The 125,812-nt window shown below is 43.8% G+C and overlaps 5 protein-coding genes and 2 long non-coding RNA genes across 11 annotated transcripts in view; 4 read left to right on the top strand and 3 right to left on the bottom strand.

Moving 5' to 3' along the window:
- Positions 1-5,205: 5,205 nt before the first annotated feature.
- PPM1K (protein phosphatase, Mg2+/Mn2+ dependent 1K) lies at positions 5,206-13,174 on the top strand (the record flags this gene model as incomplete). Its single annotated transcript, XM_060278440.1, is given in 4 exon segments — positions 5,206-5,371; positions 6,403-6,547; positions 7,833-7,967; positions 9,268-13,174. Coding segments are annotated over 4 exon segments (570 nt in total). The 3' UTR covers positions 9,400-13,174.
- Positions 13,175-27,780: 14,606 nt separating this feature from the next.
- LOC118083605 (broad substrate specificity ATP-binding cassette transporter ABCG2-like) lies at positions 27,781-51,297 on the top strand. The gene is made up of 15 exons (XM_060278439.1): positions 27,781-27,962; positions 29,939-29,998; positions 31,665-31,779; positions 32,010-32,162; positions 32,823-32,980; positions 36,813-36,964; positions 37,279-37,383; positions 38,864-39,105; positions 43,113-43,195; positions 44,667-44,756; positions 45,670-45,794; positions 46,723-46,877; positions 47,865-47,954; positions 49,280-49,380; positions 50,634-51,297. Exons 1-15 carry the CDS (start codon positions 27,781-27,783, stop codon positions 50,779-50,781), a joined length of 1,959 nt encoding a protein of 652 aa, XP_060134422.1. The 3' UTR covers positions 50,782-51,297.
- A 3,143-nt stretch (positions 51,298-54,440) lies between these two features.
- LOC118083541 (broad substrate specificity ATP-binding cassette transporter ABCG2-like) lies at positions 54,441-75,013 on the top strand. Its single transcript, XM_060278438.1, has 16 exons — positions 54,441-54,632; positions 56,524-56,737; positions 57,833-57,892; positions 58,893-59,007; positions 60,077-60,229; positions 61,538-61,695; positions 62,213-62,364; positions 62,779-62,883; positions 63,654-63,901; positions 66,761-66,843; positions 67,538-67,627; positions 68,861-68,985; positions 70,257-70,411; positions 71,249-71,338; positions 73,096-73,190; positions 74,729-75,013. The coding sequence occupies exons 1-16, from the start codon at positions 54,629-54,631 to the stop codon at positions 74,874-74,876; spliced, it is 1,995 nt and encodes a 664-aa protein (XP_060134421.1). The 5' UTR covers positions 54,441-54,628; the 3' UTR covers positions 74,877-75,013.
- Positions 67,518-95,761, bottom strand: PKD2 (polycystin 2, transient receptor potential cation channel). 5 transcript variants are annotated; one of them, XM_035112038.2, is made up of 16 exons: positions 95,091-95,761; positions 92,641-92,751; positions 90,952-91,085; positions 90,056-90,306; positions 89,374-89,598; positions 87,386-87,614; positions 86,345-86,515; positions 85,243-85,424; positions 84,618-84,738; positions 82,952-83,050; positions 82,096-82,217; positions 81,396-81,513; positions 80,762-80,922; positions 78,828-78,975; positions 78,393-78,600; positions 67,518-68,004 (listed from the first exon to the last, which is right to left on the bottom strand). In XM_035112038.2, the coding sequence occupies exons 1-16, from the start codon at positions 95,629-95,631 to the stop codon at positions 67,895-67,897; spliced, it is 2,931 nt and encodes a 976-aa protein (XP_034967929.2). In that variant the 5' UTR covers positions 95,632-95,761; the 3' UTR covers positions 67,518-67,894. The 5 variants fall into 5 exon arrangements, with proteins under 5 accessions (XP_034967929.2, XP_060134419.1, XP_034967930.2 ...); XM_060278436.1 differs by having other exon boundaries at positions 67,661-68,004; positions 80,762-80,925; positions 95,091-95,760; XM_035112039.2 differs by lacking the exon at positions 67,518-68,004 and adding an exon at positions 74,709-74,843 and having other exon boundaries at positions 80,762-80,925; positions 95,091-95,760.
- Positions 95,762-112,687: 16,926 nt separating this feature from the next.
- Positions 112,688-114,867, bottom strand: LOC132592677 (uncharacterized). The gene is made up of 3 exons (XR_009558214.1): positions 114,827-114,867; positions 112,846-112,890; positions 112,688-112,721 (listed from the first exon to the last, which is right to left on the bottom strand). It is a non-coding gene; the product is annotated as an uncharacterized LOC132592677 (long non-coding RNA).
- Positions 114,868-121,918: 7,051 nt separating this feature from the next.
- Positions 121,919-123,525, top strand: LOC132592619 (uncharacterized). Its single transcript, XR_009558114.1, has 3 exons — positions 121,919-122,202; positions 122,775-122,855; positions 123,470-123,525. It is a non-coding gene; the product is annotated as an uncharacterized LOC132592619 (long non-coding RNA).
- A 733-nt stretch (positions 123,526-124,258) lies between these two features.
- SPP1 (secreted phosphoprotein 1) overlaps positions 124,259-125,812 on the bottom strand; it is an 11,564-nt gene continuing 10,010 nt past the window's right edge. Inside the window, exon 7 of the mRNA XM_035113201.2 lies at positions 124,259-125,421. Within this exon, the coding sequence (XP_034969092.2) occupies positions 124,885-125,421 (537 nt within the window). The 3' untranslated portion in view covers positions 124,259-124,884. The remainder of the gene's footprint in view (positions 125,422-125,812) is intronic.

The raw sequence follows: 125,812 nt of genomic DNA, 5'->3' as shown, positions 1-125,812 counted from the left end.
GAGACCTGCTTAATGTGGTCCCAGGTGAAGGAGTCCGGCGGGTTCCTAGCCGGGACCAGCGGAAGGTTCCCACAACCACTTGTGTCACATTAGTTGTGATGACATGCTCTAAAAGGTGCCCAGTGAGTGTTAAGATACCTCTTGAAAGATTTCAGATGATTATATTTCTGTAGTAATGTAATTTCTGTAGCTGTCTAGGAAGCAAACAAATGTTTGTTTTGTTTTAAAATAAGTTAATTAACTTGTGTTCTGAGCCAATGTGTTTTTAGGCTGCTAGATACCTTTGGAATAAACAGTGGCAAACTGCTAGTGACTTTATAAATAAGTGTGATTCCTTGATTTTGGAACTGCAGCACCGCTTGCGGAACAAATCCACCTATTTGCATTTTTAACAAAATATTCTCCCGTCATTCCCGTGGGGCTTGGAAAGGACTCCTGTACAAACTTCAGTTGATATGAGTGTATTGCCCAGCTGGTGGCATTTAGGCAGAGGTGGGCAACCTATTGGCCATCAGGGATGTCGGACTCCAATTCTCATTCATGCCAGGAAACATGGCTAATGGTCAGGCATGATGGGAGTTGTGGTCTGGCATCATCTGACCCTAATGGTCCCTCCCATTATATACGTTACACTTTTAAAGCACATTCAAAACACGTTCTTTCCCTTAAAGAATTCTGGGTGCTGTAGTTTTCCACACGCAGAGTTAGTTCCCAGCAACCCTTGACAAACCACAGTGCCCAGAATTCTTTGAGGGAACGAATGTGCTTTACAGGTACGGTGTGTACACAGCTTAGTCCACTCATTGTTTTGATCACGGTCCTCTGGGCAGTTTGTCAACGTCCGCCTTAAAATGTGGCACCCACAACTGGGCATGGTAATCCTGGAAGCTGGAAGCAAAGTCTAGGAACAAAAAAACCATAGAGCTTCAACAAAGTTTCACTATTCATTTAGGACAGGCGTGTCCAAAGTCCGTTTCAGGGGCCTAATCCGGCCCTCTGGTCGATTGAATCCAGTCCCTGTGGCAAAATCCCCCTTCAATCCTAAAAAAGCTCAACAACTTTGGAATAATCTCCCAAAAAAGCTCAACAACTTTTGGGTGCTACGTTTCCGAGCACAATTCAAGGTGTTGGTGCTGACCTTTAAAGCCCTAAATGGCCTCGGTCCAGTATACCTGAAGGAGCATCTCCACCCCCATCGTTCTGCCCAGACACTGAGGTCCAGCACCGAGGGCCTTCTGGTGGTTCCCTCACTGCGAGAAGCCAAGTTACAGGGGATCAGGCAGAGGGCCGGTAGTGGCACTCACCCTGTGGAACGCCCTCCCACCAGATGTCAAAGAGAAAAACAACTACCAGACTTTTAGGAGACATCTCAAGGCAGCCCTGTTTAGGTAAGCTTTTAATGTTTAATAGATTATTGTATTTTAATGTTCTGTTGGAAGCCGCCCAGAGTGGCTGGGGAAACCCAGCCAGATGGGTGGGGTATAAATAATAAATTATTATTATTAATCGCAAAGAAAAAAAAGCTCAACAACTCCAATCCTAACTCAACAACTCCAATCAGCCCTCACCCATGTTCACTTCATCAATTCCAGCCCTCTTTGAAAAAAAATTGGGCACCCCTGAATTAGGAAGAGGAGAGATCCTTAAATCGAGGGCTGACTGTATTATTTCTTAGTGCTGAGTAGCTCAGGCTTTTAGGATCTACCTATCCAACAAGATAAGAGGTCAATGACTTTAACTCCTTTTGCAGAGACTGCAAACTCCTTTTGCAGAGGTTGTGCGCTCACTCCTGAGTGCTTTTAGTTATGACCCTGGGATTCGCTACAACACCCTTGGACCACCCATTGTGTGTGTGCATACACACAAATCTCAGTGTGATATTTGGAGAAGGGCTGTAGATTGCTCACCCCCAAAAAGCCAGGTTGTCAGGCTCTTAACACTGTGCAAGAGGAGCAAAGCTGTGCCAAACTCTTCCTACGGGGTTTCAGGGAATGGGTTGCCTTTTAGAGCAGTGCTGGTAAGGTAATGTTTGGTTACAGGTGCACATCCAAAAAATGTCCAACTTAACTTTCCTTAATTTTATGGGCGTAACAAAAAGAAAAGAAAAGCAACGTCTGATTATTCCCGTCCCAAATGAAGTCCAAAACGCCCCCCAAATTTAATCTGGATTTGCCCTTTTTCAGGGAAATCCAACAAGCTTTTCTTAAAAAAAGGCCTGTTGCAAACATAACCCCCCCTGCACTCGATGGTCCATTTGTCATATTAAATCCCCATCTAGAAGCACCCTGAATAGTCTCTTCCTGACGTGGCGTTGCAGTTCCAAAAGCAAGGAATTGGATTGGGGCGAGGGAGGTGGGGGAAGTAGAGGTGGCCTCCAGATCTGGCCTTCAAAATTTAGAGGGGAGTTGGGAAAGAAGCCAAAAGCTAGCTCAACCTTTTATGCCTTGCTGTGCTTTACTCCTATTGCTACTTAAAACAGGTATCTTACGAGCAATGCTGAAAAGTGTGGTTTGCCCATTTCGTGTGGATTGCTTCTCCTTCCCCACCATCTCCTTATTTAAGCACCTGCTTTGGAGTGCGCAGGAATGTCACACAGGCGGACCTAGAAGTAAGACGCACAGCCAAAGTCCATGAGGTGTACTTCCAAAACACAAAATAATACCAGGCTGAATGTGCTGTAATGTCATGGCCACATTCAGCTTTCTGTGGTTAGAGAGTTGGACTTAAGGCGTGAGACCAGGGACTTGGCTATACAGCTGAAAATGTAACGTTTTAAGTGCATTTTATTTGCATTATACAAATTCGACACTACGTGGTGATGGTGAACTCATGGCAAATTCAATATATTTTTCAATTTTTTTAAAAAAGGCATTTTTATATGTGTCTAGATTCCACCCAGGGACCTAGGTGGCGCTGTGGTTAAACCACTGAGCCTAGGGCTTGCTGATCAGAAGGTCGGCGGTTCGAATCCCTGTGACGGGGTGAGCTCCCGTTGCTTGGTCCCAGCTCCTGCCAACCTAGCAGTTCAAAAGCACGTCAAAAGTTCGAAAGCACGTCAAAATGCAAGTAGATAAATAGGAACCGCTACAGCGGGAAGGTAAACGGCATTTCCATGTGCTGCTTTGGTTTGCCAGAAGCAGCTTTGTCATGCTGGCCACATGACCTGGAAGCTATACGCCGGCTCCCTCGGCCAATAATGCAAGATGAGCGTGCAACCCCAGAGTCGGTCACGACTGGACCTAATGGTCAGGGGTCCCTTTACCTTTTTACCTTTAGATTCCACCCAGGGCTCAAATCCCCACTCATCTATTAAGCTCCCTGGGTGACCTCAGGCCAGTCACTCACTTTCAGCCTGACCTACCTCACAGGGTTCTTGTGGGGATAAAATGGGGAGGAAGAAAAGCCACGTATGTCTCCTTGAGCTCTTTGGAGGAAAATAAATACATTTCCTAATGATACAAAACATCCAAGAAGTGATGGGAGGAAGGGGGGATTATTTCATCAAAAATTGTTGGGCAACCTTACAAGGCCAGTTTTCAACAGCTGGTCAGTGAGCTCTTTGCAGTAAGAATACCTGTTTTAATTCATGACAGTATTGCCTAGTTTAGATTCCTCTTCTGTTGCTGTCCTTTTGTTTTCCTATCTAACTTCTCCATTCTGTGGTGCTTCCACTTCACAACAAGGCTTGATGCATTTCTGCCCCTCCCCCCCACCCCTCAGGTGTTCAGTTCGTCTTTATTATTATTTTGTTTTATTAAATTTGCATGCCGCCCTTTCATCCGTAGATCTCAGGGTGGTTCACAACAAAGAAATACAATATAAAAACATTTTAAAGTTTGTGATTAAAAACAAGAACAAAAATACACAAACCAATAACTCTCCTCTCCCCCTTATTAAAAGATTGCTGTAGATTCTCTTGGCATTTCAGTTCAGGGGCAAAAATAGGCCTAACTCGGGACCTGGCGCCAGTGTTAGGAACTCAGGTCTATAAGCTGGGCACCATATGGCTCCTTAAACCAGGGTCACACTCACCCAACGGAATGCATGGCTGCCATTTTGGGGCCAGATGGCTTGAAAGTCCTATTTTTCAGTATGACTTTTTGGTTCCTGAAATTCTTTGACAGAATAGAACAGATAGTGGCAGATAGCCAGGTGCAAAATGTGTCTGGTGAATTTCAAACGCTGACCTGGCCTGATCCCCTTCCCTCACCTTCCCTGAAAGGCTTCTCATACCTTTCATAACTGGCTTTAGCTCTCCTGCATCTGTACCCCAAAAGGAAACTGTCAGAGGGTCGTCGTGGCTACTCTAGAGTAACTCCGCTTGAGTCTAGTTTGTCTTTAAAGACTTTTATTGTGCAAAGTATTTACAGTGCAGAGACAGCTTAAAACATGACCTCTCATTCCAAACCAGAATCCGGCAATGGCATGCGTCTGTTCCTAAACTAGCTAAGTAGTCGGGGCACCCCAAAACGCCTCCCCCTTGACCTGCGTCGCGGTGCTCTCCTTAACTCTTGCGCCGGAAGAAGCAATGCCCTCTCAGCCTCCTCCCGGTCAAGGCGGTGGAAGGGCTCTCCAGCATCCTTGAGCCCTTGCCTACATCTCTCCTCCCCTGAGCTTTCCCATCGTTCCGCACGCTGGCTTCTCTCTCCCTCCGAGTCTCTCCCCTCTCCCTTGGCTGCTTCAGACCCACTGCTGTTCCCTGTGCTTGGCGAGGTAGATGTTAGGATGATGGGGGCTGGCTCCCTGTAGGGAGTCACCCTTACAGAAACTGATACAGCACACAGCAGCTTGGTTACTGAGCACCCGGGAGTAAGGAGGAAGACTTTCCCACTACTCGTAGAACTGCAGCACCCGTAAAACACATGCCAGTTTAATTAAACTACTTCGGAAAGCTACTGTGTAATTAAGCGAGGGCATTTATTTAAGGCACCTATTTTACTAGTACGAGAATAGACGAGAACTCGCCACAGACCTCACCCAGCCCAAGCACCAACATGCCACATTTTCTCCCCACTGCATGGAGTCTTGTTGTCAAAATGTCACTGCTTCATGTGCATGCTCCCACGTTGCTTGTTTCCTCTCTTTGTACCTTTAGCTATAGAGCAGCAACTCTTTGCGGGTGGTTAAAGCTTTTTTTAAGTTGAGTGGCAGCTTCGTGTGTGGCGCTCAGGCCTTGACCGCCTCTCCTTGTGTGACGTTTTGTAGCCACCTTGATGAACGCCGGGACCACGGCGACGGTGGTCTTGTTGCGCGATGGGATCGAGCTGGTTGTGGCCAGTGTTGGAGACAGCCGCGCCCTTCTGTGTCGCAAGGGGAAAGCCATGAAACTGACCATCGACCACACTCCAGAAAGGAAGGATGAGAAAGAAAGGTACTTTGACAGATACCTTGGGCTGGAGTGGTTTGGGGTTTTTTTTGGGGGGGGGGTTAGATGTAAAATTTGTATCCCTTGTAAAGACAAATGGTGGCTAACAGATTGAGATTGAATCCTGACAAGACAGAAGTACTGTTTGTGGGGGGCAGGAGGCGGGCAGGTGTGGAGGACTCCCTGGTCCTGAATGGGATAACTGTGCCCCTGAAGGACCAGGTGTGCAGCCTGGGAGTCATTTTGGACTCGCAGCTGTCCATGGAGGCGCAGGTCAACTCTGTCTCCAGGGCAGCTGTTTATCAGCTCCATCTGGTACGCAGGCTGAGACCCTACCTGCCCGCGGACTGTCTTCCCAGGGTGGTGCATGCTCTAGTTATCTCTCGCTTGGACTACTGCAATGCGCTCTATGTGGGGCTACCTTTGAAGGTGACCCGGAAACTACAACTAACCCAGAATGCGGCAGCTAGACTGGTGACTGGGAGCAGCTGCCGAGACCACATAACACCGGTCCTGAAAGACCTACATTGGCTCCCAGTACGTTTCCAAGCACAATTCAAAGAGTTGGTGCTGACCTTTAAAGCCCTAAACGGCCTTGGACGGTGGCACCCACCCTGTGGAATGCCCTCCCACCAGAGGTCAAAGAAAACAACAATTACCAGACCTTTAGAAGGCATCTCAAGGCCGCCCTGTTTAGGGAAGCTTTTAATGTTTGATGGATTTCTGTATTTTAATATTTTGTTGGAAGCCGCCCAGAGTGGCTGGGGGAACCCGGCCAGATGGGCGGGGTATAAATAATAAATTATTTATTTATTTATTTATTTATTACTAAGGAATGAAAACGAGCGGCTGTGGGGAAATAGCTCTTTCACATAGCCAAGCTGTGGTTGGCGTTGCTTGCATAAATAAATCGTGCTGATGGCTTGGATATGTACGACCGTAGTGAACGTTCCATCCTCTCTTCCTCTCCTACTTGTGTGTGTGTGTGTGTGTGTGTGTGTGTGTGTGTGTGTGTGTGTGTGTTTGCACATGCGAAGAATCAAGAAAACCGGTGGTTTCATAGCCTGGAACAGCCTGGGACAGCCCCACGTAAACGGCAGACTTGCAATGACCCGCAGCATAGGAGATTTGGACCTTAAGAAATATGGTGTCATAGCAGAACCAGAGACAAAACGGGTTCAGGTAAGAGGCTGAGCATCTTCCTTTTCTACACCCTGACCTCATTTTCTTGTAAAGATGGTAAAAGGACCCCTGACCATTAGGTCCAGTCGTGACCGACTCTGGGGTTGTGGCGCTCATCTCGCGTTATTGGCCAAGGGAGCCGGCGTACAGCTTCCAGGTCATGTGGCCAGCATCACAAAGCCGCTTCTGGCGAACCAGAGCAGCACATGTAAACGCCGTTTACCTTCCCGCTTTAGCGGTACCATTTTATCTACTTGCACTTTGACGTGCTTTCGAACTGCTAGGTTGGCAGGAGCAGGGACCGAGCAACAGGAGCTCATCCCGTCATGGGGATTCGAACCACTGACCTTTCTGATCGGTAAGCCCTAGGCTCAGTGGTTTAACCCACAGCGCCACCCGCATCCCTTGTAAAGATGACATAGCACTAAATACCGGTAGCTGGCACTGCTACCATTCCTTAGAAGTGTTTTCCACTATCACTGTACTTTCAGACTGTGGTACCCAGGCTGACCCTGCTATTGCCTGGTCTATACAGTATTTGGAACTTTGGGGGGGGGGTCCTGCCTAATCCCCCCCCCCCAACAATGCATGCTGAAAGAGCATGTGTGCGTTGGATAGCATACATAATGTGTGTGGCAATGAAGCCACTTTTGCAGAGTTGCCAAGTGCCAGGGTGATGCATTTTTGGATATTTATCTATGCATCTTGGAATCTTTTCTTCCCTTGAGGCCCAGATGGCTTTGAGAGGCAGGTGGGAGAGCCACTACTGACGTCTGTTCCTGGCCAGTATTACTCACTTTGCCTTAATAGGGTTAATGAGGGTGAGCCAGAGAGAGAGAGAGAGAGAGATCGGAATGCTATGTATATTTAAAGTATTTGCCCTCCCTCTAATAATGGTTAACTTGGCAGGTGAGGGCCGCCAGGATTATAGTGTAACTGGGGCCGCTGAGAAGGAAGCTCTAAATTTTGCGGTAGTATAAGAAAATATACTAGATGCCCCCATCCCAAAACGAAATAGCCCTATGAAGACGCAAACATGGTTGACCACAGAATGCAATGTGTGGTTTTTTTTTGTGGGGGGAAGGGGTAATATAAAACTAGAGGGAAGGGCAATGAAATTGAGGTTCATGGAAGGGGGGGGGCCTGATGGAACCCTGAAGAGGATCACGCCACACTGCAACACTTTGTTGCAGCTCTCACTTGTGGAATAGGTATGTTTACGTTTGTATCACTACTGAAATCTGGGCATTTGGTCCACTTTTGTTTGTGTGACGTATCATTTCAGTTGCACCATGCAAGCGACAGCTTCCTGGTCCTTACCACAGACGGTATCAACTTCATGGTGAACAGCCAAGAAATCTGTGACTTTGTTAGCCAGTGTCACGATCCTACGGAAGCAGCGCACCTTGTTACCGAGCAGGTAGGCGTTTCTGCCTTTCCAACACAGAAAACACCACCACCGACCAGTTTTGAGCACAGCCAGTTAAGTCCGCTTGATTCTTTTCCGGTGGAACAACCTCCTACAAACTAGCGATGAGACAAGCACAGTTTGTTAAAAGTATATATGGCGGTTGTGTTCCCGCAAGGAAAATTTCCCAGTAGATTTTCTTGTCTTCAGCAGCTAAATGGAAGTTGCTGGTGTATAGCACTTTCCTTTCAGTTGTGCCCTTGCTCAAGGACAGCAGGGACCCATATATTCTTGCTTCACTTCCCGCTGTCGGATATAAAGAGTGGCTTTTGGAAAGCAAATGCTGAAAAAGTCAACAGAACTACTGCTGCAACTATTTTACCTGCTGGGAACTGTACTCTTACTCAAACCGAGAAGATACTAATTTTGAACAATGGAGGCAGTCAATGGATGCATTTTCTACCATATCTAGTCAGCTGGAATCCAAAAAATAAATCCATACATGACTGTCTGCGTTGTGTATTTACCCCAAAATCTGAAGATCACTGTTCCCAACATTTATTGAAAGCATAACTTAGGAGTAACTGATGTGGGACTCTCTTGGATGCTGAAATTCACAGAATTGGTGGGTAGCTTTTGTATCAACACGCTTATCAATCCGTTCATGTTTATGAATACAGTAGTCATAGACTTCAGTTTCCAGAAAGTGTGTACTGATAACAAGATTAGGTTCACATCCTGATTTTAGTAGTTTGTAAAACAAGCCACCTCAGCGCAAGGTACTTTATGGATTGTCCAGTTTGACTGATGCATTTAAGTCCATTTTATTTCTCTCCTGCTCTTCATTCACAATTGGGAAATCAAGAAACTTGTATGCATATGCATACATTTCCTCTTTTGACAGAAGTGGATAAAATTTGAAGGCACTGCAGGCAAAGTCTGTCAAACCACAGGCAAAAAGGTCCAGTGGCTTTTGTGCTGGACACTTGGGGAGGTGCTTGGAATGGGAGGCTATAATGTAGCCACAATTTGGGGGGGGGGGGACTTCCCTTGAATTTGAATTATCTGGGGAATAAATGCTTGTGGATACCAGTTCCCATCAGCCCCAGGCAACATGGCCAACCATTGGGGTGATGGGAATTGTATTCCAGCAGGTCATAGTTTGGGCATTGGGCAGGTCATAGTTTCCCCCATCCCTTATTTTGGTAGGATTTCCAAAGTCCAGATTGCCTGCATCAATTTGTAGTTGAAAGAATACAGCAGAGCAGGGTGAAGGGCTAAAGCTTTGTGCCTCTTGCAATCTCTCCCTCAGGCCATACAGTACGGAACGGAAGATAACAGCACTGCCATTGTCGTGCCGTTTGGAGCCTGGGGCAAATACAAGAACTCTGACGTCAACTTCTCATTCAGCCGGAGCTTCGCCTCGAGCGGGAGATGGGCCTGAGTCACTGCTGCTGCTGCTGCTACGAGGAGATGTGGAATGAACTGTCCTGTAGGAGGCCTCGCAAGGCAGAGAGCAGATCTGTAGATAGTTGCGTCCATCTCTCTCTCCCAGCACCTTGTGCTTTCTGCCTGGGTAGAAAACCATCGTTAACGTGATGTTGCCTCTTTAACAAACATGTCTGCTACTGCTTAATCTCAGAGCCAGCGATTTTCGCCCCCTCCGTCCAACGTAGATAATTCTGTCTGGTTCTTTGGCACAGACAAGACGCTGGCTCTTTGCACCTGGCTGACACACCCTCTTAAGGGGTTTTTAACCAAGTGTTTCTTATGCACAGCGTATGTTTTTAGAGGATGAGAGAGAGAGAGCAAAGAGGCCCAAAGGGCTCTCTTAATTTGCACAGCGTGAAAGGGAGCAAGCGCACAAGGAGAGAAAAGGTGGCATTTCATCTTTTCCGTTCTCACAAGTCTTTCCTTCTGTATTTGAACAGAAGTAAGAGAAAGCCAGGAGATTTAGAGGCAGTGTGGCTTGGCTGGCTGGCTGTGCTTTGCTTAGCCCGCTGGCACCAGATTAACCACCAAAGCTGACTTTTGGTTTTGGTTAGTCCAGTTCCGGAGAGAAAGGGATCTTGGTTTCGGGGCTAAGACTCTGTGCAGTGGAAGTCAAACAGCAAATATCACCAGCTGTGTGTAGGTGTGTAATGTCCCGTCCTTAAGGCCAATTTCTCATAAGCAGAATGTGACTTTTACACTTGGGTTGAAGCCCATGTCTCGTCCTCTGTTTGTGGGTTATTGGCCAGTTTATAATTGGAGAACCACGCCATAACCCTCGAGGCAGAAGTGGACACAACACTAACAGGGATAGTGGCAATCGTCACATTCCTTCCGAAAGACGGAAGCAATGTATGTTTTCTGTATTTATTTGTTTTTTCTTTAAATATACCAATACTAAGAACCCCCCCTTTTTTTAAAGAAATACTGCTTTTCAGGAGCTAAACTCTTTCAAAGAACATCTTGTTCTTCAGTTCCTTTTTAGATGTTCCTTCTCTTTCGGAGCCACTTAAAAACGCTGTCCGAGACGCACAAAGTTAACTTGGGTGGGGACATGTTGCCCAGTGGGTGTTCAGTGTTCAATTGCACAACGGTTGAAGTTCCCAAGGGATTTCTCTCCCTCTCCCCAAGTTAGCAAGAAGTTGAGGATACACTTTGGAAGGGAGAATTTTTGTAAGAGAACGGGTAGGGTTATATTTGGATTTGCCAATTTCACTTTAGAAGCAAATGCTGGAGGGAAGCAAAAGGTTTAAACGAGGTAAGTAGAGTTTCTCCGGGAAATTCTACACACACACACACACACACACTTCAAATGTAACACGGGGGGGGGGGAGGGACCAAGGGAACAATCGGCATTCCTTGGCAGGGCTTCAATAGGTTGCATGCAATCGAGAAATTCTGCTGGCCAAGAATATGATCCAGAGTGTTGTGTCACAGAGACCATTCACACCTCTAGATCATGGGTAGCCAACATGCAGGTTTTGTGGACTACCGATCCCATAGTCGTGACAATTGGCCATGCTGGCTGGGACTGCTGGAAGATGGAGCCCCCAAACCACCTGGTTTTTACTGCTATATACTGTCGGTACTGGAGGCTGTCAACAATAGTTCTTCATTTCTGACATAGATGCTTTGAACACAGATACTTGGAATTGAAAACAACCACCCCAAAACAGTAAGAGCTGTTTCACCACAGTGGGACGTTCTCCCCGGAAAGGTGGTGACGTTCTCCCTCATTAGAGGTTTTTAAGCAGAGGTTGGATGGCCTTCAGACATGGGTGCTTTAGTTGAGATTCCTGCGTTGCAGGGGTTTGGACTATAGGTGACCCTCAAGGTCCCTTCCAACTCTACAGTTCTGTGATTCTATGAAAACCCAGAATTAAGCCGCTATAAAGTTACCTGGCACTGAGGTGTAGCAGTGCTGAGCTCTTTTAGCTGAACCCTGATCGCAATGTGAACCCCTGGACTCGCTGCTTGATGCCACTACAAATTAGAGCCACACCTTTTGCAGAAATCATTCCAGTTTCACTTCTGCACAGCTGTTCATAAAGCTTTCTTTGGCCACGTACCTGTTGGAAAATCACAAAGTACTTTGGAAACAGTGCCCCGGGCGCTGTGCTGGTGTTACCTTGTGTGTATTCTACATGTTTGTATGTATGATATATAGAGAGAAATGATATATCTACTTTATAAGTAAAAGAATATGTTAAAAAATATTTGCACCCAGTGCTGTTTCGCTTAGCCGCTGCAATGGCACATATGAAAACCGTTTTCCTCTGCTACTTCCCAGATTGTTGGGACCTGGGCTGAGAAAGGGCTAAAGCATATGTCCCTATAGAGTCGGGGTGATGCATTATCCCATGGGAGGAGAACATTGACCTCTCTCTCAGTTGCCCTTGGAGATCTTGTTGTATAAAAACAGCAGCCTTCTTGTGCGCGTCCAATTGATGCACAGCCGCTGAAGCGTGGGTCATTTGGGATCCAGAAGGGTGGGCTCATGCTCGCTCTATCGACACGCACGGGGGCCAGGAACAGAGAGCTCCCCCCCCCCACAAAATGGTCACTGCCTGTCTCCAAATTTGGCTACCTAGTTCTGTAGCGTTGTGTTAATCAGATGATCCCTCATTGGCTGGGATTGTTCCATTGGCTCAAAGGTTGCATTGGAAGAAACATTTGTCACAGTCCTAACAAAGCTTCTGCCACCAGCACTTAACAATCTTCTAGCCCACTAATGTGTACTGGCACTTCACGGAATAAATGCAGTAGTAGCATTTCCCAAACTGCTTGCGCAGAAATAACCACCGGGGGCTACCTGCAGAGAGGCATTGATGGTGCTGTATGCAAACTGTGCCCCAGGCTTCGTTTTTGCCTTTTCTTTCATGGGGTGCCGGAAGAATTTTGCCTGTATTTTGCACAAAACTTGGAGCTTTGCAAGCGAATGGGTGGTTGATTTGGTTACAAGGGATTTGATCAAACTAAATGTTGGCAGTGGGGAGCCAACATAAGTATTCAACCAAACTGAATTAATAGGTGCTGGTTTTTAGGGTGGGTGATTAGGTTTCTGAGACTTGGAATGGGGGAAGTTCAATTGCTTCCAATATTACTAAGCCATATATTATTTTATCATGTTGCTGATTGTACTGGAGAGAGGGAGACCCTCTCCTGGGGTGTCAAAGTTGGGAAAGGCGAGGTGATAATGTAAGGAAATTCCTGAAGATGTAGAGTGACTTGGCAGCTTCATGCATCATAACTGACTTGTTAGAAGTACTGAAGTGCACTTGTGTAAATTGTGTTGCTTGCTTTTTGCCTTGGCAAGAATGTAGATATTTGAATGTTGATTGTTCTGGGGGAGCATGCAAACTTGTTGGGTGGTCCAAATACATGGTTCCCCCCCCCCCCCGTTGCATTTTTGCAGAGGCTGTTGGCAGATCATGGTTAACCGTTTCCGCACTGGGGCTTAATGAGAAACACAGCGACCCCCTTGCTCTCTGTCAGGAATGTCTACCGAAGGCAACACCACGGTCTGCTAGCATGTATGTTTAAAAAACCACAACAGTGTGTACGATATAATTAAAGTTTTGTAATGGTCGCTGTGGTTGGGTGTGCCCATTTCTGTTGTGGATTCTGTAGCCCAGCTGCTGCATCATTTAAACAGTTGCTTTGTTTAAAAAAAATGTGGAAGCAGGTTGGAGATGGAAGAGTATTTTAATAAACAGCTTGCTCCTAAGGACATTTGCCTCCTTTCTTTTTCTTCACCTGCATGTCCTTTGATTCGAATTACAAGGAATGGTAGGATTTTTCTGGGACATCGCCATCTGGGAGTTGGTCTGGAATGTTCATTGGACCTTTCGGGGAAAGACAAATCGGCCTACGTAAGTTCCCGGAGAACGTATTCACATGTCTTTTTAGGGTGCCAAGCAATGGGTAGAAGGCACAGTTGGTTGTGGGTTCTTGTAGGCCTTGAGCTACTTTCCCTTCCAGCTGTCAGAATGGAAGACATCCTTGTGAAATGGAAGCTAATAATGTCATGTAGGCCAGTATGAGCCAGTATCATTCCCAGGGTACTTGTGTGCTTGGGAGGGTGCCACATCTTAGTTGTGGAGCATGCAGAAATCTCCAGTTAAAAAAGATGGGTGGAATCGGCCCTTTGCCTGAAGTCTTCATGATCTGCTTGGGAGATTTATAGAAAATTCTGGACTTTTATTTATTAGGTTTATATACTGCATTTCTTCGTAAGATCTCAGGGCATTTCACAGAATAAAAAACAAGTAAACGAGTAGAACAAAACAAAACAATACCCTTCCCACAGACACATTTAAAATGCTGTAGAATATTAATCAGCCCAAATCCTGGCTGAAGAGGAACGTTTGTGCCTGGCTCCTAAAAAAATATATGAAGGCGCCAGGTGAACCTCCCTGGGGAGAGCATTCCACAAACACGGAGCCACTACAGGAAAACGGCCTGTTCTCGTATTGCCACCCTCTGGACCTCACATAGAGGAGACACATGGAAAAAAGCCTCGGAGGATGAACGCAGTCTGGGACAATTTATATGGGGAGAGGCAGTCCTTCAGGCTAGGCGGACCAAGTCAAACGATTGGCTCAACTCTGGTTACTATGACATTGGACACCTCTTGAATAAATCATGTGTGTCTTCAGTTAACAAATCCTTTCTGGGAAAGTCTGGCAGAGCTGTGCAAGTTTCAGCCTGGAGGAGAAGAAGACAGAATATGTTTGCAATCTTTTAGGCAAGAGGATCCATTATCTAGAGGGGTGGTAGGTTGAGCAGCTGAGGCAAATAGCCGAGTCCATTGCGAGTCTCGGCAGCAAATGTTATACTGGATGTTTAACCACAAATCCCTTGCCAGGACTATTTTTTTCTGCGCCAGCCAGAAGTGTCAGCCAAATGGGCCTGTAATTGAAGTCAACAGTCTTCAGAAGCATGTCTTGGTGACCTGTATCACCCATGGGATACAGCCAGGGAAACTGGGCTGCACTTCATTGCTTTTGGAATGAACTCAAGTTTATGCAACGTGGGTTTCAGGAGTTGCAGTGAAAAGTTCAGACCCAACAGCGTTGGCACGGAAGCCAAATTGCTCTTGCTCTCGAGGCAGGTGCAGTGACCCATAAATGGATCTGTATCCTTTCCAAAATGCTCCTGTCAGAAGACACCACTGGCTATGACACGCTTGGAAAAGCACCTGCCCCATCATGTCACACGCAATTTAGTAAGGCGGTTTTTCCAGGCAAGGCGGAAGGCAATCATTTCTTGCAATGTGGATTTATTGGCTGAACTTGAATGAGGGGTCTTATGTGCCGTGAGTCCAAAAGGGATATGTTGCTTCTGCTCTGGAAGTGCAAAATATCAAAGCACAGGCATATAATAGTTCTCTACTAATCTCCTTGATAAACTTTTTGACTGAAAAGGAAAACTAATGAAACCTGCGACAAAGTTCTGGCCGTTCAAAGACACTGCGGCGGGGAGGGAGTGATTGTCTTAATGTTTATTCCACTGGCAAGAATTTCCATTTTCACAGAAACACCCATGGTTCTTAATGTTATTAACAACAGTAACGTTAAAAAATAGCATGGCCCATTGGTATGAGGCGATTTCCTATGTTCCTACGATTTGAGCAAGGCTTCATGGGCCTCATCCTTACTGAGGTAAGATGGTCAGCCTGCATTTAGACCACACCACTGGACTGCAGGAAGGCTCTCACATGACGGAATACAAAATACAAACAGATAAATAAAACCTGCCATGTTGAAACTCCTCTCAGGAAAAAGGCTAGGCTTGAACTTCCTCCTTAGCATCTAATTTCCTATGTGGAGAGATTTTTGTATGGAGGGGGCTTCAGGTAGGCTACTTTGGATTCTTAAGATACGACTTTTTTTTTTAAATGCAGGGCTTTTTTCTGACTAAAACAGCTCCTAGGCATCCTTGAAACTGCATTGTGCCACGTGAGGAACAAAAATATTGCAGCAAACACCCTTGTTTCCATATAAATAATAGCCCACAAGGGCTTTATTTTGGGTAAACAGACTGTTTAGTAAAATACCAAATCCTAAAACAGCCCATATATTCAAAGTACGACAGAAGTGAGAAGAAAAAGGGAAGTCTCGAATGTAAGAATATTTTTATTTGTTTGCAAACAAGCACTTGCATCGCTGTGTGCACTTTAGGGGAAAGGGACTATGGCTCTGGTAGAATCATCTGCTCTGCACACTCTCCATGCTCATAAGCGCACTGGCCTAGGTCATGTGAGCCGGCAGGGAAAAGCTGGAGGACAGATAACCATATCCTAAGCACTGCAGAGCTGGAATAGATGGCCCTTCCCTCCGGGCATTGACAAGCATTCCTCTCAGAATACTATCTGAGCTGCTGAGGTGGAACAGAGCCAAATGCAAACAGACCAGTGCTTCACCAGCAAGGACTCTTAAGTATACTTATCTGACTGTCAACACTGGTCAGCCACCACCGAGGGAGGTGAGGGGTCTCCTGTCCAGTCAGAGCTTTTGACGCCTGCCCTGCCTCTTTCCTCCATCCCAAGCTTCACGTGCCAAGCATACGGCTGCCTCCAGCCAAAATATACTTGATAGGAGGAATGATGGAGAACACATCTCCATATTAGCACGTTGTTGTTGTTGTTTAGTCGTTTAGTCGTGTCCGACTCTTCGTGACCCCATGGACCAGAGCACGCCAGGCACTCCTGTCTTGCACTGCCTCCCGCAGTTTGGTCAAACTCATGTTCGTAGCTTCGAGAACACTGTCCAACCATCTTGTCCTCTGTCGTCCCCTTCTCCTAGTGCCCTCCATCTTTCCCAACATCAGGGTCTTTTCCAAGGATTCTTCTCTTCTCATGAGGTGGCCAAAGTATTGGAGCCTCAGCTTCACGATCTGTCCTTCCAGTGAGCACTCAGGGCTGATTTCCTTAAGAATGGATAGGTTTGATCTTCTTGCAGTCCATGGGACTCTCAAGAGTCTCCTCCAGCACCATAATTCAAAAGCATCAATTCTTCGGCGATCAGCCTTCTTTATGGTCCAGCTCTCACTTCCATACATCACTACTGGGAAAACCATAGCTTTAACTATACGGACCTTTGTCGGCAAGGTGATGTCTCTGCTTTTTAAGATGCTGTCTAGGTTTGTCATTGCTTTTCTCCCAAGAAGCAGGCGTCTTTTAATTTCGTGACTGCTGTCACCATCTGCAGTGATCAAGGAGCCCAAGAAAGTAAAATCTCTCACTGCCTCCATTTCTTCCCCTTCTATTTGCCAGGAGGTGATGGGACCAGTGGCCATGATCTTGGTTTTTTTGATGTTGAGCTTCATATTAGCACACATGGGCCTTTATCCCCCCCCTTTTTAAAAAGAAATCCATCGGATTCCTTTAAACTTTTTATTTCTTAGAAGAGTAAAGGGAAAGGGATGTCTTTGGTAATTCATATTATTATTATTATTATTATTATTATTATTATTATATTTATTACAGGCAACTCCCAAATTATGTATGTGGGGGTTACGTTCTAAGGCACCGTGTGTTTAAGTGAAATTGCGTATACTGTACCTGAAAACCTGAAACACCATTGAAAAAGCCTGCAAGCACACCGCCTCGCCCCCTCCACGTCCCAACCCTTTCTGTGACGTTTTGGGGTCATTTCTGGGTTTGGCCTGATGCGTGGGTCTGTGGTCGCACACATATTGGAAGCGCCTAAAATGGTCACTGCCCATATTATTATTTATTAAGATTTGTATAACTTCCCTTCATCCATAGATCTCAGGGTGGTTCACAACATAAAAATAAAACACGAGTAGCAACAGCACACAGTTCCAACAGGAGATAAAGCCTTCATGTAGTAGAAATGTGGGTTATCCAGAGAAAGTTAAGTCACAGATACGTTCACAGAAAGCAGTCAAATTCCTATGCATTTTATAATCACCTTTATTTTTTTTAATTTCATTGGGACCAAGGGAGAGTTAGCTTTTCATTCACATGGATATAGCTCCCTCCGATAGGAAGCATACCTTCTCTTGTGCTCGGGATCTGTACTTAGCAATAGTGTAGAAGGGAGAGGAAAACCCATCCCTTGTTCAAAGTTCTCATGGTACAGCACAATAATCTTCCAACTCTCAGCAATATAAGAATAGATGCTTCCATCTAGCGGCTATAATGGGAACTGGGAGTTTTGAGTTTCAGTCTTCAGCAGCTGAAGGCGACGATAACATCAGGCTTTCCGACTCTGGTGAGGGTCGCATTCCCTGTGTATACACTAGGTGGTACCGTGTTTCCCACATTTTAAGACACCGTCTTATATTTATTTTACCCAAGAAAACAAGCCTATGGCTTATTTTCGGGGGGTGTCTTTTTTTAAAAAAAAAAAATACTGTACACGTTGCTGCTGCTGGGTCCCACGGACTCAGGGCTCAGGACGTGCAGCAAGCCTCCTTCTCCTTCTGCCACGTTGCTGCTGCTGGAGGCGGCCTGCCGGGTTGGCGCCCAGCTGCGCTGGCACTGGGCATCGGAGAGAGCAGGAGACTGATCAGCCACTGCGGCATCGCGCTGCCAGAGACTCGCAGCCACTGAGGAGCTCGCGGCACTGGGGCTTGAGGGCGGCTCTCGCCTTGCCGCCCTTTCTCCCGCTCCAGGGGGAGACACGGCTTCCATCCCCCGTTGCCAAGGAAATGGCCCAGGGGAGAGACGCCAGAGCGGAGGGGCCGCCCGGCTGTTGCCACCGCCGAAAACGGCAATGCTTAGGGCCGCCTCCTCCTCGCGCGAGATGAAGTAAGGCCCCTCGAGCGGTCCAGGGCTCGCTTCCGAATGCGCAGGGATAGGGCTGCGCCATTAAACTGCTTGCAAACTCCTTGGAAAAAAGAAACGTGTCCTGCAGAGCCCAGATCAAGGAGGTGGCCTGCGGGGTTGTCGCCGCTCAGCACCGCGCAGAGCGCCGGATTAAGGAGCTGGTCTGCAGAGTCGGTGCCCAGCAGCGCGGCGCTGGATTGGGGAGGCGGTGCTTCGTGCGGAGCTGCTGGGCGCCGACCCTGCAGACCGGCTCCTCGATCCGGTGGCCTGCCGGGTCGGCGCCCAGAAGCACCGCCCAGAGCACCGGATCGAGGAGCCGGTCTGCAGGGTCGGTGCCCAGCAGCTCCGCACGAAGCACCGCCTCCCCAATCCAGCGCCGCGCTGCTGGGCGCCGACTCTGCAGACCGGCTCCTTAATCCGGCGCTCTGCGCGGTGCTGAGCGGCGACAACCCCGCAGGCCACCTCCTTGATCTGGGCTCTGCAGGACACGTTTCTTTTTTCCAAGGAGTTTGCAAGCAGTTTAATGGCGCAGCCCTATCCCTGCGCATTCGGAAGCGAGCCCTGGACCGCTCGAGGGGCCTTACTTCATCTCGCGCGAGGAGGAGGCGGCCCTAAGCATTGCCGTTTTCGGCGGTGGCAACAGCCGGGCGGCACCTCCGCTCTGGCGTCTCTCCCCTGGGCCATTTCCTTGGCAACGGGGGATGGAAGCCGCGTCTCCCCCGGGAGCGGGAGAAAGGGCGGCAAGGCGAGAGCCGCCCTCAAGCCCCAGTGCCGCGAGCTCCTCAGTGGCTGCGAGTCTCTGGCAGCGCGATGCCGCAGTGGCTGATCAGTCTCCTGCTCTCTCCCATGCCCAGCGCTGGCAGGCGGCGGCATGGCTTATTTTCAGGGTATGGCTTAAATTTTACAAAAGCTTTCAAATCCTGCCATGGCTTATATTATGACTACGTCTTAAAAAGGGGGAAACACGGTATTCAACTCAGTGTTACTCAGAGTAGACCGACCAATGAAATGAAAGGGCCTAACTTAGCCATGCACATTAATGTTAAAAAGTTTTTAAATTTTTTCAAATTTATACATTTCATTAATTTTACAATCATTTTAACATTTCAAAGCTTCACTTCCTTCCCTCTCTTTCTGCGGTTCCTTACATTTATTTGTTTAATATCTTCTGCATATGCAAATTCAATTAATTTGCTCATTTAATTATCTACTTTAAATACAAACTCTTATGAAACTGCAGGTTATTACAATAATCCTGCCAATGTTTTTTTTTAATCTGTTTGCAATTTATCTGTAAATATTCAATAAACCATTTCCATTCTTTTATAAAAAGTTTTGTTATCTTGATTTCTCGTTCTTCCGGTGAGTTTTGCCATTTCTGCATATTCTATAAGTTTCTGTACCCATTCTTCCTTTGCTGGGACTTCTGCATCCTTCCAATTTTAGGGCGAGTAGCATTCTTGCTGCTGTAGTAGCATACATAGCTAAATTTCTATACAATTTAGATAGTTCTTTCCCTATAATTCCCAAAAACATATGTTATAAGAAAAATACTGCTCCCTTTTCCTTATGGAGTATCTAAGAGCCTGTATAGCAGGCATCCCCAAACTGCGGCCCTCCAGATGTTTTGGCCTACAACTCCCATGATCCCTAGCTAACAGGAGGGCCGAAGTTTGGGGATGTCTGCCGTATAGAGTTGTTAAGTAGGTTCTCTATCGGTAGGAGAAAATAACAGAAGCCAACCAGAAAATATTGAGAAGCAAAGCAGCTAGTAAACCTGATCTTTCTTAACTGTTGCAATAGGGAGCTCACAGCCACACGCAGGAGGTAGGAGGGACCCAGAACAACGGTGCGCAAACCCTAATATAAACTTTTGAAGTTGCCCACCCTTTAGCCAGAGACACCTCCCCCCCCCAAAAAAATAAACCATCACACATACATCACAGAAGGAGGCGGGCTACAGCAGAAATACATCACAAGGGGCCGCCTACAATACAAACCCTGTCTGGCAGGAGGATACTGATAATGGTCACTTGATTGCTCCACCTGGTCAGCCTGGTCATTCCTCCTGAGATGCTAAATAGCTCACCCTATTCATACACCCTTAAGACAGGTAAGCAAAAGACAATGGAGAGTCTTTCCCATTTCCTTCCTCCTTGCAGAGAAATATTTGAAGTCCGTTTGGGAGAGTCAAAATGGTTTAAGGATTGGTCTGTACTAATTCAGACACGCGGTTCATAGACTTATGTATGTGTTTGCCTTGTAGTTTTATGAACATATGATTTTTATATATGAGATCTTAGAATTCCTGTAACACCTAATTTATGTGTGTCTGCTCAGTAAAACTCAGCTGAATATCAGCCACTATACCTTGGAAACTAATGGGTCGTTATGTGCCCAAAAGGTACTTAGGCCTTGTCTACACAATACCTCTGAAGCACATTTAAAGCACATTATTAAAGCATTATGGGCACTGTAGTTTTACGCCTCATAGCTTACTGCAAATCTCCCCTCTCACCTCCCGCAACTCACCATGTTGTAGCTGCATCTGCTGTAGGTATCCCTCTCATAGACATGGTGGTCCTTGGTGGCTGGTCCCCACTAGAGCTCATGGTGTGCATGATGAAGGTAGCCTATTGGGGCATTTTCGTGATTTTCACCTGGATACTGTTTCTGACAGCTGTCACATCAGTGGTGAGAAAAACTTCCAGCCTGAGCTTCTGCGTGTATACAGTGGTACTTCGGGTTACAAACGTTTCAGGTTACAAACGCTTCAGGTTACAGACTCCGCTAACCCAGAAATAGTACCTCAGGTTAAGAACTTTGCTTCAGGGTGTGAACAGATATCGTGCTTTGGCAGCGCGGCGGCAGCAGGAGCCGCCATTAGCTAAACTGGTGCTTCAGGTTAAGAACAGTTTCAGGTTAAGAACGGACCTCTGGAACGAATTAAGTTCTTAACCAGAGGTACCACTGTATTACTAATTCCATGAAGTACTCATAACTGAGGAGGGGATTTGATTATGTTCAAAACAATATGAGAGCCAAAACACATTCATTCTTCAAAATTCACACTACTCTGAATTTTGCAATCTAGTTCTCCAACCAATGTTTGCAGAACGGCATACGTCAGGGGTAAATGTGCATTAAAATGATGAAAGTGAAGCTAACATGCAAAAAGGCATGATGTCAGGAGAAATTGCTTGCACAAATTTGTGACGTTAGGAGAAAATTGCCTCTGATGTGGGACTGCAATTCCCATCATCCATGCTGGCTGAGAGTTGTAGTCCAAAACATTTGGAGGAGCCCAGGTTGGAGGAGCCAGTGTGGTGTAGTGGTTAAGAGCGGTAGACTCGTAATCTGGGGAAGCGGGTTCGCGTCTCCGCTAATCCACATGCAGCTGCTGGGTGACCTTGGGCTAGTCACACTTCTCTGAAGTCTCTCAGCCTCACTCACCTCACAGAGTGTTTGTTGTGGGGGAGGAAGGGAAAGGAGAATGTTAGCCGCTTTGAGACTCCTTCGGGTAGTGATAAAGCGGGATATCAAATCCACTCTTCTCTTCCTCTTCTCGCACATTCTGGAGGCCAGAGGCCTAGTTCATTTACTCCCATATGCTCCGGGTTCTGTAAATCCTATAATCGGCACAGACTCCTTGGGATTTCAAAATTCCTTATTCATATGGTCCTGGTCCTCCTCCTGCTTATGCACGTGGATGGAGGAATGCTGGGATCTGTTGTTTTTGAGAAAGCATGTCACTCTTCCCTCTCTCAAACCACAAACTCTATCTTGTAGAAGCTCCGTTGTAGCATTTGGGGAACACCAGCTCACTGTTCAAGGCATTGGTTATTCTCATCTGCTTCCGTTGGGCTCTAGCCCAATCACACGGGATCTGGGCACAGAGATGCAGGGAAAGAAGTCTGCATAAGCATCCTCAAGGAGGATGGTCATACATTTAGCCTTAATTTCCCCTTCACAGTTGCTCCCTTCCAGCCTGAGGGCCTTCGGACTGTGTCTTGCTTGGGTCCTCCTGGCTTAGCAACAGGATGGAATCGGGTGTGTTATTGAATAACCAATAAGTTCTTCCACGCATCCTGGGCTACTCCGGCAGCACTGTCAGCTCTCAGACAAGAGAGAGTGTGCCTCTGGGCTCGCCTTTCCCTAAAGCAGACCTTTCACCCCTCCCTTAATTGCAGCTGGAAAGGGGAGGGGTGAGCTGCCTCCTTTACAAGGCCCTGCAATAGGACTTGCCTGGGAGACAGGGGGAAGTAGGAGAACCTAGCTGGCTCTGTGGATTAGCGCTTTATGCCACAGAAAGTGGTCCCTTGGGTGCCCCAGTCAGGGGGAAGACTTTGCCTTCTTGCAAGTTGTTCAAAAGACTAGAATCGAAGCTTCACCGGTCAGCGTTTCTTCAACCTGAGCCAGCTTTTAATATCCCTATCTGCTGCTGCCTCTTACGCACAAAAGGTAAGTCCAAAGTTGACTTCTGAGAACTTTTCTCCAGCTTTCTTGTTTTTTTTTATGTGGGGTTTTTTCCCCTCAAACACACCATGGGTGAAGAAGGGAGAATGCTAGCTATGCGCTATAGTTACACGACCGAAACAGAACCGGCGTGTTTCACAGCTGCTCCAAGCTGATAGCAAGGCAGAAATTGGGGCGATTTGGACCTGTTGCCTATTGCCTATGACAATTATTCCGACTGAGAGGTGGCTTTTAATATGAGGACAGGATTCACAGATTGAGGTTAAAAGGAATCCGAGACTTAAAACCAGCCTCGTAAGGCGGAAAGTGGCTAATACAGGAGGGATCCGCTGCGTTACTCAGAAGAATGACAGGAATATATAATGGGTGCAAATGAATGTAATTGGGACAGAAAGGGGCAGTAACAGAAGTCTTGGTGATTGAAACCTATTCAGAACTAATATGAGCATTAGATGGATTTTGAATTTTTAAAATCTTGAATGCAAATGCCCCTATGTTAGGGGACTAACAAATAGAATCATAACAGTAACTCTTGAATTGTTGATTCAGTTCTTCAAAAAATATGTGAGCCAAACAACAGCCATCCTTCAAAATCTGCAGTACTGTGAATTTTATGGTGCACTTGTTCAATGCAGGGTAAAATGTGCATAGAGATGCATATACTGCTGGCAACGGCAAAGAGAAATGTATTATATTGCTGTAAATTCCTTGCAAAATGTCCACAGTAGGCAAAATTGTTTTAAAATTTGTACTTTAAGAGAAATGCGCAATAAAACACTGATTATTTTTTGGTGAGGACTTTTCACATGAGAAATATGTCAAAGAGTGGGGAAATCGACACGATTTACCTATCCTCTTAAGCATAGGAATCATTAGTAGTTTTCTTTTTAATGGACTGATTCCAATTTCTTTAAAGCCAGAAAGAATTAAGCAACTTCCCTGGGAGACGACCAGCGCTTATCTAATGTATCTTAGAAATAAAATCAATGGGAGGGCAGCTAAGCAGCATAAGAGATATGATTCCCCCTGCTCCCCTGAATTAGTTTAAGAATTTTTTGGCTAAATTATATCTGGTATATTGCGAGGGAAACAACTTGAATTTTCTTGGAAATGCAGGGCTGCTTTCTCTCTCTCTCTCTCTCTCTCTCTCTCTCTCTCTCTCTCTCTCTCTCTCTATATATATATATATATATATATATATTGTTGCTTAAATAATGTGGACACTAAAGTGTAGATTTAACTAGCTAACAGGAGTGTCATTTAAATGAGATTTTGCCATTTTTAAAAGTTGGTAATTCAAACTTAAACATTTCTGGGACTTTAAATGTATATTGAATGTGAAAATGACCCACCTGTTTCCAATTCCCCATAATTAACATTCAAAAGTAACATACACAAAACTAACAGCGATACTCATGAACTGCTTGTAGGCTTCCTAAAGGAAACTGTTTGGCCGCTGTGAGAAGACAATGATAGATTGGATGGGCCTTTGGGCTGATCCAGTGGTTCTCGAACTTTTTCCTCTTTGCCACACTTTCAGAATAAAAATTTGCTCACCCACTGAATTTTTTTATTGATAAGAAAGGAAAACAAAAACAAACAGCTCTTAGTAGTTCTTGATTCATAACATAGAGCACAACTACTTTGTAATATAATCGTGGGGCACCCAGAAAGCATAAAACGATTATTTTTGTACTGTGCTACACTGAAATGTTTAAATGTTTCTTTGTTTGTCCTTGAATCTTCCTGCCACACTTGCCATACACTCCTGCCACATTGTTTTCTCCCAGGAAAGTGTGCACAAGATTTCAGCCTGAAAAGCATTCTTAGTATTACCTGTATTTGAGAAAACTCCATTTAGCATTGCTCCCCCCCAAAAAAAAATTACATCCAAAATATATCTGTAGTTTGGGCAGATGTTTGTTGTTGTTTAGTCGTCTAGTCATGTCAGACTCTTCTTGACCCCATGGACCATAGCACGCCAGGCACTCCTGTCTTCCACTGCCTCCCACAGTTTGGTCAAACTCATGTCCGTAGCTTCGAGAACACTGTCCAACCATCTCGTCCTCTGTTGTCCCCTTCACCTTGTGCCCTCAATCTTTCCCAACATCAGGGTCTTTTCCAGGGAGTCTTCTCTTCTCATGAGGTGGCCAAAGTATTGGCGCCTCAGCTTCAGGATCTGTCCTTCCAGTGAGCACTCAGGGCTGATTTCCTTCAGAATGGATAGGTTTGATCTTCTTGCAGTCCATGGGACTCTCAAGAATCTCCTCCAGCACCACAATTCAAAAGCATCAATTCTTTGGCAAATCAGCCTTCTTTATGGTCCAGCTCTATCTCCCATACATCACTACTGGGAAAACCATAGCTTTAACTATACGGACCTTCGTCGGCAATCTGATGTCTCTGCTTTTTAAGATGCTGTCTAGGTTTGTCATTGGGCAGATGTAGCAGTCTTTAATAGACCATTTTAAATATCAGAGAGCAGGGCCTGTCCTCTCCTGCCTGCTGCTTCTGTATATTTTTAAAGGGAGAGGTGCTATAATATGCTATTGAAATCTGATGTGCTATATGCGCACATCATTCTTCTGGATACAGTGGTACCTCAGGTTACAGATGCTTCGAGTTACAGACTCTGCTAACCCAGAAATAATACCTTGGGTTAAGAACTTTGCTTCAGGATGAGAACAGAAATCGTGCGGCGGCGGCGGCGCAGCAGCAGCGGGAGGCCCCATTAGCTAAAGTGGTACCTCAGGTTAAGAACAGTTTCAGGTTAAGAACGGACCTCCAGAATGAATTAAGTTCTTAACCTGAAGTACCACTGTACTTGCATTACGATTAATGCAACAAAGTATGTGGTCCTTAGTTATGCAGGCTGAAGTCTTTTACGGTTTTGTCCCAGGGCAACCAAAGCAGTGCCTTCTCCAATATTCTGGTCTCTGATATCCTCTGTTGAAGTTCTGCTGTTGACTCATAGTGGTGACTGTGAAGGTCTTTTCTGTGGAACCATCATTTCCCAAGGTTTTCAGGGCTTTATATGTCATTGACTAAGCCTTGAATTCAGACCAGAAACAAATGGGCAGCTGCTGATGACTTAGGGATAGAAGGGGCTGTCAGTCTTGGTTCTCTTAGTTCTGTATTTTTGTCCAGTTATTAAATCCAGTTCTCCACATTTTGCAGCAGTTTACGATCGGAAAAATCCTTATGGAAATTCACCTGCATTTTAGTGCAAATTTCGCCTTTAACAGCAGTTTTCACTAATGTACACATTTCATCATTTTTATGCACCCTTTCTCCTCATAATACTCATTTCCCCCTAAAAAATGTTTGGTTGGAGCGCTGGGTAGCAAAATTTGGACAAGTGCAAATTTCGAAAATTTGTTTTGGTTGGATAGCTGTGTTTTGCTTGGCATCTTCGTGAGTAGCCCTTCATAGAGTGTGTTGAAATAACTGGGCATTTTCTCACTGATCCGCCATTCCCATTTCCTTACTCCCTTATTTCATTCGCCCTAATTTCAGTCTCCTTTAAGCAGCAAACTTGCAGGCAGTGTCTATATTTCATATCTTACATAAAGCACTTCAGTGCCTTCACTACAATAAATGAATAATACTAGGGTACAGCCTATTTTCTCAGTATTGGCACTATCCAGCAAACATTAGTCAATGAAAGCAGCAGGATAGGATTGATGACTAACTTCTCTCAATGAGCTTAATGGGACTGATTATCACTATTTTGTGGGATTCGATTGCGTTCATACTGGAAATCTATGCTTGTGCAACAAAAATGGATTTAAGTGCCCTGATGCAACAAATCCATGTTTTAAAAACAACCTTTTTGCAAGGAGGAGAGTGATGGGGAAATACACTAAGAAGTGTGGGATATGCACTGATTTGCAAAAACTCGCATGAGCTTTGTGCAAACAAATTGGGATTAATGCTTGCTGCCATATAACCTCCCTGCAAACTGTTCTATTTCTTTGCTGGAATTCCCATGAAGAAATAACCACTCACTGCATCAATATGACAAACTCTCTGGTTACAAAAGCTATAACAAATCAGAATGGATGGGATAAACCTCTAGGATAGCACACACATACACACAAACTAACACAAATACCAAAGACAGAGGAACTAAATCAGTGAAATGGATAGGTATATGGCACACATGATTCAATAGAAATCCTCAAAATCAACCAAGAGCTATTATATTAAAAAAAATCTGAGAAATATTTGGAATGTTGGAAATCTCTCTGTATATCTTGGTTTGATAGGATATCAGTCATTAAAATGAATATGCATCTAAACCCTGTTTTTGCCCATAAATATTCCTCTATTCAAGGAATATGTATAAGCAAAACCAATATTTCCCCCTTCTTTTATTTTCTAAAATTTGCAGATAAAAATAGATAAAAGTGAATAAATAATCCCGTTATCATTTTCTTTTATTAATTTTAGATAAATAGCAAAAGCTCTTATTGAACTTTATATAGTCAAAGAACCCACATAGAATAGCAGCAAAAAATTTATTCCTTAAAAAAGTAGAAAGAGGAGTGGGGGTGCCTAATACTGTATTCCAGGCTTCCTCAACCTCGGCCCTCCAGGTGTTTTTGGCCTACAACTCCCATGATCCCTAGCTAGCGGGACCAGTGGTCAGGCATGATGGGAATTGTAGTCTCAAAACATCCGGAGGGCCGAGGTTGAGGAGGGTCAAGGTTGAGGAATCCTGCTGTATTCTGCTTTGTTGTTGTTGTTGTTTAGTCATTTAGTCGTGTCCGACTCTTTGTGACCCCATGGACCAGAGTACGCCAGGCACTCCTGTCTTGCACTGCCTCCCGCAGTTTGGTCAAACTCATGTTTTCTGTATTCTGCTACCATGCAGCAAAATATAGCTTCTGTTTAGGATCCATTATTTCCAGTAAAACAACAGAAGCAGAAAAACATTCTCCTGAATAAAGAATTTTAAAAAAACTGTTAATGAGGGGCAGCTTGGAGCCACCTAAATTTTGTTGCTTATATTGTCTGTGTTCATATTGTCGTTTACAGGGATAAAGCTCCTCCGGAAAGATGGCTCAGAACCCACAAGTTGGCATCGCCATGTCCGAGACCATTACAAACGGCATCCCAGGCAAGAAGCAGATGAAACCCAGCACAGTCAGTTTTCACAACATCTGGTACAGGGTGAAGACAAAGTCTGGCTTCATAGGTTGCCGAAAAACAGTTGAGAAAGACATTTTGAGAGACATCAGGTATGTATTTCTCAGCCAGAATGTGCACTCACTTTCCATGTGTATGTGTGTGTATACTTTGAGAGTGTCCCCTGTGTTTCTCCTACATTATCTTAGTAATCCTTACAACAGCCCTGTTATGTAGGCCAGTATTATTATCTCCATATTACAGATCAAGGGCAGTGCCTAAGGCCACTGAGTGCGTTTATGAAGGATGAGTGTCAAATATTCTGATAAACCAGCCACAACCAAGTTCCTTACCTGCTGTCTTAGCTGTCGGTAGAGACCAGATCCTGCGAAATCCACTGGGAACTTGGGTGATATAGGTTAGGAAGAGGAGACTGCAATGGTTGAAAAGGCTGGTTTCAGGGTTCATTGCACTAAGCCCTTTCAGTGGACAATTTTTGCCTTAAAAAGCACAGGTGGAGGAAAGGTGGCCCTCTGGCAGCTAACAGATCTTCTGCCTAAGATGGCATGGGGAACTTTCTGTGGGAATTGCTGGATCTAAAATGGCAGCCACCGCTGTGGAAATCTGCCCGTGTTCGCTTATTGACCTATGTCGGGAAGAGAAATTGATCAAGCAAACACGACTGCGGTTTCCTGTGGTTGCAAACGGTGCGTAATTGACTATGAAGTTCAATGCTACATGAGAACAGGCAGTAATATGACTATAATTAACCAAATTACATTGCTCCCTGTGTGAAAGGTAACAGGGGGCCACACCCTAAGGAATATTTGGTAGCTTGCCCTTAGATAAAGTGAAATAATGTGCTACGAAAGCAGTCGCTATTATCCCTAGGGACCCATAGGGTTGATTTGTAAGTTTCAGGCGTCCCTGTGGATCCGCGATCAGTGCTGCATTAACTCTAGGCATCCCTCCCGCAACGTGTGATCGACTCACGCATGACCACATACACATGCAGTGCTGGGAATAAATAAATCGATTCAGACTTGGAATTGGCAGCAAGAGTGCTGGAAGAGTCCTTGTGGCTTGCGAGGAGACCCTCCCTGGAACCTGAAGATTACTTCAGTGCGGGCAGAGGAAGCCTTGAAAAAACCGGAGGCACAGCTGGAGGGAGAGAACTTAATTATACCACATTGCACTCATTGAAGTAAAGGTGCAATACAACTGTAATAAACTGTAATAAACCCAAAGATAGATGTTGTGTAAGTTATGCTGTAACTGCCGCAATAGTGTTAATTGCAAAAAATTGGAAGGCCGCTAATGTTCCGACAAAAGAAGAATGGCAAGAGAAATTATTTAATTATTATAATTTGGCTATAAAACACGAAAAAAAAATTAAAGGAATAAAAGAGGATGAATCAAAAAAATAATTGGAAAGCATTTACAGATTATCTGCAAATTAAAGTAGAGAATTTAAATCTCAACTCTAACATTTAAAGGTTCTATTTTGAAAATGTAAAGTGTTAACTGTAATAGGGTAAGAAAAGATCGAATTAGGGAAGTTGATGGATATGAAGAATAATATGAAATTATTGTAAATGTTAAAGTAAGGTATGTAGATTAAAAAAGAAAAAAAGCAGAAAAAAGGGATTAGTTCAGACCAGGTTGAGAAGTCGCAGGGAAGGGGAGGGAGGGAGGGAGGGAGGGGGTTGTCGAGGGAAGGAAATAGGACAACTGTAACACTTTTATGGCTGTAATTTGTTTTTATTGTGATCAATTGTAATTGTTGCGATATATAATAAAGTTTATTTTATTAAATAATAATAATAATAATAATAATAATAATAATAATAATAATAATAATGTATGTATGTCTGTATGCCATCCTGAAGGGGAGCTTGTCTAGCATTGCCGCTGTAATGTTCACTCGCAGGGGCATGTTGAGAATATTGTACGGCAGCATTTTTAAAGGCCTCCAACCTTTTCAAACCCAGGCTTCACAAATCAATCTGCGGCTTAAGTTTGACTAATAGATGCAATGTACCGAAGGCGAAACAACTCACAAGAAATGTGCTGGTTTTGTGTGTTGCAGTGGCATAATGCGGCCTGGACTGAACGCAATCCTGGGGCCAACTGGCTGTGGCAAGTCTTCGTAAGTCTCGTGGCAGTGAGCAAAAGCGGCTACATGTTAACTTGGCCCTAATTCATACCCTTGACTAAAAGAAAGCCCTCCAGGCAGAAAACATGGCTTCATATATTGAAGCCCAGAAGGGTTCATAGTCTGGTCTTAAATAATTTTGCTGGAGGATCAGCCTGTTCCTGCAATTCTGGTATAATGTTGTGAGCATGTCCTCAGTTATGTTTCTCAGTGGGACTAGCTAAACCAGGGGTCCCCAGACTTACCGCGCGGCGGGCCGGAGGGTAGGGGAGTGCGCGCGCAGCGGGCCGGAGGGCGGGGGAGTGCGCGCCCGTGCGCATGCGCACACGCACACGGGCGGGAAAAAAATCGCCGAAAATCCTTTGTGCGCATGCGTATGGGCCTCCCCCGACCCGGAAGTGCACCAGAAATGACCTCTTCCGGGTCGGGAGAGGCCCATACGCATGCGCACAAAGGATTTTCGGCGATTTTTTGCCGATTTTTTAGATCGTCGCTGCGCTGTGCGCTGCGAGAGCGGGCGGCGGCAGCGGGCGGCGGGGGTCGTCGCGGGCCGGATTGGAAGGCCGATTGGGCCGCATCCGGCCCGGGGGCCGTAGTTTGGGGACCCCTGAGCTAAACGATGCTGAATGTACTATTATGGTCTTGACAGAGCCAGACAGAGGAGCAGAGCAGTCTATAACCTGTGTCAAGACATCTGTGTGAACAAACTGCAAGTTATGTCCAACACACAGGGCTGGATTCATCTACCCTGTTCTGCTAGCAGAAGCCGGCAGAAGGCCTCCGGCTAAAATCATGGGGATTCCTTTCTTCCCCGTACGCCTCCTGCACGCACACGCACACATACGCACACACACACACAATCTATTATGGAGGACTGGGAGACCGCCCAGAACAGCACTGGAGGGGAGGGGAGAAGAGGGGATATCATCCCATCGTGTGATAGGGTGTAATAGGGTGTGTTGAAATTTTCAACTTTCAATTTCCCCAAACGAGGGGAAAAGGTTGTAATGTGGCTTGGGAATTCAAAAGACATTTTGGTTAAATTAATAGAAATTAGTTTTTTTCTAGGTACGTAAAATGATAGGCTTCAGGAGCCAACACCATCAGTACAGCATGAGGCTCTTAATCTCAGGTTTGTGGGTTCGAGCCCCATGTTGGGCAAAAGATTCCTGCGTTGCAGGGGGCTGGACTAGATGACTCTCATGGTCCCTTCTAAGTCTATAGTTCCATGAATTTAGTGGTCTGTGCTTTTTAAAATAAAAATCTTAAATAGCAGCCACACCTGGGAAAAGCAGAATCAGATCAGAACCATTGTGGGGGGTGACGTTACTCCTTTCCCTCCATACCTTGGGCCTGATGAAAATCCTCCCCAGCTATACTTTTGCACTGGAGAGAAGCTTTCCTCTTGTCCACATAGTTGCTTTTGGAAAGGGTTGGGATGAGTTATTTCCATTAAAATTGTGCACAATCAAATCCAGTTTGACTCCCAGTGCATAGCTGTCAAGTTCTCCCTTTTTTTAAAAAGGGAAATTCCCTTATGCTGAATAGGCTTCCTCGCGAGAAAAGGGAAAACTTGACAGCTATGTCCCAGTGTGCTTTAACAAAAAAAAGTTGGGTGGGTGGGTGTCGTGGGTGATGTAGGTCTGCCTTTTTCTTCTAGACTACTGGATATTTTAGCCGCAAGGAAAGATCCCCATGGCTTGAGTGGAGACGTTCTAATCAATGGAGCCCCTCAACCTGCCAATTTTAAATGCATCTCTGGGTATGTCGTGCAGGTAAGCCACCGAAAGTCTCTGACTCTGTTTGTTTCACCCTTTACAAAATCCAGTATTAAATCAGCATTGCCCAGTGCAATGCATAGCCCAGTTTGCTTTATGCAAATGTTGCAGAGCATGGAATAGAGAAGGTTTGCCTGGAGCTGCGTGCGTGATTTGTGGCTTTGGTATGTGAACTGGAGCTCCCGATTTGTGTTGCGTGTCTATCTGTTTCCTTTGGATTTGTCCAGGATGATGTGGTCATGGGGACTTTGACCGTGAGGGAGAACTTCCAGTTCTCAGCTGCCCTCCGATTACCGAAGACTGTCAGGGAGCAGGAAAAGGAGGATAGGATCAACCAGATCCTCAAGGAGCTGGGCTTGACGAAAGTGGCAGATTCAAAGGTAACAGTTCAGTGTCTGTGAACAGGGTGCTGGATAAGATGGGCTATTGGCCTGATCCAGCAGGCTCTTTTTTAAGCACTTTCAAAACAGTCAGACAGTATCATCATTGCTTCTCCGAAACTACCGGTACGTCCAACATTTACTAAATTCTGGGAGAAAAACCTATATCAACAAGGTACTACGGAAAAAAAATAGATTTTCAGAGGTGAATGTTCTTTTGAACAATATACCCGTTGCATTGAAATTGACAACAGGACAGTGAAAATGGATTCTATGTGCCCTAATGGTGGCCAAGAGATTGATACTGATGGATTGGAAGAATAGAGACATACGATTCCTCTTAATCAATGGCTTGACAACATGACAACATTTGCAAAATATGGATAGCTTATAGACACAGACTATCTTTGAATACAACAATATTTGAAATGAGTTTACACAGAATATATTAGGTTATTGACAATTATATGTGTATTAGGATAATAAGAATATACACATTTGTATATTAATGTATGGTATATGTTTTTTTTCCATACTCACTTTCTTTTTTCCCTTCTCTATCATTATAAATGAAATTATTTTAATCTTTAATATTTTAAACATTATTTATATGGCATCATCGATGAACACAATATTGTTCAAGTTCTTGTTTTGCATTAGGTTGGAACCCAGTTCATTCGTGGCATATCGGGGGGAGAGAGGAAACGGACCAATATTGGCATGGAGCTTATCACCGATCCTGGAATCTTGTTCTTAGATGAGCCAACCACTGGATTGGATGCCAGCACAGCCAATGCTGTCCTGCTACTCATGAAAAGGTAATTGCTAGGAAAGGTACTGCATGTCTTTGGCTGTGCATGGCATAAAAATAATAGCACTTTCTTCAGCATCGATGCAAGGAAATGTGATGCCCAAAGTATGGTTCTTGTGTGAGCCACTGGGATTTAGTGGATAGGGTTGGAATTGGGCTGGAGAGAACACCTGTGTTCAAAGTTCTACCGTACTTAGCCATGTTATTTATGCTAGGAAACAACAATGCTTGCAATAAGTTACCTGAACCAGTGGGAGGGGTGGAGAAAGGCAACCTATTATTCCCTTCCTGATTCCTTCTTAATGAACTGCTTGTTGATATATTGATTGCTTCTCATGCTTTACTTCTTTCCTGCTTCTCCAAATCAGTTATTGTTAACTTGGTTCCATGTTGGCCACATGTAAGCTTGAGCTGACATGTGGCTTTGTTTTTGCCATAAGTAATAAACCTTGCTTTCGTCTTTCAACCAGCCATCAGTTTTACTTGACTATTAAATTCTGCACTTCACTGCACTATATACCAGACACCACAATTTATTTACTTAAAATTATTTATGTGCCACCGTACATACAATGTATTGCAGTGATTTCCAAATGTTAAAACACAACAGTAAACCAATTACTTCTCTAAAACCAGTCCAAAAAAAGTAAAAACAATATAGCAAAACAGCCAGAAAACATAGGATGTGGTAGTCAGCTTTAAAAGGTCAGATGGGACAAATTGTTTTGTGCAGAAAAGTGGTATGAACTTCTATTGGTAGGTACGATTGCAAAAAAGAGGGCCAACCTAGCTTCCCCATGAGATGGAATCCTGAGCAGGGCATCATCGGAAGATCTTAAGTGCCAGGAAGTTTTGTATGGAAGGCGACATTCCCCCTAGATAATTAAGACCCAAACTGGTTAGACTTACAGGGTGAATTTGGGTCAGTCTCTCCCTCTGAGCCTGCCCCATCTCACAGGTTTTTGTTGAGCTAGGGGAACCCATCTGTGCTTTCCCCAGGTACTTTGAGAAAGAGTCATATACTGTACAATAAATAAATGAGGCTTTGTTAAATAGGTTTAGTGTTTTTCAGAGAATCAATCTTGGATACAGTAACAGCACTTGATTTTTTTGGGGGGGAATGTTAGAGTTCTTTGATGGGACTTACAATACTCGCAGCCTCATAACAAGACAATAATAATTTATAATATAATAATAATTTATTATTTATACCCTGCCCATCTGGCTGGGTTTCCCCAGCCACTCTGGGCGGCTTCCAACAGAAACATTAAAATGCACTAATTTCTTAAACATTAAAAGCCTCCCTATACAGGGCTGCCTTCAGATGTCTTCTAAAAATCTGGTAGCTGTTTTCCTTTTGACATCTGATGGGAGGGCATTCCACAGGGCAGGCGCCACCACCGAGAAGGCCCTCTGCCTAGTTCCCTGCAACTTGGCTTCTTGCAATGAGGGAACCGCCAGAAGGCCCTCGGAGCTGGACTTCAGTGTCTGGGCAGAACGATGGGGGTGGAGACGCTCCTTTAGGTATACTGGACCGAGGCCGTTTAGGGCTTTAAAGGTCAGCACCAACACTTTGAACTGTGCTCGGAAACGTACTGGGAGCCAATGTAGATCTTTCAAGACCGGTGTTATGTTGTCTCGGCGGCCGCTCCCAGTCACCACTCTAGCTGCCGCATTCTGGATTAGTTGTAGTTTCCGGGTCACCTTCAAAGGTAGCCCCACGTAGAGCGCATTGCAGTAGTCCAAGCGAGAGATAACTAGAGCATGCACCACTCTGGCGAGACAATCTGCAGGCAGGTAGAATCTCAGCCTGCGTACCAGATGGAGCTGATAGACAGCTGCCCTGGACACAGAATTGACCTGTGGGGAGAGTACGGTGATAATAAATGCTGCTGAAAGAGTGGATTAGGCCTTGTGGACTAGGTTCCTTTTTGTCCTGCGGCTCACCGGACATTGGGGGATTGTAGCCAGCCTTTAACAAGCCTCATTTTTCTGGAGGTGTGCAATGCATTCATAATCTCTTCCTTCACAGGTATGCAGTTGAGCAGGTATTATGGAAGTGCACAAGCAGGCACACTTCAAGAAGTACTAGTAACCTAACAATATATTAAAAAAAACCCTTAACCCCACTCCCAAGCCGTTTCTGACAGCCTACTCCCAGGTTTAGCTTGCCATACAGCAAAGCCAGTGTTAGAAACTGAGATATGAAAGCTAGGAGCTAAATGACACCTTAAACCTAGGTTATGAGCGCAACGAAATGTCTAGGCACGCTTTTTTTAATAACAAGAATACAAAGCTGAAAATGAAGGAACGGCAGCTAAAATATTATGTCCGTTTTTCACATGGTCTAGTCCAGGGGTCTGCAACCTTTAAGACAAAAAGAGCCACTTGGACCCGTTTCCGAAGAAAACAAACAAACTGGGAGCCGCAAAACAGGGACGTAATTAGAAATCAGAGGGCCCCATAGCAAAATTTGCTATGCCCAATAATCAATGCCCCAAAATGCCATAGAAAATTAATCAGGGCCCCAGTGTACCATAAATCATAATCAGTGCCTGATGTAAATAATAATTAATAATGAGGGCCCAATGTCATCCTCGTCATTATAAAAATAACTTTGAGTTTGGGCTGCCTTGATTACTGGGAATGGGCACCAGCAACCACTGCCTTATGAGTTTGGGCTGCCTTGAATACAGTACTGGGAATGGGCAAAACTCTGACTCCCTTATTAGGACACCTGTATGGTTTCATGTGTGTTGCTCCCATCAAGTGAACTTATAAAATTTCCTCATATTGAATCAACCCATTGATTAATACATCTACCTCAATCTCCTGACTAGGCCGGCAGGAGGCCACAGGCAGGCCGCAGGCAGGAGCAGCAGCAGCAAACACGCGCTCCGAGCCCGCAAGCCTTTTCTGCTGCTGGGCGGGAAGAAGCGCGCCCGTTTAAAAAAATAAATAACTCCGCCCCCGCCTCCCGTGAGCCTATTGGCTGCAGCAATGCAGCGGGGAGGGGCTGATGCAGGGAGGCATTGCGTCCTTTTTGCACAGCGCACGCGCACAGCGGAGTTGTGGACTCTGGTAGGCGCCGTGCGGAACGCAGGAGCACAGCGCGCCGCCGCAGCAGTGTGCTCCGGTGGCGGTGGGCACCGCGCGAGTGTCTGGCGGGCGTGGCGGGCGCCGGCGCATGGCTCGGACGCCTCCTCCCCTCGTATCCGCTCCGGAGCCGCAGCCAAGGTGTAAAAGAGCCACATGAGGCTCCGGAGCCGCAGGTTGCAGACCCCTGGTCTAGTCCTTCCCCTGTCCACCCCCCTAATATTCTTAAGAGGGTCTCTTCTCTAGCCTTCAGAGAGTAGCTGGAAGTGGGGAGGCAGGAAAAGGGCCTCCTTTCCTTCCATTTTGCAGGTTTAATCTAAATTCTTAGGCGCAGTTCTGCACCCAGAGCTCAGAAACCACTCATGCTAATGAAATTCCCCGCCACAAAATGTGCCCTAGAACAATGGGAGTTTCGAACATGGAGCAGAACTGAAAAAAGGCAGAAGCTACTGTATCTGTTGGGCCAAATTGGGGGGGGGGGGTGAAATCAGCTTGTCAGCTAGAACACCGAACATCAATATTCAGTGCCCATTATGGAAGTAGTCATAGCTACTGGGCTATAGAGAAGAGGTGGGGCAACACAGAGAGAGGTGGTCTCTTCACTTTGCACAGCTGTATGTTGAGAATTTCGATCTATGATGAATTGCAGGGGTTTTTTTAGCTTGCAGATTTTGAATGAGTAATACTATGTTTTACAAAACCTTAAGCCGGTTGACACCTTTCTTACTGCCTACTCTGTTCAGGATGGCCAAGCAAGGGAAAACAATAATCTTTTCCATCCACCAACCTCGCTACTCCATATTCCGACTGTTTGATAAATTGACCTTACTGGCAGCAGGAAGGATGCTATATCATGGACCAGCTCAGAACGCCCTAGAATTTTTCAAATCCAGTGGTAAGGTTTCAGAAGACTCTCTACTGAACATAGTGGGGGCTGCTATATGTGAGCATATCTCCCCATTGTTGTTTTGTTAAAGTCAGCTCAATTTGGCTTTGCCACAGGGGAGTGGGTTGATATATTTATCACAATAGCCCAGTCTTGAAGTTACCAGAGCATGGGTGGCTGCAGGCTGTTTGATAACCTGGAGACCTTTTGGGGTGGGGTGGGGGACAGATCTGAATATTTTGAATACACAATCCCAAGTACTTTGCAATACATTTTCACCACCTGCTCATTGAAAGACCTGCAAGCATTTTATTTCTTTGTAGGTTACGAGTGCGAACCGTACAACAACCCTGCTGACTTCTTTCTGGATGTCATTAATGGAGACTCGACAGCTGTGGCTTCAAACAAGACCGGTGAAATTGAAATAGGTATGCAAAACACAGTTTCTTTCTTAGAGTCACTGCGTGGTGTGCTATATGAAGAGATGCATTCTGCACTGATTAGCTTTGCCATAGAGAAATCGCTCCTGTACGATACCATTCAGAGACCATTGGTTTGCATAGTGCTGGTGCCAGCACAACAATCTATACAAAGATCATACCCATGTGTTGTGCAGATGATGGCATTCAGTCAGCATTCACGCCTACCTCCCACTGGTACTGATACATGGTGAAGTCTCAGCACCCACAAGTCGACAAAGCATAAGACCCTGAATCTCAGGGTTGTGGGCAAAAGATTCCTGCATCACACGGGGTTGGACTACACCCTCGTGGCCCCTTCCAGCTCTACAGTCCTATGATTCTATAAGTAACTGTTGGATCAGAGCAACAAAGGGCTGGTTTCAAACCAGCCTGACAAGGAAGCTCAAATCCTGCCCAGGCAGCAGTGAACTGCTGCTGAGCCACCATTGCATCCAGACCCCCGTCACTCATGCTAGCAGGGGCATAAGTAGGCATAAATCCCTGTGCGAGCCTGGAGTTGGTGCAGCAATTGGACCTGATGCTGTCGAGTGATGGCAGTTGGGTTGGCTGTGGAGCTAGCACATCCTGGGCCTGCTTAGCCCCTCCCTGCCTCATTTTGGTACTTTACTGCTTGTGTGGACCTGCTAATAGTTCTTCTGTCCACTCACATGCTTGGAATGGGAAACTGCCCTTGTAGAGTGACTCCGGCATTACTCTGTGGCTGGAAGACACTGAAGGCCTCCAGTCAATCCAAAACCACTTCATCCTGGCACAAAGAGGGTTGGGATTGCAGTCTAATGGTCTAGGACCAGGATACCTGGAAGATTGCCTCCTATCATACAACTCTGGTCATTCCTTAGGGTCGTTGGGCCAGGCTGAACATGGGACAGGGTCTTCTTCTCTGTCACCATGTCTTAACTTTGGAATGTCACCTGAGAGATCAAGTACATGTGAAAAGCATCTAGGTGTCTTAGTTGGACCACCAATGCAACATGGCTGCAAAATGAAGAAGAAGCTATTCCAGTCTTAGGCTGCATTAGCAGACAAATTCATGGAAGATCTACTTATCAACAGCTACTAGGCATGATGGCCATGCTCTGCTTCCACGGTCAGAGACAGTAATGCTTCTGAATGCCAGTTGCTGGAAACTGCAGGAGGGAAGAGGGTCCTTGTGCTTGAGTCCTACTTGTGGGTTTCCCACGGGTATCTGCTGAGAACAGGATGTTCGACTAGGTGGGCAATTGAGGTTCTTCCTGTGTCCATTTCATTCAAACAGCGGACAAAACTGAAAGCGAAGAGCCTCTTTGGATGGTATGAACCCTAGTCCACAAAAGCTTATGTCGTATAAAGTACAATACCAGGCTTTTATGTTTTGTATTTTGTGCTCTAGCTCAACTCCTATAGATCCAGAAGACCATGTTAAATGTATTTCCCCATCTCTCCAAAGATAACATTGACGAACACATCAGTCATGATAAGTCACTGGCAGAGAAATTGGCAGAGAAGTATTCCAGTTCCACTTTCTACCAAGAAACCAAAGCAGAATTAGAGAGGCTGACTTCGGTGATCCAGAGGCAGACCTCTTTCCGACAAATCACCTACTCCACTCCCTTCTTTCACCAGCTCAAGTGGGTCTCTAAACGCACGTTCAAAAATCTGCTAGGCAACCCGCAAGCCTCCATAGCACAGGTAATACTAGTCATTTAAAGTGCTTTCTTCATTAATCTACACCCCAGTGATACAATACTTGCACCGACTTGTGCAGCTGGTGAGTTACTGCTGTGCGCATGTTGATTGCACAAGAAAGAAGCTTGGGCTATTGGGGGCTTCCAGGTGGAGAAAATGGCAGAAATAACAAATGGATACTAGAATGCACCAGTGTTTTCCCATAGATGCTGGAATATTTCACCAGGTGTCATGATGACCACCCACATTTTGTTTTGGGGATGGTAGTTGCCCGACTATATTGGATGATGCTCACCTAAACCATTTCTTTATTTATGAGATTTGTTTCCCTCTCTCCGTAAAAGATGCAACCATTAAATACGGCAAGGGAATTAAAAACAGAACCAATAAAATGAAGCGGTTAAAATAAGCAGCATCTAAACCAGTAAAAACCAGCAGCAAAAACAAGAGGTTCCATGACATTCACACAAGCCACTAAAACTAAAATTCCTAGGGAAACGGGTATGTTTTGAGTTGCCACTGGAACAACTGTAGTGTAGGCACAGTGCTATTTTTCTAGAAAAAGAGGCGGCAGAACTCAGCATGAACTCCTCCCTTGTTCTCTTGTAATGGCAATGGGGCCTACCTGAGAGGTGCCAGAACTGAGTTCCAGTGGGAAAAAAGCCCTGTGTAGGTGTCATCCATACCTCTGTGGGAAGAGCATGCCAAAGTCTGGGGGGGGGGCAACACAGAGAAGGCCCTATCTTGTTTTACTTGTTTTGAATAACCAGAAGTCTCTCTTTTAAGTTTCTTGTTTTCTGTCTCCTTCCCCCTTGCCACAGGGTTTTCTGTTCATAGACTTCAGAATAATTAATTAATTAATTAATTAATTAATAGTGGCTATCCTGGTCTCCAGCTCCATATTAGGAAGCAGCACCCATTTCGCTGAGGAGACCTACATATTAGGCCAAAAATACATACTGTACTGTGTCTCATGGTTGGCCCCTACACAGAGGGCAGGGAAAGAGGGCGTTGGCTAAAGCAGGAGATAGGAGGATGCCTTAAGGCAGGGGTCAGCAGCCTTTTTCAGCCGTGGGCCGGTCCACCGTCCCTCAGACCATGTGGTGGGCTGGACTATATTTTGAGAAGAAATAATGAACGCATTCCTATACCCCACAAATAACCCAGAGATGCATTTTAAATAAAAGCACACATTCTACTCATGTAAAAACACCAGGCAGGCCCACAAATAACCCAGAGATGCATTTTAAATAAATGGACATATTCTACTCATGTAAAAACACACTGATTCCCGGACCCTCCGCTGGCCGGATTGAGAAGGCGATTGGGCCGCATCCGGCCCACGGGCCTTAGGTTGCCTACCCCTGCCTTAAGGGAAGAGGAGACTGGCTCTGAGGGCGAGGATCACCTGGAAGAGGCTTGGTCGGGGGAAAGTGACAGGGAGGATGAAGAGTGCCGGGGGGGGGGGGGAGAGACCTTGCAGAGAGCAGCAGCAGGGACTCGGTGGAATGAATATGGGACCGGTGGAAGAATTGATCAAAGCAAGCAAGGAGCCCAAACGCCCCTCTCCCCACCACTACTGTTAGGAGGGAAGAAGAGTTTGGCTGCATGCACATAGCAGCTTGGAGAGAATGACAGCTAAACACAGGTGGGGAATGTCTGAGGGAATGTGGGAGAGAGTTCCAGCTGAACCTAGGTGGAGAACGCCTGAGGAAATGTTCACAGCTGTGCCTGGCCAGGCTAAGTTGGGGCTGGAATAATAATAATAATAATAATAATAATAATAATAATAATAATAATAATAATAATAATAATAATACCGGTAATTTATTATTTATACCCCGCCCATCTGGCCGGGTTCCCCCAGCCACTCTGGGCGGTTTCCAACAAAACACTAAAATACAGAAATCCATCAAACATTAAAAGCTTCCCTAAACAGGGCTGCCTTGAGATGCCTTCTAAAGGTCTGGTCATTGTTGTTCTCTTTGACCTCTAGTGGGGGGGGGCATTCCACAGGGTGGGTGCCACCACCGAGAAGCAAAGAGCATGTGATCTCTGCACCTGCAGTTGACTCAGCTGACTGCAGCTCTCGCCCATCCCTCCACCCTGGAAGGGTGCTCAGAAGAGAGAGCGTCCCTCAGGCTGAAAAGGAAGTTCCCCACTTGGTTTTAACCCCATAGGCCTTTTAAACTGGTACTATGAAATTGACATGCTTTACGGCCATTTCCCTTTTCCCTTCATTGTTTATATAAAGGTATGCATAAAAAAGAAGAAAATTAAAAGGTTCCACGCTCCTCCTGGTCAAAAAAGTGGCAGAGGCGGGATATGATTTGAAGTGGTGAACAAGGGAATGTTGCTTATCCCAAATCAGCTTTAGGCCTGTATTTCCCCCAGCTGCATTTATTCTGAGCCCCAACAAATATGCATCTGGGTGTCCTGAAAGGGGAAGGTTATCTTGGTGAGGGGAGCGCAGGGGAGAAGAGGAAGGCCATGAGAAGGTTTAAGTTTCTCCCACCTTTAGATGTTCAGCAAACCTATTCGGCCCTTAGACGTTGGGGCTCTATAAAACATCTAATTAGATCCATTTGATTCCGCCTCATACTTTTGTTGTCCACAAGCCGAAAATCTCCTCAGAATCCTAGAATTACGGCCTTTGATTCCATGTGTATGTTGATATTATGGAGATCTCCCTTAATTGCTTTGTAAAAGCTTGACCTTGTGACAAGAATAATGCCCTTTTAGAGCTTTTTAATCTTCCAGGGTTAACGGTCCTGACTCCCCAGCCCCTCCAATCGTTTTGATCTCCCTAACCTCATTAGGAATGGATTTGAAAGGCGGTCTCCAAATGCCCTACAGTTCGTTTAGCCCTCTTTTTTTAATCTTCTCAATTGGGCCTTGCTATGATCCTTGTTTTCTACTACAATTGGCTTAGTGCTTGGATTATCCCTGACATTTGGTCCTTTCGGCAGGTTCTTAGCATCACGGTACCATGTATGGAGGGCCCTCTGTTGCGTTTGAGGGCTGTTCTTGCCAAACTGCCTGATACCATCACATTGGCCGCAGTTTTAATCATTCATACTTAATTCTTGATATGCGGTCTCTTAACCATTCTGGCAGTACCAGCCCAATACATTTTGAGTCATCCCTAGCTAGCAGGGCCAGTGCTCAAGGGTGAAGGGAATTGTAGTCCAAAAAAAAAATGGCTGGAGACTCGTTTGGGAAACCCTATTCTGAACCTATTTGGGCTGCCTTGAATCCACACCCTTCTTCAAAGTTTGCTGCATACATCATCACAGGCCACTGCCAGTTATGAGACTTACTTTATCATTAATATTATTTTATTAATGATATCAAAAATATTATTATTTCAAATGTAGATCATGCTAAGAAACCCGAGTAATAAAAAAATGCTTGGGCTGCAATTCTATGTCCCAGGCTCGGGAGGAAGCCCCTTTACATTCCAGGAACTTACTTCCGAGTAGATTTGAATAGAATTCTATTGCACTGTGTAAATAAAAAATAAAAAAAATACAACCGTGCACCCACAAAATAAATAGCAGCAGGAGATGAGACCTCAGTAAAACAGCCATAATCCAAAAAATAAAAGTCAGTTGCAAAATGTTGTTGTTTGGTCGTGTCCGACTCTTCGTGACCCCATGGACCATAGCACACCAGGCACTCCTGTCTTCCACTGCCTAAACAATATAAACAGCTTGAGCCGATTTCAAATGCCTCCTTAAAAGGAAAAAGGCACGTGTCTGGTATGCAGTTTCTCAGGCTGCAGCCGGTTTAACCTGCTAAATTCCAAAGTTCTATATGAAACCATGATAACTAATATGGTGCATGTGATGGTTTTTAGCTGCTGGAGGGTGTTTCATTGCTAATGACAACTCCAGCTTTCAGAAGAAATTCGATTTGCATTTGTCTTCAATTTTGTAGTTGACAGCTAGTGATTTTTGCACTCGATTGTATGCAATATAACACTGCTCTATATTATGTTTATATTTCAGGTCTGTGTTACCGTTTTCCTGGCATCAGTCGTAGGTGCCATATTCTATGGGGTAACGAACGATAATATTGGTTTGCAGAACAGGTGAGCAATCCGGGGGCCGTGTGATGAGAAAGTGGCTGCAGTTTTTGATTCCCCCAATAATTTTTATTTGCTATATATAAGTTACATACATACAAAAAGCAGTATATTGTACAAATAATACATATTACCTTAACTAGCATATGCAGAAAAAATGAATAGTAAAAAGAAAAATACAAAAATTACGAAAATAAAAATTAGAAAAAAAGGAAAAAAAATACCAAAAAGAAAACAGTTGACTTCCTTCCACTACTATACAGTTCCTATAATCTTTGGTTGCCTGTAATCATTTTAAACTTTACGGAGAGACAATTTGCTTACCTGTGGAGTTTTTAATCTACACTAAGCCAATCATAATTTGGGGAATCTACCTTCTTCAGAAGGGTGGCGCTGTGGTCTAAACCACAGAGCCTAGGGCTTGCCGATCGGGTTGGTGGTTCGAATCCCCACGACGGGGTGAGCTCCCGTTGCTCAGTCCCTGCTCCTGCCAACCTAGCAGTTCGAAAGCATGCAGTGCAAGTAGATAAATAGGTACCGCTTCGGTGGGAAGGTAAACGGTGTTTCCATGCCACATGACCTGAAAGCTGTCTGCAAACAAACGCCAGCTCCCTTGGCCTGTAAAGTGAGATGAGCGCCGCAACCCCCAGAGTCGCCTTTGATTGGACTTAACTGTCAGGGGTCCCTTTACCTTTACCTTACCTTCTTCATATAGTTTGTAAAGATGCCTCATACCAGCATCCTGTTCTCACAGTTGCCTGTGGGAAACCAGCAAGCAGGATCTGAGCCCAAGAGCACACTCTCCCCTCCTGTGGCTTCCTGGAACTGGAAGCATTAAGAAACATTGGTGCTTCCCATTTTGAAGTTTGCAATTTAGCTCTGTCACTTTAAAAAGACAGCCTGTAAAACAGGCTTCCTCAAACTCAGCCGCCCTCCAGATGTTTTTGGTCTACAACTCCCATGATCCCTAGCTAGTAGGACCAGTGGTCAGGGATGAAGGGAATTGTAGTCTCAAAACATCTGGAGGGCCAAGTTTGAGGAAGCCTACTGTAAAATAAAGACTATTTTCTGCTTGGCCTTTATACATCTCTTTTACTGTATTCTTAAACTGGATAGGACTGCTAACCAGTCAGTATCTTACTGTTCTGTCTTGTAAAACCAGGCGATGGCAGCTCCTCCTTTAAATTTCTGACTCCCTCCCCTCCCAGCTTTGCTGCCATTCCTGCAAGATTAAGTACTTGCCCTTCCCATTCTGCCTTGACTCACCTCCCAATGGACTAGTATCTTTAACATAAATTGGCAGCTGTAAAGGCCTGTTTTCTACCAGAAATGGAGGTTCTGGCGAGGCAGTGGTGATGAGAACATGGGATCGTCCAAGGATGAGCTTGCTAAAGAAGTGGGTTTTGGGGAGGAAAGAGGGTCCTTTTTGCAAATATCAAATATTTTTTCGACAATCCTTATTCCCTCCCCCCAATAGAATTGGTGCTATGTTCTTTATGACCACCAACCAGTGTTTCAGCAGCATTTCCGCTATTGAACTTTTTGTTGTGGAGAAGAAGATATTTATGTAAGTAGAACACTGCTGAACAGGCAACACTGTATTGTTGTTGTTATTATTATTATTATTATTATTATTATTATTATTATTATTATTATCATCATTATATTTACCTTATTTATTTGTTTATTTATTTATTTCAAGAATGATCTTTCTTACCCGCCCTTCACCATAAGGTCCCAGGGCAGGTTGCAATTTTAAAACGCAATATTAAAACGAGTTCAAAACATATTAAGAGTCACAGGAATAGGGTGGGTCCTAATATTTAAGCCCAGGAAAAGAATGAGACAGAAACTACATAATGAAGGTCTCAGATACACCTCTGTGGAGAGGTAATTTTATAGTATAGGGAGTTTTATTTAAATGTTTGGTGTTTTATTATGTTTTTATATCTGTTGGAAGTTGCATAGAATGGCTGGGGCAACCCAGCCAGATGGGTGGGGTACAAATAATAAAATTATTATTATTACAGCATAGGGTCACACCTTCTTCCAGGCCACTCCCCCCAAAAAAAAACCAAGCCTGAGGGTGGTGAACTACCAGGAGTTCTACCCTATGCTGATCTTAACACCCAAGAAGTTCTAAAGGGAAGGAGGCAGTCTTATAGTCTAACCCAAACTACAATTTCTAGCCTTCCCTGAGAAGAGGAAGTAACTGTTTTACATCTCTGGTCTGCATGACCCCAATGTATATTTTTCTGGCAGATATTTTTTTAAAAAAACTATTTAATTCCTAGCATGTTTTCTTGAAAGACTGATAAATAAGACTAAACAGATGTAATTTTTTTATTGGTTTTATTCTTGTAATGGCAACCTCAAAGTTTCGCCAAACTCCATACAATGTATCTCGGTTGTTTATTGTGTGAAATTATTTGAGTACTTCACAACTTTACCTGGTAATATTGTACTGTTTATATTTGTAGACATGAGTACATCAGTGGATACTACAGAATTTCTGCATATTTCTTCGCAAACCTAATTGCTGATTTAATACCCATGAGGTCTTTACCAAGCATTATCTTCACAAGCGTTGTTTATTTCATGTTAGGTAAGTCTGTTGTCTTTGAAGCTATACAACAGAGCTTGCCATGTGGGTCCTGCAACAAAATTTTGCCGTGTGCGAATGCTCCTGTTCAGCTTTCCAGCCCATCAACCCTACACACTAGGATATTCCATCCCTCCGTCACCAGGGCTTTTTTTTCAGCTGGAACTTGCCAGAACTCGCACCTCTCAGGTGGGCGCTATTGCCATTATAAGAGAACAAGGGAGGAGTTCATGGTGAGTTCCGGTTCCTCTTTTTCTAGAAAAATAGCACTCTCTGGCACCCAAATCAGGTAGGCATCATTTCATGACCGCTGCCATGCTTCGCCCTCATTGAAGTGTTTTGGAGCTTTGTCTTGAATTTAATCCCTTTTGTTTCTCCCACTCCCCTACTTTTTCCATATTTCTGCAAACCTGAGATGTACAAGGGCAGAGTGGGATGGTGGTTTCAGCCAGCAGGTTTATTGCTGGTGAAACCGCAGCCACTCTGCCTCCAGTGCCTGGCTGCAGATTGTTGCTTCCTTGGTGCGCTAGGTGCTGTTTGCAGAGGGATTCTGGAGGCAGCTGTTTCACCCGCAATATACTGCTGAGTGAAGCTGTCATCGCAGTCCACCCCTTATATCGGTCCAGGGCGATATATCGCCCAGGCCTATCCCGAAGGCCAAGTAATGTCTGAATGGGCCATTGGCAAGTCACGCTCTTTCAGCTTTCCACCTAAAACTAGAAAAATATAAGCAACCTCATATTATTCGTTGTAAAGCTGCACAAGGAGTAGAAAGCATTTCGCCCATGCAGACGTTATTAAATATAAGGATGCAACTTCATGAAAATAAAGTGTATGCAAAGTTTATGATGCCTAATAAACTAGTAACATGGTACAATGTTTGACTGTATCTTTTTCATCAACAACATGCCTTTTCTTTTCAATCTCTAAGGTCTAAAGCCAACAGCAGAGGCCTTCTTTATCATGATGTTTACTCTGATGATGGTATCTTACACAGCGACTTCTATGGGGCTAGCAATTGCCACAGGACAGAGTGTCGTGGCTGTAGCAAATCTACTCATGACCATCACCTTTGTTTTTATGATTGTGAGTATCCTTAAATGGTTGATAGGAAGTTGCTGGCATTGCAGCAGCTAGGAAACTGAATCAGGTGGGTGCCCCCTTTTTTTAATAACTAAAATTTTATTGCCGGAATCACTTTTTATTGAGTTTTATAAACAAGGACCATAGGAATAGTGAACAATACTAATAAATAGACCAGGTTTTCTCATGTCATTTGTCTATCACAAAACTAGCATAATAAATTTGCAGTATGATCTACAACAGGCATCCCCAAACTGCGGCCCTCCAGATGTTTTGGCCTACAACTCCCATGATCCCTAGCTAACAGGACCAGTGGTCGGGGAAGATGGGAATTGTAGTCCAAAACATCTGGAGGGCCGAAGTTTGGGGATGCCTGATCTACAACATAGGGTTCATTATTAGTGGTCAACGTGTAAGTTCTTGGTTCCTGAATTGGTTTAAACAAAAACAACGGGGAAACAGGATAGATCAGAGTTAACAGATAACATTCAACATCACATAACTAAACACCTAATCAGGAGCCCTTGTGGTTGAGCTTAGATTAAGTATGAGTAATGGTCATTTTTCCTCTTATGTTACCTATGAAACAATATAAAGTGTTGGTAAATTGATGGACGTGGGAGGGGTTTCCAAAGTGAAGCTAATACTTTATGTTTAAATTTAGAACAGTCAGATTCAGCCAAATGCTGATGGGGGGGTGAGATTGTTCGTTTTCTGGAATACTGGCATATGTTATGGAATTAAACCACACTGGAGTAAAGCCAACTTTCTTGACCTGTCCATGTGTCAACCATACTTTATTTGTTAAATCTTTCAAGGAGGGCTGATTCCCAAACAGTTTTGTACCAATTGCACAAGGTCTTTCCACTGTCTGGTTATGTTGCATCTCACTCCTTATAAAATGGCTCATTAATTCTTTATTATGTAAATCCAGATAGTTGACTACAAAGCATCATTGGATTAAATTTTTAATTATGGTTTTGTCTGCAGATTTTCTCTGGGTTGTTGGTAAATCTCACCAGTATACAGCCCTGGCTTGCCTGGCTCCAGTACTTCAGTATACCTCGATATGGGATGGTAGTAAGTGCTTCATGCAAATAATCACTCCCCCCCCCCCAAAAGTAACTACAACAGAGCCTTGGTGAAAGACAAACTAATCATCTTAAGCCCTTGGAAATTCTGCCCCATAATTACAGGCATATCTAAGGTTACAGTCGTAAACATACTTGCTAGAGAGTCTGCCCACTGAATGTAGGTCATACTCCTGAGTAAACATGCATAGAATTGTGTTGTAAGATCCAGTGAAAGCAAAAGGACACATCACTTTCAACGTAATCCTGAAGCTGTCCGCAATGCCTAGGTTAACAGCTGCCCCTAAAGTCGACCTGGGCTGAAGCACTTCATGGACTGCTGGAGCATTTGACTACAAAGTCATTTAGAATCATAGAATCGAAAGAGTTGGAAGGGACCACAAGGGTCATCTATATTCCAACCCATTGCAATGCAAGAATCTTTTGCCCAATGTGGGGCTTGAACCCACGACCCCGAGATTAAGAGCCCCATGATCTACTGATTGAGAAGTCCCAGCTGTAGTAATTGGGGCTGAAGAATAGCTTCCTTTATACTCACCACCACAAAAAAGTCTACAGTCTGGGAGCCACCAATTTCAAATAAAACCCTACCATTATGTGGCTGTAAATAATAATAAACATGCAAATATACTGTATATGGCACTTTCCCCAAATGCTCAGAGCATTTCACATACAACCTTTGTGTTCCTTACAACAACATTACTCCCATATTTAACCTGACCCAAAACACCCACCCACCCCCACTCACACATGAAACAAAGACCACCATAGCCAATAACAAATGAGCAATCATACCCTAGGCCAACTCCAACATCCCTCACCACCAAAGGAACATAAGCAAACAGCAGGGAACCACAACAAGCGACACTGACAAAAAAAAACCCCACATACATTAAATAAAATAGAAACATCGTCACCTGACCCCATCCCCACCCATCTTTCCCCATCTACCTCTTTTTCCCTTTTCTTCCCAATGTCGCAACAAATGAAACTGATCTGTAAAAATGTTACGAGAGACATTGCACATACTTTTGTAAATCAAGAAAATCTTTAATTAAGAAAAGATATTACTCCCATATTGCAAACGGAAGAGGGAATGTTGAATGGTAATGGCTTGTCTGATATCACCCAACAAATGTCATAGCTGAAGTGAGGACTAAATCAGCAAAACAAACTCACAGCTCATTTTCTATCCTATACTAGCTAGAAAAGAACAGTCTGCACACTACAACATTTTTTACATGAAACTACACTGCAACAACTCTCTAGCTGTTACTATGCCTTTATATCATTTTTTTCTTCTTACTTTCAAAGGCACTGCAGGTTAATGAACTTGCTGGTCTCAATTTCTGCAATATAAGCATGAATGAAAATTGGAGCAATTCTAGCTGTACAGAGCTTAGCAAATTACAGATGTAAGTAAAATATTTTTTCATTCCAACTAGATCTAACCCAATTAGCGGGAGGCACCTACAAAGCCCGAGAGTACTGTTCACATTAATACGACGACTGCGTTCAGACATACTGAACCATAGTTTAATGCAATGTGAATGGATCTAGGTGAGCCTTGGGTTTCATTTGCTTCCCTGTCCCCTCCAAAAATGATCATTGTTTTGGATGCCTCCCAGAGGAAGAAAGGCATTAGAAAGAAATTGCTATGTTACTGTTTTGACACCACACTCTTTATTATAGCAGTGGCACTATGAATGGTTTTAGCCTAATCCCTTTAAATGAGGAATTCTAGAAACCCCTGAGCCAAATCAGGTCAGGGGGACATTTCACTATATATATATAACTTATTCCATTAAGTACATACAAAAAAACAGCTGTCTTAATTGCAAATTAATTCATAACCATGAAACTAGGATCATGCTTACTGCCCACTTGTATGCATATGGAAAATCCACGCACAGTCTGTAAGCTTTTCTTTTCTGTGCTGTGCATTTTGCAGAATTTAATCTTGGTCATTCTGGATGGCCCGATGGAACATAGGAAGTTGATTTATACCGGGGGTGGGTGGGGGTGGCTGATGTAGTCTCACCGCCACTGCCCAAGCACATCCCTTCCCCCAAATGATCCCACTAATTTTGCAGTAATGTCAAAAGAAGAAGTTAAAATTATATACAGCACTGGGGTTAGGTGGAGAAGTTTTTAAATCTGCCAAACCCAGTACCCTGATGGGAAGGCAAATTGCCCATTCCTTGGTCATCAGACTGATCATCTGTGGAGTGCAGAGGGGTCAGTATCCCTCCTCTTCAGCTGACCAGATGAGGATGGAGGTTGTGTTCTGTGTGGTGTCTACCTTCATTCTTAGCCAAACCTACTGCTGCCATGTGGTCCCCAGAGTGTTGGCTAAGGATGGGTGCACCCTTAGGCCAAAAAGCTTAGCTATCCTTGTTTTATAATGAATCAGACCAGTGGTCCATCTAGCTCAGTGCTGTCTACACTGATGGCAGTGGCTCTTCAGTTTAAGATAGGGAATCTTTTCCTGCTCCACTATAGTAGATGCCCAGGACTGAAATTGGGACTTCTACCATTGGGAAAGGGCTACATGTTCTTTCTGTGCTAAGCTGCAGTCGCTGGCTACTTCTGGAGGGGAGGGGAACACTTATAATACGTTGCAATTCTAGGATTAATTCTCAAAGCCTCTACTTGCATTTCTTTGTAGATGCACTGGAGAACAGTATCTCAACAGCCAAGGGATCAAACCAACTGCATGGGGCTTGTGGCAGAACCATGTTGCACTTGCTTGCATGACCATAACTTTCCTTACGATTTCATACATGAAGCTGTGTTTCATGAAAAAGTTCTCTTAAAAAGCAGCAGCTTGGAAAACAGATTTATGATCCAGCTCTGCTCCAAGTAGCAGAGCTAAAGGAACGACTATTCTCTTCTGTTGACAGCCTTATTTCTTTCTTAGAACATATAATGGAGAAAAACATTGGCAAACGTCTGCATTTGTAGTGCACAAAAATATTCTCTTTCAAGATTGCTATACTCATTTAGTGGCACTTCCAAATGCAATCAGGCAAATGCCTCAACAGTTATTTGCAACCAGCATGCATGATCCAATCAAGACTGACCACTTGTAAGCTCTGTAAATTTCAGTCGGAGAGAGTTCATCATGTGTTTAATTCTCCAACAGAAACCAATAGGATATGAAGTGTTTAAGTTTGGTGTCCATACACTTGGCATGGTGTTTGGAAAGGAGAGGCTGTCGTGCATATTGTTGCACACAGACACAGGCAACTTCCTTTTCAGACACTGCACAAAACATTGACATCGGGGTGGAGGACTTCATGCGTTTATTGAACGTGGTGCTAGTGTGTCATGTGAAAACCCATTAAGTGTATCAGATATGCAAAGCAGCATATACTAGGATCTCAACAAGGTTTGCTTTATTAAAAAAAAGAAAAGAAAAGCAGCTTGGGGAGACAGGGTGAATGTGTGTAGAGATTAAGTGGGACAGGGAGCTGGGAGAAAGGATGCTCCTTGTTTTCATCACTGCAGGTTACGCACCCCCCCCCCCCCGGCTTCCTATCCCATACCCACTTTCATTTAAATCAGAATTCAAGCTATTATTTCATTGCATGTAGTTTGTGAAATATCTTCTTTCTCTCCCCCCTGCCCCAAATAGGAGCTAGTCAAGGAATCAGCATATCTCAAATTTAATTTAGAAATGCTTTTATTTAGGGCATCCTATGAATGGGAAAGATTTGCATATGAATTGTAACCAAATAGTTGAAAAATAACTTCTTATTATACACTTTATGAAAAGGATCGTGTTCCTTGAAGTGCAATCAGTTACAGATACACAGTATTATGGTTAATGATTTTTTTAAAAAAATAAAAATGATAAATATTTCCTTTCTGTTATGTAGCCTCTTTGCCCCAATCTGAGTTTAGGTTAGGGGGCAGAACCTCATGAGCTGAGTTGGAGCCTGAATGGCTTACAGCTTTATCACTTCCAACTCACCCTCAATCTACTTTCATCTCTGCTGTGTGCTGATATTCTTACTGAAGAGTGTGGGCCTTAGGGAACAAGGGCAGACTGTCATGTTACACTTGTACAGCATTTTGTTTCTGTAGGAACCCTGAAAATAAACAAACAAATAATATCAGATGCAGTGAATGTGTTTTGGTTTCAGCCTTTTCAGACACAGGCCCCACCTTTTACACATACATGCGTTTGGGGACCCATTTCTTAATCTTAAACCATATGTGGTGGTAGTGCTCCTGTTGAGACCCACCTTGGATCAGGCTATGTATGACCCAGTAGCTGGCCCTGACCCACCAGTTGAAGACCAGTGAATGAGTGCAAACTGCTGCTCCCTAAAACAGTGGAGCTGCAAGCTCTGGCCATTTGGGTGGAAGTTCAGGGCTTCCCACTCATCAAAATGAGTAAGGTAAAGGTAAAGGTACCCCTGACTGTTAGGTCCAGTCGCGGACGACTCTGGTTGTGCGCTCATCTTGCTCTATAGGCCAAGGGAGCCGGCGTTTGTCCGCAGACAGCTTCCAGATCATGTGGCCAGCATGACTAAGCCGCTTCTGGCGAAACCAGAGCAGCGCATGGAAACGCCGTTGACCTTCCCGCCGGAGTGGTACCTATTTATCTACTTGCACTTTGACGTGCTTTCGATTCGAACCGCCGTCCTTCAGATCGGCAAGCCCTAGGCTCTGTGGTTTAGACCACAGCGCCACCTGCATCCCTTCAAATGAGCAAGAGTACTCCCAAAAAGCACCAGGTTGGGTTTACCACATTTTGAAGTACCATTTAAAGAGCAGTCACCACCATATAAGTCTGATTGGAGGTCTTGTTGTAGTGTTAACTTCTAGGTGCTGACTGCTTTGGTCTTTGGTTTAACATAGATAGATAAAGATACAGATATATAAGGAGACAACTCTCTCTTTATGTATCGTGAGAGCAAACGGAACACATTTTAATTAACGCTGCAGTAACTAACATACCCGTATATTCCGGCGTATAAGACGACTGGGCGTATAAGACGACCCCCAACTTTTTCAGTTAAAATATAGAGTTTGGGATATACTCGCCGTATAAGAAATACAACCCGGCATATAAGACGACCCCCAACTTTTGAGAAGATTTTCCTGGGTTAAAAAGTAGTCTTATACACAGGAATATACAGCAATCCACTTGTTACAGGTAAGTAGCCGTGTTGGGTCTGATGTAGTTGAAACAAAAAATAAATAAAAAATTACTTCCAGTAGCACCTTAGAGACCAACTAAGTTTGTCATAGGTATGAGCTTTCGTGTGCATGCACACTTCTTGAGATACACTGAAACAGAAGTCACCAGACCCTTTCTTATCTCATTATCCATGATAAAGCTTTCTTTAGCCATCTCACCCCTTGCTTTTTCCTGCAAGACCAATTGCAGTCGTTAACAGTCCTCAACAGGTTTACCACTCCTATCAGCCAGTCACTCATTCCCACCACCCTTCTGAGTAATACCCCTCCCCACCCTCTGACTATACATAAGGGTCTGGTGACTTCTGTTTCAGTGTTTCTGAAGAAGTGTGCATGCACACGAAAGGATCATACCTATGACAAACTTAGTTGGTCTCTAAGGTGCTACTGGAAGGAATACCTAACCCACACTGGATATAACATTCTTTTGACCTTTCCTCCTTTCAGATAAAATAAATAAACTCAATAAATAATAATTGTGTTAATTGTGAAAAAGAAAGCAATGCACGTGTGAGGGGGTGGGGCAGAGCTGGCACAAGCCATTTTGGCACCTGAGGCAAACCACAAAATACCCCCCCCCCACACACACTGGTTCCCACCTCACCGGAGAAGAAGGGGTGAGTGAAGATCTAAACCAGAAACAAAGGAGGGCCAGTAGTGGTGCAGTGGTTAGAGCATTGGACTAGGACCTGGGAGACGAAGGTTCAATTCCCAACTCGGCCGTGAAGCTGACCTTGAGGGCTAACCACTACCTCTCAGCCTAACCTGCCTCACAGGGTTGTTTGCGGATTAAACGAGGAGCAGGAGAACTAGGCACGTCCCCTTGGAGCTGCATGGAGAAAAATGGTGGGGATATAAATGCAGAAAATAAAAGAGCCTGCTGACCATGGGATCCTGTCGCCTCACCTTGTGTCCCATGGGGGCGGGGGCAGCCCATATAACCCAGAGACAGGAGCCCCCCCTCCCATTGTCGTAGCCAGGGGGGAGGGGCTGCCTCCCAATCAAGTACTGTACGTAAATCAATTAAAAAAAGCTTAATTAACTGAGATTCGGCCCACCCCACCCCCAACATGAAGTCTCTCCCCCCCCACACCTAACATAAATCCTAGCACTATGCTGCTCAGCCCAGTCCATGACGTCGATTTTTTTGTGCCCCCCCCCCAATATTTTGCCGCCTCCCACGCTCCGGCCACACACGCCGCGCGGGAGAGTGAGGGTGGGCGAACGGGCCACGATGGAACGTCCCCGGCGGAGCCGTTATTTCCTCGCTGGCGGTGAGATGGGGAAGGGAGAAGAAGGCGGAGCGGGACGGGACCTCAGCGCGCGCTCTCTCTCTCTCTTTCTTCCGCCTTCACCTGCCGAGGCGCTCACCTGGGCCCCCTTCTGCTCGTCGGAGTGGGATACTGTTTTCAGCGCGTGCGCGGCACCTCGCCCGCCCCGGCGCCTTCATGAATGGGTAAAAGAAGAAGGAGAAGGAGAAGAGGGACGGAGGGTGTGGCTGGAATGGTTTAAAAAAACAGGGGAAATGTGGAAGGTGGGGGGCTACTCTCTAGTAATCCCGTGGTTTTGAGGGGGGGGAAGTGAATGTTCATGAGGGGTGGGGTGGGGAATCTCTCAGGAAGCAGCAAAAGGGCGCTCTTCAAAATGGGTTGAACTTCCAAATCGTTCAGTGGCTCTGAAATGCCTCTAGGCCTAAATATTTATCTTTATTATCAGTATCATTATCATCATTATAATTATACTCTGCCCATCTCTCTGGCTTGCCCCAGCCACTCTTAACACATAGAAAAACATAATAAAACCAGTGCTTTTTTCTGGGGGAACACATATCCCTAAACATTTTGTGTATCTTCAGTTTGGCCTCATTGAAGGGCAGTATTTCAATATGAGTAGGAAAATGAGAGTACTCCCTAAACATTTTTTAAGAAAAACAAACACTGAATAATACACTCAGATGTTTTGGTATGCTACAGGCACCCTGAATCCAGAATTTGGGGTGGGTGGATGGGCAGAAGAAGGGCTCTGAGGTTTGAAGAAAAAAAATGGGGGGGGGGGACATAAATTCTAACCATGGCCCTTCTCTGCTCATTGTACCTTTAAAAAAATAAAATAAAAATAAACTGCCGATGCATTAAAACTATTGTGGCAGTGTGCAATAAGATGTTTCCTAAAAACACATACGCAGTGTGCATAGATGCTCACCTTGAAACCTCTGTAAACCCTTTAAAAACTCATTAAAAAGCCAGCAGCACTTACCCAATGCCAAACTCCACCACAATTGCTCCCTACAAACCTTCTCAAACTCCACAGGCCTCAATAGTCAGCGCAAGGATTGCTCTTACAAAGGCTCCTGGGATCGATAGGCGCTGTTTTCGCTCCTTTCCCCCCGCCTTTCTGGCCTTTTCTAGGGCCGTTTTTGCAATTGTTAAATTTGCTTCCAGGTTCGGCATGATGCTTGTGTGCACAGTTGTGCATCAGTTGGACACTCATAAATAACTGGTAGATTCCCTAGAATATTCTGAATGGAGAAATTCAGCAGAGCTCAGGGACTCAGGGACACACTCCCACCCACTCCCCAAGCATGTCTGGGTCTTAAGTTGTCTATAAGAGACAACTTCATTTTTGAGACAGAGTCTGCATATACACCATACATTTATAGCACATGACTGCCCCCAAATACAGTAATTATGTGAGCTGTAGTTTACCACCTCACATAGCTACAGTTCCCAGCATCCTTAACAAACTACAGTTGCCAGGATTATTTGGGGAAAGTCATGTGCTTTAAATGTATGGTGTGAACATAGGCCAAGATAGAGAGGCAGACAGCTTACCAGAAGGCTGAAAGGCATAAGATGATGGAATGCCTCTCTGGGGATCTGATGGGGCAGTGTTTCTTAAGTTAAACAAATATTACAGAAAGACCATAAGCCCTCTCTATCAAAGGAAGCCAAACCCTGATAACGGGTGCCCTTGGAAATCCCCACGGCCCACGCAAATGGAGAGAGTGTAACAGAAAATTAATTTAGTAAACTTGGATGCCCTGATCCTCATTCTGTTTCCTTTAAATTGCCTTCGTAAAAATTATATTGCCGGTGGTGTCAGAATAAGGTTACTAGATTTTTAAATGAATCTGGGGACACTTTTCAACTTCAATAGGAATGATAGGATTTTGTCAGGGGACTGATTTGTAAATCTGGGGACTGTCCCTGGGAAACGGGGACGTCTGGTAACCTTATGATAGAATTGGGTACATGATATACTTTTGCTATCTGTTGCTACTGGTTCCTTGTTTGTTACAAGCCTACAGTGACTTTTCCGATCATTCATTTGTTTAATGCAACCATCAGCATTTCCATCAAGACTCAGACAAATTGAAAAGCATGTAAGCATAAGTGGTGATGAAGATGCAGGTTTACGGAAGAAGAAAATCAGTTTTCTAGGATCTGAGTTCGCTGAAGGAAGCACAATGACCTTTCATCACATCAGCTACAGAGTGAAAGTGAAGACTGGCATCTACGGCTTTCGAAAAGTGGTTAAAAAAGATGTCTTGACGGATGTCAGGTATGCTTAATTGCCATTGCTTACCTATTTTGGGGGTGCAATTACTGCTTGTTCCATGTACGGAGAGCAGGCAAGGTGTGGAGTGGCTTCATTGGAGGGGAAGTTCCTGCAGCTCATTGGTAGAGCATCTGCTTTGCATGCAGAAGGTTTGAGGTTCAATCCCTGGCATCTCCAGGTAGGGTTGGGAAAGATTCCCCATCTGTAACCCTAGTGAGCTTCTACTACCAGTCGACATAGACAGTACTGAGCAAATGGATCCACAGTATCATGTGGTATGAGGCAGCATTCTATGGGTGCTGCCCCTGGTATTGTTTTACGTGTGTTCTGCTCTGCAGGTGGAATACTCATGGTCAAGAGATGCCCTTCTGAACCCATCTCTCTGTGTTACAGAGGCCAAGCTTGTTTCACCTAGAGGCAGTGCTCCCCCCCTTTCTAAAAAAATGTTTAGGGGTACTCTCATTTTCCTACTCAAATTGAAATACTGCCCCTCAATTAGGCCAAACTTAGATTCACAAAATGTTTAGGGGTATGCGTAGCCCTGGTACCCCCAGAAAAAAGCACTGCCTAGAGGGTTTTCCAAATGGGTCTGCAGCTGCTTTTGGACTACAACTCCCATCATCCCTAGCTAGGAACCTCTTAGGCCCCTCTATGAACAAAAGGATCCCATCCATTAAGAAGAGGAACCACCTGGATCTAACTCGTATAGAAAAACTAAACCCAAACATAAGGTGAATATTTACGGCATATAACCCATAATCTTGTAGAAAAGGAGTAAGGAACCTGTAGCCTACCAGTTGTTGCTAAATTACAACTTCCATCATCCCTGACCGTTGGTCATGCTGGCTAAGGCTGATGAAAATTGCAGGGTATTTCCTGTTGTAGAACATGTTCTGCCTCTTGCACACTGATATTTAAAGGGGTGGGTGAAAAGATGCTTAGTTTTCAAATTATGAAGAAAGTACTAGTTTTCAAACTATGAAGAAAGAACTAGTTTATTTTTGTCAAAAGTGAATAATTTTACCAAAGATGTCATTTTATTGGAATGGATTTACACATTAAACAACTGACTTCTGACAAATTGCTTTACATTTACAGTGGTGTCATGAAACCTGGTCTCAACGCAATCTTAGGACCTACAGGCTGTGGCAAGTCTTCGTAAGTGTTAACATATGGGTAAAGATCTCTTTTCTGATAATATTAAACGTAACATTGCTATAGTTTTTCTTTTTACATTTACAACCAGTAAGTGAGGTTCTGCAATGAACATGCATATTTGATTAGAATAAAACTCAAGGTACATTTTTCAAAATGGCATCAATCAAAACCAGAAAAGTACAAGGTAAAAAGATTCAGCATGGTGTGCAGAAAATGGGTAAAAATAAGTGTTTTTTCCTCATCTTATAATACCGTAACTTGGGTTATCCAACACAGCTGAATATTGGAAAATGCAGGGCAGACAAAAGGAAGATCTGCTGCACACAGCACATACTTCAACTCTGGAATTTTCAGCCACAGGATGTATTGATGGTAACCCAACTTGGATAGCTTTAAAAGGGGAATTTGTTGTTGTTGTTTAGTCGTTTAGTCGTGTCCGACTCTTCGTGACCCCATGGACCATAGCACGCCAGGCACTCCTGTCTTGCACTGCCTTCCGCAGGGGAATTAAGCAAATTCATAAAAAGATAATGGAGATGGCAGGACTTTGAATACCAGTTGCAGGGACATGAGTTTGGAGTGCGGTTGTGCTCATGTCTTGCTTGAGCACATCTGGTCGGCTAGCATGAGAAGAGGCTGCTGGGCAAGATGCAGAGGCACCAAATTGCCCCCAAGATTGAGGGGGCCTGATGCGTAACTCGCATGTGTGACATCACATGTGTCCGGAGGACACTGAGCACTCTAGAGGAGCTGGCCACTGAAGCTGTGCTGCTCTCAGCTCCACAGTCAGCCTCCTCCGCCCCCTCAACATTGAGGGGGCCTGACTCCCTTCCAATAAGTATTAAGGGGGCCGAAGACACCTTGGCCTTCTAGAATTAGTGTACCTGGCTAGACGGGTTTTTGGGGTGATCCAGCAGGGCTCTTCTTAAGTTCGTAACAGTATGATCTTCAGGTGTTGGCACAAGTAACTTTTCTTGAGTCCTTTTGATTTTTCTTATAGGCTCCTGGACATTTTAGCTACAAGGAAAAATCCTAGAGGCCTGTCAGGAGACATTTTGATCAATGGCTTCCCTTTGCCTCCTAATTTTAAATGTATTTCCGGATATGTAGTACAGGTAATACATATCTCGGTACATGTGTGATAGCTATTATTCTATTTAAACAAAGGATTTTTTATGATACTTCATGTGTTAATAGTTTGCCAGTGCAATAGCAGGATGCCAGTGCTATCAGTGTCTCCTTTCTTGTTGTGGTCTAAACCACAGAGCCTAAGGCTTGCTGATCAGAAGGTCAGCAGTTCAAATCCCCGCAACGGGGTTAGCTCCCGTTGCTTGGTCCCAGCTCCTGCCCACCTAGCAGTTCGAAAGCACATCAAAGTGCAAGTAGATAAATAGGTACCGCTCCAGCTGGAAGGTAAACAGCGTTTCCGTGCGCTGCTTTGGTTCACCAGAAGCGACTTAGTCATGCTGGCCACATGACCCGGAAGCTGTCTGCAGACAAACGCTGGCTCCCTCGGCCTATAGATGAGCACCGAAACCCCAGAGTCGTCTGCGACTGGACCTAACGGTCAGGGGTACCCTTACCTTTATCTTTATTGTTAATAATGTAAATCTGCTCATCTTCTCTGGTGGGCACCATTGTGCGCCAGCACCCCCCCCCCCCCCGCCTGCTGAGATCCAACAGGGAAGCCCCAGGGACAGTTTCCTGGGCAGCAAAGAAAGCCTATGGGCTGTGCTTGTTGCCTGGGAAATGGATCCCATCCACCCACTCAATTGGAGAATTGTGAGTGGGCATGGGGTGGGCCACCAGGCGGCAGGTTCAGCCGCCCCCGGCATATAGCGGAGGCTGAAAAGCTAGAGTTTTCTCTTGCACTTGCTGTTTCCCAACTGATTTCATTCTAGCTTGTACCTGAACATATGGAGTGGGCCATAGCTATTAGCCACTTGTCATCAGTGCTCATTAAATAATCTCCTGAGCAGGCGACTTCAGCCAGCTCTGGTAACATCAAATGACCTTCAGTGCCCTTTAGCAATCAATCAATACATAAAAAATAGTAGCCTCTTCTCTTGACACAGCACAGTAGCACTTTCTTTACTATGGTAATGCATACTGTACTAACAATTGTGCAGTAGTGATAAAAGCTAGTATAATGCTCATTTGAAAACTTTTTTTTTAATCAATAAGGATGACGTAGTGATGGGAACATTGACAGTCAGAGAAAATTTAGAGTTCTCAGCGGCCCTTCGGCTACCATTGTCTATGAGCAAAAAGGAAAAGAGAGAGAGAGTTGAAACTGTTATCAAGGAACTGGATTTGTCTAAAGTTGCAGACTCCAAGGTATCTCTGTAGTGGCATTTAATACTGCCAAACATTAATTGTTAATGTCAGAACTCGTGTTATAAATACTGGCAGATTATGCAGCCCTTTTGGCCATCTGCCACAGAGGCCTTTAGTTGAGATTCCTGCATTGCAGGGGGCTGGACTAGATAGATGACTCTCGGGACCCAACTCTACAATTCTATGATTGTCCCTACCTACCTCTGCAGGGGTTCTAAGTGCCCATTGTTTGCTACCCATTCCCACTTGATTGTGAGACTATCTCAGCCCCTTTCTTAAGGGGTGCTGGTGGCATGGGAGCTACTGCAGCACATCTCCCTTCTATGCCACTGGAGTAAGCTGAGGAGCCCTGGGCTGGGGAGAGAAGCCTCGCCACTCTGGCATTGTCACGGTTTCTGGGAACAGCAATGATGGCATAGTTTGGAGCTGCTATCATAGGAATGGTCTGTGCTGTAGTGTGGAGATGGGAAGCCCCAGCCCTGGTGACCAAATGCAGGCCTGCAGACCACTCTGTTTGGTCTTTGGGGCTCTTCCAGGCCATGCCCCCTCTTTGGACCCCACGCTCTCACCAGTCCTGCACCATGCCCTCCTCAAGTGCTAGAATGTGTCTTTGAACTATACTCATGCCTCTGGCTTGCCTGCCTAGATGGATGGAAGATAGAGGGGATGAGTGTGTGTAGAAAACCTTAGGCTTCTGCTGGAAGGTAGCATAAAGTACAAAGATAAAAGAAGACCCAGAGCGGGTTACATTGAAATCAAGCACTTAATACCAAGGTTGGCTGGTCTATAACCGCAACTAGTTCCCCTACCCTCCCTCTGACCAGAGTTTGAGCAGCAGTTGCGGGGAGGGGAGAGAGAGAGAGAGAAAGGAAGGAAGGAAGGAAGGAAGGAAGGAAGGAAGGAAGGAAGGAAGGTAGGTAGGTTATGGGTTGAGTTCCAGAGAGACCTGTGGCTTGGGAAATGGAGGTGTTATAAGCAGGGGTGGACTTTGGTAAAATGGTGCCCTGAGTAAGCACAAAATTTGACACACCCCTTTTCACGCCACCTCCCTCTTGCCTTCTGTTCTGCGCATACTCTCAAGCGCAGTATGTCATGGTTGTGGCATATTTTGTGCCCCCTCAGCTCCGAGCCCCGAGAGAGGAACTGCCCTAAAACCGCTGCTGGTTGTAAGAAAGGTACCTGAAAGATAGGGGCGATGCCATCTTATGGGGGGGGGGGAAGAGGTCCAGAGATTTTTCCTGTGTGCTAACTGAAACATTTTCATAGTTTTGAGGATCCTCACATTGGAACTTCATTTCCTGTACCTAGATTGGCACCTATTTTTTCCGTGGAGTTTCCGGGGGAGAGAGGAAAAGAACCTGCATTGGACTAGAGCTCATTACGCACCCTACAGTATTGTTCTTAGATGAGCCGACAACCGGATTGGATGCCAGCACAGCCAATGCTGTCCTGCTTCTCTTAAAAAGGTAAATTGTGCTAGACTCTTGGAAGCTGCACCTTATGGCTAATGATGTACTGTACTCTCTAGATTGAAGCAAGAGACAGACAGACCGGGGGGGGGGGGAACCTGCACCATGGCTGGAATATTGACAGTCTGATGTTCCTTGGCTTGGTTTGTTTTTCAACAAAGCAATTATTTTTAAAGACAGCATTCCTTTTTTGTTTTTTTGTCACAGCTTTTGTATTCACTTTCTTACGCAATAGTTTCCCCCATGCCTCCAACTCTGGTGCGATCCCACAAGACAGCACTTGTGTTATAGTAGTGTTGTGAGTGTGTGTGACATGTTAGGTGGATATGGGTAAATTAAGAGGGGTTGAGTTAGAAGACTATCAGTTTTGGTAAGAATTTTTCTTACAGTGCAGCTTAATGCAAGAGCCCAGTGTTGTTATCTAAAGTTATGTCCATGTGTGTTGTGAATGGTTTGGAACATTAAAACAACAGGTAATTGCAGTAGTTGACGGTCTTTTCTGTGTTGCATTCAGGATGTCGGTACAAGGGAGAACAATAATTTTCTCAATCCATCAGCCCCGGTACTCTATTTACAAATTGTTTGACAGCCTGACGCTACTTGCTGCTGGAAGACTTCTTTATCATGGCCCGTGTGAAAATGCTCTTCCATACTTCAAAGGTCTTGGTGAGTTTTCATGTTGTATGTTAACTTTAGACCCAGAATTGAGCATGAGTCCTTTCAAATTCCTGGATCCAGCAAGAGTTAAAATCAAATGAGGATCCCATTGTTGAATTAGCCAGGCAGGGGCCATAATGGCTGCTTATCCAGTCCAGGGATGGGCAGCGGTTGCAGTTCATTATGTCCGGTGAGTGGGACCACAGTGGCCCCTAAGTACGGGTCATTAGTTTTGTTGGCATCCATCTGTCTTGGGATACAATGGAAGAGCGCAGAATGTGGAGAACTGAATTTAAGACTGAAAACATGAGAAACTGAGAGAACCGAAAGTGACAGTTCATTCCATCACTACCTGTAGATGTGTTCTCATTAAAGCTGCCTCAGCTGCCGGCTGTGTAAAAATAAACCATCTTTTATTCACAGGTTATTTGTGTGAACCATATAACAACCCTGCTGATTTTTTTCTGGACATTATTAATGAAGATTCAACTGCTGTTGGAACGAGTAAATTGACCATCATTACTATACGTATGTATTCTGAAAGTCTTCAGAGTTACCTTGATGAATTTGTGTGTATCAGCACCAAACCACTTCTCTCTGTGTTTTGTTTAAAGTACTTATCCATTTGGTCCTAAAATGTGATAGGAGGTTCTACTTTTTTGTCAAAATTCCACCCATCCCCACCCATAGAATTGGCGGAGTTACTAGACCAGATTTAAGTAGCTTCTGTTCTAATCAATCACAGCCCTAAGACAATATTGGGCTGCATGCACACTGTTCATTTATATTACATTTTAAGCACATCACTTCCCCCAGCAAATTGTGGGTCGTACAGTTTACCTCTTACAGAGGTATGATTCTCATCTCCCTTAACAAACTGCAGTTCCCAGGATTCTTTGGGGGAATTCATGTATGTTAAATGTGCCTTAAAAATATGGTATGTGTGCAGCCTTAGAGAGTAGTCCTAACTGTCCAGATCCTCTGGCTGGAGTGCTTTCAGTTTGAGGCAGAGGTGCTAGAGGTGTAGAGCAGCTCCGCTAGCAACGGGAACTGGGGGACACAATTATGCCCATGGAAAGATCTGTGGGCATAGAACGACCACCAGCAGTATTTTTGCTAGCCGTAGGCTGTGAAACGCGGCATTTCAGTGTTCACTCAGAAGTAGCTTTGAATCTGTTGCAAGATGGTCAGCCTGTACACAACCTAAGATAGTTCAGAGTACACAAACTGTGATTTAATTTGCACCTGTTGCTCATTTGCAAAGTAGTAATCTCAGTTTTCATTATCATCCCAAACAGCCATTGATGAAGACAATGAAATGGAAGACATTGACAGCATTGCCTTAGGATTAGCCGCACGCTTTACCAGAAGTGCTTACTACAAACAAATGATAGCAGACCTCGATGCACTATCTTCGGACGATAAAAAGAAGACGACAGTTTATGAAGGAATTCCGTACACCACACCCTTTCTTCATCAGCTCAAATGGGTGTCCAAACGCACATTCAAAAATCTGCTAGGAAATCCACAAAATTCCACTGCCCAGGTACCCCAAATTAATGGTTTTTGGAGGGGGAGATCAATGTTACTAGGAAGCTATGTGGGCTATTTAAAAATGAATTGAATTTAAATAACAAAGAGCTATAGGAATAGTTACGTTTGATATACTGTGAAATGATGTCAGGGTGGGTGTTGGGAGCAGGACAGCAATAACTTACATGGTGTCAGTGAAGTGAACTATTCAAAGAAACAAAATAGCTCAGGCCTAGTGAGCACAGCAGGGGACCCAGGTGGCGCTTTGGGTTAAACCACAGAGTCTAGGGCTTGCTGATCAGAAGGTCGGCGGTTCGAATCCCTGCAATGGGGTGAGCTCCCGTTGCTCGGTCCCAGCTCCTGCCCACCTAGCAGTTCGAAAGCACATCAAAGTGCAAGTAGATAAATAGGGACCGCTCCGGCGGGAAGGTAAACGGCGTTTCCATGTGCTGCTCTGGTTCGCCAGAAGCAGCTTTGTCATGCTGGCCACATGACCTGGAAGCTGTCTGCGGACAAACGCTGGCTCCCTCGGCCTATAGAGCGAGATGAGCACCGCAACCCCAGAGTCGGACACGACTGGACCTGATGGTCAGGGGCCCCTTTACCTTTAGTGAGCACAGCAACACTTCCCAGCTGATCTTTCCCCAAGGAGGCAGTTGTGAAGACTGAATGTCCCCACCTTTCCAAGGCTCTCTTAAGTCTCCTTCTCCCCTGGCTCCTTCCCAAGCACTCTGAGACTGCTTTGTCTTGGCTGTCTTTGCTCTGCCCTCTTCATACCTCTTTGGGTTCTGGGAGACCAGTGGGGAAGGGAGCTGGACACAGCAGGAGGAGGAGACTCCCTGGCTTCTTCAGCAGCCTGCCTCATCTCTGCCTCTTGGCCTCCACCCTCTGCCTCTGGACAGCTCTCTGCCACAGCCCCTTCCTGCTCACTAAACCCTGTTACCTCCTCCCAGTCAGCTCCCTTTTCTTTCTCTGACCACTCATTGTCCCACCACCAATGCCCGGGCTCCGAGCCTTCTTCCCTTGGGGGTTCCCCAGCTGGTGCCTCCCGCCACTCCTCTGCATCCAACTGCTCCATGACATCTGAACTGTGTCCTCTTCTTCCCCCGGGAAGCACATTTCGAGCACATGCCTATACTAGAAACATCCGCAAGTTGAACGTGACAGAAACGACGAGGGACAGGCAATGTTAGCAGAGCTAACATTGTCGGCCCTGCTGTCCTTCTCATTGATTTTCTGAACACTGGGTCATAATGCCTGAAGAGAGCTGTAGAAAACAGCAAACAGCAATGTATTGCTGTTCCAGCAGGCATTCTATCCAAAGGGCTTCTTGTGCTTTCCTCTCAGACAATGTGTCCATTCCTTTTGCTATGACCTCCACTTCTGCTGCAAATTCATCAAGAATTGTGCAGCGGTTTTCAAAGATACACAGTGATTGCTAATCATCTGTTCAGAGGCCGTGAAGTTAAAAGCTTTGTGTGTGTATGTTGATATTATGGGGATCCCTATTAATTGCTTTGTAAAAGCTTGACCTTGTGACGAGAATTAGGATTTTAAGAACCTATAATCTTCCAGGGTTAATGGGCCTGACTTTTTTCTCACAATCATTTCTATCTCCCTAACCTCATTAGGGATGGATTTTGAATGCATTCTTAAAAACTCCACATTTCATTAAGCCTTTTTTTGTAATCTTCTTAAATTGGTCTTGATATGATCTTTGTTTCCCACTTCAACTGGCTTAGCAGTAGAATTATCCCTGACATTTGGGCCTTTCAACAAGTCCTTAGCACTACGGTACCATGTATTGAGCACTTTTAGTGTTAAGGCTCAGGCAATCCCTCCTGCTTAAACACGACTGAACAGGCTGTTACCATCATATTGGCTGAGATTTTCATCACTTTTGCTTGTTCTTAAGAAAGCAAAGCATAGTTTTTAATCAGTTTGATCATTGTCCTCTCCCTCCTTCTCTCTGTGTATTTCATATATAGAGAGAAATATATGTGCGCATGTGCTTGTGTAAGTGTGTGTGTAAATTGGCTGGGCAATTTTATTGCTCTGTATAAATGTGTTTAACAATACCTGGTTTGTTCCAAAATCTGGAAGAGTTTAAGCATATCTCTGTTGGATTTTACCTTGTAAACATTTAGTAGAATGTTTTCTTTTCAAGTTCACGTTGAGTCGTTCAAGTTGTTATTATTTCTAATAACATTTTAAAGCAAACATTATTTTGCAAAGGGGGGGAGTTGCATAGAATTCAAGAAATAAAAGAAAGAATAAAAATGCAATTAAAGAACCAGCATTAATATTTCATGCAATGGATGTGCTTTTTCCTGTTTTCAATTCCAAATCCATAGACATGCTGTGGGCCATGTGAATGAAGCTTGTGGACCACTGGTGGTCTACAGACCACAGCCTGGGAACCCTGCTCTATGTTATAGTGAAGTTCCAAAGCCCATTTTTATAAGTTACCTACAGTGATATGGTTACTTCTTCTGTGGTTTCTCCTGTGCCAAAGTATGGCTTGTATCCACCATTTACTCACAGAAGACTGATTGAAATGAATTGGAATTATTGACTTGGGTCTGATGATTTCTATGGGTCTGCTCACTTGGGTACTTAGTTGGATACAACCCTTTGTTCAAGGACTAGCATGCCAGGCATGACTAGGGTGGTATATCAACACACATTCTTCCCTAACAAAGTGCAGTGCTCATCATCACAGCAGTAGAGTAGCATAAATGATAACAGCTATTATACTTTCACAAAGTCCGCTATTTTTCAAAAGTTTCCTTCTGCTCCTCACTCTTGCCTGCCCAAGAGAATAGGTTTTGAATATGAAATATTCTTCTCTCTCTCCCCCCCCCCCCACTAGATATGTATTGCCACTTTCCTGGGACTAATAGTAGGATCCGTATTCGCTGGAGTTAAAAATGATGCCACTGGCATTCAAAATAGGTGAGTAAATGCTTCAAAAAAGAGAGAATGCAATGTAGCATAATCTTGAGCTAGTATTTCTGTGCAGAAAAGTTTAGGTAACCAATTACTTTATGAAGTATTTTATGCTGCAATATCCAATGTATTTGCTTAAAGATTTCTTTGACCACGGGACAGGGGAAAGTAATTTCCCCAAGCTTTACCCAAGGCTTTTTTCCCTTTTAGAAAAAGTCTGGGATTCTTTGATTCTATCTTTTAAGAGCTTCCTAGAGTTCACTCATCTCTAGCAAAGCTGAGCCACCCAATTCAAAGCATCTGTTTCTCCCATCTAAGGATGAGGGAGAAATTTGTTTTTTATGCATTTTCTTGTGAAACTAACTAATTGGCACCTAAACCAGAAAGCCAACTGAAGGACGGCTATCTTTCAAAATTTGCACTTCTCCAAATTTTGCAATGCAGTTCTAAAGCTGCAATTCAGCTGCAGTTCTAAAGCAGCAATTCTGACTAAACAGTGTGCGCAAAAATATATTAGAAGAAATAATGTACGAAACTAAATTATATCAGGAAATTGCTTGCAGAAATGCATATGTTAGAAGTAATCCACACAAAAATACGTAAGGATTTTTGCAGAGATTTTTTTTTAATTGCAGATTGATGCAGAAATTAATCTGTGCCTTGGTATCTCTAATTCTGTAACTTTTGGGTTCCCTTGTAGAGTTGGTGCTTTGTTCTTCTTGACGACCAATCAGTGTTTGAATAGTATCACGACTGTTGAACTTTTTATCACAGAAAAAAGAATATTTATGTAGGTAAAACTGTGTGTAATGGAAAACCAAGCTTACTCTTCTGCTAGTAGCCTTAATTGCTTACCTGTTCTTTGGTTGAGTAACTCATCAGTCAGTTCCACCCATGGAGCACATGCTTGCAACCATTTTGCCACACTTTGTACCACTTATCAGCCCCTGGTTGTGATCAAAGCCTCCTCTTCACTTGGTAAGGAGATACAGATGGCCAAGCTGTCCTGGCTGAGAGCCCTCAGTCTGTAGTTTGGCTGTCTGTATGGGCTCAGGATTTAGGGAGAAAGAATTCTCCAAAACACGGGTAAGAAGCTTTTTCCAATCCAAGGACCACATTCTCTTCTGGGCAACCATGCGAGGATCACATGCCCATGGTGAATAGGGCCTGGGCAAAAGTGGGAGGAGCAAAAATTTGACCGTTGTAAACATAGACTAGTTTCTACACACCCGGCACATCTTTCTCTGTCCTCCATCCAGACAAGCAAGAGGCATTATCACAATTCAAAGACACATTTCAGCCAGGAAGAACCAGGTATTGCCTAAGAAGAGGCTGTGTGACCTGGAGAAAATTACTAAGAGCCAGAAAAAGGCCACACCCTGCTCTTTAGCATCAGTTTTGGCTCCTAAGGAATATGTGAATGTTGAGCCCATATTCCATTTCAGCGAATTGTAGCTCAGCAGTTGCATGCTGGATGCATTGTGGACCTGGGTAGAGCAAGCACACTTTCATTAAAGCTTCAGGGGCCCTAGCTAAGTTGCAGAATATGTGCTTTGCATGTTGCAGAGTAGTGACCTCATATAATCATAGAGCTGTAGAGTTGGAAGGGATCCCGGGGATCATCTAGTCCAGTCCCCTGCAATGATCGAATCTTGCCTTTGGTGGGCTTGAACCACCAACCTTCTGGTTAACAGCCAGGCACACTGACCCATTGTGCCACAGGGATGACTAAGGGCATGACATGTTGCCTGAATAATCCTGGCACCATCTGGTCACCATGCTATTTCTGTTCTTCATACTACAGCTGAATGTGATTATATTGTGGAAATCTTTCGTAAGTCACTTTTGATACCCTCACAAATCTATAAAGCAGGACACAAATCTATAAAGCAGTTCTAAATAGATAACATAAGCATCTGAGGAATGTCTGGTACTAGTTTGAAAACTAGATTGAAAACTGCTGCCATTTATGAATCCATTTGTTGGTTGTGCAAGTCCTGAATGTATGCATTTTGTGTTGCAGACATGAATATATAAGTGGCTACTATAGAGTGTCTGCATATTTCTTCTCAAAGATAATAGCTGATATGGTGCCCATGAGGACTTTACCTGGCATCATCCTCACTTCCTTAAATTATTTCTTGATAGGCAAGTATACAACAAAAGTCATGTTTCCTTTTTCCTTAATATAGATATTAGATGGTGGCAGGCAGGTTGTTTGTTGCATATCACTGTTGCTGGAAAGCACAATATGCTTTTTTTTTTGGCCACTTACAACCATGCGTGTATTCAGACACACCCTCTCATACCAGCGACTGAGGAATGAAGTGGACTTGATACGGTACTGGAAATGTTTATGCCATTAAAAATAATAATTAGTCTTTAAGGCGCCACAAATGCACTGGTTGTTTTGCTGCAGGAGACTAACATGTATGTTCCTCTGGAAACAAATAGTAAAGTTATTGTTTTCCTTTTGTCGACCAAATCTCACTTTGGATGTAAAGTATATAATAGGTTAATTCTAAATTAGCAGTAATATAAAACACATACCCAATGCTTGAGCTGGGGTAGGAGAGACCTGCTGACCCCCATATCTTGGCAGCCTCGTCAAGCACTGTGTATGGGGCTTGTGGATTTCATTAAGACCCACTCAGCCCAGAATTTGGGTGGTTAAAGCAGAAAGGGATAGCAAAAAGCTCCAAAAAGTTCTCCTGAGCTGGGGGGACTGAGTATTGAAAGGCTAAACACAGCTCTTAAGCATTTATGAAAGTGGTGCACACTGGACCCCAAATACAAATGTCACATATACACAGATGTGATCTGAGTGGACAGTGATTGACCAGGGTATCAATCTTGGGGTCGTGGTGGAGAGCTGGATGAAAAGGTTGACCCAAAGTGCAGCTGCTGCAAAAAAGGCAAATTCTTGGCCTTTCAGGTAACAAGATCACAGAACATTGCATTCTGTGTTCTGTTTACATGTAAGGACCAAAAGCATCACAGTCAACAATGCTCTTTATTGACAAATAAAACCAGCTATGATATTAAGGCTGGCATGCTAATGCAAAACTGCATATGTGTACAGTTTTGCTCATGGGGAAGCCTGCATTGCAAAATTTTGATACTGTACTGTGTATGTACATCTACAGTGGTATCTTGGTTCTCAAATTTAAGCCGTTCTGGGAGTCCGTTCGACTCCCGAAACAGTTCGAAAACCAAGGTGTGGCTTCCGATTGTTTGCAGGAGTTTCCTTCACTCAATCAGAAACCGCGGAATCCACATCGGACATTCGGCTTCCGAAAAACATTTGCAAACCGGAACACTCACTCCCAGGTTTGCGGTATTTGGGAGCCAATTTGTTTGGGAGCCAAGTCGTTCGACCACCAAGGTACCACTGTATTAACATTTTTAATCTGTTTCAGGTTTCAAGCCAACTGTGGTAGCCTTCTTTACCATGATGTTTACTGTTATATTAGTCGCCTACACAGCCAGCTCCATGTCTCTGGCAATAGCAACAGGGCAAAACGTCACGTCGGTTGCAAACCTCATCATCAATATTTGCTTTGTTTTTATGATTGTGAGTTTTGGTTGATTCTTCTCTTTCCCCTTCTTCTTTGCTGGGTGGGTGGGGGGTGGGAATGTTTAGACAGATACTATGCAAAAAAGGCCACATTGCCACATTTCAGCCACCATCCAAAGTTCTACCACATGAACGGGATGATTCATGGGAGAGCAAGTTTGCCTTCAGTGGCTGCAAGACTCCTCCATCTGTCTTGGGAGACAGTGCCTCTTTGAGACGGGTATGAGAGAGACATGTTTTTTTGCAGCTGGGGCAGATGAAGGCATCCAGTTGTGCTGCTGCAGATGCACCGCGGGGTTCATTATCTCTGCAATCCTCCCAGCAGTCATTCCTGTTCTGGCCACTGCTATGAATGTGCAACCTGTCTGTCTGTCTCCAGGCTTTGTGGTTGTCTGCAAGGGATTCCCACACGGAGGGGTTGATGTTCCCAGCCTTCATGCCACGTTTGCAGACATCTTTGTAATGGGAGTTGCAAAGATGGTGTCCTATCTAAGACGCTTTATCCCATAGAAAACAAATAGCCATTCACTCCCTCAGGAAAAATGTTTTACTGCCATTAAACGAACTTAAGATGCACCCCTGAAATGGGGGCGGTGAATAAAAAACGCATATTCAGTTTGCTGAACTTTAAAAAGTACATGTTTACTGATGATGGGCACTCCAGAGGAATAACTTCTCGGTAAACATGAAATCCACAGATCTACTTGTGTATATTTCACGGTGCTGAGGATGAATTCTGGAAATGGCTGAAATTCTTTCAAGAGCTCTGGGTGAAATTCTTTTCTCTCAGTTTGACTTTTCCCTGTCTTTTAAAATTATTATTACCATTTGTAGGTTTTCTCCGGCGTGCTGGTGAACATCACAACCATTTCACCTTGGTTGATGTGGCTGAAGTATTTTAGTATCCCGCGCTATGGCCTGAATGTAGGTATTAGCCTTTTCCTTTTTTTCTTTAGAATGGTTCTGGAAGTTTAGAACTTTCCACCAGCTACCGTACCATAACCCCGGCTGCAAATTCATATAACTGACCAGAGAATGTTGTCTTTCCCCTCAACATTGAATCTGTTTTTTTATTTTATATTAAATACTTCTTAAACACCCAAACCTCTAAGCAGTTTACATAAAATACAGTATGATAAGGTCTCTTTAAGGCTGAACCATATATTCAGGTGTTTAATAAAAACATGTTTGCCTGCTTAGCAAACAATTTTTATTAAACGGTGCATGTTACTTTCGCTAATTTTAAATGCAGGCATTAAAATGCCATTATGTTGGACCAATCAGGATTAGGACCCTAGGGTGGCAGGTGGGTTTGTTTTTTTAAAAAACAACAATGTGACTGATGTACCTTCAGTGATTTCTGCTCTTGGAGAAATATTAAGAGTCCCTTCTCGTTTCATCAAGCAACTGCCTGGATGATGGCTCTGTTATACCTGGTTTGGGAACAGAGGAGGGCTGTTTCTGATGGTGGAAGTGCAGGCCTGCCCCCTTTATAATTTACAGTGGTACCTCGGTTTATGAACACAATTGGTTCCGGAAGTCTACATAGAAGCTTTCACATACTAAGCCATTGCCATACACTAGTTACTGAATGTGTGAACTGGACACAAGCACACTTTCCTCACCCTTTTCTTTTAAATAAGAGAGTGAATTATGTGAATTGGACGCCACTACATGATGAGCGGTGGGAATAAAAAACACCCACCCCCACCCCTTTTGGACCTGTGACTTGAGATCACAAGACAAACAAGTGTGGAAAAGTGATCTCACAGCGACATCTAGTGATATAGGGCTGTGAACTGCAGAGTGTTGCCTGTTACACTATGTATTGGTGTACATTAATTAGTCAAATATCCCTCTCCCCCGCCCACATTGTTAGTTTGATGTGAATGATTTTTGGACTGGGGGAGATTGATATTTTGTTCATTTGTTAATTAGTGGGTCTGAGTATTGCCTTATTCTTTGAGTATGGCTTTTTTATAAAAAGGATTTTATATGAAATATTAATAGAATAGAATAGAATAATATTTATTGTCATTGTCCCCTTGCGGGAACAATGAAATTACTTGATTGCTGTATCAACTCAATTAAAACACTCCAAATGAATTAAAATACTAATAAGCACAATACAATACAATAAGCATAATAATACAGTATATTATATGATTCCCCCCACTTTCCCCAATATATACACTGTGTGTGTGTGTCCGGAAAGTCACTTTGAGAACTTCAATAAATCTAATAAATGAAATGAAATGCATATAAAACTTCAGGTGAAATAGGGTTTTCTGCTACAAAGGGGATGATGGGCTTTCAGTGTGTGTGAATTGCAGGATTTGTTATGCAACATTTCCCAGTTATGTTCTTAAAAGCACCAATAGATCCTTGGTATAGTAACTTGTGGCAAAAAATAGTGTTTGAAAGCAAGTGAGGCTGTTCAGACAGGATGCCTCTTAATGCGCACAGCGATTGACAGCCAAACTGAGAAATCTCAGCTACTTTTGGGATCTCCACCAATCCTGGACATTGAGAAGTAAATAAAATGTGTAATGCTTTCATATCCTTAACAAGACTGAAATTCTTGTCATTTTGCCTCTTCCCTTAGGTGTGAAAATATGGAAGCCTTCTCAGGTAATAACAGCAGAAACAAGCAAGTAATTCAGTTTTGTTTGTCTTTAAAGGCTTTGCAAGTAAATGAATTTACCGGGCTTAAGTTTTGCACAGAATTTGAACAAGGAGTCAACGTAACTTGCATCGCTCCTAGTCCATTTACCATGTAAGTACTTGGCATGTTGCAAACAGTTGTGCTATACAGTAAGCTAAAAAAAAAAAAAGATACCAGAGTTTATTTAAGTGTTATTCAGAGCTGATTTCTTGCACATCAGAATTAACTGGGGACGCGGGTGGTGCTGTGGTCTAAACCACTGAGCCACTTGGGCTTGCCGATTGGAAGGTCGGCGGTTCAAATCCCTGCGACGGGGTGAGCTCCTGTCGCTCAGTCCCAGCTCCCGCCAACCTAGCAGTTTGAAAGCATGCCAGTGCAAGTAGATAAATAGGTACCGCTGTAGCGGGAAGGTAAACTGCGTTTCCGTGTGCTCTGGTTTCTGTCACGGTGTTCCGTTGCACCAGAAGCAGTTTAGTCATGCTGGCCACATGATTTGGAAAGCTGTCTGTGGACAAACACCAGCTCCCTCAGCCTGAAAGCAAATGAGCGCCACAACCTCATAGTTGCCTTTGACTGGACTTAACTGTCCAGGGGTCCTTTACCTTTTTACCTAGAATTAACCCAAGAAAAGCCCACTGGATCAGGCCAATGGCTCTTCTAGCAATCTCCCCTCCTCTGGTCCTCAGCAACTGGTATTCAGAAGCATACTGCCTCCAACAGTGGAGGTGGAAAACACCCACTAAAGAGGCTAAGCTTAGCCTCCCCAACCCCCATTCCTGAATGGAAGTACATATTTGCCCCTTTGCAAAAAGGGACAAATAGCAAGAGGCAACTGCTGTTCTGCCCTTACCTCACCTTCCAACCTCAAGCCTTTTAAAAAAATAAAATCATTCTTTGAAGACTGCTTGCTCCTTTCTCCATTGGTGGAGTGCACAATACTATGCCTTATAAAAAAAACTATCTCCTATAGTATTATTTCCTCAGCCCACCTCCATTTATACAAGGGAGTTGGAGAGCACAACACTGGCATTGGGCTGGGAACTCAGCCGCTAAAGTGCCCAGGATGAGATGGGTTTATAAACTGGGTTGCATACAGCTCTGTTCCTTTGCTCATGGAAGGCTCTTCAATCCAGTGGAAGCTTGTGAACAGAAGATTTTTGCCACTTTCCTCTGCAGGGATGCTTTGGAACAGCATGGCAGAGCCTGTGCAAAGAACTGCAAGAGAAAGAGGAAATTTGCAAAAATTGCCTGCTCCCTTTCCACCCATGGAGCCTTGCATGAACAGAGGAGGCACAGCTGGATATAACCCAGCATCTATAAAAGTCCAAAGGTGAAAGGTGATGTGACCACAGTTATGGAAGAGAAGAGATCCTAGAAGTGGGCTGCAGTGGAGTGGAGAGGAAGGCTTCACTGAACATTGTCCTCTCCTCTGCTTAGGACAAGTCTTAGAGTAGGGTGTGTATGTGTATGTGTGGAGTGTCTGTGTCATCCTCGATCAACTAATAGCAGTGTCTTCTTTGTATTCCATCTTATGTTGTCATTCTTGACTTATATTAAGGAACAGCATTGAGAGCAAATCAAGAAAACTAGGTAAGATTAGGGACAATGCATTTCTAACAAAACTTTGGCCTTTAACCTGTGTTTGCTAGATGCACTGGAGAAGAATATCTGAAGATGCAAGGCATTGACATGACTTTCTTGGGCATGATGATGAATTACGTGGCTCTTATGTGCATGACAATCATTTTCCTCTTGATCGCATATCTGAAATTGAAATTTATTAAGAAGTATACTTAATGGAGCAGGGCACGCATGCCTACTGAACACTACCATGTACTTTTATGGTAAACATGTAATATATGTAAAGTATACAGCTGATTTATAAATCTTTTCTTTCTTTTCTTTCTTTCTTTCAAGAGAGAGAGTGGAAGGGAAGTGGCCATTGTGCCAATTGGAACTTTCCTCCCATTAGCAATTAGCAAATAGCCGGGGACTCCGAATGGGACCATGGGTGTGGCAAAGCATCCTCTCCCATGGTCCTAACCTGGCCTGTGACCTTCCCCACCAGTGCCATCTACATATAAAACTATAGGTATTTATCATCTACAATGTCACATTTAGATTGGCCTTGTCCTTCCAAACAGTGGCTGAGGTGGTCAATGTCACACCCACACAAACTCAAACCAGAGGTGGGAGCTCGCATGGTGGGATATTAATTTGCTCCTTATGCAAAGAGAATTTTGCTTTAGTTCAAGATCCATGGATTGAGTTGAACTGGGTCAAGAGACCACCTATTCCTACAACCTACAACAGGCCCATGGAACTAAATTGAAACCCAGCCTCTTTTCCCTCACCTAACAACACACACAAAGTACTGCAAACCATATAAAGTATTTATTAGGTGGGGTGGTGGTCACTATTAAACCAATACATCTTTGATCACTATGGAAGACTTGGACAACTAATAACTTTCCAACACACCTTTGCTATTAAGACATTAACCTAAAAACAGGGGGTAACTCACACTTCCATTGTGTGAAACAAAAGGGATACAAAAACAGGTAGCTTTGCTGTCATACACTAAATGTATGTACGTTGTCAGTATGCATGGATAACCCATGAAATCTTATTGCACTTCAAAATGAAGTTTGTTATTAAGTAACAACATGTTACAACAATATATATAAACATATATATATATATATATATAAACAAATATGATTATGAAAGCAAACATTTTGGTTTTTATAGCAACACTGCAAATGTAAGATATAATGATTGTGATGGCCGTAAATGCAAACAGGAAGACACAACTTTTGAAACAAGCACGCCAAGGCGTGTTGCAATGGCAGCTTCCCACTCTGTGGCTTGGCATCTGCGACAGCATGGCACGAAAGATTGGGGATGCCATTAGCACTACTGTGAGAAATCCCTGTGAACTGAAGCACCCTCTTCAAGACATCTAGCCCCCAGCAACAAAGCCAACTGAATGTGTCCCTATGAGTCATACTCTCACACAGGTTGTTGTTTTGGAAAGGCACCAAATAAAATCTTTCAGAAATCTAAAAGACTCGTGACTTGCTCCCTTTTGTGCTCTTGCTACATCACTAAATGACCTTTCATGCATTTTTTTATTTTATTTCGTGTCTAATTTAAGCAACAACCCAATCACAATCAGTGCCTAAGAATAGAATGTTGTAAATTTCCTACCAAAAAATTCAGTGAAAATAGAACTCGGAGTCCCTCTTGTGGTCCCTTTAATTTTCAATTAATGCAAGGCACATTGCTGTTCAATTGAAAGGCATGAGCTGACAGTCTGGCACCTCACAGAGGCTGCTTCCACAGTGGAATTTACTGTGGGATAGACATACTTTCTGCATGATGTTCTGAGCGCAACATCCTCCCCCCGCAAGTATTCCTCCTTCAGCTTTGGGGCAATTTCCTCAGGTGTAGGTGACCTGCCATCTAGCTGTTAATTCCCCCCATTTTTGCCAGTTATGACCTGCATGGATTTATCCAGCCATTTCCTTCTCTATGGTTATCCCTCCTCTCTAGGAATCAACACTTTATCATTTTAGCCCTTCCCTTCCCTAATTTCATTGCCTTTACATCAGTTTCTTACCCCATCCCAAAACTGTAGAAACAAGATGGGGGGAACAGTTATGATCTGGGGTGCAACCCAGGGATGGGGAGGGTGTAGCTAACCCCTTTACCCTCATGCTGCAGCTCTAATTGAAATTGCTTCACCCTGTCAACATTTGGGGCTGGGGACACTGCCTACCAGGCTAAAGGAATGTCCTTTGAATTTCAGAGGTCTGGAAACAGCTTATAGCTTGAAGCAGAGCTATTAAACAGGGTGTTATTAAACAGTACTTTTTCCTGGGGGTACTCAAAGGTACGCAGTACTGACACCTTTTTTCTGGAAGAAAAGCGCTGCTATTAAATCACCCACGTTTAGAGGCACACTGTGAAAATAGCAGCATTTTAAGAACCAGAGGGGACTTTGCCTTCACTTGCCATTTGAGAACTACTGCTTGCTTGAACAACAGGAAATTCCTGTGCCATTCCATGTAGAAAAAGAAAAAAAAGAGCATACCATCCCAGCCACATTATTCTGGACAGTGTGTGATTTCATTTCTCTCTGATGAATGAAATGCAGAGGTTACTTTTTTGGCAAGTAGGATAAACTACTGTAATACCTATTTCTCTTGAAAGCAGGCAACAGCTATTTATCCTTTGATTTGGACAGTTTCCTTAAAATACTATTAGAAGTACAGGATTTCCAGAACCCTGCTATCTTTTAAGAACATACGGGTAAGATTTGCAATAAAAATTGGTGTCAAAAATTAGCCCCCTTGAGGGCTAATTACATTTTTGAAGGAAACAGAGTCCAGGGGGGAAGCCTCAATGCATTTGTATGAAAACATGTAAAATAACTACTAACAGTGAAATCCTATGCATATTTACTAATGTGTTCAATTGTGCTGACTTTCAGGTAAGTGTGTACAGCAGCACCTCAGGTTACAGACGCTTCAGGTTACAGACTCTGCTAACCCAGAAATAGTACCTCGGGTTAAGAACTTTGCTTCAGGATGAGAACAGAAATCGTGCAGCAGCGGCGCGGCGGCATCGGGAGGCCCCGTTAGCTAAAGTGGTACTTCAGGTTATGAACAGTTTCAGGTTAAGAACGGACCTCCAGAACGAATTAAGTTCTTAACCTGAGGTATCACTGTATAGGATTGCAGCCTTAGTTATTGAGCTGACAATTCACTATATGAGCTTGCTCATTTTCTATAGAAAGCAGAGAAATTTGTGATCCTGTAGATCTTAAGTAGCTGGAACTGAGTCCAAGGCTGGATCAGTTCTCGTGTCTGGTAGTGCAAGGGTTCTTGCACTAGCAGATGTGAAAATTTTGCTATTTCACAACAGAGAAATCCAATACAACAGCTGTGCTGGTGGAAACTTGGTGCGCAACCTACTGTACAATCTATCTTGCGACAAAGTTACCTGCAACCTACTTTTACATTACTCTGTGAAACAGCGTTTTGCCAACAAAAGTATATCACAAAGTTATTTTAATTTAGTGCTACATTAGAGACAACCCCAAATTAACTTTTCTTTTTAAATCACTTCTTAAGTCTCCCGATTTTATATTTTAAAAAGCATCAACAGCTCAGCTGTTTCTCTGCTTACTGAATCTGCCTCTGCATATCTTAGAGCATCCTGTGACTTAGCCAAATCACTAACTGTGGGCAATACTCATAATTTTGTAGGCAAAGGGAAAAGTCTACTAGACGTGGACATTGTTCCCACCTCCTCCGGCATCAATGCCTTCAGTGGACTGTGAGGAAGAAGGGCGGGAACTCCTAGCCCGGGACTGGCCGTTGAGCCCCATTGGAGTTCCCAGTCTGTGGCTCACTTGGGATGCTGTATCATCCGATTCCCATCGCTCCAGCTCTTCTCGTACAAGTCTCTCCATCTGATCCCTGTGGACTTCATTATCACGGCCCAGCCTGTCGTCCTAGGCACAAATATCATAGTGTCCGGTCATACATACAAAGATTGCCCCAAAACGATACACTGCAGTGTATGAATTCTTAAATTAGGAAGAAACACTTCTGTGGTTTAAATGGTTAAAAATTACTAACACAGCTAACGGAAACAATACTTTGTCTTAAGAAAACAGGAATAGTATGAAACAGCAAATTTGCAAGAACTGTTTGCCTTTTTCCGGCACATGTGAGTTACCTCTGTGACCCCATCAAGCAGTCTCCCCAGCACCTCTTTCCTTTTCAGTTTTGCTCTCTCCATGGCTTCCAGCTTCACGATGACAGCGTCAATCTTAGAAACAATGCTGCCAATGGAATGCTCCATGCGATCCACTCGCCGCACCAACCTAGAGCCAAACATATTTTTTTTCATAAAATATGGTTTTTATTTAAACAATGCATATTTTATTTTGACTAGAGATTTAATGATCAAGCAAATCATGTAATACTTGTTAGGAAAAAGCCCCTCTGCCCTAGTGGTCTACTGCATCGATCAGTCTCTTGCATCCCCAATGAAAAAGAAGTATAAGAACAGGGAGAAACCCCGAGGAGCCGCAGTCAACCGAGGTGGTCAGTATTGAAGCAGTACCTGAATCAGGGAAGCCTCACTTTGAATTTTGCCTTTGACATGGACCTATGAAGTGGCCTTGGGAATGCCACTCCCATTCAACCTCCCATTTTTAGTAATGTAGTGGCCAACCTTGCAGGGCTGTTATGTGGATTTCAACAGTTTAATGCATGTGAAGTACCTTGATAAATAAATCCACAAATACATGGTTATTTGATTACGGTGTGTGTCAAATGCTGCACACAACACTCCACAGACCATAGCAATGGGAGCCACAGCGGCTTTGCATGACAACTGTCTTCTGGAGCACACAAGAGATGCCACTTTTAAATTGAGAAAAACAGCCAGGAGTTCATGCTCTCTGGCAATCCCATAGTTCTACTGCTGAATATACAATAGCTTTGATTAAAAGGGAGGAAAGGCACCATGCAATGTTCTTTGAACATTCATAATCAAGTAGAATTCCCCTATATCTGGACATCTCAGAAGACAAATCAATCAGTCTTACACGTACTGCTGTGGAAGGACACTAACAGCAGCAACCCAAGAACCTTTCAGCACCTCGCTCAGAATGACTAGGCAACAAAATCAGCAGCAATCATCTCCTATGCTTGCTGGCTGCTCATATAGCTACAACCCTATGCAAGGCTTTGCAACACACAACCAGAAAGACATCAAGATTAGAGAGGGGTCAGGATACTCAGTGTTTTAGCTTATTCTAGCAGGATGACAGCATAAATGCATGGCTGTCCAGAAACAATTACCAGAAACAATACTCCCACATTCCTTTGCTGGCTTAGTCACAGGACGGCTCATTGTTACTACCCATCTGTATTTAGTGTTATTTCCCCTTCTGTTTTCCACTGGAACAGAAGCATTTCCCCTCAGATATTTTTCAGCTGGATTCCCTCACATTTTGTTCCGAGACTGAAGTTTCCAGAGGCAATAAAGAGCCAGCCAAAATTCATAAATCAGAGATGGGAAGAAGGTACAGTGATCCACCAATGGAACTCTGAGCAATTTCTGACAACCGCCTTCTTCCCGCACCTTCTCCCAAGACAAATCCAGCACTCCATTGCAAGCAGAAGCCTCATGCCCCGCTGGTCTGAATGCAGGCTGTTTTTTACATATATAAATGCTGAAAACAAACAAAAGCAAAACCCATGAAGATCCTGATTATAGGAACTCTTGCCTTTGATGCCTATGCCCACCCCCAAGTAACAAATTCAAGTCTCTTTCTCACATACCCACACCCACCCGACAACATGTTGTTGCGGGGCTTTGCTTGTAAGTGATGGAGGACCACAGTTCAATGTTAAAGCATCTGTTTTGCATTCAAAGGTCCCAGGATTCAGTTCCCAGAATCTCCGTGTAGGGCTGGGAATATCCCCTGCCGGAAATCCTGGAGGCTGCTGCCAGTCAGTGTAGACAAGACTGAACCCAATGGACGACCAGTGGCCTGGCTCAGGTTGAGGTCGTTTCCTAGGATGCATTTCAAAAGGAATACCCAGAACTGTGTTGGACAATGACATTGTTTTAAAACCCCCAAAACTCCTAATACTAACACTTGAAATTCTTCATACGAAACCCCACTCGAGCTGCTGCCTCTCCTCCGGGAGCTGTGTCCGCTGTCGTCATCGTCGTCCTCTTCAGAGTCATCCAGGCTTCGTGGGAAGCTACGGCCACTCAGCGGACGATTCAGAGAGCTTCTGTCTAACTCCAAGTCCTCCTTTGTGGAAATAACAAAGGCTATAAGGTTCGTAGGGCAGGCACAATATCAGAAATACACAAAACTCTCTTTCCTCCCGAGCTTGTTACAACCAGGGACCCATGCTTGCCACAAACTGAAATCCAAAATTCTGCCTAAGTGATTATTTGAGACAGCTTCCTGCAGCATTATTCCACATGTACTTTGTGTCTTGCCATTTTTACCTTCTTTATTCTGAAACCAACGATGGCATTTGTGGCTTGGCAAGGCCAAACATAAGGCATCGTTCTACTCTGCCTTGCACGGGTCTAACACCTCCACAAGCAGAATACAGTACAAATGGAGCAAGCAAAAATAAGATAAAACTGCTTCACTGAAAGCAAAAGCAGTAGCTTGGTTCATATAATCCAGACTTCTAATAGCGAATACAGATAAAAACAGTATTTGTTCATTTCAAGAAGTCGTCCCGTGGTATTTAAACCATAACTCACCCTCTCTTTTTCCAAATCATCTCTCATTTGCTGATGCTCCAGCTCAGTCAATTCCTGATCTCCATCTTGGTCATACTTTGTAAAGATGGCTTCAATCTCAGCATCAGTGTGTCCCCTTCTGGAAATAAAACACACACACAAACAAGCTTCAACAAAAGGTTGCCAAAGGATGCAGAGTAGGAGAAGTTAAACATTATGCATGAACAGACACAAATCAGCAAATACAGTTATATAACTGCTCCTTGTATCCATGATGTTATTTGCTATTGCTAGTACGTCTAAAATTGGCACTCCATACAAAAATATCCATTGGAAAAAGATCAAAATCCACCCTTCTCACAACAAAAGGTTGGTGAAATTAATTACTTCTTAATGCTCTATGTGGAAAGCAAGTTCAGGATGTTGAAAAGGCTACTCACCACCATTGTTCTTGAACTATGGTTACCAAGAGCCTTTTGCTGGGAGAGTACAGTGGACCCTCCCGATACGAACTTAATTCGTTCTGGGGTTCCGTCTGCAACCTGAAAAGTCCGTATCCAGAGGCGCCACTTCTGCACACTTGCAGCACAATAGAGCGCTTCTGCACATGCTTGTGCGGTGAAACCCAGAAGTATACACTTCTGGGTTTGCCGCATTCGCAAGCCGAATGATACGTAAGTAGAGGTACGACTGTATTACAGAGGAGGACAGTCAAACTTACCCCTTCAGGTCTTGCCGCAATTCATCAAAGTTCAATTTGCCTCCGCTTTGTCGCAGACTCTCTGAAATGTCATCAACTGGTGTTTTTTTAAGTTTTAATTTCACCATGGCTTTAGTGTAACCCTGAAATAGGAAATACAGTCCGTATATAGTCAAAGCTTTAAAACTTAGCAGCATATGCTAGAACTGTGTATTTTTTATGGATGCTTTCCTCTCACATTACCTTTGGTTGATGCACTGAGCCCCCTACTTCCACATCAGGTGATCAACTTGGGAACGTTTTGTGTGGCAAAATGCTTTCGAACTGGCCTGCGACCTGTACATTGCTGCTTTCTAGTCTACTGCTAAAGAGATCAATGACAATCTTCTTCAGCCGTTCTGTTTACTCACATGAAGATAATGACGTTCCAGGGTTCTAAAATGCAGGGAGGGCCTCCCCACTTCAGAAACTTGCCCTCCCACCTGTGGAGGACTGTAAAGGAGAGAGTGATGCACTGGATGGGGAAGAGACTATCAGCTCTCTCTACCAGAGATGGAAACCTTGGACCCTCTAGATGATGGACAGCTTCCATCATCCTTGATGGCTATACAGGTTAGAGTCGATGGGAGTTGAGAGTCCAACTGCTGAATGGCTACAAGTTCCTTATCCCTGACATGTCCTGGGAGCTGGATTCGGGTACCTTCTTCAAATATCAGCTGAAGCTCCATGTTCAAATATGATTAAAAAAAGGAATTGGTAAATTAATTTGCCAATCAGGAATTGGTAAATTAATTCGCTAACCATTCTGAAGGGGCTCTGAGCTCCTTCCTTGTGCTGTAAGGTCAAGGAAGCAAAAATATATGTTAAAGGTCTTCACCTTTCTTATAAGATCTGACAGTTCCATTTCAGATTTCTGCTGTGCCATATCCGATTTGACTTCAGAGTAGGTATCATTGATGATGGCCAAAAACATGTTCTGTTTAAGACAAAGTATTTTAAAATGCAGCTTGAAGAACAAACAAACCCTAAAGCCTTTGACTTCATTAAAATATAGTTACTGAGAGTATGCTAAGATTAAGTTTTGTAACTTTCAAGGAAAAAGACAAACTCTGTCCAAGTGAGAGGCAAGGGGAGCTGGAATAATGAGGGTAATTTGCAACAGCTCCATCAGAGCTAGTTGTTCCTTATCTTGTCCTCTCAAAAAGAGTGAACATGTCTTATTAGGATATAATATATAACCCTCTGGGGTCAAATGCAAAAGAAAAATAAAATTAGGCCAGGCTTGCTGCTCCCCCTCCCCCTTTCAACATCACCCACACTGACCAAGAGCAGTAGATGTATACTGTAAATGGCCCCGTGATCCTTGGATGAAGCATGGTGTATAAATATAGTAGATATAACAACAACAACAACAACAACAACAACAATAATGGACAACAACAACAACAACAACAGGCAGTTGCATTCATAGCCATAGCTCATTTCCACAAGGCTTTGTCTCAAAATAACAGCTCCTGAACTGATTTTAGTTTTGGGTTTATTTTGAGTTCAAACTGAGCTTGGGAAGAATGAATGCCTCTTGACCCACCTCAGTTGAAAAGTGCAAGAAGGACATGGACAATAGGGAGAGGCTGTCATCTCTATAAAGTGTATTTCACAATGCAATAATGGAATGCCGCTTGGACTACTGCAATGCGCTCTATGTGGGGCTACCGTTGAAGGTGACCTGGAAACTGCAATTAATCCAGAATGCGGCAGCTAGACTGGTGACTGGGAGCGGCCGCCGAGACCACATAACACCTAAGAGACCTACATTGGCTCCCACTATGTTTCCGAGCACAATTCAAAGTGTTGGTGTTGACCTTTAAAGCCCAAAACAGCCTCGGTCCTGTATACCTGAAGGAGCGTCTCCACCCCCTTCGTTTAGCCCGGACACTGAGATCCAGCGCCGAGGGCCTTCTGGCGGTTCCCTCACTGCAAGAAGCAAAGCTACAGGGAACCAGGCAGAGGGCCTTTTCGGTAGTGGCGCCCAAGGAGATAAACAACTACTTGACATTTAGAAAACACCTAAAGGCAGCCCTGTTTAGGGAAGTTTTTAATCTGTGATATTTTAATGTATTTTGCTATTTGTTGGAAGCCGCCCAGAGTGGTGGGGGAAACCCAGCCAGATGGGCGGGGTATAAATAAATGATGATAATAATAATAATAATAATAATAATAATAATAATAATAATGCAAAGCAGTCACAGTCTCACATTCCAGAAACTGAATAAGCTTGTAACAGATTGGGGCAGGATACTTGTGCCTGCACTTCCCCAGGGCCCCATGCACATACTGTCAAACCGTACAACTGTTACTTTTTGATAGTGTGGAATATATTATCATGTGGACATACACAACTCAGAAACTGCACACTGTTAAGGCCCTTTGAGTATTAGTCATATTGAAGTCCAGGAAAGATAATAAAACAAAACAAATAAAATTCAACTTGAGAGGATGACGACAATAAAACAAAAATGTCTATGAATAAAATGGTTACATACCAAAAGAATGAAGAACATAAAGAACACAAATGTAGTGAAATAAACTGGTCCCAAAACTCTGTTAGCTTCTTCAATCTCTGTAAAGTCAAAATCTCCCAAGAGGATGCGGAACTGAGTAAAACTTTAAAGAGAACAATGCAGTTTTAGCCAATAGTTGAGTAAGTCTCACAAAACTGATTCCCACCCCCTTTGTATTCTGGCAGTGGTCTACAACATTCTTTTCAACACAGACACAGGTGGCTGGTAGCAACTGCCTAAACAAGTCCAGCCACAATGCAAATATATCTGCAAATATTAAAGTATTTTATGGATTCTAAAAGTTCAGTTGGTCACAGTGTGGTGCTGATAATGCCAAGATTGCAGGTCTGATCCTTATATGGAACAGCTGCATATTCCCGCACTGCAGGGGTGGACTATATGACCCCCAGGGATCCCTTCCAACTCTACAATTCTAACTTTTGCATTAGGTCGGAGAAATTTGATACTAGAATTTTCAAAATCCACAAGAAAATCTTCACTAAGACAGAATTTTAGCAATGAATTTGTTGCAATCGATCTTCTGTGTCTGATAAGGACATTTGCTAAACCACTGACAGCCTTTTAAAGATTCTATTGTTGTACTTACACACTGTCCTGGAAGGTACTGAAATCATCAACTTGTGCACCAAACACAAGGTAAGCTAGCTGAGCATAGGCTATGAAAATGATGAAAAACATAATGGTAAACCCAAGAACATCTTTGGCACATCGCGACATCGTGGTAGATAACTGGCTCATTGTTCGGTTGAAGCTGATAAATTTAAAGAGCTGTCAAAGAACAGAAAAATATTTCATGAGCTGGGTAATTGAGAGTAGGAAACAGGGAGAAGAATTAGGCTGCTAAATACTGTAAACCACAAAAGAAGGAATATTAAACAATTCTGTAGGCTTGTTCAGACATATTGCCAAGCCACGCTTTGTACTAATCATAGACGGACTCCAATTCACAATGTGTGTTCCAGGCAAAAACACGCAAACCATGTTTTTTGTGGTTTTCTTCTTCTCCTTCCTTCTCTGTGATTCCCTGGATTCTATTCTAAACAATAGAAGCCAGTCAAACTTTGCAAACCATGGAGTGGTGCAGAGTCTATACCAAGCCCTTGTTTGCTGAACCTTTAAATCATGGATTCAGGTCCTGGTTTGTAAGACACTCACAAACCACAGTGGATTAGAGCGTATTGGTTCAAAAATTATGAAAAATGATATCTGACCCTTACAGCTGAACTATTTCAGAGTGTGGTATGACAGTACTGTAAAACAAAGTTCAAAGGAACTCTCTGCTAGGTAGCACAAGACACAAGTCTTGATGACACGAGTAGCAGAAAACAGTGTTGTAAGAAGTCACTTGGAAACGAGATTTATATTTAAATCTAATTTTCATATATTTTAATCATTCTTTCAAGGTAAAAAGCAGGTGGTCTAACCAACTGAGTTTTCTCTTCCTTTCTAGCAACAGCTTTCTCGGATCAACATTAGCTCTTAAAATATGAAGTTTCAAAAGCAACTTTGGATTTGATGGATTTTGCCCTTGGTTTCGAATGCTCTCTTTCCTGCTATGAGTCTTATGGCAGGGTAGGGTGGATGTAAATTGATTTATCAAAATAACAAATACAAATTCCCTTAAAAAGATATTAATATATGGGATGAAATGCCTTCATTCACCTGAATATCAGTTAAGCATGAGTTACCTTAATCCAGACGAAAAACATGGTGACAGCTGCAATATTGTTGAACTGTGTTTGCCAGTATGCTAAAGGTTCAAAATTTGGGAAGTTATTTTGATTTTCCAGCAGCTCCTTCAGTAACCTATCCACAGCAGATGTTCGATATATATTAATTCCTATAGCTGCCACCGATAGCTGAGTGCGGAAAAAGAGTACATAAATTGTCACAGAGGAGGCGCTGCGACTACTCTAGAGTAATGACTCTCCAAACCGTTGCCTTTTCATGCTTTTATTGTGTGCAGGCTATTTACAGTGCTAGGGCTGTACAGGATACATGTTCTCAGTCTAGGTCAGAACCCTGGAATGGCGATTCCCGCGTTTTCTTCCAACATAAGAGTCTGGGCACCCCAAATCTCCTTCCGCGTTTCCTCCTGCGTAATTCCGGAACCGGAGGGGAAAAGGGTCTCCTTTCCATGTTTTCCTTCTCCCCCCTTTCCCCCGCTCTCTCTTCCTCTCTCACGTGCAACAGAGGCTCTGCTATCCTGCCAGAGTCCTGTCCCCTACTTCCTCCTCCCCCACTGGACTCTTCCTCCCCCCCCCCGCTAGCTCCGCTGCTATTGGACGAACTGCTCCTCAAGATGGGCGGGGGCTCTCTGTACTGTTTTCCCCTCACATAAATATGGAAAATGCATCTTAAAAGAGCATAAGAAGAGCCTGTAACTCTTGTCCAGAAATCTTGTGAGACATAGAACTGCCAAGTCTTGCAATATCTCCCCCTCTCCCATTTCTATGGGATAACTAGAACTCAACCATCATGACAGCTCACCTTAGAGGTTTTCTTTCCCAGCAAGATGCAGCTGGGGGCAGCTACAGAAGCAGTGCACTGGAAGAGCAGATAGGCACACTGCCTCCTCATGCACAGGGGACTCACTAGAGAAATTACCCAAGGTCTGTGCCCATTAGAACTAGTGATTCAGCCCACTCTTCACATCAATCCACAACCACTTCTCCCAAAAGACAGCAGTGCGGCTATTGAAAGATTTGTAGCCCTTAGATCTCACTTACCACGATAATGAGAACATCAAGACAATTCCAAAGACTCCTGAAATAAAAGAGTCTGTGCATGTGAATTTCCAGGATTTCCTCCACCATGTAATAAAGAATAAAAAGACAAAAGACAATTTCGCAGGCAGCCAGGAAGAAGTCAAAAGTGGAAATGTAGTGGATCAACTTTACAGGCTGGAATTGCCAAGATGTAAGGAGACCTCCTGTTGGTGGGAACTCCACCAATAACCTACATTTTAAAAATAAATACATGTATAATTAATTCACCTTGTTATTAGTAGCAATTTGTTGTTTTATTGCTCAGGAATCCACCTGAAAGTATTTTTATACTGAAAGGAAATTAATTTTATAATAAATAAATGTTTGAAAGACAAGGCTTGGAAACAAACCAAAATGCAAGCAAGCAAGCTATATAAAGGTAAAGGACCCGTGGATGGTTGAGTCCAGTCAAAGGCGACTATGGGGTTGTGGCGCTCATCTCGCTTTCAGGCTGAGGGTAATGGGGCCAGCATGAGTAAACACCTTCTGTCGCAACGGAACACCATGTCGGAAACCAAAGTGCATGGAAACGCTGTTTACCTTCCCATCATAGCAGTACCATCTACTTACACTGGCATGCTTTCGAACTGCTAGGTTGGCAGGAGCTAGGACAGAGCTATGGAAGCTCACTCAGTTGCAGGGATTCAAACCACCAACCTTCTGATCGGCAAGCCCAAGAGGCTCAGTGGTTTAGACCACAGCGCCACCTGCATATCATGCATTAATTTATTAAAATTTACAACCCACTCTTCAGTGTTCACCCATCCCAGAACAAGAAACATTAAAACACTACAGTAAAATACCCTTTTATTTAAATATAACTTAATGCAAAACAGAGTAACATCATCCATTTTATTGTTTTAATATTTTTTAAAAAGAATTTTTCTGCGCCGCCCTTGAGTATGCTGTACAGGAAATTATTTACAAACTAAACAAACTAAAAGGAGTGTTAGCGCCATTTAAAAGTTAACAAGGATGTTATCAATAAGAATTCCTACAGAAGTCCTAATGTTTTCATGAGTTTTAATCATTTTAAAAACTCCCTGTAAATGACTCTTTAATGCAATTTAAAATGAAGGTCTAGACTCTCATTTTACATGAATGCTCTTCATGCACGTGTATATGGGTCTGTATATCTACTGTATATAAAATTACAACATACACAGCTGTGTGGGAGGTGAAAGATGTGAACTCAGACCTCACTTTAATAAAGGAGGGTTGCTCAAATGCACCTCTTCAATTTGCATGTGAAAAAAGCTGGAAGCATTTGAACTCACTGGACTCAACTGTTCTTCAAATGTCATAAAGTAACTTCTTTTAAAAAAATGACTGATAACATTTCATTTTATGTCCCCTTAATAAAATTCAAGGCACAATTAACTCTTCAGTGTTCCTGCCAATGTGTTTGCACCATGCCACTTTTCGGCTTCTCCCCGCCCCAGTGAGCAGCGGTGAATTCACCTGCTGAGAGGTCAGAAATGCCATTCACTACTGCATACAGTGGTACCTTGACTTACGAATGACTCGACAACCGAATTTTTCGACTTACGAATGGGGCAAATGGCCGCACGCTTACGTATTTCTCGACATCCAAACGGAAACCCTGGCAGTTTTAGATAGGGTTTTTTCGACTTACGAATTTTTAGATGGGGCTGCTTCGACTTACAATTTTTTCCATTTCCAATGCATTCCTATGGGAAATCGCGTTTCCAATGGCGCTTTTCGACTTATGAATTTTTCAACCTACGAAGGTGCCTTCGGAACGGATTAAATTTGTAAGTCGAGGCACCACTGTATATAGTTTGGCTCTAGTTTTCATTGATTTCAATGGTAATTACTTCTGAATAAATATGCACAGGTGCTCTAAAACTACACAGTGAAAGTAGACAGTACCATCTGCTTCATATTTATAAAGGCTGTGTTCCAGCATCCAACAATTCTAGACTTACCTGATAATGCAGAAGAGATTGATGTTTGCATTGTACACCGAAAAATCTATAAATGTTGCCCGTGTGCCTCTATCAAGCCACAAGCTGTTCTTAAGGCCAAGAATTAATGCAGATGACTCCTCTCTGCTTCTGGACAGATCCTGATAATAGCCAGCTCCACTGTAAGTTGCAAGCAACCCCCAATGGCTGCTTCCATTCAGATCTTTTTCATTGGTATAAATCCAACTGAAATGCAAACGGAAAAGACACACTGAAGAAATTCTTTTCATGCATGTCTACTACTTTGCAGGAAAACCTAACTGTAAACTCTTAGGATTAAAAATTGACACAGAGGGAGGAAATTCCCTCTCAGCCTTTTCTCTCTCCGTCAAAATTAAACTGTTGTGGCAGACATGGATGCATCTGAACTATTCAGGAAGGCAGTCCCCCCCCCCCAAATTTACATAGGCTGTTTATACGTTAGCAGACACAAATTAGTGGTTATGCGATCTCAGGTAAAATAGTGCTTTTATAGGGCCTACAGCACAGATTGAATGAAATCCAACCAAGTCCCTCCACCAAAAGAACACACCCCATTTGTGAGATGGATTCCCCCCTTCACCCTACAGCCTCCTGCATTCCCCCCCCCAAATCTGCTGCAGATTGCTAGAGCTGGCTATATTTATGTGAGAAAAATACATACGCGGTTCCATTGCGAGGCCCGAACGGTGCAGTGTCCTCATTACTCACAGAGTAAACATCAAAACAGTCTTTAATTTCATCTTTTAAATCTTCAGGTATTGAACACGTGCCATTCCTCACTTTCAGCTGTCGAATGCGAGGCACTCCCAAAAGCAGGTTCTCATGGTAGATAAAACTCCTGTTCTCTGCCACGGTTCTGTTGTTGTACCACATCTCCCAGTACAGGCCATCTAGCAAAGGACCCTCAGTGAACTGAGACAGAATGCAGTTTCAGGGAAATTAACTCTTGCTAAGATTCTGCAGATTGTTTTTTTTTTAAGATACAATTTTATCACTGAATAATGTTTTAGAATAACATTATAGTATAACAATTGTTACCATTACAGTAATTGTTACCATTACTGTGTATATCTGTTCATACTATAGAAAACTACTCCTGTTGATGGCAAGAACTGTTCCCAGGCTATCCAAAGAGAAGCTTTTGTTTTATCCCAACTAACCCCACCCCACCATCCCACTATATATAAGGGTCTGGTGACTTCTGTTTCAGTGTATCTGAAGAAGTGTGCATGCACACGAAAGCTTATACCATGAACAAACTTAGTTGGTCTCTAAGGTGCTACTGGACAATTTTTTTCGACTGTGTCGGACCAACACGGCTACCTACCTGAATCTTATCCAAGCTAAGTCATCATTGTGCCACAAGAAATAAGAAGGTGAAGTAGTAGTAGTTTCATAACTGGCTTCTTTGAAAGGCTGGATTAAATCATCCTGCTAAATCACACATACCTTTCAACACTGCAATAGACTACTATTGCCTTTATTTATTTTTCTGAAAACACATCATGTACATATTATTTGAATATATTCCTGCTCAAAAACCAAATTCCACAGTACCTTCCAGAAGTCTTCCATTGTAGATAAAGTTTTAAAATTGGTCTTCTCCAATTTTGACACGGGTGTGTCTAGAAAGAGCTGTGACATCACCCTTGTGTAGTAGTACATATTCAAACTCACCATCCCATACGACACTGTAAACGCGAGTTGGAAGGGGGGGGAGTCAAAATGGGTTTTTTTAAAAAACAACAACAACAACATGCAACCCATCATACAACCATCAAACATTATTTTTTTAGGCTGTGTTATGAACACAGTTTAATTCAAACAGTCTACGATTTACCTAGCAGACTCCAATGGGGTCTGGGTCTGATCCTATACTGATTCAGGAACGGGGGGGGGGGGGAGTGCCCACAATCTTGTTGGAACCTGCCCGATTTCATGCTCCACCCAAATAAATGTGCTATAGCATCAGTGGCCCCATTACAGAAAGCCCTTGAGTATTGTAGCTTTCATCCTTTTTGACCCACCATTGAACTCAACCCTCATCATGGAATCTACCTTTTGACTATTTTTCTGCGCAAGTCCATCTTTGTCCTTCTCTTTCTAGTACTCTCCTCTTTCTCCTGTCCTTTAAAACATTTAAACAAAAGGAAGAAAATGGTGGTGCTGCTGCTTATGTAACCCATTTTAGATCTTGTCACAACCTTGTTTCGAGCCCCTAACTGCTGGCTGAAAGAATACATATTTGATTCCTCCAAATATCTGAACCACAAGCAAATCTAAAAATTGCTCTAATAATTCAAACAAAACGGTCCATACGATCCAAAAATGTTTCTTGCCTATATATCTTTTTTAAAAGGGAAAAGGATGGCAACTTCACAATTTCAACGAAATTGCTTTGGTCAGCAATGCACTTCATCATAGCTGTCAAGTTCTCCCTTTTTTAAAAGGAAATTCCCTTATGCTGAATAGGCTTCCCCGCAAGAAAAGGGAAAACTTGACAGCTATGCATTTCATACAAATTCACATCTGGTTAATCAGCTGCCTAAGCTGCTGATATTGATAGCCTCTAACAGCAATAAACTTCATAGAAAGCCTGCATTGTAGAACAACAGAGTGCTCTCAGAATATTTTGTGTTTCTTTAGGAAGCAAAGCATATATGAGCTTGCACCAGACATGCTCCGAAAGGGAAGAGACTAATAACTTGCCAGTAGCATCTTCTTCACTGTACACATAATGCTCTGTTTTGTTGATTTCCACTAGTGAAGAGAGGAAAACAACTCTAAAGTTGTATTAATGAAGATATGGCTTATGAAATATTGTTCTTGACACTCAAAATTATTCCTTATTCCTTTTTTTTAAACACCTTATCACAAGTAAGGAACTGAACCCAATACAGAACTTCAATTTTGTTAGTGGCAGTCTTTCTTTTGCAAAATCATCATATCACCTGCAATTGAATTTTGATAGCACCATTTAAGGCTCTCTTTTTCCATAAAAGAATGAACATTCATGAATTGTCAAGACAGGTTGCACATGTGCTATTTCTTTTCTAGGACTATTAACCATGTAGAGCAGAGTCTTACAGCTGATTAACTAATTTTAGGAGCAATGCCACTCCATGGTCTCGAAAGAGGAATGCTTTAAAAACAACAACCCACTAGAACTATGTTGAATTTACCTGTTAAGCATCAGAGTGGTCATTACTAGTTATCATGTTAAAGTGATAGCAAGAGTCTACTTACGGAAAGACAAGACCAGGAGAAAAATCAAGTACGTGATCAGTTCTCGTAAAACACTTTTCAGATATCTCTCTCTGGTTGTGGTTTCTTCCATTAGGGTAGTACCCCACAGACCTTGAAAAAGAAGCATAAGAAAACCTTAAGAAATGTAACATACTGACATGTATAACTGTGCCTATACAATCAGGTCAAAGTGTGCATTTGATTTTAATTTGATATATAAACTCTGGCATTCATTTCCCGCCTACACAAACTACCAGATCTACCATATATTGCTTTAACATAGACCACAGTGCCACCTGCGTCCCATAACCTGCTATAGTTAAGCTTGTAACCAAGTCTTGTTTACCTGTTTACCTGACTCTACTTTCCAGTGGCTCAATGTCAAATTTTAGTATGTAAGCTCCTTTGCATAGCTGCCAAGTTTTCGCGAGGAAGCCTATTCAGCATAAGGGAAAATCCCTTTAAAAAAGGGATAGCTTGGCAGCTATGCCTTTGAACAAGGTCATTTCCCCTTTCATAGTCTGTAAAGTGCCCAGCCCACAGAGGACTATATAAAGAATACATTAATCCAAACAAAAATGGGGGGAGTGAAACATGGAACAAATTGCTTATGCAAGCTCATGTCACAACAAACCAGCAAATATATGTCACAGCACTGTTTGCTTTTTTTGGTGCTATGGGCTAAGATGGCACTCCTTCTGGAATTTGTAGCTAGATGGTTATCCTGAACTGGAACAAACGAGCAAATACTGGTTGACTAGGCAACAGAAAGCTTGAAATGTACTCTGACGAAGCTGCAGTTCGCAAAACTTGGCAGGGTGCGGGTTGTTGTTTTTTTTAAAAAAAATCAAACACATTGCTTTTCTGCTGTTTTTTTAAAATGTCTCCTTGTCAAAAAAAACAACTTAACAATCTTGTATAAACAACTTTACAATATTGTATAAGCCATATTGCATGTGGTTTTTAACGGGGTACTGATTCCTAAGGATTTGGAAATCATGCTGTTTGTGCCACTGCAGTTCTGCATGTACATTTGCCAGCTTGGAGTCCAAAGTAAAATGTCTACATTTTTTGAGGAGGCTGCCATCTAACACAGCGTTTCTCAACCGCTGTTCCGCGGCACACTAGTGTGCCGCGAGACGCTGGCTGGTGTGCCGCGACGTGCGGCAACGAGAAGGGCGATTTGCATTGTCACGTGCCTGGCGGCAGCCAATATATAACACTACCCCGCCAGAAAGCAATATTTCTCCTCCTCTTTCCCAAAGCTCAGTGCAAACGAGCCTGGTGGTCGCCAATACACAGTGCTAACCCGCCGGAAAGCAATATTTGGCAAGTGTTTCTTACAGTCATAATTATAATATAGGGCGGCACAGAGTTAATTTTTTTAACTTTTTAAATGGTGGTGTGCCTCGTGATTTTTTTCACGGAACAAGTGTGCAGTGGCCCAAAAAAGGTTGAGAAACACTGATCTAACATCATTCCTGTAGCTTTAGATTTTCTCTTAGGAACTTGAACAACTTTAATATTTTCTTTTAAAGTAGCCTAGCCTGCAAGAAGTCTTCAGCACAGGGCGAGAAATCTTTTTCTTCCCAAACCCATGTGCTTTTCTAGTCAAATACCGGTATGCCTACTGGTTGCATGAAGAAAAAAAACTTGTAAAAAAAAACTTGTTCGAAAACAATACACACAATGTATCCCACATCAGATGCAAACAGAGCAGAGAAAAGTTAACTGATTTGCTTGGTTTTCCCCATTATAACTACAGTACAGTACAGTAAAGGTAAAGGTAAAGGGACCCCTGACCATTAGGTCCAGTCGTGACCGACTGGGGTTGCACGCTCATCTCGCATTATTGGCCGAGGGAGCCGGCGTATAGCTTCCAGGTCATGTGGCCAGCATGACAACGCCGCTTCTGGCAAACCAGAGCAGCACATGAAAACGCCGTTTACCTTCCCGCTGTAGCGGTTCCTATTTATCTACTTGCATTTTGACGTGCTTTCGAACTGCTAGGTTGGCAGGAGCTGGGACCAAGCAACGGGAGCTCACCCCGTCACAGGGATTCGAACCGCCGACCTTCTGATCAGCAAGCCCTAGGCTCAGTGGTTTAACCACAGCGCAGTTTGGCCCAAAACGTTACAACTTTTTGTGACAGATTAGCTAGATGGATGAAGGAAAGGTCTGACTGGATTGAAAGCAGCTTCCTGGGCTACTAATAAAAAAAAGCATTACGGTAGTAGCAGGAGACAATGAGGTGGGAGGAGGGCCTGTGGCCAACAAGGGAATCAAAGGTGTGCTAAAGGTGGGGAAGGAGATTGCAGAGGAGCTGAATGGATTATTTGCATCTGTCTTCACAGCAGAAGACTCGCGAGTAACATAAAAGCCATAAGGTGAGGCAGGAGAGATGCGAGCCGGGAAGGGCGACGGAAGGGCCAGGCCGGGCGGCCACTCACCTCGCAGGCGGTGCGCCATCCCTTTGGCCCAGGCGAGGCGGCGAGGCGGCGGCGGCTGCTCGGCGACCTCCTCGCCCGCCTCCTCGTGAGGGAAACGCGGCGTGGGCGTTGGGGCGCCTCCGGAGGAACAAGGCCGCTGGCCTTCGCCTTCCCCTCCGCCCTCCTCTTCTTCGCCGCGCCGCCTGCGCCTCCGCTGCCTCCCGCTCTCGGCGGGCCCTCCTGGGCGTCGGGCGTCGGGCTCCGAGGGCGAAGGCGCCCCTCCTCGGCCCCACTCCACCACGCCCATCTGCAACACGGGCCCCGCCGCCGCGCTCCCGCCAGCCGCCCTGGCCTCCTCCTCGGGCTCGAAGCCCGGGTTGTCCCGGCTCCAGGCCTGCCTCGAGCAAGACGAGAGCGGCGGCGACGGCGAGCAAGAAGAAGGAGGAGGAGGAGAAGGAGAAGACGACGCGCCGACAACGACGCCGCTGCTGCTGCCCGGCGGGTCCCGCAGCCGCCCCAGCTCCAGATGCTCCAGGCCGCCGGGAGGGCAAAGTCCCGCCATGGCCCTCCGACCCTGGACGAAGGCCTCCGCCTCCGCCTCAGAAATTTTCTCTCAGGCCGGCCGAGTAACGGCGCGGGAAGGGAGCGCCTTCGCCTTCTCCACCGCCCGCCTTCCAGCCCCCCATCCCCGCCCACAGCGCGCCGCCTCGCAGGGGGAAGCGGACACGGCCGGGCTGCGTGTGCCTCTTGGCCGGGAAGCTGCGGGGAGGGGAAGAGCTGCGCTCCCCAGACAGCCCAGAGCTCCTGCGGCTCCTTCCGAATCTAACTGGGGTTTGTTTTGTTTTTGTCCCTCTTTTTTGCAGCTTCAGCTGCTGCTGACACAACCCCGTCCTTGCCTCCGATTAGGATGGTAGACTTGGAAAGGGATCCCCCGGAGGTCCTCTAGTCCAGGGATCTCCAACTTCCTAGAGACTGCGATCTACTCCCACTAAAAAAAACTGGCAGTGATCTACCCATTGTATTGACCAAAGTTGTTGAGCTTTTTTTTTGGGGGGGGAAGTATTGATCAGAGTTGTTGAGCTTTTGGGGGGGCGGAGAGAAAGGCCAGAAGTTGTTGGGATTTTGGGGGGAGGAAGACCCAAAATGGTTGAGTTTTTGTTTTGTTTTTTGGGGTGACTGACCAGGATCATGCATTCGACCAGGGATGGCCCGCAATCAACCAGTAGATCGTGATAGACCTGTTGGACATCCCTGCTCTAGTCTGTTAGAGGAATTCTAAGGTCTCAGATATAGAATTAAGTTTTAATAATTGCACAAGGTGAATACACACACACACATAGGTATATAAACCACATGTCTAAAACAGTAAAGGGACCCCTGACCATTAGGTCCAGTCGTGACCGACTCTGGGGTTGCGGCGCTCATCTCGCGTTATTGGCAGAGGGAGCCGGCGTACAGCTTCCAGGTCATGTGGCCAGCATGACAAAGCTGCTTCTGGCGAACCAGAGCAGCACACGGAAACATCATTTACCTTCCTGCTGGAGCGGTCCCTATTTATCTACTTGCACTTTGAGGTGCTTTAGAACTGCTAGGTTGGCAGGAGCTGGGACCGAGCAACGGGAGCTCACCCCGTCGCAGGGATTCGAACCGCCGACCTGATCGGCAAGCCCTAGGCACTGTTGTTTAACCCACAGCGCCCCCATCTAAAACAGTACAGGAGAGCAATTCAAAATCCATCTTGGCTCTCCCTAAATACATTAAATCAGTGGTTCCCAACCTTTCTTGGCCTATGCCCCACCTAAGCATCTCTAAAATCCTGATGTCCCCCTCTGTGGCATATAATTCTTATTATTCAAAAAGTGAACTATTCACGTGGAGGAAGCCTAAAAAGGCCATTCACTGTTAATCATTCATTCTTGAATTGCCCCCCCCCCCAATCGAATTTCCCCCCTGTGGGGTGTGTGCCCCATGTTAGGAACCACACTCTCAATATTTCCTCTGCTTCTTTAATCCCCCTTGCCTGAGAACAGGTAGGCAGATAGTAATCAGGGGAAGTTCTTGAAGGGTATTCTCCTACCGTGTTTCCCCTTTTTTAAGACGTAGTCATTATATAAGCCATAGCAGGATTTCTAAGCAATTGCGCGATACAAGCCATACCCCGAAAATAAGACATACTGATAGACCCTTCACCCAGTAGCAATAACCCCCCTCCCGCCAGCCAACCCCCCCTTAAAAATATCTCCATTTTGCTGTCGCTCCACAGACACGTATTTCCTTTAAAAGCTTGTAAAAATGCACTGAAGAGCCGTAGCTGCTGGCTGCCGAAGCCTCGTGACCTCCGTGAGCGCGTCTGTCTCTCTCTCTCCCCCCGCCCCCTGCGTCTCTCTCTCTCTCTCTCTCTCACACACACACACACACACAGAGAGAGAGAGAGCACCCACCTCTCGCTTCCCCCCACCTTTCCCTTCCATTCTATGCGCCCACCCCTGAGTTGCCTGTTGATTTCCTCTTGACGGGAGAGGGGCGATTGAATGCAAAGGCTGTTTTCCCTTTAAGGGAGAGATCTCCGTGTGCGCGTCTGTGTCCTCTGTCTCTCTGTCTCTCTCTCTCTCTCTCTCACACACACACAGAACCCACCTCTCGCTTCCCTCCACCTTTCCCTTCCATTCTATGCGTCCACCCATGAGTTGCCTGTTGATTTCCTCTTGACGGGAGAGGAGCGATTGAATGCAAAGGCTGTTTTCCCTTTAAGGGAGAGATCTCCGTGTGCGCGTCTGTGTCTCTCTGTCTCTCTGTCTCTCTGTCTCTCTCTCACACACACACACAGAACCCACCTCTCGCTTCCCTCCACCTTTCCCTTCCATTCTATGCGTCCACCCATGAGTTGCCTGTTGATTTCCTCTTGACGGCAGTCTCCTGTGTCTGATTGTTGTCTCCTTGCAGCCTTCCTTTCTACCTTATGCTTGCTTGTCTGTGGAGCTGCCCCTTTAAGGATTTGTAAGTAGTCTGGATCGCAGTCCTTGCCTTGGGGACTTTTTTTAAAAAATTAAGGACTTTTTCCTTCTTGCTGTTTGTGAGCACAAAAGTTAAACTGCCGGTCCTAGCTTCCTTTACCCACAAAATTTTACCTTGCTAGCTCAATTGCTTCTTAATTGCTACCATTTACCAAGTCAGCAATCTTAATTGCTGTTTAGCTGGCTTCTTTGTTCTCAGCAGGTAGCTTCTTTGCTATCAGTGATAGCACTACAAAGTTCTGGTTACAGGTAGGTAGCCGTGTTGGTCTGGGTCGAAGTAAAATAAAAAAATTCCTTCAGTAGCACCTTAAAGACTCATACCAAAATAAAACTTAGTTGGTCTTTAAGGTGCTACTGAAGGATTTTTTTTATTTTAGCACTACAAAGTGTTACATTGTTGGAACTTAAGTCTTGGGCAGCTGGCTAGTAGAGATCCTTATTTGCTTTACTATAGGCTACTGCTAGGACTGTATCACACAGATAGATTCCATTATACTGGTTTAGATTTAAGAAGCTCCAGTGTAGCAGATTGCTATTAAGTGAGTCCCCACATCAGAGGAGAGAGAGAGCAGCCCTTTGCGAACATCCCAGGGCTGGGGAGAGAGGGCTGGGCCAGGGACGCACACCTCCCTTCCCTCAGACTCATAATAAAAATACGAGTAAGACATCCCACCAAAAATAAGCCACCCTGTGGTTTTTTGAGAAAAAAAAGTAATAAGACGGTGTCTTAAAAAAGGGGAAACACGGTATATCTATGAAGCTCCTTTGTATGAATTGTCATTATTTGCCCAGATGTTCTGCATTGAGGGATGTCTGATAGGCATCCTGATTATCTTATCAAATGCTAATGTTTTGTGTAAACAGTGTCTGGAACTATGAAAAGCTTGTTAAATCCTCAGGAATATCACATCTTGGCCCCCGCCTGAGCCACAGTAACCCCACCTTATGTGTGATATAATTTCTGACTGTACAGTACAGGGGGTGTCCTTCTCCACGCCAAAATGCAAACCCTTAAAAGAGATGTTTCTTCTTGGTTCTGGGTCTCTCTTGCCTCCTTCCTAGGATGGGAGGAAATTCTGTCGCAACAGAAAAATAAATATCTGCCTTGTTTCCCTGCATCCTGCCTCCATCTATTCATCTTTGACCGATCATGGACTTAGGGGACTCAGTCCCTTGGGGAGTTGGGCAGCAAAAGCCAACCACCCCTATTTTTTCTATATCAAGTCCAACCCCCTGCTATGCGGGGATCTCAACTAAAGCATCCATAGCAGATGGCTATCCAACCTCTGCTTAGAATCCTCCAAAGGAGAGGCCACAAGCTCCCAAGGAAGAGACTGTTAATAAAAAAGGGTCCAATTTAACTAACTTCCTTTCATGTTTCTTATGTGCGATGTTTTCCGTTAATGCCAAGTCCCACATTCTTTAGTCCTCAGTTTCAATAGATGGTTCTTGGCCTGCTGGTTGGTGGGTTTTTTGTGGGTTTTTTTTAAACAGACCAACATGGCTGAGTGTGTTTTGGTGTACTTTGGAAAATAGACGACACCACTCATTTAGACAACATTTTATTTCAAGTCTTAAAATCATTAAACGTGAATCACATAGAAGAATATCTGTGTTTTTCTTTTTCTTCTTACTTTTTATGATGAAAATTAGAATGAACTATGCCCAGAAAGGCTTGCATTGCTATAGTGGAAATGAGAACTAATAGCCTTCAATTTGTTTATATAACAAAGCTTGTTGTATTTGAATCTTTACTAACTGAAATCAAACTCATTCTTGTATACACTTGAAAATAAATGTTGATATGAAAACAAGTTTCCCATCTGCCTAGCTGAGAAAAAGAATATTACTGATTTGTGTCCACATTTTAATGTTAATCTTCCTTGCTTTGAAAGGAATTTCATTGTCAATGCTAGGCAGTTTCAAGGACCTCTGATGATAGTAGTTATTTTAGAGGCACAGGTTTCATATTAGACTTTTACACTTCAAACTTCAGCTTCCACACTGTCCTGGAAATCCCCTAGGAAATCTGCTGATGGTTCACTTTCATCAGAGACCTGTAAAAAATATAATAAAATTACCGTATTGGCCTCAATATAAGCCACATTCCCCCCAACCCCCCCCCAAAAATTCTGACAGTGAAAAGTTAAAGAATTTATAGGATTCTATGAAATCCTCAGATACTGACTTACACATACAATCATGCAATCAATGAAACTGCTATGATGGCACACAAGGCAAGAAATGAGCACCTCTCCTAAAACCAATGGTTGAACGACTGGAATGCATTTACTGCTAATAAATTAGTTAACACGAAGAGCGTGAAGATTTAGAAGCTGTGACCCACCAGTTGAAGCCTGACGGGCTAAAATCTACCTGGAGTAGATTTTAAATCTCGCTCCTAGAATTTCTAAATTTGCCTTATTTGTTATAGCAGTTATCACTGAGATACCCAGTGTGTGTGTATGCTTAAAGCAGTCATTTAAAATCTTAGGATACTTAAATTTGTGCTTCTGTAGGTAATAATACTTTTATCTCAAAAAGCTAAAACCAGCAGAGGGCTAAACTTTAGCCACACTGACTATGGACATTCCTTACAGCCAATGCCAAAGGGATGCTTATAATGAACTAATTGAAGCAGAGTTACATTTCTATGTTGTAATTTTTACCTGTTGCTCAGCAACGTTAATGTTTTCTTCTGCCGGAGCTTGCAGTTCTTTAACAGCAGGACGGTTTTCAGCATCCTGAGCATAGAAAAAGAACCAAAATCTGCATTTTCTCCACCACATCAGAGCAGAACTTAATAAAAGCAACAGAGGGTCATGGTTTATCTAGCCACAGCTGGAAGAGCACAGGTTCTTGTCTCTGCTCTATGGGGAATCATTCTTAAAACCAGTGCTATTTTTCTAGAAAAAGGGGGTGCCGGAACTCACCATGAATGCCTCCCCTGTTATCTTACAAGGGCAATGGTGGCCACCGGAGAGGTGCCAGTGAATTCCGGCTGAAAAACCCCCCCTGCTTACAACTTGGGTAGGACCCTTTTTACTTCAAAAAAAATGTGATAAAAGACATCATTAGAAGAAACATAAATGGCAATATTTAACGGAGTATCCAACCTAAAACCGATGAAAGCATAATTAAAGTTGCTAATATGTAAGGAAAGGGAAAGTTTCAACTTTGTCCGAAGCAGGTGAATTCTGAGAATCGGGAGTGCAGAAAGTCAGTTTCTCCTTGCAAAAGCACAATTTTCTGATTAAAAATGATTTATGTGGAAAGGTCCCCTATTTTGATTGATTGCATCACTGCTTAGATGACAAATGTGTCCATACATCTAGTTCAGTGTGTAGTGTACTGTAGTAAAGCCACTTCCGCGCCTGCGACAGAGGTGGGGTTGTGGGCTGCCCGACTGAACCATCGCGTAGGGGCTGCGAGCTCAGCCCCTACGCGATGGTAGATTCCCGTCTGCGTCACCCCCCGACCAGCCAATGAGGTCGGTCGGGGTGGGGCCAACGATTTAAAGAGCTCTGCAGGCGGGAAAAGCTCCCTCTTTCTACTCCAAAATCTTCATTTGTCATCATGCAATGTATCAAGTTGTCCGTAAGTCTGATCTATTAGATGTTGTAAATTCTTGATAAGTAAGGGGGAACCTGTGGCCTTCCAGAAGTTGTTGGATTCCAATTCCCATCAGGCCCAACAGCAAGGTCAATGGTCAAGGATGATGGGAATTGTAGTCCAACAGCAGCAGGAAGGCCACAGATTCACCATCCTGGCTCTAGATGCTCCAACTATTTTACTGCAAAAAAATTTTTTTTTAATAAGGTGCTGGAAGAAATGTAAATGAAAATACTGAAAGTAGTGTGTCACCTAAAGACATTTAAAGCATAATGGAAGCTGCTTCTAATTAACAATGAAAGGGGAAAGTTCCAAGTTTATTAAATGCTGCCATCCATCATACCTCTTGGTCAACCTCTGTCAAGTCCGAAGCAGGTGAGTTCTGAAAATGAAGAGTGTGGAAAGTCTTATTTCTCCTGACAAGTGCACAATTTTCTGATTAAAAAAAGATTTGTTTGAAAAGGGCTCCCATTTGGACTGATTGCTCTTAGATTTCTGCATCACTGCCTAGATATGGCCCACATCAGCAAGTCATAAGATGACAGCAAGGAAAGGTCTTGCCATAGCTATTGCTTCAAAGATTCTTTGGTTTGTTTGTTATCATGTCAGAAGTCATAACTCCACCAGTGATGACCCTGAAGACCTTGTGGATACTTCTGCGTTTCTCCAGATAGTCCACTGGCAAAGAAACTTCACATACCTGAGAAGCTTCTGCAGGAGAATGCAGTTGTTTGAAAGCAGGTTGACTTTCAGCACCCTGAATCGTAGGGGGGGGGGGGAGGAACAAAAATCCGTATTCAAAACTGAAAGTTTTCCATTTGTAATGCTCTCTCCACCACACAATTGGGCAACTTCATAAAAGCAACAGAGAGCTGTCCCATTCATAATGTGTCTTATCTTATACTGTACTTGTCCTCATGTAAAGTGTGAACTGTCCCATAAGATTGGTGTATTAACTATTCTGGACTCTAGATAAGGAATAGGGAACCTGTGGCTCTCCAGATGTTGTTGGATTTTAACTCCCATCAGGCCCAGCATCTGCATCAATGGTAAAGGATGATGGGAATTGTGGTCCAACCACAACATGAGGCCAACAGGTTCTTATGCCTGCCGTAGATGAAAACATTCCGACAACTCGTGACCAAACATTTAAAATTAAAAAATGTTATTAAAAAACAGCATCGGAAGAAACATAAATGATATTATTGGAAGAGGGTCTTTCCTAAAAACAATCAAAGCATAATGGAAGCTGCTTATAATTAACTAAGAAAGGGGAAAGTTCCAATTTTATTAAGGGTTGCCGTCTTACCTCTTGGTCAACCTCTGTCAAGTCCAAAGGAGGTAAATTCTGAAAATCAAGAGTGTGGCAAGTCACATTTCTCCTGACAACAGCACAATTGTCCAATTAAAAAAAGATTTATGTGAAAATGCCCCCATTTGGGCAGATTTTTCTTAGATTTCTGAATCAATGCTTAGGTGGTGAGAGAGGGCAGGTGTGTCTACACTTCTACAGCAGTTCAGAATGTAGTGTAGTAACAAACAGCACAATCCTAAACATGTCCACTCAGAAGCAAAGCCCTATTGAATACAGTATGGCTTACTCCCAGGTCAATGGGGTCAGGATTGCAGCCATTGTAGCTATCATATCAGCAAATAACTCCTATCAATAGCAAAGAAAGGTATTGCCATATTTCCTCATATCACTGCTCATGTTATTGCTCCCAATATATTTATGTTTTGTTATCGTCAGTGCCGATAAATATAAGACTATATTTGTTCCTAAATTTTTGAAGTTTAAAATAAGGGGTCGTCTTATACACCGGGGCGTGTTATACACAGAAAAATACAGTTTTTACACTTCCCAGGCAATATAATTTGTAAACTCAATGTGTTTTTTTTAAGAATAACATTACAACTTCATTTTCCAAAATAATAATAATGCTTATTCCATGAAAGGTTTACACAGTTCAGCTATTGTAAAAGTTTTTCAGTGTTAATTTTAACATTTATGCATTTTTAAAAACCACAATGGTATTTAACAATAGTATCTTATGTCCTTTGGAGGAGAAATTGTGAATTGCAGCATTTTAAATACCTGCCATATCCTTGGCTTCAATCAATTTTGTTTATAACACTTTCCCATTTTCTTCTAGTCGTGGGGGTGGGGGATTGGAAGGGGCCTCACAAGTGGAGTAGCCTTGGCCCCCTCTTCATCTAAATCTGGCCCTGGTTATCTTGTTAGAAGTCGTAATTCTACCAATGACGACCCTGAACCTTGTGGATACTCCCTTGCTATATTTCTCCAGGGAGTTCAACAGCAAAGAAACTTTGCATACCTGAGAATCTTTTGCTGGAGCTTGCAGTTGTTTGACAGCAGGACGGTTTTCGGCATCCTGAGCATAGAAAAAGAACCAAAAACACAGAGAAAACATGTAGCCTGGAAAGTCATATTTCTCCTGACAACGGCACAATTGTCTGATTGAAAATGATTTATGTGAAAAGGGCTCCATTTGGACTGGATTACCTTTAGATTTCTGCATCAATGCTTACCGTGTTTCTCCAAAAATAAGACACCGTCTTATATTTATTTTTCCTCAAAAAAGCACACTATGGCTTATTTTCAGAGGATGTCTTATATTTTTCCTCCTCCTGCCGCGGCAGGTATTGCTGCTGCACCTATCACTATGTCTTATTTTCGGGGTATGGCTTATATTCCTTGAATGCTTAAAAATCCTGCTGTGGCTTATTTTATGACTACGTCTTAAAATATGAGAAACAGGGTAGGTCTACACTTCTATTTCAGAATGTAGTGCAGAAACAAACAGCACAATTTGTAAGACTGCCCACTCAGAAGTAAGCTCTACTGAATGCAGTGTGACTTACTCCCAGGTTAATGGTGTCAGGATTGGAGCCTCCGTAGTTGTCACATATGGGCCACACCAGCAATTAAATCCTATGCATAGCAAGGAAAAATCTGGCTGTATTTCCTCATATTAATGGTCAAGTTATTGCCTCGATTTTATTTTATATTTTTTGTTATCATGTTAGGAGTCATAATTCCTGACCCTGAACCTTGTAGATGCTTTCCTGCTATATTTCTCCAGAGAGTTCAACAGCAAAGAAACTTTACATACCTGAGAATCTTCTGCTAGAGCATCCTGAGCCTAAAAAAAGAACCCAAAATTGTATTCAGAATGAAACTTTTCAATTCGTAATGTTCTCTCCACCACATAAGAGTGGAACTTAATAAAAGTAACAGAGGGTCATGATTTGGGGGGGGGGATGTTTACAACTCAGGTAGGAACTATTTTACTTCAAAAAATGCAAAGAAAATGAAACACTAGAAGAAACATAAATGGTAATACTGAAAGGGGTATCCGACCTAAAACCGATGAAAGCATAATGAAGCTGCTAATAATTAAACAATAAAAGACAAACATTTGACTTTTATTCTGCCATCTCACCTCCTGGTCATCTTCTCTCATGTCCAAAGCGAGTGACGTCTGAAAGTCAAGAATGTGGGAAGTCATATATCTCCTGGTGAAAGCACAATATTCTCATTGGAACATTATTTGTGGACCCCTGTTTGGACTGATTGTTCTTAGTTTTCTGCACCACTGCTTAGGTGGTGAAAGATGGCAGATGATTCCACACTTCTTGTTCCGTATGCTGTGTAGCAACAAACAGCACAATCCGAACCATGTCCACTCAGACGTAAGCCCTATTGAATTCAACAGGCCTTACTCTCAAGTAAGTGGGGTCAGGGTTGCAGTGTTATCACATATGGCTATCATATATGGCCCACATCAACAATAAAATCGTATCCATAGCAAGGAGAAATCTAGCCATAATTCCTTAGACTGTTGGTCAAGTGATAATATTTGTTTTGTATTCAAGTTAGAATTCATTATTCCACCAATAATGACATTTTCCTGCTACATTTCTTTGGGCAGTTTAATGACCATGACACTACATACCAGAACAGCGTTTTTCAGATTCTTGAAAGCAGGTTGATTTTCAGCATCCGATTCCTGAGCCACAGAAAGAGAACCAAAATCAGTATTCAAAAATGAAACTTTTCAGCTGCTAAAGCTCTTCCCCCCCACAAGACTGTAACTTCATTACAGAAACAAAGGGCTCTCCCAGTCATAATTTATATTTTCTGCAAAAGGTTGTCTTTCCCACTGTAGTTCACCAGGGAGGAAGCGTTCTGCGCCAGTTTACAGAGCATGCTTTGAGGTTCTGCATTATACTGCTGAATATAGGGATAAATCTCAGCAGTTCATTGAACAAATTACTTTGGTCTGAAAACAGAGATAGAGTCGAAATTGGGCTAATTAAAACATAGTTAAATATGCTTTTGATAGAACTGATAAGGAGTTGTTTCAAACATTTAGTTTGCAGCAGGATATTATATTCCACGAATTCCATGGTATTAAATATAAAGAGCCCTTCTGAGTCAGATCAAGAATCTTAGGGCGGATCTGCACTTGTCATTTATAATGTTAAAAGTGTGTTATTAAAATGTGACACCAGAGGGCACCGCAGAGCAGCGAGCCATCGGCGATGGAAAACTGCCATTAAGCGGTATAAAACGTTGTATTTAATAACGTTTAGAAGATCAATGTAGATCCAGCCTGAAATTGGCCAGTTAGATGCTTCCAGGAAGCCAACATGCAGGGCACAAAGGCAAGAGCTCACCTTGATTGTTTACCCATGAGCAACTGGCACAATATAGAGCTGCCATTTAGCTGTCATGGCTGACACACCATGTCAGCCATTTAACAATTTCTCATTTAACAATTTCTAAGCCAGTGGTGGGGAACCTGTGGCCATAATAATAATAATAATAATAATAATAATAATAATAATAATAATTTATTTATACTCTGCCTATCTGGCTGGGCGGCTTCCAACAAAATATTAAAAATACATAAAAACATCAGTCATTAAAAACTTCCCTAAACAGGGCTGCCTTCAGATGTCTTCTAAAAGTCAAATAGTTGTTTATTTCCTTGACATCTGATGGGAGGGTGTTCCACAGGGCGGGCGCCACCACCGAGAAGGCCCTCTGCCTGGTTCCCTGTAACTTTGCTTCTTGCAGTGAGGAAACCGCCAGAAGGCCCTCGGCGCTGGCCTACCAGATTTTGTTGCACTTAACTCCCATCATGCCTGACTTCTGGCCATTTTGGCTGTGGCGCATGGGAACTCAGCACCCAACAGCATGTGGCTGGACACAGGTTCTCCATCCCTGTTCTAAGCCAGCGACCCACTTGATATAGCTCACTTCATTCATAACTTTGTTTTTTGACCACCCTGAATCTACCACCTGCATTTCCAGTACTTGTGTGAATGAGAGGGAAAGGGGGAAATGTCTCTGTTTCAGGGGAGGGGAGGTTTCACACACCGGTGTTTTCAGCGACCGAATGCTCCTGGAAGCAGGCTTATTTTCAGAATCCTTCAACCACAGGGAAAAAATAGAACAAATATCAGCAATACTTCAAAATGAAACAACTGCCATGCCCTTATATTTCATTCACAACCAGGGACGGATTTAGGTTTGAGGAGGCCCTAAGCTACGGAAGGTAGGCCCTAAGCTATGTCCAGCTGTCCTTTGTCAACAAAAAATTGTCACTGTTTTTTGTGTTGAATATATGCCATATGGCAATTTGTGGACCTAATAGGTATCTAAAGCCATTTGCACATAACAAAATATGTATTTTATCAAAGTAATTGTTGAACTGAAATACAATTAAGAAGAAGTATATTAATAGTGAAAAAATTTTTTTGGGGGGGGCCCAAGCATAGCTGCCAAGTTTTCCCTTTTCTCGCGAGGAAGCCTATTCAGCATAATGGAAAATCCCTTAAAAAAAGGGATAACTTGGCAGCTATGGGCCCAAGAGAGTGGGGCCCTAAGCTATAGCTTGTTTAGCTTATACTGTATGTAAATCCGGCACTGTTCACAACACACTGCTGTGTTTCAGTAAAAAGCTTTTGGTGGAAACAGAAACAATTTGGTGGCTGGAATGCCTGTTTTATTGATTGTAGGCCAGTTCAGTTTGCTAATTTCAAAGGCTGGGGTAGCCCATACCAAACGCCAACTCATAGTTGGCTGCTTGGGGACCAAGCCTTGTGCCTTTCTCTCCCATTAGCTCCTGAGATCCTGAATGCAAATGGAAACTGGGCAAAATATAGGTTCCAGTAGCTATTGGCCTGCTTTGGACTAATTATGAAGTGCCGAGAACTTGGAGCTTGACAGAGTACAGGGAGAGGGAGAGGCAGAGGTACATCGACTCAAGACTCATGTATGCAGTACCAAGCAATGGTATGCCATTATATCTGATCCACGTCTTTAAAACCTGAAGCTGAACAATTAAATGGGCTCTATCAAAACATTAACAATGAAAGAGGGATCTGTAACTGAGCCAGTGAAACCATTCTGAAATATTGCAGTTATAAACAGCTTAGATGAGGAATGTCCCTGTTGTCGTGAAATAGAATCCTTTTCATTTTCTTGCCTTATCTTCCTTGGTTTTCCCGCTCCCAACAGGAGAAGGATGGTCCTGAAAACAAATATCAAAAACTAGTACAGTACTGTATGTGAAAAATCACATCACACAATATGATGTTTTCTTTCCCATATTAGTTCAGTGTGTTATAGGTTTGGGGGAGACACTCTGAATGATAGCTGTGGGTCTGTTCCTTACCTGTGACTCTGTATTTGTGAGTTTAGCACCTAGTAGGACTCGGTCCAGTATACCTGAAGGAGCGTCTCCACCTCCATCATTCTGCCCGGACACTGAGGTCCAGCACCGAGGGCCTTCTGGCGGTTCCCTCGTTGTGAGAAGCCAAGTTGCAGGGAACTAGGCAGAGGGCCTTCTCGGTGGTGGCACCTACCCTGTGGAACGCCCTCCCAACAGATGTCAAAAAGGAAAACAACTACCAGACTTTTAGAAGACATCTGAAGGCAGCCCTGTTCAGGGAGGCTTTTAATGTTTAATAGATTACTGTGTTTTATTCTTTTGTTGGAAGCCGCCCAGAGTGGCTGGGGAGACCCGGCTATTATTATTATTATTATTATTATTATTATTATTATTATTATTATTATTATTATTATAGGAAACCTGTTTAAGCAGTTCCTTTGTGAAAGAGTAACTCTTTTGGTTCCTTACCTTTTCTTCCTTGGGTTTGTCGCCTTCAGCTTTAGAAGAATGCTCCTGAAAATCAAAATCAAACACTAGTGTGTGTGTGTGGAAATGCATCTCACAACATGACGTCGTCTTTCAGATAACTGTTCGCTGTGTTTGGGGAGGGGGAGGGATCAGTCTGCATTACACCCATGCTTCCCTTCCAAACCTGTGATCCTATTATGTAAGCTTTGAATTATTGGCACCAAGAAACAGGAAATGCCTTTCCTTACTACAAAGGAGGCTGCTTTTCACAGTCTCAGCATTGTAGACTCTACAGGAGCTAAGGAGCAGGAGACAAATGGGTGGACATTTTCACACTTCAACCTCTGGATGCCACACCATTTTAGGATAGAGAACAATAGACTGGAGGGGGCGGGGGGAGCCATTGTGTGAGAGTTTTGGCTGATGCCGGAAGCTGGAGAGACAGAAACATGGCTGATCTGTGCTGGACCTAAAATGGTGGCTTGGGACTTCCCTGCAAACCAACTGGGGAAGGAAGATCTGTTGGGGTGTTAATGCTGTGAGCCCTTCCATCTTATGCTCAGGTTGTATAATATATGTGTATATGAAACCATATGCCCTAAGGACACCACAGTCTCCATTGACCTTCACTCCAAGGGATCGGAACCTTGGGTAGGTACAGGCTCCCTAGGAATCTCTTGCTGCTTGGAGACTGGGGTGTGTGCCATGGGGTCCTTTTAGGTTTCTTACCTTTTCTCCTTCAGTTTTGTCACTTAAAGCTGAAGACAAATGGTCTTGAAAACAAATACCAAATATTAATGTGTAAAAAAATACAGTCGTACCTTGGTTCTCAAACGCCTTGGTTCTCAAACAACTTGGAACCCAAACACTGCAAACCTGGAAGTAAGTGTTCTGGTTTGCAAACTTTTTTCAGAAGTTGAACGTGCTCCGTTTGGAGTGTTACGCTGAGGTCTGTCTGTTTTTTGCTATTTAAATTTTGCGTTTCTGTGGCTCTTTTTTGGGGTGTGTGTGTGTGACTGTGTGGAACCCAGTTCAGCTACTGATTGATTGTGTGACTGCAGTACATTGTTTATTGCTTTTATTTTATGGATCAAGGGTCTTGTTAGATAGGAAAATTCATGTTAAATTGCTGTTTTGGGTTGTTGTTGTTTTGAAAAAGTCTGGAACGGATGAATCCGTTTTGCATTACTTGCTATGGGAAAGCGTGCCATGGTTTTGGAAAGCTTTGGTTTCGGAACGGACTTCCGGAACAGATTAAGTTTGAGAACCAAGGTACCACTGTAAATAAATCGCATCTCACAATAGGATGTTGTCTTTTCCAGATCAATTAAGCAGAAAGGAAGCTTTGCATACCTTTTCAGTTTTTTCTTTTTCTGCTTTAGCTTCTTTCTCCTCGTGATCAGCATTCTTAAAGCAAAGAAAAAGTATCAATATCAGTATTTCGTTTGGCACTTACTTCATGCCTCATGACTGTCAGATAGGAACTTCTCTGAAGTGAGAAGTCTTCGTATGACCCATGATCATAACTGAATCCTGTTTATTTTATGGTGCAGTTTACATACACGCACCGGTTCAGTTTTCCATCAGTGGACTGGATGTGTTTTGCACCAGCGCCTTACTGCCTGAAGTTCTCGATTTTCGTGCTTACCTCCAAAATCTTTTTTTTTCAAAACAACAACAACCCACCATTTTTTAACCTTGGTGCTATTGCTTGTAGCTAGACAAGGCTGATCCTGAAAACAAAAATCATATCTCACAATGTGATGCTATCCTCCCTTATATTGAGGTGTGTGTGTGTATTTTGATTGGGGTGTGTGTTTAATTTCTATTATATATTTTGTGGTTTTATATTTTGATTTTGTTCTGTGAACCACCCTGAGACTTCTGTGTATAGGGCAGGGCAGTATATAAATTCAATAAATATAATAATAGCAATAATAATAGCAGCAGCTCAGTGGGAAGGAAGATTTACATACCTTTTCACTTTTTTCTTTTTCTGCTTCAGCTCCTTTGTCCTGCTTAACAGACTTAACTTCAGTATCCTTAAAACACAGAAAAAGTACCAACATGAGTATTCCAGTTGACACTTGCTGCAGGCATCATGCTTTTCAGATAGGAGTTATCCCTGAAGTTGGAAGCCTCAATATTGCCAATAATCATAGCTGACTTCTCCAGGTTTTTTGGTGAAGTGGATGCATTATGTACTAACCTACTTAGTGCATAAAGTTCTGTGTGGGAAGACTGACTTCCGAAACCCTTGCAAGACAGAATTCTTATGAGATTGACTCAACACCAGTGTTCAAAGATGGGACTCGGTTAACAGAAGGAGGTTTGGAGGCATTGCAAGTAATTAATTACATCACATAATTCCTTTTTGGGTGATTTAATGTCATCATGGGAAAGACAGACTCCATTGAATATTGTGTTTTATACCACTTGTGTCACTCCAGTCTATCAGGAACTTATCATTGAATTGCAGAATTGCTCTCCAAATCAATAGAGCTGGAATTTTTGCACAACTAGTGTGGCAATATCAGCACCAAGAAATAAGGGAGGTCTTTCTTTAGGTCACTACACAGAGGGCTGTTTTACACAGGCTTGAATATATAGACTCTCCACAGGTTGTGGGGCACGAACAAATTTTTATGTAAGCTGCCATGTGTTATCTGTATGCACAACCCATCTGCCATAAAACAAGGGTGTGTGTGTGTTTATTCAGGGCATATGCATGTGTGTACTGAGATCATATGTAGCATTTTTCACTTGAACTAGGCACATCTCAGCCCTATTGCCACACCAGCACCCCTTTGTGAACTGGTACTGGGAGTTCTTAAGGCATGATTCAATAATAAATCAATGGATGGCTGATCTTGAGGGCATGTGTTTTTAAAGAGCAATTTGCAAGAGAAGTAGGATAGAACTGAATTACTCTTCCTGTTGTGTCAAAGATACGATGCTCCTTTATTTGCAATAGAAACTAAAGCTGTTGACGCATTAGTTACAAATCAGGAATTCCCTGCTTTGGTTCCTGCTTCTGCCATAGACTCCCCATGACTGTGGCCTTAGGCAAGCTGCTGTCTCCGAACTTCAGGCTCTCCCCACACCTGTGCAACAGGCAGGGCCGTCTTAAGCGCCCCTGGTGCCGTAGTGCGCCGGATCCCTCTGGCGCCCCCCGCCCCGTTTCCCAGCGCAGTGGGCGGGTGGGCGCAGCGCGGCTGCCACAGGCGCTGCTGCGCGGTGGGCGGGCGGGCAGGCACAGCACGGTTGCTGTGGGCGCAGCTGCGCAGCGGACCGGCGGACCGGCCGGCCAGCGGGCGGGCGCAGCTCGCGGCACCCTCCTGGCGGGCCGGTGCCGTGGTGCCCTGCGCCACCCAGCCTGGCCGTAGGGTCGGCCCTGGCAACAAGGGATCCAGAGGCAGAGAAGTATAACTGGGCCAGCTAAAGCCTTTTGGAAAAAAAATTACAGTTACAAACTGATTACAGTAGTGCAAAGTCTTTTTTTTTTTTACCTCTGGTTTATCACTGTTTTCACTTTCATCTGAAGAAATATCGCCCTGCAAACAAATATCAAATGCTAGTGCATGGAAAACAATTACTCTTCCTTTCTATATGATGCTGCCTTTCGCTTTCTCAGTTCAGCGGGGAGGAAGTTTTACATACCTCTTCTGCTGCTTGAGTGTTTATGTCATAGTAATCGTTAAAAATCTCAGCCTGCTTAAAACACAGAGAAAGGGACCAAGGCAAGTTTTGCAATTGTGAACTTCTTTTTAACTTCTTCCTTCCCAACTGTCGTGAAATAATAACTCTTTTTGGTTGCTTACCTTTTCGTTCTTGGCTTTGTCAGAAGAATGCTCCTGAAAAGAAATACCAAACACAAGTAGCGTGGGGGCGGGAATTGAATCTCAAATTATGATGTCATCTTTCCCATAACTGTTCAGTGTGTTTGGAGACTGGGGTGTGCGCAAAAGGATTTCCTACCTTTACTTCCTTGCTTTTATCGCTTTCTGCTGGAGGCAAATGGTCCTGAAAACAAATACCAAATATTAATGTGACAGAGAGAGAGAGAAAGAGAGAGAGGGAAGGAGGGAGGGAGAGAGAGACTGGCACTGCACTGTATTTCCAATAACTGCTCAATGTGTTTGGGGATGGGGGGGTGGCAGTTTGGATTATACTTGTAAAGGTAAAGGGACCCCTGGCCGTTAGGTCCAGTCGCAGATGACTCTCGGGTTGCAATGCTCATCTCGCTTTACTGGCCGAGGGAGCCGGCGTACAGCTTCCAGGTCATCTGGCCAGCATGACTAAGCTGCTTCTGGTGAACCAGAGCAGCACACGGAAACGCTGTTTATACTTGTAGGTCCTTTCTAAAACTGTGGTCCTGTGTTTGTGAGGTTTAGAATCTAGTACAGTGATAGTGAACCTATGACACATGTGTCAGACTTGACACGCAGAGCCCTCACTGCTGGCACGCGTCCCATCGGCCCATTCGCGCTGTTGTTGTCTGTAAAAACCCAGATCCTTTTTTGTTGTTGTTGTTGCTGGCAGCCAGAGATTGGCTTTTTAACCCTTTCTGTGCTGTTTTTTTCTGGCGCTTTGGCAGACTATGATTGGGTGTAACAGCGTTCGTTTTTAACCCGTTCTGTGATGGGTTTTTTTTGATGCTTTGGCAGTCTATGTTGGTGCTGTGTGTTAGTTCCAGCGAAGGTATTATTCGTCATTTATTTCTGTTCTCTTGTCCCCCCCAAAAGCACAGCAGCTTTGGAGCATCCCCCCCCAAAAGCAAAGCAACTTTTGCACCCCCCCCAAAACCTGCAAAACTTTGGTCAGCAGCTCCCCCCCCCAAAAAAAGCTCAACAACTCTGGGCACTTTGTGATAAATAAGGGGTTTTTTGTTTGGTTAGGTTAAATAATTAGATTTTGGTTTATGAAATACAGTTATATATTACAATTATACATTTTTGTTATTTAAACTATAAATATCGTGAAACTATGGTTTTCTCTCTCGAAGTGACACACCACCTGAATTATGCTTGGTTTTTTGGCGAATTTTGACACACCAAGCTCAAAAAGGTTGCCCATCACTGATCTAGTAGAACAAAACCTGTTAAAGCAGTTCCTTTGTTAAGGTACTGGCTTTGGCAGGCCAGTGAAGTGCCCTCATCAGCATCTAAAAGAGTGAGCTCCATTGCCATAGAGATAAATGGGTGGACATTTTCACACTTCACCTAACTGGATGCCACACCATCTTAGGATGGAGAACAATACACTGGCAGGGGGGAGGGGTGGCGCTGTGTGAGAGAGTTTTTGCTGATGCTGGAAGCTGGAGAGACAGAGACATGTCTGCTCTGTGTTGGACCTGGGAAACACTGGCCTGCGAGCGCTCCAGTTGGAGAACAGCCTTTCCCAAAGGTGTCATGGGTTCTGAAGATGCTCGAACTCAGGACGAAAGGGAGAAACATGCTAAGAGGAAGGCACGCTTGGCAAACCCTCACTATGATCAGCTCCCACCCAGAAACCTATGCCCCCCCCCCCCACTGTAGAAGGACGTGTGGATCCAGAATTGGCCTCCACAGACACTTACGGACTCACTTTTAAAACCATTTAAAACAAGTGATAGAAGGAGAAGAAGAAGAAGAAGAAGAAGAAGAAGAAGAAGAAGAAGAAGAAGAAGAAGAAGAAGAAGAAGAAGAAGAAGAAGAAGAAGAAGTGTTGTACCTAAAATGGTGACGTGGGACTTTTCCGAAAACGTAACAGGGAAAGAAGAGCTGTTGGGGTGTTAATGCTGTGAACCCCTGAATCTTACACTCAGGTTGTGTATATGTGAATATGAAACCATACACCCTAAGGACACTACAGTCTGCATTGACCTTCACTCCAAGGAAACTGAACATCGAGTATGTGCAACCTCCCCTGGAATCTCTTGTTGTTTGGAGACTGGGGTGTGTGCAACAGGATTTCCTACCTTTTCTTCCTTGGTTTTATCGCTTTGTGCTGGAGGCAGATGATCCTGAAAACAAATACCAAATATTAATGTCTGTCTGTCTGTCTCTCTCTCTCTCTCACACACACACACACACACAAATGACATTGTATTTCCCATAACTACTCAATGTGTTTGGGGATGGGGTGTGTGTGTCAGTCTAAATTATACCTGTGGATCCCTTCCAAATCTGTGATCCTGTATTTGTGAGGTTTAGAATCTAGTAGAACAAAACCCGTTAAAGCAGCTCCTTTGTTAAGGAGACCGGAATGTGTGCAACAGGGTCCTTTTAGGTTTTTACCTTGTCTTCCTTGGTTGTATCGCTTTCTGCTGGAGGCAGATGATCCTGAAAACAAATACCAAATATTAATGTGCAAAAAAAAATAAACATCTCACAATATGACGTTGTCGTTCCCATATTTGTTCAGCACGAAGGAAGCTTTACATGCCGTTTCAGTTTTTACTTTGTTTGCTTCAGCTGCTTTCCCCTTGTGATCAAAATTAACCGCAACACCCTTAAAACACAGAAAAGGTACTAATATGAGTCTTCCATTTGACACTTACTATATGCCTCATGACTGTCAGTTTTTAACCCTGAGGTGAGTAATCTTCAGGTTATCAGTGATCATAATTGAAACCTGTGGATTGTTTGGTGAAGTTTACATATATACGAGTTCAGTTTTCCATCAGTCGAACATGTCCAACAGGACATGTTTTGCACTAGCTTCCTAAGTACCTGAAGTTCTGGGTTTTCAATGAGAAGACTGACCTCCAAAATACTTCCAAAATATAATCCTTATGTGATGAAATCAATACCAGTAATAAAAAATGAAACCTTCTCAACATGGAACGGGAGCAGGTATGGGATATTCTTAATTACAGAGTTCCTTTTGAATAGATCAATGTCCTCACAGAAACGACAGCTTCCATTGAGGGAGTGCTGCCTGCATTACTTTGTTCTACCAGTACCTTTTCCTTGGGTTGTGGAACTGCTCACAAAACCAACAGAACAGGAACTGCCCCTCACACAATGTGGAAATTTGTGCCCAACAAGAAATAAGAAACACCTTTCCCTAAGCTGCAATACGGCTGCTTTTCGCAGTCTCCACACATAGAACAAAGGGGCAAAGCTAAATTTTACACAGGGTGCCGTTTGTTATTTGCCTATGTGTGCAATTCATCTGACACACAACAGGGATGGATCTACGGGGCAGGGGCTAGTATTTGTTGAGCATTCTGCACATGTGGTATTCTTCACTTTATGGGCTCTACATGCCACTGAGTTCTTATGGACTGATCAGTAGATCAGTGGATTATTTACGATGGAGGCCATAACGAAAGGTTTGCTAAGAAGTAGCATAGGGGTGTGAGTCTTCCTGGTGTTCCAGAACCAGGGGGCTCCTTTAGAAGCAGTAAAAACTACAGTGTGCTGGTGCATCATAGTGTCTAAGAGATCGAGGTAGGAATCAGGAAGTCCCTGGTTTTAACAACATCTCCATCAACTACTCCCTATGTTGCCTTAGGCTGTTGTCTGTGAGCGTCAGTTCCCTCACATCTACAAAATGCTTTTCTCCATTGGGCTGTTATAAGGATTACAACTACGAAATGTATTTGAAGCAGTTTGAACTTCTGAAAATGCTAATCAGATGGTAATATTGTTATTGACGTTTTGCCTTAGTGTTGCTAAACTGGATCTACTGGATTAGGGTGATCATATAGACACCTGGCCTGTGCAAGTTTTCTGTTTGAATGAGGGGATGTGTTGCGTACCGTTTTTATCTCCTGGTCCCTCTCAGCTTTGCCATGTTTTTCATGGTGAATCTTGGAAGGGGAGAAAGTAGAAAAAGAGATGGTGAGGTCGGATCTCCTGTTACCAAGCCATCAAGACAAATTTACAATTATTGGCTTATTTTATTTTATTTTGCCCGTGCAAATGTACTTACTGGCAAAGCCAAGGCAATGCTGAAAAGGCACCAGCAGATCACAGCAGTCTTCATTGTGAAAGCTTCCCGGAAGAAGATTTTCTAATGGCCAGTTGACGAGTTACATGCACAAAAGAAGAAAAGCTGAAAACTGATTGCAAACTTGCTAGAACAAGATCACACTCTTTCACTTTGTGGTCTATATTCCTACTGCACGCTGCTCATCAGTGCCAAACCATCATCAACAGCAAGGGAACAGTGGATAGACAGAAGCAACGAGGCACAAGGTGGCATCCTAAGAGTGGTACCTTGAAAGCATGTTAGTGTGACAGCATTGGCCACTATAGCATTTACATTTGTTCCTTTATTGCCCCTGGTAAATAAGTTTTGCTGCAGGTGATGTGTGGGTATGTAGCACTTCAACAACCTACAAAACTTGATTGATCTGAAATAACAGCAGGACAAAAGAAATGCTTGTCTATGTGTAGACTAAGAATGTCAGAGAAATTCAATTCAATTTGCATTTAAAGGAAAACTTACGTCATTTGCATTTCCGAAAACAATACATGAGCTGAAACTCATCCATCCTGAGAAATCCACATTTTCCTGAATTTTGTAATGCAGTTCTTCAAACAAGTAATGTGTACAAAAATGCATATACTCTGGCAAAGTGTGCATATAAAAAATGCAGATATTGGTGAAAATGGCCTCCAAAAATGCATTGCGTTAGAGAAAATTGCTGTGCAAAAATGTATGGGAAATGGCATACAAATGTGTATATTAGAAGGCATTCACTCTAAAATGCTGGTGAATTCCCATGAGGACTTTTGAAAATATATATCTATAAATGGATGTGGGAAATGAGAAATTTAGAGAAACCAAAATTGACAGATTCGTCTAAGAGCAGCCATTCCAAAATTTACTTACATCTGAGAGTGGAGCTTGGAGCAATCTTGGCTTAGTCAGTCTCTTCCTTTCTTCTTCTTCTGCTGGATGCCTACAGCCCCCTGGCATTTAAACCCTTCCCAAGAAACCAACCCACCAGTTTGCACCCATGAAGTCGAAAGGGGGAGACCATTAGCATTCTTATCACCACATTCCTCCCTCCCCTTTCACTGACTTTCAGAACAGACAAAAGCTACTGGTTGAAGTGTTCCTTATCATGATCAAACGTTTTTGTTCAATGCTCCTTTTTTAGTCTCAAGTGGGAGGATTTAAGGGGTACAGAGTGGTTCCTTCAGCCCATGCAGGAGATTGTGAGGGGCGTGTTGTCTTTTGCAAACTGTGTAGAAGAAGAAAAACAGTTCTCTCTTCAGAGATCAACTGATAATTGCTCTTAGATTTCTCATGGATGAAGGTATGTTTAGTGTGCTTCTTTCTGTGTGCATGAGTGGTTCATTAAAAGGACAAGGTAATCATTCATTGGTATTTGATTTCAGTGCAGAAAAGGGAGGGTGGATTTTGGATCCAGTATGGAGGATGAAATAAGAGGGCTGTACAGTGTACAGTGGTACCTCGCAAGACGAATTTAATTCGTTCCGCGAGTCAATTCGTTTTGCGAAAAATTCATATTGCGAATTGCGGTTTCCCATAGAAATGCATTTAAATTTCTTTTTTTTTTCATAGAATCATAGAATCATAGAATCATAGAGTTGGAAGAGACCACAAGGGCCATCCAGTCCAACCCCCTGCCAAGCAGGAAACACCATCAAAGCATTCCTGACAGATGGCTGTCAAGCTTCTGCTTAAAGACCTCCAAAGAAGGAGACTCCACCACACTCCTTGGCAGCAAATTCCACTGCCGAACAGCTCTTACTGTCAGGAAGTTCTTCCTAATGTTTAGGTGGAATCTTCTTTCTTGTAGTTTGAATCCGTTGCTCCGTGTCCGCTTCTCTGGAGCAGCAGAAAACAACCTTTCTCCCTCCTTTATATGACATCCTTTTATATATTTGAACATGGTTATCATATCACCCCTTAACCTTCTCTTCTCCAGGCTAAACATACCCAGCTCCCTAAGCCGTTCCTCATAAGGCATCGTTTCCAGGCCTTTGACCATTTTGGTTGCCCTCTTCTGGACACGTTCCAGCTTATCAGTATCCTTCTTGAACTGTGGTGCCCAGAACTGGACACAATACTCCAGGTGAGGTCTGACCAGAGCAGAATACAGTGGTACTATTACTTCCCTTGATCTAGATGCTATACTCCTATTGATGCAGCCCAGAATTGCATTGGCTTTTTTAGCTGCTGCATCACACTGCTGACTCATGTCAAGTTTGTGGTCAACCAAAACTCCTAGATCCTTTTCACATGTACTGCTCTCAAGCCAGGTGTCTCCCATCCTGTATTTGTGCCTTTCATTTTTTTTGCCCAAATGTAGTACTTTACATTTCTCCTTGTTAAAATTCATCTTGTTTGCTTTGGCCCAGTTGTCTAATCTGTTAAGGTCATTCTGAAGTGTGATCCTGTCCTCTGGGGTGTTAGCCACCCCTCCCAACTTGGTGTCATCTGCAAACTTGCTCAGGATTCCCTCAAGCCCATCATCCAAGTCATTGATAAAGATGTTGAACAAGACTGGGCCCAAGACAGAACCCTGTGGCACCCCACTAGTCACTACTCTCCAGGATGAGGAGGAGCCATTGATGAGCACCCTTTGGGTTCGGTCAGTAATCCAGCTACAAATCCACTGAATGGTAGCATTGTCTAGCCCACATTTTACCAGCTTCTTTACAAGAATATCATGGGGCACCTTGTCAAAGGCCTTGCTGAAATCAAGATAGGCTACATCCACAGCGTTCCCTTCATCTACCAGGCTTGTAATTCTGTCAAAAAATGAGATCAGATTAGTCTGACATGACTTATTTTTCAGGAACCCATGCTGACTTTTAGTGATCACAGAGTTTCTTTCTAGGTGCTCACAGACTGTTTGCTTAATGATCTGCTCTAGAATCTTTCCTGGTATTGATGTCAGGCTGACTGGGCGGTAATTGTTTGGGTCCTCTCTTTTCCCCTTTTTGAAAATAGGGACAACATTTGCCCTCCTCCAGTCTGCTGGAACTTCGCCTGTTCTCCAGGAATTTTCAAAGATTATTGCCAGTGGTTCTTTTAGTGATCACAGAGTTTCTTTCTAGGTGCTCACAGACTGTTTGCTTAATGATCTGCTCTAGAATCTTTCCTGGTATTGATGTTTCCTGGTATTTTTGCCCATAGGAACGCATTAATTAAATTTCAATGCCTTCCTATGGGAAACCGTGATTCGCAAGATGATTTTTTCACAAAACGAATTTGTCTTGCGAGTCATCTTCAGATCGCAAGACTCATTCGTCATGCGAAAAATTCATCTTGCAGGGCAATGTATTCATGGTGTACTGATTACATATTTCTTAAAAAACAACAAAACAAAACCCACACTTCTTCAGGGCATCTCATGGTGGCATACAATATTCTTCTCTTTCCTCATTTTTTAAACCTTCACAACAACCCTGTAAGGTAGGAGGGGCAGAGAGATGGCAATAGATTTAAGGTCAGCTTGTAAGCACCACGGCTGAAAGATTTAATTGATCGTGTTGTCTCTGTAGCTCTCATATAACATGGAACAGTGGCTCATCTAATATATATTTTGAAAAGTGGTTTGTCCGTCTGCCCATCTGCCCATCTGGCCAAACTCAGCATGGGGGTTCCTGAGTTGGGGTGTGTGGTCGTTTTAAATATTTGGACACCCACCACCACTTTAAATCAAGATGGCAGACTGAAATGTGCCTTTGGTCTGACTTCGCCTATTTTTTTGGCATAGGTGAGGCTGCCTCTTGAGATATTACACTATCCATGTAAAAAGTCACAAGGTGCTTTTTGGTTTCTACAAATTCCCGGACAGTGCCAGGCACTCCCCTGCTGTTATTATATAGATCTAGGCATAATGAATGAGATGCAGGTGGCGCTGTGGGTTAAACCACAGAGCCTAGGGCTTGCCGATCAGAAGGTTGGCGGTTCGAATCCCCGTGACGGGGTGAGCTCCCGTTGCTCAGTCCCAACTCCTGCCAACCTAGCAGTTTGAAAGCACCTCAAAGTGCAAGTTGATAAATAGGTACCGTTACAGCGGGAAGGTAAACGGCGTTTCCGTGTGCTGCTCTGGTTCGCCAGAAGCGGCTTTGTCATGCTGGCCACATGACCTGGAAGCTGTATGCCAGCTCCCTCGGCCAATAGAGCGAGATGAGTGCGCAACCCCAGAGTCGGTCACAACTGGACCTAATGGTCAGGGGTCACCTTTAGGCATAATGACTGAGTGCCATACTAGGTGAGATGCTGAAGGAACAAAAAGTGTCTTTGTTTTTAACACTTGGAAGGCCATTTAGCTCAGGGCAAGGGTCCATAGCTCCATCGTAGATTATCTGCTTTGCATGCAGAAGGTCCTAGGTCCAAACCCCAGCATCTTTAGGTAGTCCTGGACCTGGGACAGACCTCATCTGAAATCCTGAATATTCTCTGCCAGTCGGAATAGACAATACCGAACTACACTGACCAATGTTCTTAACATGCAGGGTTTTAAAAAAATAAAAAAGATATAGCATCAGTTCAGGTAGTGTGTGTAATGATTATCAGGCCTACAGGAGGTGAGAGGGTGAATTTAAACAATTCTTCCACTGCTGCAGCCCTGAAAAGCCATCTGAAGTTGGCCACTGAGCCACAGTCCCTTCTCATTTCCCCATCTGATGCAGGTGCAAAACTGATCAGAAGAACATCTGGGTTTATGCACTTTAATTTTTAACTCAGTGGCAGGGAGTGGGAAGTAAAGGAATCTTTAAAAAGCTCTCACATCTATATTAAGTCTCTCCCTCACATGTATCTAAATATAGAGACTGATTTGCCAGACTTGTTCTCCCACCGGCTTAGCTCTCAGCTGAGCTTAAGGAGTACAGATTGTACTTGCAAAACGGGCCAGGGAGTATTTTACCACAAAATCAGAGCAACACACCCCATATATATATAGGTGTGGATATTTTTGGATGCAGTACTTTTGGTATGGATTGAAGAGAAAGCAGCAGAGAGGGTGTTTAAAGGCTGCTCCCCCCTTTACACGATTTCATGCCCGGAACATAACCCCCGCGTAAGTGGGGAGTCGTCACCTGTATACAAGGTTGAAGTCAACAGCACAGAATATAACTTTCAAGCCCATTGCTGGCCTTCCCCACTAGGTGGGGCTTGCTGCATTCCCAGGTTTGAAATTAGTTCAGTTAGCTGGAGTATTTGAGCGATTTTTGTTTTGTAATTTGTAAATTCACGAGCTACAGGGGTGGCATAGGGCTGCTGAACAGCAGAGACATTTTGAGAGAGATAAGGTGGATTTCTGTTCTGAGATCTGCTCTGGAGGTGGGTGGAACGTTTCAAGTGGGGGACCACTCTTTATCCAGGGCAAGACACCCAGAATGACCACTGACATTGGTGAGTTGCTGCTGCTGCTCTTAACTTGGCTGCTAGAACTGTAACTTTTTCCTTGTGCCTTTTTAGAATGCAAGCCTGAAGCAGTCTTAATACTGATCTTTGTAGGCTTCTCTGAAAGCCTTTTTTGGATAAAGGGTGGGGTATTGATGCAGTGGTGATAATGGCAAGTCCGCACTCTCAAAAGTTAAAAGAATTCACCTTCCACTTGAAAGCTGGAAAAATTCCCACCCCCCTTTCACAACTACATGAATGTCCTGGTGAAAGTATGTGTGTGAACTTCAGCCAAACACTACTTTAAACCAATGATTTATCCATAACCAATTTCCTCATACCCAAATGAGTTGGTCAACAGAGTTATAGGAGCTTCATGTGTCTATGTGCATTCTAGAGTCCATGCTTAGTTCATATCAGAAGTATATAAATTGAATATGAACTATCTGAGCCAGGTTAGCCATTCGTCTACAACATTTTAGACCCTCGTTGTTGTTGTTTTAGACTCTTGATTTCCAAGCTCAGCTGAGAAGCTCACTTGGTGAACTTAGGTCTGCCGCTCATTCTTATCTTCCTTACAGGGTTGTTGCTATGAAGATGGGCAGAATGGAAATCCATGCATGTATGCCGCCTTGCCCCCTTGGATGAATGACATAGCCAAAGTATGGAAATAATGTTTGTTTGCCTGAGGCAATTAGAGTAGAAATTAGTGTAGTGAATCATCTTTGGAGATTTAATTGTTGATTTCAAAATGTGTTTTCTTTAAAACTAGACTATGGGTGGATCTCTGGGACCCAGGTGGCGCTGTGGGTTAAACCACTGAGCCTAGGGCTTGCTGATCAGAAGGTCAGTGGTTCGAATCCCTGTGACGGGGTGAGCTCCCGTTTCTCAGTCCCAGCTCCTGCCCACCTAGCAGTTTGAAAGCACGTCAAAATGCAAGTAGATAAATAGGAACCGCTACAGCGGGAAGGTAAACGGCGTTTCCATGTGCTGCTCTGGTTTGCCAGAAGCGGCTTTGTCATGCTGGGCGCATGAACTGGAAGCTATACGCCGGCTCCCTCGGCCAATAACGCGAGATGAGCGCACAACCCCAGAGTCGGTCACGACTGGACCTAATGGTCAGGGGTCCCTTTACCTTTACCTTATGGGTGGATCTACATCCATGGTTTATAACATTAAGGAAGGGTTAAGGAAGGGTTATCACAATGTATTTGGACATACTACTGGTATGTTTTGCCTGTTTCATTAATAATACGTTATTAAAATGTGACACCAGATGGCGCTGCAGAGCAACCAGGGAAACTGTGTTGTTACAGTGGAAACAGGTAAGAAACATTTTTATTTTAACAGTATGCCCTGTGATGTTTAAGAGCAATATATCTAATATCGTTCTAATAACGGTAAAAAGGTCAGTGTAGACCCAGCTTATGTTACGGTGTGGGATTGAAGATCTGTTACTGGTTTTTTCTCTTTAATTTATGCATTTGCCATCTTTCTATTTACACATCATACTTTCCCATCATACCTTGTTTCTGTGCATTCTTAATGTTGGCAGCACAGAAGAGTTCTGCAAGTAATTTTAAAAGACGGAACCAACACATGAGGTCTGGTGAGAAGACCACACTGGTCTCTTAGCATATAGCTCAGTGACAGAGCATCAGCTTTGCTGGGAGAAGGTCCCAAGTTCAGTCCTTGGCATCTCCTGGTAGGGCTGGGAGAGACCTCAGTCTGAAATCCTGGAAAGCCTCTGCACTCATTGTACACAATACTGAGCTAGATGAACCAATGGCAGAAGGCAACTTCCTATACAGTCGTACCTTGGAAGTCGAATGGAATCCGTTCCGGAAGTCCATCCGACTTTCAAAACGTTTGGAAACCAAAGCGCGGCCAATCAGAAGCTGCGGAAGCCCCGTCGGACGTTCGGCTTCCAAAAATAGTTTGCAAACCGCAAACCGGAACAGTCACTTCCAGGTTTGCGGCGTTTGGGAGCCAAAACTTCCGAGAACTAAGCTGTTCGAAAACCAAGGTATTCCTGTGATAAGAACCATGCTGAGTCCTATTCATATAAGGTTTTGTCTTTTTATTTAACTCACAATTGTCAACAAAATATACATTGCAACAGTAAATCCTTTGGTACTACAGTATCATGAGATGCAACATTCACTCCGATTGTAAAGCTAGATTTCTCTCTCTCTCTCTCTTTCTCTCTCTCTCTCTCCTCCATCACAACCCCCTATGAGACAGAGCAGGAAAATATGCAGCAAGAAGGGCTTACAGTTCTATAATGGACAGGACAGCTAGTACTGCACATTTAAGGTTGACATCCTCAGCATGTTTACCTAGCAGTAAGCATGCACCAAAATCAGTGGGGCTTACTTCCAAGTAAACATGTGCTGGATCAGGCTCTGCATTTGCCTGCTTACACACTGCTGCCGATAACTGCTACGATTGCTGAAATCAAACGTGTGATATGCATAGAACTGGGAGCAAACATTCAAGTAGAAATTGCATTGCCTTTCTCACACTCCTCTCTTTCACGCACTCAGCAAAACAAATTTGAAAAATATATATCCCAGGAAAAGCCACCTGTTATGAATTTGGGCTCCGATCCTAGCTGCACCCGCACATGCGAAAAATCTGGGGAGTGCTCTTAGGTAAGGTGTGGAGACAGGAGCCTGCCTGTTTATCCACTTAGAGGGTGACCTCATTGTCCTCAATGCTGTGGCGATCTTCAGCGCTGTGGTGGCGATCTTCAGCACTGAGGTGGTGATCTTCATCGCTGTGGTGGTGATCTTCATCGCTGTGGTGGTGATACTGAGTGCTGTGGTGGTGGTCCTCAGCACTGTGGTGTTTTTCAGCACTGTGGTGACCCTCAGCGCTTTCGAAAGTTTGGTTGCTGACATTGTCAGCATCATGGTCATGATGTACCTGTTGGAGTGCCCCTCTGTGAGCCTTCTTGTACTCTCTGCTGTCATGGCTTTCCATGGATATGTGTCTGCCATCGTGGTAGCTGTCGTCATGGGGTTCCTCGGCGCCCTCAAGTTTCTGGCGGCTGTCGTTCTCCGCGCTTTCACCGTGGACCTCGTGGCTGTCTCTCAGGTGACTTGCGTCATCACTTTCAAGGCTTGTGTCGTGGCTCTCGAGGGAATGTCCCTTGGGGGAATGGGATTCACGGCTCTCCACGTCTGGGGTGCTGTCCACGTCATCCGAAACATCGTGAGAATCAAACTGTAAGATCCACAAAAAGGAGGACAATAAATGGCCACCCAGAAACAGGAGGGAGAGCTATACTATTGACTCACAGAACAATTGTTATCTCCAACTACGTTTTTCTCATAGCAGACCCACTGAAAGAACCCAAGTTAGCCATGTCTGTTCATTTCAATGGGACCACCCTGAGTAGGACAAACATTGGCTACAATGCTATGCCGTAAAGGTAAAGGTACCCCTGACCATTAGGTCCAGTCGCGGATGACTCTGGGGTTGCGGGGCTCATCTCACTTTACTGGCCGAGGGAGCCGGTGTTTGTCCGCAGACAGCTTCCGGGTCATGTGGCCAGCATGACTAAGCCACTTTTGGCGAACCAGAGCAGCACATGGAAACGCCATTTACCTTCCCA

The sequence above is a fragment of the Zootoca vivipara genome, chromosome 9 (assembly GCF_963506605.1).
Source record: "Zootoca vivipara chromosome 9, rZooViv1.1, whole genome shotgun sequence".
NCBI classification, from domain to species: Eukaryota; Metazoa; Chordata; class Lepidosauria; order Squamata; family Lacertidae; genus Zootoca; species Zootoca vivipara.
The sequence above is the reverse complement of the archived record's forward strand: the minus strand, read 5'-3'. Positions and strand labels throughout refer to the sequence as shown.

Coding starts and splice junctions, on each gene's coding strand:
- LOC118083605 (XM_060278439.1), top strand. CDS start 27,781: ATGGCTCAGAACCCACAAGTTGGCATCGCCATGTCCGAGACCATTACA. Junction 27,963..29,938: donor GACATTTTGAGAGACATCAG/GTATGTATTTCT, acceptor TGTGTGTTGCAG/TGGCATAATGCGGCCTGGAC. Junction 31,780..32,009: donor TCTCTGGGTATGTCGTGCAG/GTAAGCCACCGA, acceptor GGATTTGTCCAG/GATGATGTGGTCATGGGGAC.
- LOC118083541 (XM_060278438.1), top strand. Junction 62,884..63,653: donor ATTGACCATCATTACTATAC/GTATGTATTCTG, acceptor CATCCCAAACAG/CCATTGATGAAGACAATGAA. Junction 66,844..67,537: donor GCCACTGGCATTCAAAATAG/GTGAGTAAATGC, acceptor GTTCCCTTGTAG/AGTTGGTGCTTTGTTCTTCT.
- PKD2 (XM_060278436.1), bottom strand. CDS start 95,631: ATGGCGGGACTTTGCCCTCCCGGCGGCCTGGAGCATCTGGAGCTGGGG. Junction 91,086..92,640: donor TCTCCTGGTCTTGTCTTTCC/GTAAGTAGACTC, acceptor TCGCGTTTACAG/TGTCGTATGGGATGGTGAGT. Junction 89,599..90,055: donor GGGCCTCGCAATGGAACCGC/GTATGTATTTTT, acceptor TTTGCATTTCAG/TTGGATTTATACCAATGAAA.